Source organism: Bos indicus, chromosome 15 (genome assembly GCF_029378745.1).
Source record: "Bos indicus isolate NIAB-ARS_2022 breed Sahiwal x Tharparkar chromosome 15, NIAB-ARS_B.indTharparkar_mat_pri_1.0, whole genome shotgun sequence".
NCBI lineage: Eukaryota > Metazoa > Chordata > Mammalia > Artiodactyla > Bovidae > Bos > Bos indicus.
This window is the reverse complement of record NC_091774.1, coordinates 55,054,543-55,176,438: the sequence shown is the minus strand read 5'-3', so window position 1 is coordinate 55,176,438 and position 121,896 is coordinate 55,054,543. Positions and strand designations below refer to the sequence as shown.

Here is a 121,896-nt window from a genome sequence, read left to right as displayed (position 1 = left end):
TCAGTCATTCATACATCAAAACCCTCCAAGACTAGCTCTGTGCCTCGCCCTGTATGGGGAATCTAGCGCCCAGAGATAAATCAGACACAGCTCCAACTCCAAGGCTCTGGGGGAGGGATGGGGTGGGAGTACAGGACAGAAACTCAATACTATAGAGATGTCTGTGCGCTGTCCCTACCTAACCTCTGCTTTTAGCGTCTTATTTTTAAAACTGACAACGACGCCCCCCATCCATCCCCCCACCCCCACCCCCGCAGGTGGGCTCTGGGAAGGAGGAAAAAAGTTAAAGAAAGACCCGCTCTTTATTTTCAAAATCTTATTTTTCATTGCTTCCAGAAACCTGAATATTTCAGGGTATCCAAGTTCATCTCACGCTGAGCCTTAGAAGCCAGAGAGGGAGAAGGATACTGTGAGGCTGTATCCCACCAGTATCGAGGGCTTCACTATTCCTGAGGACTCCACTCGCCCCAGGATAACTACCCTAGTTTCCATCCTGTTCCTTTTCCCACCTCGACCCCTGTTCCTACCCCTTGACTGCCCACCCTCGGTCCCAGATAAACCAGCCCTCCCTACTCCTACTTCCATCCGGGTCCCCAGGTTACCCTCTCCCTCAGCTCAGCTCTTTAAAATCCCACCGTGCCCTCCCTTATCCAGTCTGCTGCTGCACCTCTCCGCTTCTGCCCTGCCCTCTCCGAGGTAGAGTCCACGTTCCGCAGAGTTCCGCTCTTTTCCCGCTCTCGGATTGGCTCCAGCTGCACGACGGCGCGGGACCTGAGCCGGGTGGGGGTAGGAGCGGAATCTGGAGCTCGCCCCGCCCCTTGCTTGTAGCTCGGGTGGGCGGGGCCTCATACTGATCCCGCCCCTACTCGGGAGGGGCCGTGCTGGCCGGCGCTCCGGCACTGAGCGGCGCTACCCCGGCTCTGCTCGGCTCCGGCTCAGACTGCAGCTCCAGTGGGAGTGGGCGGCGGGAATGACAGCGGCGGTGGCAGCGGCTGCGGTGCGGGACTAAGCGAGCGGCGAGCGAGCTGAGGAAAGAGGAGGAAGTATAGCCGCGGCCCGGAGCCCTGGAGTCAGCTGCCGCGCCGTGGACCGCCCCATATTGCGGAGCCAGCCGAGTCCGGACCTAGAAAGACTTCCCCGCCGGCTCCGGCCGCCGCGGCTCCGCGCTCCTCGCCGGCGCCCTGCCCTGCCCCGCCTGCCCCAGCCCCGGGTTCCGGCGGGACGCTCCCTACTCCGCGGTCCGGGACGTGTAGCCCGGACGCTCCGAACCCCCGACCCAGATCCAGTGCACCGGGACGGGACGCTCCTGGCCCACTATACGGTTCCAGGATTACGGGCTCGCTCACAGCCTTTCTGTAGTGTGTGTCGGAGCCCCCAGCCCTCCGGCCAGGGTTAAGGCGGGGTGCACCCCAGCCCCCTGATTGAGTGCAAAGGAGTCCGGACGCCTCCAGACTCTGGTTCCCCGAAACTCGGACCTTCTGCCGCCTCTGACACGGTACTTCGGACTTGGGATCCGTGCGAAAGTCCAGGAAGCCCCGGCCTGGTCCAGAGCCCCGTGAGGGGTCCCAGGCGGGCTGGACAGTCAGACTGAGCCAGACTGTGCTGGTGCTGCGAGCCGAAGCTGCCACCTTCCTGCCGCCCAGACGAGGGGCTGAAGGCTTGCCCCGAAGAGAACACAAGAGAGAGCCGAGAGCTGCAGGTGAGAGAGCCCCGGATGCCGAGCAAAGGCGGCCTCCAACCCCATCCTGGCAGCTCCGAGGCCACCTGCGGGTGTGCACGGGGCATTAGCTGCAGCTGGAACTGGCCAGGAGCGGGGCGCGGGAAAGGGAGGAGAAAAGGGGAGAAAACGGGCACTTATTGAGCGCCCATTGTGTGCGGGTCCGCGCCCCACCCTTGCGCAAAGGATCCCTCAAATGGCTCACTCCCACTGCGTGTGATGAAAGGTGTTGTGTGCTGTTAAGAGCGCTCACAGATGGGGAAACTGAGGTTCATCAGGGTTGATTGACCCTGCTGTTTTTTACTCTGGTGCTGAGACTGGGGAGGAGTGTTAGGCTGGAAAGGGAGAGGAGCAGAGAATGGAGAGGAAAAGAAAGGAAGTGCATAGCTGCCAGGCAGGAGGTGGGGGGGAGGGGTCAAGGTGGGGCCACTGGGCCCTCGGAGAGCTGATCCTGCGGCTGGGAGGTGGTCTTTCCCTCCCACCCCGTTGTCATGTCACCTCCCGGGAAAGGTGACCCAGAGTTGAGAGCAGAAATGGGAAGCTTACCAGTTTCACAGCTTCCCTCCCTGACATCTGCCCTGTTCCCTGTGTGCCAGGATCCAGCGTCTCTAAGAGGCTAGGAGGTCCTGAGATGCTGCTTATCTGCTAGGAGAACACACCATAGAGGTCCCCAAGTCAAAGCCTGTCAGAGCTGAAGGAGATGAGGCCCTCAGCACTCACCCGGCACACATGCTGAACATTGGAAAGGGGGACACTGAGGCCTGGGGACAAGGGGGTACCAATTGTTGAGGTCCTAAAGCAAGTGACAGGTTGAGCCAGAAGTACACTTGAGAAGAACCTTCCCAGACATCCTTCAGGGTATCCACTCTGCTTCCCTGGTTAGCGTCTTCTCAATGGGTGGCTGGGGTTTTCCCACCCCAGATGTAAGATCTCAGTGACCACATGTGAGGCTGTTGTGAAAATCCATGTGGTTGGTGCTGGGGCCTGAGACAGATCAGCAGCCCCACAGCCTCTGGCCCAGACCTCAAGTCTGACCGCAGCCTCTCCGGGGCAGGGGAATCTGCAAGACACCTCTGGTCTGGGAGGGCAGGGGTTTGCACAGGTTCCCAGGGTTGGGGCTGCCGGGGCGAAGGGCACAGTCCCAGGGGCCGGATTCCCAGGCAGGGGTCCTGTTGCCTCCTGGGGTTGTGCACGGAGAGGGATGTTATGAAAGAGTGCTTGGCATGGACTCCGTGGGCTCTTGTTCTTGGTGGGAAGGGAACGTGGCCTCAGTAGGAGCCCTGGTGGCCTTGGCTGGGACTAGTTAACCCCTGCTGTGCCCAGCTTCCTGGAGTCAAGGGGAAACCACTTTGGAAAGCCCCTAGGAGGTAGGGGAGGGTGGAGAGGTCAGCTGAAGACTGGAAGCTCTCAGTCTCTGGGGGTGAGTGTTTGGGGGACCTGGAAGAGAAAGTAACTGAGGGGCTTGGGATTCCCAGCCCCCACCTTCCCTGGGGGTTCAAATGCTCATAATAATCCCGCATCTAAACAAAGCTCCTCTTTGATGAGATAATCTCGCACCTGTGATCTCATTTCATGGTGGAGTAGAAAGGATCGGGAACACAGTGAGGCAGGAGACACTGGGGCGCCCCCCAGGGGTCTCTTGGATGCATCCATGGCTCCACGCCTCACCTGTAAAATGGAGTCAAGGCAGGTGATAGGTTACCTGCTCAGAGAATAGGGCCATCTCGTCCAGCCCACTGTCGAGTGCTAAAGAGTGGTGTTTGCCAAGACAGGGCTTGTTGCTAATGGCTACCTTGTGTGGGAAACTGAGGCTCAGAGAGGTGAAACCATCTGCGCAGAGCCTTTGAGTTTGCTTCAGGAACTGAGTGCTGACTGTGTACCAGATGCCCTGGAAGGTGTCCGGATGGAGAAGGGATTGTGGGGACTAGCACTCAATGGGGCGGGCTGAGCGCACGGGCAGACAGCAGTGAGTCACACCAGGCAGCAGAAATCTGCTCTGATTCCTCCCACTGGCCATGTGGTGTTGGGCAAGTCACTTCACTCCTCTGAGCCCCAGCTGCTTCTCTGTGAATTAGAACTCCTCTTTTACAAGGTTGTTGTGAGGTTTAAATATACAGCACGTGGCCAGATAGCTATTTCCTTCCCTGTAAGAAAAGGAAGCTTGAATTTTTGACCAGGAAAGCCAGAGAAATTCTCAGACTTGCCTTGGGTAGGAATGGAGGCTACTGTTGCAGGTTCACAGACCTGGATTTGCTCAGCTGTAAGGGTCAGGCTCCCCTGGGCCACCGCCCTCATCCTATAACCCTTTTGAATCTGCTTCGGGGTCCTGGCAAGGAGGCTTTGGGTTCTGACCCTTCACCTCAGGGCTGCTGGCCCCTTCAGGGTTGGGGGGAGTGGGTGTTCGTTCCCTCTGGCCCATTGTCTGGCCTCCCTAGCCACAAAGGTGCAGTAAATAATTTATGGCTCCCCTTGCTGGGAGGCAGCTTGGAGGAATTGATTGCTCTGTGGTCAGCTGGGTTTCTGAACCCCACCAGAGAAGGCAGGTTGTTCCTGTCAGTGCTAGATCAAGTCTTAGATATGGCAGAAAGGGGCGACAGGAAGAAAGTGACCTGTTATCAACCCCAGCTGTCTTAAAGGGGGCAAGGTGGGCCTGCAGGAAACAATGGAAACCAAGCTAGATGAACAAGGATCAAACTGTTGGGCTCCTGATTCCAAATGGGTCAGGAGGGGTGGCTGGGAGAGGCTCTTGGGGACCAGAGTATCCCGGAAGGCTTTGTCAAGGAGAAAGGTGTCTAGACAGGGGCTAGAGGCAACTTGCTGTAGAGAGTAGCGGTCCTGACATCAGCTCAAGGTTGAATTCTGGCTGTGCCACTTACTTATTGTGTGACTGTGAGCAAGGCACCTGCCCGGCCAGGCCTCTGCTCCCTCCTCTGTAAAATGAGGTTAGCTACAGGTAACTGTGAGGTCATATACATAAAGATGGCCTGATAGGCATTTAATGAAAGAGTGCCTCACTGTGAACGTGAGCCGCAAGGTGGTCTAATGGCGGGAAAGATGAGCCGGTGTAATAAGCAGGGAGGTGGGGAGAACTTAGAGTGGTGATGAATCTGTGGGGTCAGAGAAGGGTGTGAATAAGAGGGGTGGGTGGCCAGATGGTGGAGGGCCTTGAATGCCAGACAGAATTCACACTGCAGAAAGCATCACAGGGCCCCATTGAGAACCCTCTGTGATGCCTTCTTACCAGTAAGATGGAGACTAGACCTCTTCGTGCGTTCAAGGTCTTGCCCACCAAAGCCACTGCATGGACCCCTGGTCGTTGCTTACTACTGTTTCCTAAACACATCACGTGTGGCCCCTTTGTTTATGGGGTTCCTCCCATCATCCATGGGCTTCCCTGATAGCTCAAATGGTAAAGAATCTGCCTGCAGTGCAGGAGACCCAGGCTTTGATCCCTGAGTCGGGAAGATCCCCTGGAGAAGGGAATGGCAACCCACTCCAGTATTCCTGCCCAGAGAAGTCCATGGCCAGACCATGGGGTCGCAGAGAGTCAGACACTGAGTGACTAACACTTTCACTTTTCTTTCCCATTGTCCAGACCATCCTCCTCTCTGCCCACTTCCCCACCGGTCAAGGCCCAATTCAGAACATAAATCCCCACCATCCCTCCACCCCCCACTGAGAAACATTCCTGGATTACCCAAGCCTCTGGTCACACTGCCTCTAAATCTTTCACACTTCGTAGTAATAGTATAAACAGTTCCTACCATTGCATCCCACTTTACAGTTGGTAATATGTATCCACACTCATTTACTTCTACTGTGATGGTGATATGAGCAATTGCTAATGCTCTTGAGTACTTGTTCTGAGCTAGACACGGTGCTGTTTTACAGACCCTCTCATTCACAACGCTGGGAGGAAGCTACTGTTATGCCCCAGAAACTAGGGCTCAGAAAGGCTCCTTGTCTTGCCCAAGGTCACACAGCTAGATGGTGGGAGAAGTCAGGAGTGTGCTGTTATCTGCAACTGAACAGACAGCACAGCAGCTCTTAGATGTCCTGCCTCTTCAACTCCACCCAAGTACCTCGAGAGCAAACTGCACATGTAAAAAGCCTGGAAAGGGTCCTTCCTCCCAGGGCTAGGGAAGGGCAGTGCTGGGCTGAGCAGGGGGCCCTGGACCCTGCACTGGCTGGCTGTATGACTTGGGGTGAATCAGACCCATCTGTGGTCCTGTTTCCCCGGGTCTGTGGGGAGGGGAGTGGGGTATCCGAGCTTCCAGAGCTCCAGCCTTCTGCAGTGTCCTTTGTGACCCTGGAAGGTAGGGGAGGAGACCACAGCATCAGAGCCAGAGGATGTGGTACGATGGGCGGCTGTGATTTTTGGCCCAGGCGCTGTCTGGACCAGCAGGCTCTGTAGTTAGCCACTGCCTCCTCCCCCTGAAGGAGGGAGGCGGCCTGGGCTGCTGGAGCATGGTCATTAACTGGGCCGAGACGACCCTGTGATTGGGAGCCGGCTGGGCCAGGCCAGGTTGGCAGGGCTGGAGGCAGGCGGGCCTGGTCACAGTGGGGTCACTGGCGGGGCAGCTGGCTGAGCAGCTGCCTCTCCTCCCTTTGCAGCCTCCAGGGCGGGACCCACGGGGCACCAGAACTTTGTCAGCCAAGGCTTGCCCTTCTTCCTGTGGTGGTCGTGGGAGTGGAGCAATCAGGAAGCAAGCCAGGCCTGAAGATGTCTCCTTCTAGAAGCTTCCAGGACTCCTCCTCTACAGATCCACAGCCCTTACTTGCCTGCTGTGGTCTGTGGATTGGGTTTATGTAGGTCTGCTTCCCTTGCTAGCCAGTTAGAAGCAGATTCTCTGCCACCCAATTCTCCCCCTGCTCCCAGAGTGCCTGGCACAGAGTGGGTGCCTCTACCCCGTCCCAGGAGAGCCAGTGCAAGCTGCCCCTTAGGCAGGTTACTCAATCCTTGTACCTATTTCCTTCTCTATAAAATGTCACCAGTAATCACAGTGTTGCAGGGGTTAAATGAGACGATGGGAGGCAGGTGCCAGGCCTGACACACAGACTCTGGCAGTGTGAGTCCCCTTGCCCGTCCCCCCAGTTGCTTCGTGATCAAGTGACTCGGTAAGAAGCTGATGGAAGAGCCCAGCCACTGAGGCTGGGAGGGAGGGTGTGCCAAGCAGCAGGGAAGGCTTCTTCCAGGAGGATGCTTTGCCACCTGGGGAGGACTCTGGAAGATCGGATTTGGAGAACTGCCACTCCCACCACCCTCCCAGTAGGTAGGCCAAGTTCTAGGCAGAGGTCAGGACCAAGAGGGATGTCCAGGGACCTGGTCCTTCCCAGACCTTCACAGCAGGAATGACCCAGTTGGGAGGAGCCGTCTGGAGTCCAGGTAGCAGATGCTGAGCAGAATGAATCCTTCCTTTAAGGGAAGCAGTGTTCATTTTGTCTCCCTCTCCCCTGCACACACACATGATTACATGTTACAAAACATAACATGACTGGAGATTTTGGTCCGTGAGGGGAATAGACATTCAACAAGTAAACACAGATACAAAACCTCCAAATTGTGAAGACTGAGCTCCCAAGGCAGGGGCCGATCCCATGGACATCTGTGGATGATTAGAGGGCAATGCTCAAATCACAGCCCAAGTGCACACTTTCTGGCCATGTGACTTGGGCAAGTGATTTAACCTCTCTGGGTCTCAGTTTCTCCATCTGTAAAATGGGCACAGTTATAGTTGTGGTGAGGATTAAATGCATTATTCATGTAAAACACTCAGAAAAATGCCTGGCACATAATAAGCACTCAGTGCATGTGTGCTGTTGTTGCCTGTATCTTGAGCACCTACCGGAGTCTGAAAGAATAGGTGCTCAGCATGGATGTAGGGAATGAGTCCCAGGCACAGGGCAGCTGCCCTGGATAATGAATGAATATGCGGCCTCCTCGGGAGGGGAGCACACAGAAGGGAGGGGAGCACACAGAAGCGGTGACAACACACAGTGTGGCGGAGGCCAGGGGCTGGGTTTGCTCAGGGCAGGGCAGAGATGGAGTCCGGAAGGGCTTCCTGGAGGCGGTGCTCCTGGAACTGCATTGAAAAGTATCAATTAACACGCATACACACGCACTCACCGGAGAGGTTCCTGTCCAGGAGGAGTCCCTGCCTGGGCAGACCCTGGGTCTGCTGGACTCCACAGGCCTCCATCTTCCCCCTGCCCCACGCTGTCTCGCCGGATCTGTGACATCCTGCTGGAGGGCAGCAAGGAGGCAGGTGGGAGAAAGTGTGGGTCGAGGTCTGAGAGCCTCAGCTCTTCCCAGGCCTGGGACCAAATCTCCAACGGAAAAGAATAAACAGGCCTTGCTTGGAGATCTTTTATCTTCTTGCTCCCAAAGCACACCCTCCGGCAGAGGTGGTCTTCCAGCGTTAATCCTACAGCTGTTTAGCTTTTGAATGAGTGAACTCTATGTAAAAGAAAAAAAGGCCTTGAAGAATTTGCCTCACCCTCCCACCCAGGAGGCTCAAAGAGAAACTTTTCTTCCACTGACAAAGGAGCCAGGACCCCCCAAGTATCTTTTAAAAAGTTCACCCCAGAGGCACCCTAAAATCAGGGTCCCCTCACACTGCCTGAACTCACAGCTGATGGTGGGCCCTAAGGACACGACCTTGGCCCTTATATTTTGCCTGGTTTTTGCCTCTCTTGTAAAATGAGGTCAGGGTAACAAAGCCCTTCTTTCCTTTATAAGGTGTGGGGTAGAAGAAGTTATAGTGAGCATCTGGGTCCATGGCTCTCAAATTTGCTGCACACACTAGAATCACTGCAGAAACTTTTAAAAGTCCTGCCTGGTCCCCACTCCTGGGGCAAGACCTACACAACAATAGTTTTTAAAGCTCCCCAGGTGACGTCAAAGCACAACCAAGACTGAGAACCACTTGGCTACCCTCTGCAGCATGCCTCCTACCGCATCCCCGGGTGATAGCCGTACATCCCTGAGACAAGGAGCTCGTTGCTTCCAGGGTATTGCCCTCCCTGGAGAAACAGGGACTGGAAAGACTTTGCAATCTGATAAACCTAGATTCCAACACCCCTCTGATCCCTGCTTGAGTATCTTCTCTGAGCCTCAGTGTCCTCATCTGAAAACAGAAATAACATCTCTCTCTGAAAGGACCATAGAGACCAAATGAGGCCATGTGCAGGAAGCACCAGTGTGGCACTGGCCATGCCAGCAGTGTGCCATAGAAGGTCACAGACAGTGGCAGAGCTTGCTGGACGCAGACCCTGGGCTCCCCCTGCATTGCTCTTTCTACTGGCCCAGCCACCTGAAGCTGGGTCTTGGAGACGGAGGCTGGCGTGGGGAGAGATCAGCAGCCAGTCTTGGGGCCCTTCCCATCCCCCTTCTCTCTAAGAGATAAGACAAGGCAGCAAGCATTTTGTCTTGCTTGGTTTTGTTTTAATGGCCCAAGAGTCAAGCTCTCCTTAACAATGAAGCCTTGTCTGAATCTGCTTGTTTTTCCAACCCGGACACCCAGTTGCACCGCCTGCTTGGGGCCCCGTCCCACCTGGAAGAACTAAAGAATGCCAGAGGTTTTTTTTTTTTTTTCATCTCGGGGAGGGTACTGGGGAGACATTGGAGGCCTCTGTGTGGCCCTCACCAATAATTGACCCCATTTAAGTCAGCTGCCTCTGTTGAAAGCCAATCCAAGAAAATTATTTCAGGGTAGTTACCAGGATGGGTTTCAGAAGCAGAGAAAGTCGCATTTGAGCCCTGGCTTTGTCACTTACTGGAAATACAACCCTGGGAGAGTCATTTCAGCTTTGCTTTTTGAGCACCGGTATTCTCTTCTGTAAAATGCACAAATAGGATGTGCAACGTCCTTGGGGAGGTTCTGAGAAGTGAATGAAGTGCTTGGTGTATAGTTCACAGTGCCTAGCGTGTCATGAGTGCTCACACTGGCCGTGGCGGACCTCAGTGAACTCTGCCTCCTGCCTTCATGGCCCAGTCCTGCTCCCTGCTCCCAACCTGCTCTGAGTGCTGGCCCAGGCTGAGAGAGCGGAGGTCTGCACACTTAGTAACATGCCCCCTGCAAACCCCTATTATGTAATCATTTGTTCCATGCACATTTAGAGGGGACTCTGAGGGGGAAAGAAAGACTGCAAAAAGGGGTCACTGGCAACAGTACCTGGTCACCTCTGCTCTGGCTCAACAAGGGAGGGTGTATGAGCCCAGACTGAGCTGCTCAGACAACGGGGTGTGGCAAACCAGCAAAGGGAGCACAGCTGCAGGGGGCCGGTTCCTGCCCAGGGCTGCAGGTACCCCAGGAGGAAGTGGTCAGCTATCAGGACAGAGGCTCTGGCCCGCAGGAGAGGGACCCAGGTAACCCAGGAGCCCCAGTGGTGGAATAAAACTTCCACTCCCTTCTTTCCTCCAGTCTCCCATTGGGATTTCCCACTGGGTGAACCTCCCAGAAACCAACAGCAGATAACTCAACACCTCAGCCTCCAGGGGCCCCGATGCAAAGTGGGCTGGGCCCAGAGAGGCAAACAACAAACACAAGGCTTTCAGGTAAAACCTATGAGGTGTGCTGGACTCACCCTCCACGGGATGCGGTTTAGGGCTCATCTTTGATACTTGAGTTTATCCCTCTCAAAGGGGATCTCAGCCCGCACCCCAGAGCATCCCATCTTCCACAGTCTTCTCCGAGAGGAGTGCTGGGGGCACCCATCTTTCTATTTCTGCCTCACCAGAGGGGCCTGAGCACCCCTTTGAGACTGGTGCCCAGGCCCCTGGCCGCCATCCCCACCACTTGGCCCAGCTCCGCTGGTCCTCAGAGGACCTAGCTGTGAGTTTCCAGCGTGTGTCTCTGTCCCTTTTGGTCAGGAAGCATGGAATAGTGGTTAGAATACAGGCTCTAAAACCAGACTTTCTCCTGAAATCCTGACTCTGCCGTAATATGGCTGGGGGACTAACCACTGTGTCCCTTAACCTCCCTGTGCCTGGGTTTCCTCGTCTTTGAACTGGGAATAGCAGAGAGTACCTCACAGGGTTGTTGTGAGGATTGATGAGTCAATGAATGGAAAGTGCCTGGGACGGTGCCTGGTGAGCAGGAAGTGCCCAGGAAATAACGGTCTTTACCATTATCACAAATAAGACAGTGGGAGCCCAGAACTCACGATGTGGCCGGACCTTTAATGAGAGGACGGGGACCGTCACCGCCCTCAGTCTAGACTCTGCCCCGGTGACGAGGGCTGTGACCGTTCCCCATAGCCTGACCCCGCTGTGGACACTTACCTGTCAGTTACCTCCCCCCGCCCCACGTCCTCCCAGGCAAATCACGTCCTGTGAGAAGTAGCCTCTCGTTCTATTAAGGCTCAGTGTCCGAGAGCAGTCGCCAGTCCCCCGCAGATACCGAGGGATGACCATAATCAAATAACTGATTTAATGTGATAAATGTCTAGGGTGTTTTGAAAATCAAAATGGATATTTGTTTTTTTTCTGCTTGAGAATAAATGGCTTATTTGTCAGAAAAAAAAAGAAAAAAGCAGTTGGATGAGATGTCCCCAAGTTCTACCACCAAGTCTGCATGAAGAGCTGGGAGGAAGAAGACTTGGGTGTCACCACCCTGAAGAAGCCCCAAGGCTGGGGTGGCAGGGAATGGTTAGGGTGTGGTTCAAGTCTCTTCCTCACAGGGCAGGGCAGGCAGCTCTGAGCAGGATGCAAGCAAAAACACAGGAGCTCGGAAGAGAATGAGAGAAGCCGGGGGGCTTCATGGAGAAGGGGGCATTTGAAATGAATCTTAAAAGATAGGCTAGGAACTCTACTGGTCTGAATTGGGTGGGAAGGGTGTTCTAGGAAGAGGAAGCATAAGGCTCGGAAGCGTGGCCCTAGGGGCTGCAGCAAGCAGAGCGCGAGGAAGACGCTCCAGGCTAGAATGATGCTCCAGGGTGGAATGATGCTCTGGTGACACACATGGCCTCTGGAATCAGACAGACATGGGTTTGAATCCCTGCTCAGTTTCTCATTGAATTATTTCTTATTCTTTGACTGTGGGCAAGTGGCCTGGCTGCTCTGGCCCTCTGCTTCCCCAGCAGTGGAACAGGGCTAAGCCCTTCCAGGGCCCGGTAGTGACTCGGAGATTGCTGAGCGTGGCTGGAGGAGCCAGGCCTCCCCTTCACTTGTTGCTGCAGAGGAGGCGGGGACCTCGGGGCTCACCCTGGCCCATGCCTCTTCCCCCTAGGTCAGGCTGCAGGTAGCTTCCAGGGTGGTCTTACCAGGGACAGCCTTATCTCAGGAGTCAGGCAAAAGCTACGGGGAGGCTGGCGTCAGATGAGCTCAGGGGCATAGTCAGACAGAAGATGTATCGGGCCATATTGCGTGGAAAGTGTCTGGAGGCCTTTGGGGCGTGGCATTGTGGGGACAGCAGGGCAGTCCTAGAATGCAGAGCCCTCTCCTTAATAGCTGGCCACCACTGAGCACTCCCTCTTCTCCCGGATGGAAATCTCCGACAGACTGAGGAGGAGCAGCGAGATGCCAAGGGTGGGTGTGGTCGTGCCTTGATCTCAACCGGCTGCCGTGTCAGTCCTGGCTTTGCAGCCCAGCTCTGCCTCTTTAGAGCTTTGAAGACACTGGGTAAGTTACTTACACTTTCTGAGCCTCAGTTACCCACCTAGAAAGTAAGGGTAAACAGAAAAAAAGGGTAGCCACACTTACTTTCCAGGTCTGTTTTGAAGCTAAAATGAATTAATGGATGAGATGCGTGCATGCGTGTTAAGTCACTTCAGCTCTGTCCACCTCTTTGCGATCCCCTGGACTGTAGCCTGCCAGGCCCCTCTGTCCCTGGGCTTCTCCAGGCAAGAATACTGGAGTGAGTTGCCATGCCCTCCTACAGGGGATCTTCCTGACCCAGGGATCGAATCCACGTCTCTCATGTCTCCTGTATTGGTGGGCGGGTTCTTTACCACTACCGGCACCTGGGAAGCCCTGATGGATAAGACAGCATCTTGTATTTTAAAAAAATATTTATTTATTTGGCTGCTTGGGATCTTCCTTGCATCATGCGGATCTTTCATTGTGACGAATGGACTCTCTAGATGTGGCACTTGGGCTTAGTTGCTCCAAGTCGTGTGGATCCTAGTTCCCTGGCTGGGCATCCAACCTGCGTCCCCTGCATTGCAAGGCAGACTCTAACCACTGGACCACCAGGGAAGTCCAAGCATCTTGTATTTTAGAAGAGAGTCCACAACCACTTTTATCCTGTTTCCTTTCTACCTGCACTGTCCGTTTCTAATGCTGCCTCAGGAAGTTCTTTCTTGTGTCTAACTTAAGTCCACCATGCTGCAATTGGAACCTCCTTCCTTTTGTTGAGGCCTGTGCAGAAGCAGGCTAAGCCCATTCTGTACAGAAATGTGCCCATCAGTACCTTCAGTGAGTGAGGCAGGGAACAGCAGAGCAACTGGGTGCTGGTTTTCAACCTCTGTCTTGGGAGCCCAGTTGTCAATGGCCAGCGCCTTCTGACCAGCATGATGTGGGGGTGGGTGCCTCATCTTGACTGTTTTCACTGTTCTTCCTCTCTGGGTTTTATCCATGCTCCAAAACGGGGACCCAGGGGTAGTGGAGAGTGCTCTGGGCTAGGTCTCAAAGGCCTGGGTCCCAGCACCCACTTGACTCCTGACTTGCTGTGTGGCCTGAAGCCAGTTAGCAGCCTCTCTGGGCCACAGTAGGTCTATAAGGATGTCTGTGCCCAGGGTCCCAGATGTCTCCAGTAAAGATGGGTACAGTTCAGCTGAAGCCCCCCTTTCTGTTTCTCATTTACCTGGGCTCCCACCACCCTGGGAAGTAAATTAGGGTCCTGCTGATGGCAGTGGTGGTAGGAGCTGAGCTCACCTCTCAGGCTGGGGCTTCCGAGAGCAGGAGGGGCACGTTTAAGATTAGACAGGGAGTGGGGATGGGGGGATTCCTGGTGGGTAGGGCAGCACCTGCCTCCTCAAACAGGGATTTTGAGAGCCTGGATTTCCTCCTACCCACCTAAACTCATCCCACAAAAGGTCAGTTATATTTGTCGAGTCCCTCCTCCGAGCAGATCCTTTCCCACGTGAGGTCTGTCTACTTTAATCTCTCTTTTGTGGGTGGGGTAACTCAAGGCTCAGAGAGATGAGGTGACTGGCTTGTCAGTGGGACCAAGGAGCCACGGGGCTCTTGATTCTGCCCAGCCCCTACCCCCATTCACACCAGGCCTGGCATCTAGGTCCTCAGCAGAGGAGGGCCACAGGGGTTGTCGTGCGTGAGTCCGTTTCCAGTCTGGGAGGGCACTGCATGGGCTGTGGGAGGTTGCCCAGGGCTCCTGGGACTGCCCTTTCCCTGGGAAGAAGTTGGTCAAGGAGGTAGAGGGATCGGGAACCCAGGAGTTCTGGGTTGCAGCTAGTTCTCAGTGCTCCTGTGAACTTCAGTGTTTGTTTTCCTGGAGGATCAAGACTGATTTCTCTTTGGTTTTGATCACAGGATAGTTTACCTTTTACAAAGCAGTTTGCTATTCATGATGTCACCGAACCTTAGCGGCCATCTGTGAGAGGCAGCGTGGGACTTGCTTGGGAGGGCCAGAGAGGGGGAGCTCTGGAGTCAGGCAAACCTGGGTTTTAATTCTGCTGCTGCTGCTGCTGCTAAGTCACTTCAGTCGTGTCCGACTGTGTGACCCCATAGACAGCAGCCCACCAGGCTCCCCCGTCCCTGGGATTCTCCAGGCAAGAACACTGGAGTGGGTTGTCATTGCCTTCTCCAGGTTTTAATTCTGGCTCCCACCAACTCTCTGCCCTCAGGCATGTGAGTAACCAGCTGAGCCTCAATTTGCTCATCTGTAAAAGGGACAATCGTTCCCCACCACAAATAGCAGCAGCTGTCTTGCTGGCTGTGTGCATTAGATAAGATCTGTAACCACTGGTCCAGTTCCTGGTGCAGAGTAGTACTTTAAGTGATTTTTTTTTTAATCTGCCCCACTTTTTGGATGGGAATGTGGAGGCTCAAAGAAGGAAGGTCACTCGCCTGAGGTCACATGGTGACTTAGCTTGGTCCTCCAGAATTCCTGTCTGTGGCTTTTTTCTCCAACACCTCCTTCACTATCCTCAAGTGACCCAACACTTCATTAGTCTATCCAGGTCTTCAATGTGTTACACTGTCCGATGAGGCCTGGTATCCCTTCCCCCCAGCACCTAACAGCACTTATCTGGCACACAGTAGGCACTTTCAAAATGTTTGTTGGGACTTCCCTGGCAGTCCAGTGGTTAAAACTCCGTGCTTCCAGTGCTGGAGGGATGGGTTCCATCCCCAGGGAGCTAAGATCCCCGTGCAGCTGAAGAAAAAAAGAAAAAAAAAAAAGTTTGTTCTGTGCATGAATATGTTGATAAGTTGGTATAAAAATGTAAAGTGTTAGTTGCTCAGTCGTGTCCGACTCTTTGCAATCCCATGGACTGTAGCCCGCCAAGCTCCTCTGTCCATGAAATTTTCCAGGCAAAGATACTAGAGTGGGTTGCCATTCCCTTCTCCAGGGGATCCTCCTGACCCAGGGATCGAACCCAGGTCTTCTGCATTGCAGGCAGATTCTTTACCATCCGAGCCTATTTTTTCAGGCAGCTAAGGCTTGTGTCCCTGAGGCTTCCTCCTACTTCCTGTTCCCTTTAAAAACAGCCGTCTAATAGTTTGGGTTGGAAACCTTTTCGAAAAGGAGTGATGGCTTCCTTTCCCTGCACGAGGCCCACTTGGTTAACTTCCTGGGACGGTGAACACTGACTGCTTTGCTCGGAGAGCCGAGACCGGCTGAGACCCCACAGGTTTCCTGCACCCCGTGACCCAGGACTGCTCTCTCGTTCAACAACAGTTTCTGCCTTTGTGGGTTCCTGACTCTTCTCTCCCTGCCCACACATCTGCCAGGTCCAGCACCTCTTTTTCCTCCCCTCTTGCCCCTGTGTGTATTTCCTAATTTGCTGCTCCTTCCAGTTGGGGACTGAGAAATGGGACAACTGAGCTTATTAGAATTGCTTTATTGATTCATTCACTCGTAGCTATTCAACTAGAAATTTTTGTCTCTGGGTCTTGCATCCATCATCTATCCATCCTGATTGAGGACCTCTGCAGTGGCTTGTGATCAATCAAGACATGACCACACCCTCCCAGGAGCACACACAGGTATATCATGATGTACACAGCACATGCTGGCCCAGGACTTTACAGTTTATAATCCACCTCTGCCTGTAGCACCACACTGCATTTTCACAGCAGCCCTGAGCATAGCATTATCTCTGTTTTGCAGACAATGGAAACTGAGCTCATCTGGAGGAGGTCCCTTGCCCAGTGGTCAGCAGGGAGCACAGAACTTCAGTGGGAATTCAGGTCTCCAGCCTGGCCTGTGACCTCTTCCCTCTCCTGTGCTCCGTTTGCAAGCCCTGTGATGCCCCGTTCATTTACTGCTTCTGTCACAAAGCTGGGGCAGGATCATCTGCCTCTGGATCGGCCAGCGGGGAGTGTGGGCTTGCCTTTAGCACACATACTAGTCCTGCAGTGGGCCTGGGCCCACCATCTGGTCCACGCTGCCTGGACTGTGCTCTGCGGAGCCCTGATTCCCTGGGATGGTTCTGGGCCCCAGGACGCGTAGATTTGGGAAATGTAAGGCCACATAGCTCAGAGCAGGGCTTCTCAGGGCCTTTACTGTGTTGATGTGCACGAGGGATCCCCATCCTGTGGCACGGGTGCCACCAGCCTTTCCCAAGCTTGCCTGAACACACGGCTGCTTTGTTGCAGAGCAGGGTCTGGGGACTGATAGCCTGGAGAAAACTCAGGGGAGAGCTGTTCTGTATACCCTCACTTTCCAATTTGACACAGAAGGCTTCAGCTAGAGCTTGTTTCTGCCCTGGGCAGCTTACCTTTTGAGAGTGGATCTGCGGGAGGACCGTTTAGCCCCAGGAAAGAATTGGTAATAATGGTGGAGTTTCAGGCAACAGGAGGAAGTGAATGGTGGAGATATTTTGATTCTTTCATCCACCAAACACAATCTCTCAGACGTCTCCTGGGTGCCAGGCGTGCAGCCAGCATTTGGAAATGCCAAGATGCGTCTGACTAAGAACCTTTCATTTCATTTCCTTGTGCCCATTAAGGGTTTTTAAAGAAAGACAAATACTAGCCCTAAAAGAAAGAAGTGTTTTTGTTTTTTATTGTTAGGGGTCTTCATGGGAGGTAGGTGGGTGATGCAGTTACTGCTGAGTTCAGTGGCTCTGTAGTCCCTGGTCCAGAGGTGGGTAAGGGACACAGTTCCAGGAACATTTACCCTAGACAGAGTTAATATTGCTCCCATATTACAGATGAGGAAACTGAGGCTCAGAAGTCAAGTTGCTTACCCATTTTCACACAGAAGGAGTTCCTTGATGTTGTCAGGAGTGAGGGGAGGCTCAGAAGAGGGAAGGAGCACTTCCCTTGGGCTCTGTTGGCCTGAGCTGGGCTCAGGAATCTGGAGTTAGTCTCTGCACAGAAGAGCAGAGGTCACCTGGGGGTTGGAGGAGTAGACAGGCTCTGGCCAGCCGGGAAGGCCATTCTTGGAAAGGCAACAGCCTGGAGCACAGGTACAGAGGTGGCAACCGGGTAGGTTACACCTTCTGGACCCTGTGTAAAGCCTGGGGTGATGGAAGCAGAGGGAGGAGAGGTGGGATGTTGGAGATGGGGCTGGAGAAGCTGGGCAGCTCACAAGGGTCCAAACACCAGCTGAGTGGGAGCACCTTGAGGGCCAAGCCATTCATCCCGGTGTCCCCAGCACCTGGCTGCTGCCCACCTGGAGGTTTGTGGACTGACTGGACTCTTCCATCATGGGATCTTGGACAAGTCCTTTCCTGCTCTGGACCTTGAGTTGCTCTTGCTCATGGTTGGGCTCAAGGTCACCTAGTATGTCCCTTCCAGCTCTGAAGGGCTCTTGGGAATTCTTGTCATGTGTGCTGGGGAGGATCAGACTGTTTATCCCCCAGCTTTGAGGTCTCCTGGGAAGCCCTAGTAGGGCAAGGGCCAGACATTTGCCAGGGCAGAGGTCAGGCTGACTCTGCTGGAGGAATTCAGTCCTCATTCTCTCTTACTTTCAGCATCCAGTCTGCTGAGCTCAGGATGAAGTGCCATGGTGTCCTCATGGTTGGCTCTTCTAAGGCCCCAAACTGGGTGGCAGAGGGGAGTTGAGCTAGATAGGGGTTGCGGGTTGCCTGCATGAAGCAGCTTGGTGCAGGATAGGAAGCTCTGCTGCTTCTGTGTGAAAATGGGTAAGCTACTTGACTTCTGAGCCTCAGTTTCCTCATCTGTAAAATGGGAGCAATAGTAACTCCCACACTGGGTTTCTTTGAAGATTCAATGAGATAAAACTTGTGAAAGCATATAGTAAACTGACCCTCGCCCCCCACAATCCCCCAGCCCTTTGGGGACTCACCCCTTTCCCAGAAGTGCTCCCGGGTGGCCACTCGCTAATCTCCGTGCAGGCTTCTGTAGGGTATACTTTATCCAGGCCAAAGCGATCAGAGCCCATGAATTATGTACATGTTGCACAGGCAGGCCAGGCCTGCGTGTTTGCACTCCTGTGTATGTGTGCCTTCTGACAGGAGGAAAAGCAGTGCTAGGTCCTGGGACCAGACACCACCCCTCCCAGCTGCACCCCAGAGGCCTGCAGAGTGTTGAGTCTGGCCCCTGGGAAAGGGTGGGGCATGTGTCAGAATGCTCCTTCCTCAACTTTTCTGTTCTGCTCACAGACTGGATTCAACAGGCTTGTCTTATCCCGGGGACTCTGGCCTGTGTCCCTGAGGGCAAAACAAGACTATCACCCTCCCTCCCCTCTGCTTCCCAGGAGCTGTCAGTGGGAGCAACTCAGGTCTCTGGTGTGGCTGCTGCTTTATTTCAACAGGGCCTGGGACACCCCTCTGGGGGGCCTGCAGCCTGTCACACGGAGTGCTTGGTCAAAGCCACCTGTCCAGGATGGGGGCGCAGAGGTATAGGGCTGGGCTGCACCTAGCCTCCATTCCCCAAGAGCTCTGAGGGTCCCTCTCAATGCCCTTGTTCCTGAGTGGCTCCCAGATGGTGTTCTGGCCCCACCAGGACTGGGGGTTGGAGGTAGACAACTGGCATCACAGATGTTCCCTCTGCTTCCATTGGCACGGGGTTGGGGGCAGGGGAGGGGGTGGGCAGGGAGAAGGATATAGTGAGGGGGCAGCATAGACTTAAGGAGTTTATTGAAAAGAGAGCCCAGTGGATATAAATATCTATTCTTTCCCACCCCTCCGGCTTAAAAAGCCCTGACACACCTGAATTCTTGTCCCAGCTCCACCCCTTACGTGTGCAACCTTGAATCTGTGACATGGTCAGTCTGAGGCTCAGCCTAGGCTGTAAAGCTTTTGAGGTTGGTGTGAGGTCAAATCAAACTACCCAGCAGGAGGGACACCTTCTGGTGCCAGGTACTTAGTAGGCCACTGATTTGCAGAAAGATTTAGTTCTAGCCCAGAACAAAGCAACTGGTTTTTTAGATACTTGGTCTGTGATCTCTCTCTAAGCAGGAAAGAGGAAATTTCTCTTAAGCTCCATAAAATGATCAGGGCAACTTAGATACATTCTCCACTCATGAGCCCAGCAGGGGAGGCTCTGAGTCACCTGGGCATTCTCTCTGGGATGGGGCAGCCCTGACTCTGCATTCTTGCTAGTGGCCTAGGGCAAGTCCCTGACCTCCTTGTTCCTGTAGAAGGAAGGTAAGCGACGCCTAACTCTCAGCATTGTGGAATTACCTATACAACTCTATTGAAGGATTTCCCTGGTGGTCGAGTGGCGAAGCCTGTGCTCCCAATGCAGGGAACCTGAGTTCAAGCGCTGGTCAGGGAACTAAATCCCGCATGCCTCAACTAAGAATTTCCATGCCACAGCTAAAGATCCCTCATGTTGCAACAAAGACCTGGAGCAGTCAAAACAAACAAAAAAAACACACTCTATTGGAAAGCAAAAAGCACCACTGATACATAGTGAGTGCAGGCCAGTGGCTCAGGAAGCCAAGGCTGTGTTTGTTCCCTGTTCTGGTGACCAGCAGGCTCTGTGACGCCAGCTCAGTGAGGCCTCGTTTACTTTCCTTAATGGGACAGCTGGTTAATCAGCCTCTGAGTATTTCTGACAAATGCCCCTGTGAACTGACCAACACTGGATCAGCACTCGCCAGACCTTGACACTCCTTGTGCTTAGCTGGCCAGCTTTGGGCACAAGGCCATGACCCAGCATCCCATCCCCTGATTCTCAGCTCGTCCCTCAGATGACCCGATGGAGCAGTTGCTGTGCTGGCGACAGAGAGCAGGACAGAGCTCTGCCCCTGAAGCCTGGTTCCGGGTGGGCAGAAAGAGAGGATTTAGAGAAGGATCAGTGGCGGGGACCCGGTCAGGGCATGGGGGACAGTTGGTGGGAACAGTCCTGCCTGGCTCTGTTACCAATTCCCTGTGCCTTTGAGCACTTGACCTTTCTCTCTCTGGGCCTCAGTTTTGCATCTGAAAGAGCATGTTGGGGAAGGTTGTCCCAGGAAGCTGTGAGCTAACATGAAGCAGTGTGAGTCAAGGAATGATCTCTGAAGCCAGCCAGGCCTGGAGTTCTCACCCTGGCTCCTCCACGTCCCAGCTTTGACCTTGGACAGGTCACCTAGCCTTTCCAGACCTGTCTGACAGGTGTATGCTGGTCCTGCTAGCCCAGGGCAGACACTGATAGTAGACGCCCTGCCCAGCAGTGTCTGGTGATAGTGGGCCTCAGGGCAGCTTTGGCCCATCCCCATCTCCTTTCCCTAGGAGGAAGTTCCCTAGGAACTCTTGCCCCCAGCAGATCTGGGGGGCCGCGGACTATTGCAGATCCCAGTGCTGAGTCTAGTGAGCTGTATGTGATGCTCGTGCCGGGGACTCCAGGATCAGGATGGAGCCAGCCATCCTCTGCCTCTTAAAGGGAAGGGTGGGGAGTGAGTACACTAAGCCCAGCCTCAGATATTCAACAGCACCTTGGAAACTTGGTCGTTTAGAACCATGGAATCTTTCTGTCCCCAACTCTTGGAAGCACTGAATCATGGAACCCTAGAATCTTGGCTCTTTGAAATCAAGACTTTGAGAAGCAGACTAGACTCAAAAGTAACCTCATGGATCCTCTGATTCACATCTCCCCCTAGCCCAGGCGACCCCTCTGTGGACCCCTGGTCATCCAGGGTCAGGGCGCCCTCATGCAGGCCTCAGGCTTGAGTCGGGTCACCAGGCTGCCTGCCACCTCCTTGTGGTCATGACTGACCCCAGGCCCATGCCCCAGGGGCTGGTAGCACTGACAGGCAGCTGGGAGGGAGTTTGGTGCTGCTCAGCTAAGAATAGAAGGCTTTGTGCGATTTAAGTAGCAGCCTGATCATACCAGGCCTCACAGCCAGGCCTCAGAGAGCTTAGGAAGCAGGATCTGAGGCTACCGTGAGTGCCCCCTGGGTGAGGGAGGGAGAGGGTGGATGGAAGGTGCTGGGGCAGCCACTGGGCTTCCCTGGGAGTTCTCTTCCATTTCCACGTGGTGATGATTTGACTTTTTCCATCAGGCGAAGCTCTTTGCTCCTCCCTTCTCCTCCCTGCCGCTGGCTGGGGAGCATCACTCAGCATTCCCCTAGGAAGGCTGAGGAACATCTCTTCTGGGAAGAATTCAGACAAACAAACCAGCCTCTGAGAGGAACAAACAGATCGATGAAAATGACATCGTCTGCAAAGAGAGCCGATGATGGCGGCCATTTATTAAGCACCTACTGCATGCCAGACCTTGGGCACAGCGTTTTGTGTCCTTGCCCTCTCTGACCCTCACAGAGGAGGTATCTGTGTCCCCGAAATGCAGACGAGGACACTGAGGCCCAGGTAGTACTTGGCTGAGCTGGGATTGGGACCAGGGACCGTCCCACCTTGTCTGTTCTGGGGACAGAGGATTCCTGAGTTAGGGGAGAGATGAGAGTCGGGGTTCTTGGAGAGAGCCCTGGGCATGGAGGGCTCTATCTCTCAGTGCAGTTGTGTCACTCCAGTACTGGATTAAGAGGTGGGATTGTGATCCTATCACAGCGTAGCAGGCACTGGCCCCTGTGTGTAGAGTTGGAATGAAACCAAACCCCTTCCTCTTTGAAGTGGGCAAAGGCTGCCTAGGGCAGGATCATGAGGCTGCCGCTTCTTTTTTAAATTTTAATATATTTGTGTATTTGACTATACCAAATCTTGGTTGTGGCATGTGGAATCTAGTTCCCTGACCAGGAATTGAACCCGGGCCCCCTGCATTGGGAGCTTGGAGTCTTAGCCACGGGACCACCAGGGAAGTTCCAAGGCTGCAGCTTCTGATTCTTGCTCTTTTGACCAGTAGTGTCCTGGTGCCCTTTTTGGCAGGTCACTGGTACCTCCCACCTCCCCTCCCTCTCACAGATTATTCCCAGTGAGAACTGGAAGGAATTCTGGGTAACCTTCTGATTGTACAGATGGGAGAACTGAGGCCTCTGAAGAACAGGGATGGCCCGAGGTCATGAAGTAAGTGGGCCTGGGAACATATAGTAGGTGTTCAAGAAATCCTTTCTGCAGGCCAGGCCAGTGCTTGTTCCCCTGTGGGGTGCTGCATCTGTGTGGAGATCGTGGGGGCCTGGAGTGGGCTGGGGTCTCAGCTGGATCCTGAGAGTCAGGAAGGCAAGGGCCAAAGGCCCCAAGCCTTTGTCTGTATGCCCCAGACTCATCTATGCTTGCCCCAGCCCTGCCCAACTCAAAAGTCCCCTCTTCCATGAAGCCTGCCTGGACTCTCCCCTCTAAAACCTCTCCTAATCTCCCCCTCTAACCCAAGAGTGGGATTGTGGTTCAAAAAAACCCATAACTTAAAATATACTATCTTAATCATTTATAAGAATACCATTGATACTCTTAACTGTATTCACATGTTGCACAGCAGGTCTCTAGAATGTTTTCATCTCAAACACCTGAAACTCTGTACCCACTAAATAATAACTCCTCATCCTCCCACCAGCCCTTGGCAACCGCCATTCTCCTTTCTGTTTCTATGAATTTGATTCCTGTAAATACCTCGTATAAGTGGAATCATGCAGTGTTTGTCTTGTTGTGATTGGCTTATTTCACTTGGCATAATGTCCTCATGGTTCATTCATGTTGTAGCATGTGATAAGATTTTCTTCCTTTTTAAAGCCAAATAACATTCCATCGTATGTATATACCACATTTTGTTTATCGATTTGTTCGTCAATAGATCCTTAGGTTGCTCCTGTCTCTTGCTGCTGTGGAAAGAGCAGGAGTTTTGAGGTTGAATGGGCCTGGGTTGGATTCCTGGTTTCCAGCACCAGTTGAGTGGTAAGTGTGCTAGTTGCTATTGGGTCACTTGATATTGTACCGGATTAAATTGCTGCAAGGATTAGAAATGGTGCACGAGAAAATGCCCCAGCATGCAAAGAGCCACCAGGGAGTGGTAGGGGGATTCATTCTTGTTATCTGCTTTCCTCCTAGGCACAGATCCCTTTGGGGGTTTGTAGGACCCACATACTGAAGTTCACCTCAGCCCCCATCCACCAGACCAACTCAGCATCTGGTGAGTCTTGAAACAGTGTCACTGGAGGTGGCCTGGATGGGAGGGGAGTTTGGGGGAGAGTGGATCCATGTATACATATAGCTGAGTCCCTTTGCTGTTCACCTGAAACTATTATAACATTGTTAATTGGCTCTACCCCAACACAAAATAACAAGTTAAAAAAACAACAGCAGCAACAGTGTCATTGGAGAGCACCTGGGACCAGGGACTTGTCCTAGTTCACACAGCTAGGCCTTGGCCATGCCAGGGTAAGAATAAGGCCTCCCGCCTCCCAGCCTGGCACCTTCCCATTGCAGGCTCCAGGATCCGCAGGTCTTGATCTTAGGAGGCACTGGCTCTCCAGGATTGATCCTGCAGCATGCAGGGCTGAGGGAGGTGGGGAGCAGGGAGGCAGACATCTCAGGCTCATCCATGAAGGGCAGAGGTGGGTGGCATCTGCCAGGCTTCCCTCATTACCGCCTTCTCCAGGTGACAAGGGGGTCATGTTCAACTCATTTGCATGGCTTGGGCTCCTCTAAGGCCCTTGCCTTGCACCTGGGAGCTTACTCTGCTTTCATTCACACTCACTCAGCTATTCTTTGCACATCCCTTCTCTTGGTTGTTTATTCTGCAGCCACTCCCTGAGGCCTGCTGTGAGCCTGCAGACCATTCGGACCTTGCAGGCTTAGTATGGCACGGCAGTGAATAGTGTGGACTCAGGCTAAGCTCCCTGGGTTCAAATCCTGGTCTGCTGGTGACTAGCTCTGTGACCTTGGGCAAGTTGCTTAACCTCTCGGTGCCTCAGATTCTTCTGCTTTAAAGAGGAGACAATCATGTTCTAGTTACTACTGTTATATAACAAATCACCCCCAAACATAGTGACTTTATGTAAGAACAATCACTTGATTACCGCACAGTTTCTATAGCTCAGGATTTAAGCTGGGCTCCGCTGAGCAGTTCTGGCTCAAGGTTACCCATGTGGTCTCTGGGCTTTGCTTCTCTCTGAGCTCATCTGTGCTTCCCCACAGTATGCATCCCATTTGATGACCTGGCCTTGGAAATCTTATAGTGTCACTTTAGCCACCAGTCCTAACCCGCCCAGATTCAAGTCGGGGGTAATAACATAGACCCCACCTCTCCATGGCAAGAGTGTCAGAGTTCTAAGGAGAGTGTGTTGGCTGGGAGTTATTAGTGCCAATGTCTTTGGAAATACAGTCTGCCAGAAGTGTAAGATGAATCAAAACACAGGAAATATCTAGAACAAAGCCTAGGCATTGTAAACAAATGGTAGCTATACATAGTCAAGGGTGATTTTGACCAGATGCAATTACTCGTGATATGCTGACTTTAGGACCTGACTCCTACTGCTAACTGGCAGCATTCCCCATTTAGGTACTGAGGGATCTATAGGAGTTCGACAAGCCGAGGCTAGTGGGAAGGCATTCCATGCAGGGGGAACTGGTTGTGTAAAGGTGTGGAGCTGGAGAGTGGAGTCCCTGGGGCAGGCACTTAGCCCCACTTGGCTGCGGCTCCCATGTGTGGGAGGCCAGGATGGTGAATTGAGGCCGAGATGAGAAGAGCGCACTATTGGGTTAGCCAAAAAGTTCGTTTGCGTTTTGCCATTTGGCCGATCCAACGTAAAAGGTTTGTTTGATGCTATGGGTCCCAGGGAGCCCTTGGGTGAAGTATGAGGGGCTGGAGTGCCCCCCTGGAGGAGCTGCTTCTGCGTTGGCATCAGCAGGACTGGGGCAGGGGTGTAGGGAGAGAGGACAGGAACGAGGGGACTCATACCCAGGTGTTTGCCTGGGGTGTTTGCATCAGCTTTGCGTGTGCTGTGCACACCACCCAGCTTGCTTTCCCAAGTATACTGGACGCACATGTGCATGCATGCTCAGTCGCTCAGTCGTGTCCAACTCTTTGCAACCCCATGGACTATAGCCCGCCAGGCTCCTCTGCCCATGGGATTCTCTAGGTAAGAATATTGGAGTGGGTTGCCATTTTCTTCTCCAGGAGATCTTCCCAACCCAGGGATCGAACCCGTGTTTCCTGCGTCTCTTGCATTGGCCACCTGGGGAGCCCAGTATATTGGATACTTTGCCGTTTATTCTCTGCTTAGATTGGCTCTCCTGCAGAGGAAGGTAGAAGATTGCCACCCTCTGGGAGGATGATTACCTTGGAGGAGGATTCTGAAGGAGCCTGGCAGCTGGCAGGGCCAGAGAATATCCAGTGGCCACCTCCTCTGTCCCCACACCCTCATGGAGAACAGCCCCTGCACCCCTCATTGTCTCCCCTTCCTCCTCTGCCACATTGCTGGGTCCAAATGGAACTGACCCTGAGGGTCGTGGTCCCCAGCCCCGCTTACATCACAGGTGGGGAAACTGAGCCCTGCTGATTTGCTCTACATCCCATAGGAAGTGAATGGAGGAACCCACGCTGGCCTTCCGAGTGGCTGTGGCCACGTTCAGTGGTCCTGGAGGCTCCTCCCTGCCAGGCCCTCCACTTGCCACTCCCCATCTGCCTCTGAGGTCAATGCATCCCTCCTGAGGGAGGTCATGGCTGGGAATATGATTTCAAGGAAAAAAACGAGTCTTAGCAGCCATGTGGCCCTGCCTCACCTCGTCTCTCTGATCTGTGGTTTTCTGATCTGTAAAAAAAAGTGTGAGAACACTGGCCCCAGCTGGGTTGTCTTAAGGATTAGATGAGCCCCCTATGCTGACCTCTTATCTTTCTGATGCTGGGGCTGCACCTGGAAAGGAAGCTGCCGGGGGTTACTCAGATGTGACGTTTGAGCTAAGATTTGGAGGCACGGCAGGGCTAAGGCTGAAAAACGAGGGGACCATGGTCCTGAAAGCTCTGAGCTGTGATTGGGCTGTGCAGCCCTCCCCAGTATATGAGAAAGTGTCCAAGGGGGAGATTGGGGTGCTGTCCCCTCTGGGGGGCAGCCTCCTGCCCCTAGCACTGAGAGGAAGGATGTGATGAGGGAGGGTTTCCTGGAGGAAGAGTTTGTGGATACTGAGAGGGAAGGAAGAACTGAGGCAGATGGTGGTTCTCTGGGGTCTGGCCTTCCCCAAGTCCCTGCACTGCAGCTGTGAGATCCCGCCCTGAGCCCTCGCCCAGCCAACCTTGACTCCTGGAGCCCATGATGCCCAGGGAGGCTGGTACTCCAAAGGAGACAGCGGTCCTAGTCCATGCTGCTTCCAGGAAGCTGTGTCTATGGGGCCTGTCTGTGCATCTGCACGTACCTCCACAAGCCTGTGTGCTGGTGCTGAGTACCCATAAGTATTTGCCTGGGAATGCACTCTTGGTGTGTTTTTGTATGTCTGTGTGTATGCATTTGCAGGCCCCATGTGACACCTCCTTGTAAAAGCAGACAGGTTAAAATGCGTCTAAAAGGGGACAAGGAGATCAAACAAGTCAATCCTAAAGGAAATCAACCCTGAATATTCATTGGAAGAACTGATGCTGAAGCTCTAATACTTTGGCCATCTGATGTGAAGAACTGACTCATTGGAAAAGACTCTGATGCTGGGAAAGATTGATGGCAGTACTGGGAGGCTCCCGGAGGAGGTGTCTCTACCCAGAAGGCTGGCTGCAGACAGCAGGGGCAGAGGAGGTGGCCAGGTGGCAGCCCAGTGCCGCCCTGGGTTCTGCCAGCCCCAGGGCCTCCATCCACACTGGGTGTGGGGAGGATTGGGGGTCATTACCTGCAGATACTTTTTTTTGGCCTCATTGTGCAGCGCATGGAATCTTAGCTCCCCAACTAGGGGTCGAAGCTGGAGCCCCCACCAGCACAGTCCTAACCACTGGACCACCAGGGAAGTCCCCTGTGAATACTTTTGACCTCCTAGGAGGCAGAAACCCTACAAACTCAGAACATCCTGGTAAACCAGGTCCCAGGTCAGTGGTTGAAGCTTAGGACTCTGCAGGGTTGGCTTCGCATTGCTTTGTCTCCATTGCTCACCAAAGTGACTTCATAGATGCTTCAAACCAGCAAGGCCTGGGAAGGTCAGGACATTGATTCGCTTGCTTCCAAGGGTCCATGACCAACCCCATCCCTGGACCAGCTCCCAATTACTGGGAAGTCCTTCCTCTGGATCTAACCTAAGTCTTTCCTGCTGTGTGCTCCCTTCTCGTGAACTTGTTCAACCCTGCTCTGTGGAGCCAAGCTCATCAGCAGGCCACTTTGAGTGGCGGCCAGTATTTTTACAACTTGTTTTCATGAAGTTGGTTTGAAGTCTCCCTGCATTCCCAGAATGTCAGACCCGCCCTGATTCACAAGGATTGACCAAAACAGGATCTGTGCCAACGAGAAGAATCTAAGGACTTAGTCATCCCCCTTGGATCATCTTCATATTCTCCTGCTTTCCTTCCAGTAAAAAAATAAAAGAAAAATTAGCTCAGATGGCCAGGAGGGATGTAAATAGATGATGCTGATGGTGGACAGGAGAGGTCAGTGTTCAGGCTTTGCAGGGGCCTGTAACCTCAGATATGCAGATGACACCACCCTTATGGCAGAAAGTGAAGAGGAACTAAAAAGCCTCTTGATGAAAGTGAAAGAGGAGAGTGAAAAAGTTGGCTTAAAGCTCAACATTCAGAAAACTAAGATCATGGCATCTGGTCCCATCACTTCATGGGAAATAGATGGGGAAACAGTGGGAACAGTGTCAGACTTTATTTTTTTGGGCTCCAAAATCACTGCAGATGGTGACTGCAGCCATGAAATTAAAAGATGCTTACTCCTTGGAAGGAAAGTTATGACCAACCTAGATAGCATATTGAAAAGCAGAGACATTACTTTGCCAGCAAAGGTCCGTCTAGTTAAGGCTATGGTTTTTCCAGTAGTCATGTATGGACGTGAGGGTTGGACTGTGATGAAAGCTGAGTGCCTAAGAATTGATGCTTTTGAACTGTGGTGTTGGAGAAGACTCTTGAGAGTCCCTTGGACTGCAAGGAGATCCAACCAGTCCATCCTAAAGGAGATCAGTCCTGAGTGTTCTTTGGAAAGACTGATGCTAAAGCTGAAACTCTGATACTTTGGCCACCTCATGTGAAGAGTTGACTCATTGGAAAAGACCCTGATGCTGGGAGGGATTGGGGGCAGGAGGAGAAGGGGACGACAGAGGATGAGATGGCTGGATGGCATCACCGACTCAATGGACGTGAGTTTGAGTGAACTCTGGGAGTTGGTGATGGACAGGGAGGCCTGGCGTGCTGCGATTCATGGGGTCGCAAAGAGTCGGACGCGACTGAGCAACTGAACTGACTAACTGAACTGACTGAGCTCAATTCAAGCCTGTGTTCTGCTGCCTGCCACCTGGGGGTCTTTGACAGTCTCTGAGCTCCATAGCCTCATTTCTGAAATGGGAAAACGAACGGAACCTACCTCATAACTGTCGGGGGTTGGGGAATCTAGAAGCAGACCCTGAGACAAGAATTCATGTGAAACTGAGTTACTAGGAAGTTTTCTGGGGGAAGAGGAAAGGGTTGGGAATTACTAAGAGCATAAGAAAAGTGGAACCAGAAACAGAAGGAGCAGCAAGAGCGTGACTTCAAGCCAAGCCCCTGGGAGGGGAACTTGGCTGAGCTCCCAGAGGTGGCTGCCAGGGGCAAGGTCGCTGCAGAACTTAGACCTCGCCCAGGGGGGTCCCTGGTAAAGGACCCCTGAGGCGTGGCTGTGCCCACAGGAGAGGGGATTTAGGCAGTTCTGATGGCAGCTCACCCATAGGCCTCCACAGGTGTTGGCTCTCAGGAGGAACAGAGACCCAGGATGGTGAAGGGGTCTCAGGGGATGTGAGTGGGGACAACAGAGGCAGAGTTCTCCAGGCACAACCTGGCTCTGAGGGAGCACTGTTAAGTGTCAGCTCTTCCCTCCTGTTAGAAAGGGGGTGCAGAGTGGGTGCTCCAGGGTCATGTGGTCAGCAGCCAGAAGGATCTTCTGAGAGCTGCCCCGTGCCTCGCTTCTGCCCCCAGCCCCAGGCGCAGTCTCTGTCCCTCAGCACCCAGAGGTAGATCCCTCAGAGTGCCCCAGCCCCCAGGACTCTCCCTGACTGCTTGACTTCAGGCAGTGGCTCCAGCCCTAGCAGGGGTGACATCACCCCTGATGTCCTGATGTCACCCCTTCTAGAAAAGTCTGCCTCTATGCCACCCCCACCTCCAGCCCCACCTGCACTGCAGCAGGGACTGGGGCCGACCGGGAGGTTGCACAGAGCCATGGAGCCCTGAGCACCAGGGAGGAAGTTGAGGCCAAGGAGCCCATCCCCCACCTGAATTGAATTTGGCTTTTCTTCCCAGCCCAGCCCACCCACTCGGCTGTGTCTACTGGACTTTTTCCATAGAAAGTGCTCAGGGATGGCTCATGGAACTCGTGTGGGTTAACGTATCCCAGGAACAAATAAACAGAAGTGGTGCGTCCAGGACTCTGACTTTGATGGCTTTAGCTGGTGATGTCAGCCTGGGTCGACCCTGATGGAACTTGTCCCAGTCATTCTCCTGCACCTGTGATAGCCCAAGGGATGTCACCCTAAGCTGGCCTCTCCACTCTGGCCTTTGAGGGTCTAACCCCATGGAGCATGACAGGTCTGGATTCTAGTCTGACTCTTTCACCTGCTGTGTGACCTTGGACAAGTCACCTGCCCTCTCTGAGCTGCAGTGCCCCCTGTTTCTCACCAAAGTTTTATACACGCCCACCTAAAAGCAGATGGTTTCAGCATGGTTAATCCCTGCTTGATTCATACCCCGAGAGGTGGAGTGATTTGCTTCTGCTCATATAACAAAAAGGTGAAGGTGAGAGGGCCAGGATCCACTCCCCCCAGCCTCCCATGCCTGCTTATCTGAGCACCCTGACCAGCTCTGCTGTGGTCCCTACCAGCTCCAGTCTCATTCAGAACCTGAGCTAACCTCCCAGTGGCCAGGATGAACTGAGCCAGACACCAGAGTGGAGTGTCACTGCTGTTGAGTCAGTTAGCCCCTTGTACCACATATGATGTAAGAGGTTCCATGCTCAGATGGGCAGCATCCTGATTCACCGGGCTTAATGTCTAGTCTGCTGCAAAGCTGCACCCCCCCGCCATCCTGAAGCTCGGGGAACCTGCAGACCCCAGGGGTGAAGGTGGACATAGGGTGGAGGGCCCAGAGGAGGAGGTGGCCTGAAGCGCCTGGTCCCAGGAGCAGGCAGGAGGGGCTGACGACTGGTGGGTGCAGGGGAAACAAGTCTGCTTATTCTGCCTAGGCTAGGCTGGGGGGTGGCTTTGATCCACCGCCAAGGCCCCCCTGGCCCTCTGGCCCAGGCCTCCCGGGGCACACCGAAGAGCTCAGGAAATATGTGTTGGTGACTGGATTTGTGTTGTCTAGACGCTTGGGAGTCAGATAAAGTATGAATCCTGGCTCTGCTGCTTGCTTAACTGTGCCCTTGAGCGTGAGACCTAAACCCTCTTGAGCCTCTGCTTTGGCATCTGTAGAATGTGCTGTAATGCGAGGTTAAGAGGGGTAAGCGAGAGGACAGACAGGGAATGTCGGCTTCATACAAAGCCGTGGCCGGCCCTCCATAAATGGTGGACGGTGTCTTCATAGAGGGACTCCGCATGCACCAGGCCAAGTAGGAAATAGGAGACAAACAAGGCCCCATCGCGTGGTTCAGTAGTTTGCAGTTTACAAAGCCCAGTCAGGTCCTGCTCACTGGGTCTCCCCTAAACCCCACGAGGCCATCTGGGCTGAGTTGTGGCATCTCCATCTGACAAATCAAGACCCTGAGCTTAGAGATGAGGCCAACCTGCCTTTCAGTGGCCCGGCCACACCCAGAACCCAGGTCTCCCGACTTTCACTCTCCTGCATGTTCCTCTGCCTTCCCCCCTTTAGAACGCAGGACCTGCCTTCTGGAAGCTCTTTATGAAAGATGCTGGGAAGGTGGAGGGCAGGGAACAGGGAGAGTTGTCAGCTCAGATGTCAGGGGGCTGAGGGTACATACTGGTGGCTTTAAGCCCAGAGTGGGTCACTGTGACCAGTAGGCCCAGAGTGAGGAGACAGGAGGGGTCATGGGTAGAAGTAAGCTGAGTGAGAGAGAAGGTGAGTTCAGAGAAGGAGAAAACTGGTGGTGAGGTCCACGGGTCGTTCCCTCAGTCTGAGCCAGTGGGCACTCCCAGCCTGGTGAACCAGCAGCAGCTGGGCCCTCCTATCCGGGTCCCTGTGCAGATGGGGCTGGAATGTCAGGGACTTTAAAGAGTACTGGGTCTGTTGGAGATGGCCCTCAAGTCATGGCCTCGGCCCATGAGGGTGTATGAGTCAGCTCCGGAAATAAGGCCCACGTCTAAGCATGGGGACCTTTCATGTGAGAGCACTTTCTAAAAGGCAGACTTAGGAGGACAAGGCTGACTTCACCACCCAGCTGATCCTCAGCAAGGAGGAGCCACCAGCTCAGGTGGCCTGAGCCCCACAAAAGTGAGCTGGTGGGCAGGGAGTCAACAGATAGGTCTGGTCTAGACTTTTCAGGGCCCAGGGCAGAAGTACAGATGGAGGCCACACAGTCTCTGTCATATATTGGGAGGTTACAGAACAAACCAAGAAACTATTAAGTAAGATAGTTTCATTGTCACGCTTTGTAAAGTTATGGTTTTATAGGACTGAAAGGAACCAAATTTCAAGGAGGACAATTGTTCTTACACATCTGGGTGTTTTGTTGGTGGGCTGGTGGAAATTTGGATGAGTAATAAGACATATTTCATATGTTATTTATTTCATAAAATATATTTTGTTGTATTCATGTTAGCAAGATCACTATAATTGTTATAATCAAGATTTTCACATCATTTGAAAATTGTGTATTGATGATAACAATCTAAAGGATCAAAAATAAATTGCAGTTATATTTAAAGTATATAGAATTTGAATAATTTCCATAAAAAATGTAAATTAAATATAAAGAAAGGAAATTTTATATTTCCAAAAGTTATTTTATTCCTTGAAATTACCTAGGAAATTAAAACTATATGCATCATAATTAATATCTAATTTTAAAATATAATTATTTAAATATATGTGATATAGTAATTAATCCAAAGTTTTGAAAATTTTATAAACATGAAACTATTCATTTGTAATGAAACTATTCATTTTTGTGTTTAATGTCCATCTAGTTGTAAAGAATTAGTATCACATTTCATGTTACATTAATCTGAGTAATATGAATTGTTAAATACTGTAAGATGTTTCTCGGCTGCCATGTGCATTTATTGTGAATACCACACTAATTCATGAGTACTTTTAGAACCACAAATTGCAACAGGGAGACAAGCCAAAAAAAAAGAGGATGCTCAGCATTACTGGGAAATGGATATTTTGTTATGTAAGAAGTTGCTGCTCTCTGAAAGGATCAGACAAGTTTGATTTGTCTGCCCCCCCCACAAGCATTCTTGCCACTTAGTCCCCTTCCTCCTGCCAGTAGCATCCTGCTTCCCTCCCCTTCCCTCCCTCTACCCTACTCTCAACCGCGTCAGCAACTGTGCATCCCTCAGACCTTCATCTGGACAGAGTCACCTTTTGTTCCTGAAACCCAAGGAATGAAGAGTTTCTCTGGGGCCTGAGCAGTGCTAGGAGAGCAGAGTAGGCTTGTGGTCCCATGGATGTTGTGTGACGGAAGCTCCTGTATGTTCTTTTTTTTTTTTTTGTATGTTCTGTAATATGTTTGTAAGCATGTGTTTGTGATGTGTGGGGCTCAAGGTCATGACCCTTCTTCCTTGAGCCTAAGGGTGGTACAGGAGACATCTTCTTGTCAATGAGATCCCGGCCCTGTGCTAACGATAGATAAACAACAGTGCTTACACTACAACTAGAGCTTAAATCTAGGTATTGGCATCCACTATTTCATCTCTTTCATATAAGCTTTTCTTCATTTATTTAAAACCTATATTCACATCCTCCGATCCTTCGTTTCAGTGTAGAATATCAGGCCATAGCGCTCTTGCAGTACAACCCTGTGATCCTCCAGGTGAGGGGACTGAGCCTCAGAGAGCCACACTGTTGTACATAATATCACACAGCAGAGAAGCTCTCTGACCAGGTTTCCCAGCGCAGACAATGGGTATTGCATTTGAGTTTCAGGCAAGATCTGAATAGGTGTTGCTTTGTCCCAGTCAACTTCCCTTCCTTCATCAGACTCTGCCTGGAGAGAGTCTTCATCAGCACCTGCCCCGGGGAGCTCCTGTTGGGGGATGATGGTTCTGTTAGAAGAGCCACTTCCTGTTTGGGGCCAGGCACTTCCTTCAAGTGACTCACCAGCTCCCGCTGGCCCCGTGCTGGGAAGCCAAGGTTGGGGGTGGAGATGGGCCTGGCCTGCCTCCTCCCTTGCCTGCTACCTGGGCTGGGTGACCCTGAAATGAAGCAGTGCCACAGAATGGATGTAGAAGATGGATGATGGAAGGGGTTTGCTAGACCATTCTCATCCAGACTGGCAGGCAGGGCTCTGAGAGTGCGGGACAGCTCAGGCTACAGTGGGCACGAGGGCAGCCTCCACATGCAGCCTCTCCCACACACATCGGGTTTTCAGGTGCCCGCTGCCCAGTGGAGCTGGGACCCCCACAGGGGGAACTTGGGATACTTTCTCTGTCTTGCAGGCCAGTGAGGTGTGGTGGAAAGAGCAGTAGGTCGGGGGTCATGGACTTGAATTTCTGAATCAACTTTCTAGTGACCTTGTCAATTCCTGGCTGCTCTCCAGGCTTCAATATCCATGTCTGTCTGATGGTGGAGGGCTTGCTGGCTGTGACATGTTGTGGCAAATTGTTATTGCAGGATTTATATTTAAGAGATACAGGTTTGAATCCTGCCTCCGCCACCTTGCTGAGTGTGTCCATCTCTCAGAGCCTCCATTTTAAAATTTGAAATGATAAACATCACTTTAAGCAATTTACATAATTTAATCCTCACATCAACCCTATGGGGGTAGGTTTTATTATGATGATTATTGTTTTATACATTAGGAGATTGAGGCCCAGAGAGGTTAAGTAACTTGCCCAAGGTCACACAGAAAGAGCCAAGATTTTAACTTAAGCAGTCTGACCCCAGCGTGCAGTTAACAACTATGTTTTAGCTACTTAAATTGTGGTTTCTGGACCTGCGGCATCAGCATCACGTAAGGGCTTATTTAAAAAAAAAAAAAAAAGGAGTAGAACTTCAGCCCCCAGCCTAGACTTACTGAGTGGGACTGCCTTTCAACAAGACCCCTAGGTGATTTGTTTGAGAAGCCCTGCTCTAGTTATACCCCTCTGTCACTTCGGCCTTAGGATCATTGTGAGAGATGAAGAAAATAAGTGTTCTATAAACTGTAAATTGCAGTGCATTCAGGGCTCTTTGAGAAACCTGGGGGATGGAAGTGGAGGCAGGACTGGGGGCACACCAGGAGTCCATCTCTCAGTAGCTGGATGTCATTTCTAAGCTGTCTGTGAGCCCAGTTCTGTCCCCCCACTGGGCCAGGGCTGAGTTTTGGCAGTGCCTCTAGCTGGTATGTGGCTCCAGGCCCTGACTGGGTTGGAGAAGCTCCTCATGTCGGCTTGGTATTGGGCTGGACCCCAGCTTGAGCCGCCCCTGCCCTGGGTCCCACCCTGGTTCTGGCTCTGACTCCCTGGGTGACATAGGCAGACGTCTGGCCCCACCAACCTCAGTGTCCCCTACTGGGCAGTGTGGTGGCATCCTCCAAAGCCTGCAGTGCTGACCTAGCACCCTTTCTCCTCTTGCCATGGCCTGTCGCTACCAAGTCATGTCCCCTCCCAGTTCCTGGGCAGGAGGGCCGAAGAAGCTGGCGATGGGGGAAGCGGTGCATGAGTCAGAAGTCAGCCGCATAATTGCGGTGCTCCAGATCCCGCCTCCAGCCCACCCAGCCCTCCCTGAGCGGCTGCTTTAGAACAGCTGGTTTGGCGTCTGCCTCCAAAGAAGCAGGTCTCTGGGCAGCATGAACGGGCCTCTGCCTCCTGGGAGCCAGACACAACCCCAGGTTTCACCCCAGGGTGGCTGGGCCTTAGATCATGTCTCTGTGGGTCCTGGTTGGGGCAAGAGTGGTTCCGGAGCAGGCTGTACTGGGTTAGGGCCGGTGTGTGGGCAGCACGTGGGGAGGTGCTTGTGTGGGATCTCATAGTCCACCACCAGATCACGTGGGCTCCCCCACCCACTTGGCGGCTTCCCTAGAACGGGAACTGGATGCAGCCCATCCCTGGTCCCCATACCCAGCACAGGGTGGGCGCAGGGTGGGGGCTCACTAAGGGCCCGGGGGAGGGGAGAGGCAGCATGGACTTATGTGTGATCTGACTGGGTTTGTCCCCTCAGCTCTCCCACTGAAGTGACATCACCACCTCCATGGACAAGACCCCTCTCCCCCAGGAGCCCAGCTCATAGCCACTGGTACCTTCTTCCAGGTAAAGGAAAAAGCAAAGAAGGAGGCAGGCAGAAAGGAGTTGGAGGCAAGCTTCAGAGAACATTCCACTGGGTTCCAGAATGATGTTCACTCTCATGGGAGTGGTAAGCTGCAGTTCATGGGAAAAGAGGAAGTAAGGATTATTATTCCATTTTATAGGCAAGAAAGAAAAAAAATAATATTCTGAGTAGAGTTGTCTGTTGCTCTCTGCAGTGGACTAGATACTTACCTAATGCACCTTATAGGTATTAGCTCATTTAATCCTCACAACAGCCCATGAGGCTGGTGCTGTTATCTCCATTTCACAGATAAGGAGGCTGAGGTGTAGAGGCATCAACGAACCTGCTGAGTTAGTAAGTGGTAGAACTGGGTTCCAAACTCAGCAGGCTGGCTCTGGGTACACATTCCTAACCCTTACAATTTATTGCCTCTCTAGAGCCAGGCATTAAACTGAGTTTCCTTGACTTTCAGTTTAGAGGTTTGATGGAATCCCATTTCCAGGGGAGATGTGTATTTTTAAGAATGAATCCTGGAGAAAGTGATGTGTCGGCCAAAGGAATGAATAGTAAATGGTGGAATTAGAGGCCTGAATCATGGAAGGAGCATGAACCATCAGGGTTTCCTGGGCCAGCCAACGCCTAGGGCTTTCCTCCTCAGCATTTGAGCAAGGTCAGAAAGGAAACCTGGCTGTCTGAAAGAGGGGAAGAGAAGCTTAGGCCCCAGGTTCTCAGACTGGCCTGGAAGTAGCCCAGCTTGTGCTCCTCCTGGAGTGCTGTGATGAGGAGAGATGCAGGTGGCAGTGAGGAAATCAGTATTCTGTGCTAAGTCTGAGGTCGTCTTGTACTAGACCTGGAACACACAGCAGAGGGTTCAGAAAAAACTGTGGGAGAAAATACTTGAGACTTTTTTTAGTAACTTAATTTTTTCTGTAAATAGGGAAAAGGCTAATTATTATTCAGAGGCAGAATTGGGAGCAGGCTCAGAAGTGGCTCTGCGGTTGGGTGGTTTAAGAAGCTCCAATATGGTCCTTCGTTCCTTCGTTTGCACATTTAACCAGTGCAAACGGGAGCTTCCTTGGTAATGACCTCGTGTAAGAACACGGGTCTGCTGCGCAGTGATTCCTCTAGCAGGGACGGGGACCTGGGGAAGCTCGTGACCCTGTCACCTGCAGGGTCACAGATATCATCTGCAGACTCTTCAGGAAAGCTGGGCCGGATGGATGAGAAATCTCCACCTGGGGAGGTTCTCGGCCTGGCGGGCCAGGCAGCCACGGAAACATAATTACCGTGCACAGAGGCCTGTGATCATGTCTCAAGAGCTCTGCCTGGTGATGGGAGGACAAAGGAGGAAGCAGTGGGCTTCTGCAGGGGGGATCAGACCAGGCTTTGTCCAGGGTGCCTTTGTTAAGATGGACGGAATTTGGGGCGGGGGCGGGAGGGCACTCCTGGCAGAGGGCCCAGCACCGGCAAAGGCTTGGGGGAGCGGGGGAGACTGCGAGGTGCTGTGTTGCTTGGAGCACAGTTGTGTGAGGAGGTGCAGGGGCAGGTGAGGTGAGACAGGTAGGTGTGAGAGGAAGGAAGTGAGAGAGATTCCTAAAATGGCAGGACTTGCTTCTCCTCAGGGCCTGCTTCGGAAGCCTGTTTGTATAATAACTCTGCTATTTTGCATAAACAAATAAAATAAATCATTGCTCACCATTCCCTCAGGGAGCAAAAACTGGGCAGAGACAAGTTTGCTCAGGGCCTGTCTCCGCCAGACTCCGCTTCAGCCTGCCCTCCTCCTGTTCAGGGCTCCCTCCTTCCAGAGACCCAGGGAGAGGCATAGGAAAAAGCCAGCTTGGTTCCTGTGACTGAATCACTGGGCGTCTGGGAGGGACTGGGGCGTCCACCGGGGAGGGAGGAGAGACTGGGGAAGTCTCTCGCCTCACCAGGCCCCAGGCTGGCCCCATGCTCACTCTGCCTGCTCCTGGGGAACCTGTCACTGCTGCTGGGGGCGGGGGTGGCTGGGGGCGGGCTTCCCCTCTTAAGAGGGCTTACCTTCTGTTCTGGTTTAAAGAGGAACCTGTCGGCCCTCCAGGGAGGGAGGGGCCTGTCTAGAGGCATATACAAGCCTGTGCAGGCCAGTCTGCTGGGGAACCACCACCAGCTGTACAGGGGATTTCTGCAGGGATGGAAGGCCAGAGGGAATAGCTCCAGGTCTTCCCTGGTGCTGACATTTGATGACTGTCATAGTCTGAAATCCAGGGCTAGTTTTGAGATCCCTGTTGGATTGCACCAGGATTCTGTGATTGTACGAGACTTGGGGGAGGCGATTCTAAGACTCTGGTTAGAGAGTATGCGGGCTGTTCCTGGTGACTGCTCAGCCCAGCCCACAGCCCTGATCTGGGGAAAGAGAAACCCAAGGAGAGGTTCTTTCTGTGCCAAGGGAACCCAAGGGTCCTGGGCAAGGTCCTGAGCTTGGCCTCCATTCAGCTACCCTAAGCTTTTCCCCCAAAGAATAAACTACCATGACAGGGTGCTGCTGGCCCACCAGGCCCCAAGCATGCAAGTCAGTCCCCCAAGGGCCTCAACCAAGGATGCAGCTCAGCAAACCTGTTTTACCCTCTAGCAGCCTCAACTTCCTCGTCCATAAAATGGGGATCTGGTACTTGCCCGTGAAGTTGGGGCCATGCTTCAGTGAGACGATGTTTGTGGAGACTTTGTACACTGTAAAGTGCTGTGTATGTGGTTATAATCATAGCTGCTGTTGCTCTGATGAGATTGTCGCCTTGAAAGGAGGAGCCACCTGATTCTCTGTACATCTCTCTTGGGTCCCAGCATTGCAGAGGCTTCGGAAACATTTACCGCATGAGCTAGAGAGCCTTGGGTATGGAACAGATAATTCCAGAGGCTGTGGTTCCGAGGAAGCCAGCCCTTCTGGGAGAAGAAACAGGGAGCACTCCCTACAGGAGGGGCAGAAGCACCCACATTTGGGGTGAAGCCAGCCTGCTGGGAATTCCCCCGGAGGAAGAGCCATCAGAAATCTTCTGGGACAAAGTGTTGGGTAAACAGGAGGCCCTGGCACCACAGTGAAAAGAAATTAATAGTGACCCTAATTAGGGTATGGTTGATTCTTTGATGGCTCCTGTTGAGCCCCAGCCTAAGCCACCAGTAGCTTTTCCCCCAAAGAATGAGTGGCCATGACGGGGGTGGAATAGCGGGGAGTATGCTGGCCCACCAGGCCTCCTTCCCAGGCCCTCCTGCCCCCGCCCCTCCCCACTGGCAGCTGCCTCAGTGACAGACTTCCTTCCTGCCCTCTGCCTGCCTCTTTGCTGATTTCATTAGAATCGAGGGCTTTCTCTGAGGCCCAGAGAAATAGAGTGACTTGCCTAGGGCCACACAGTGAGATGTGGCAGCCCACATCTCTCAGTTTAAGCCATCTGACGAGGCCCGGGCAATGGGGAAGATAGTGACTTTGAGCATTCTTCAAAAGCTAAGCACAGGAGAGTGGTGGGGAGGAGCCTGGAATCTGCTCGGTACCCCCATCTCCGGCTGCAGCTCTGTGGCTGGGGACTTGTTCTGTGGATTTGGTGGGTTGTTTGGAGAATCAGCCCAGCCGGTGAGCTGCCTGGGGATGCCTTTCGAGGTCCCCAGAGGCCTGGGAGGCTACTGTTGGAAGCAAACCCCACGGTCACCACCAGATGGAACCGACATGGGGCTTAACTTCCTGCTCACCCTCCCTGCCACCACGCTTTCCCTGTGCCATCCGCCTAGCAAGACACTCTTATGCTAGAAGTCATCCCTTATTTCTGAGTTCCATTGACATCCACTGTCTCCAGGAAGCTGCCCTGCAGTGCTCCTGGAGGAAGCACAGGAGTTGTGGGTCCAGAAGAGACCCTGACCTGGCAGGGCTGGGTTCCTGGAGGAGGGGCTTCTGCACCGAGATGAGTAGGTGGACGGAGTGGCCCTGAGCTAAGGTAGCTTCCCAGGTACAGCTGCACTGGGAACAGGGGATGGGCATGCAGCGAGGAAGGACCACAGGGAGGCCCTGGTCTTGCTCCATGGCCACGTTCCCCAAGCACTGTAGGGAGGAGTCCCCACTGCCTTTTGGGTTTCACTTTAAGCGAAACCCGTTTCACCACCGTTTCCCCCTTGGGTTTCACTCTAAGTCAGGTGTGGAATCGTCACTGTGAGTTATCCAGGCCATGACTACCTATACCTGGGTTCCTGTCAAAGATGGTGGCGGCCCCTGGGCAGAGATGGGGCCCAGAATGACCAGGCTTCTTACCTTGTCACTAGCCTGCCTGCAGCTTTCATCCTGATCTTAACTGCTCCAGTCAGGGGCGGGGTTGGAGGAGGCCCTTCCCTGTCAGACCAGAAAACGAAGGACTGGGGAATTTGCCCTTCCATTCTCCTGGAGCAGCCCCATCGATGTTTATCTCCTGAGAATGAGGAGAGAGCAGGTGGTTAAAAGGTTTTAGAAGCTGAGTGTTAAAAAGTCCCTTAGAGATCATCAGATGTGGTTTAGACCCTCCCCTGATACAGACAGGAAAGCTGAGGCCAGAGGCTTATGGAGGTCACCCAGCCTGCTGGTGACTGAGCTCTGTATGCCCTGCCTCCTTCCCTGGGGGCTGGAAGGCTGCTGGAGGGAGACGTCAGGGCCCTGCCGCCCCCAGCCCTGAGTCCATGGTGGGGGTGGGGTGGGGGAGTCCTCTCTCCTCCCCAGAGTTCTTGGCCCTGCTCTGTGCCCCTGCTGCCCTGGTGCCAACCAAAACATTGAACTTGGCCCTTTGAGGTGCAATTTTCAGTGACACATGCTGTGGCTGTCATAGAGGGTGGTAGAAGTGAGGACAGATGGACCCTCTAGGGCTGGTACCTTGGAAGGACTGGGCTTTAGGCTTGGCAGCCCTGGCTGCAAACGCTGTCTTCTCCACCATTAGCTGTTTGGTCTTGGCTGAATCATGTAATCTCTTAGGACTAGATTTATTGATCTAGCTATCTATCGACAAGAGGTGGCAAGAATACACAGAAGAACTGTACAAAAAAGATCTTCACGACCCAGATAATCACGATGGTGTGATCACTGACCTAGAGCCAGACATCCTGGAATGTGAAGTCATTTGGGCCTTAGAAAGCATCACTATGAACAAAGCTAGTGGAGGTGATAGAATTCCAGTTGAGCTATTCCAAAGCCTGAAAGATGATGCTGTGAAAGTGCTGCACTCAATATGCCAGCAAATTTGGAAAACTCAGCAGTGGCCACAGGACTGGAAAAGGTCAGTTTTCATTCCAATCCCAAACAAAGGCAATGCCAAAGAATGCTCAAACTACCGCACAACTGCACTCATCTCACACGCTAGTAAAGTAATGCTCAAAATTCTCCAAGCCAGGCTTCAGCAACATGTGAACCGTGAACTTCCTGATGTTCAAGCTGGTTTTAGAAAAGGCAGAGGAACCAGAGATCAAATTGCCAACATCCGCTGGATCATGGAAAAAGCAAGAGAGTTCCAGAAAAACATCTATTTCTGCTTTATTGACTATGCCAAAGCCTTTGACTGTGTGGATCACAATACACTGTGGAAAATTCTGAAAGAGATGGGAATACCAGACCACCTGATCTGCCTCTTGAGAAATTTGTATGCAGGTCAGGAAGCAACAGTTAGAACTGGACATGGAACAACAGACTGGTTCCAAATAGGAAAAGGAGTACATCAAGGCTGTATATTGTCACCCTGTTTATTTAACTTATATGCAGAGTACATCATGAGAAACGCTGGACTGAAAGAAACACAAGCTGGAATCAAGATTGCCGGGAGAAATATCAATAACCTCAGATATGCAGATGACACCACCCTTATGGCAGAAAGTGAAGAGGAACTCAAAAGCCTCTTGATGAAGGTGAAAGTGGAGAGTGAGAAAATTGGCTTACAGCTCAACATTCAGAAAACGAAGATCATGGCATCCGGTCCCACCACTTCATGGGAAATAGATGGGGAAACAGTGGAAACAGTGTCAGACTTTATTTTTCTGGGCTCCAAAATCACTGCAGATGGTGACTGCAGCCATGAAATTAAAAGACGCTTACTCCTTGGAAGGAAAGTTATGACCAACCTAGATAGCATATTGAAAAGCAGAGACGTTACTTTGCCAACAAAGGTCCGTCTAGTCAAGGCTATGGTTTTTCCTGTGGTCATGTATGGGTGTGAGAGTTGGACCGTGAAGAAAGCTGAGCGCCGAAGAATTGATGCTTTTGAACTGTGGTGTTGGAGAAGACTCTTGAGAGTCCCTTGGACTGCAAGGAGATCCAACCAGTCCATTCTAAAGGAGATCAGCCCTGGGATTTCTTTGGAAGGAATGATGCTAAAGCTGAAATTCCAGTACTTTGGCCACCTCATGGGAAGAGTTGACTCATTGGAAAAGACTCTGATGCTGGGAGGGGTTGGGGGCAAGAGGAGAAGGGGACGACAGAGGATGAGTTGGCTGGATGGCATCACTGACTCGATGGACATGAGTCTGAGTGAACTCCAGGAGTTGGTGATGGACAGGGAGGCCTGGCGTGCTGCGATTCATGGGGTCGCCAAGAGTTGGACACGACTGAGCGACTGATCTGATCTGATCTATCAACCAGTCAATATAGATATTTAAATTAAATACATATATGTTTAATTATTGGACTTCCCCTGTTGCTCAGCAATAAAGAATCCTCCTGCAATACAGGAGGCACAGGATACACGGGTTCAATCCCTGCGTTGGGAAGATCCCCTGGAGAAGGGCAGGGCAACCCACACCAGTATTCTTGCCTGGTGGGCTACAGTCCATAGGGTTGCTAAAAGTCAGACAAGACTGAAGCAACTTAGCATGTATGCATATTTAATTATTAGATTATTCTTTTGGTGAGAGTTTTTATTTTATTATTATTATTTTTTTTTACTTATTTCATATCTATTAGGATTTTCCCAGGCAAGAATACTGGAGTGGATTGCCATTTCCTTCTCCAGGGGATCTTCCTGACCCAGAGATTGAACCCAGGTCTCCCACATTGCAGGCAGACTCTTTACCATCTGAGCCATCAAGGAATCCCTGGTGAGAGTTTTTACAAATTGATTAGAAAATGCAGAGTTCCTACATACTCTCTTTCCCCTACCCTACAGTTTTCCCTGTATTAATATCTGCTGCTGCTGCTAAGTCGCTTCAGTCATGTCCGACTCTGTGTTACCCCATAGATGGCAGCCCACCAAGCTCCCCCGTCCCTGGGATTCTCCAGGCAAGAACAATGGAGTGGGTTGCCATTTCCTTCTCCAATGCATGAAAGTGAAAAGTGAAAGTGAAGTCGCTCAGTCGTGTCCAACTCTTCGAGAATCTATGGACTGCAGCCCACCAGGCTCCTCCATCCATGGGATTTTCCAAGCAAGAGTACTGGAGTGGGGTGCCATTGCCTTCTCCAGTATTAATATCTAGGGGGGTTCATTTGCTATAACTGATGAGCCAGTGTTGATACCATATTATTAACTGAAGTCCACAGTCTACATTAGGGTTCACTCTTTGTGTTATATATTCTACGTGGTTTGACAAATGTGTAATGACATGTATCCATCATTATAGTATCATACAAAATAGTCTCACTGCTCTAAAAATCTACCTGTGCACTCCACTTCCAACCCCTGGCAACCACTAATCCATTTACCAGTTCCATGGTTTTACCTTTTCCTGAATGTCATATGGTTGAAATCATACAGTATGTAGCCTTCTCTCATTGATTTTTGTCGCTGAGCAGTATGCTTTTAAGGTCCCTTCATGTATTTTTATGGCTTGATAGATCATTTCTTGTTGTGAAAAGTGAAAGTGCTCAGTCATGTCCGACTCTTTTGGACCCTATGGACTGTAGCCCGCCAGGCTCTTCTGTCCATGGAATTCTCCAGGCAAGAATACTGGAGTGGGTAGCCATTCCCTTCTCCAGGAGATCTTCCCAACCCAGGGATCAAACCCAGGTCTCCTGCATTTATTTTTACTGCTGAGTAATATTCCATTATTGGGATGAACCCTATTCCTCCATTCACCTGGGACCCATATTTCTAACCTGTAAAGGAAGACTGTCAAGCTCTACTTTGGACAGTTGTCATCAGAAGATGACAGGTACAATGCTCAGCATGGTGCCCTGCAAGCCACCCCCTCTACCTTCCATCACCAACTTCTTTCACTTTAGCATAATGTTGTCAAGATTCATTCACATTGTATTAATAGCATGTATCAGTGTCTTATTCCTTTTTATTGTAACCTTGGATCCTTTTCGTGCTGTTCTATCTAGTGCCCATTCCTCAGATAGGTAAAATAGGTCTCCAAGGTCACACAGCAAGTCAATAGAAGCAGACCAGGCTGATAGCCAGGCACTGGCACCTGGCTTGAGACTCTTTCCACTGTCAGGAGAGTGCGCAGACCTGGGACTGGAGGCAGCAGGGCCTGGGGGCAGTGAGGGCCTGGCAGCCGGCCAGTCAGGGGGAGGGATGAAGAGCCAAGGAGTGGGTGAGGTGCATTCCTAGGGTATAAGGGTGGGCAAGGCCCCTGGAGGTATGTCTACCCCCAACATCCTTCACCCACTCCATAGCAGACACTCACTCCTTCTCCCTCCTGACTCCCTTCCCTGTGCAAACAGGATGCTGTGGAAGTTCAGATTAAGAGGTGAGGGCTTTCTCTTGTCCCAGAGCCAACAGGGCTCCAGGCTGGATATTTCTTTGGAACTTGGCTGATAGCAGCAGCCCTGGGAGGTGGCTTGGAGAACCAGAAGATGGGAAGTGATGCCATTAGTCTGGGCAGGAGCGGGACAGGTGCGGAGAATCTGGTCTCTGGGGACTTGTCCCAAACACTCAGGGTCTGGGCAGCATGTCTCTGTTAGCAGAACTTCCGGGCCTTTTCAGAAGTACAGTCCAGGAAGCCCCCAGGACTGCCCTGTGCTAGCCACTGGGGAAATGGGAGTAACTCAGGTTGTTCCCTGGGGGAGGCAGGCATGTCATCTGTGCTCCCACAGGCAGCCCAGGAGGGAGGAGGGACTCCTGGAGCCCTCTCACCCAACCTGGGTCTCAGGGAAGTCTCCCCAGAGGAGGTAACATCTGAGCGGAGACTCGAAGCGTCAGGAGGCATTAGCCAGATGAAGGGACAGCAAGTTCTGGAGTGGTGAGGCTGGAGGAGCTAGATCCTGGTCATTTGTCTTTTAGGAAGCTCTCTGGCTGCAGGTGAGAGCTTAGATTGTTCAGGCCAGGCCTACCGCAGGGATTCCCCACCCAGGGGAGAGATGAGACCTGGGAAGCGGCCAAAGGGCTGGTGAGAAAAAGGCCTTGAGGGATGTTAGAGACATGTTAGCGGTGGTGAGGGGGTCACTGTGCCAGTGTGGGTCTGGGTGGCCTCCCTGGAGACAGCAAGGAGCCGCTGGCGATCTTGATGGCCCGAGGAAAATGTGTCAAGGAAAAAGAAGTTTGCCTCCCAGAGATACCCCTGCAGTTATGAATAGAATGAAAATTCATGGCAGGTGGGAGGAGAGAAAGTGCTGCACTCAATATGCCAGCAAATTTGGAAAACTCAGCAGTGGCCACAGGACTGGAAAAGGTCAGTTTTCATTCCAATCCCAAAGAAAGGCAGTGCCAAAGAATGCTCAAACTACCGCACAATTGCACTCATCTCACACGCTAGTAAAGTAATGCTCAAAATTCTCCAAGCCAGGCTTCAGCAACATGTGAACCATGAACTTCCTGATGTTCAAGCTGGTTTTAGAAAAGGCAGAGGAACCAGAGATCAAATTGCCAACATCCGCTGGATCATGGAAAAAGCAAGAGAGTTCCAGAAAAACATCTATTTCTGCTTTATTGACTATGCCAAAGCCTTTGACTGTGTGGATCACAATACACTGTGGAAAATTCTGAAAGAGATGGGAATACCAGACCACCTGATCTGCCTCTTGAGAAATTTGTATGCAGGTCAGGAAGCAACAGTTAGAACTAGACATGGAACAACAGACTGGTTCCAAATAGGAAAAGGAGTTTGTCAAGGCTGTATATTGTCACCCTGTTTATTTAACTTATATGCAGAGTACATCATGAGAAACGCTGGACTGAAAGAAACACAAGCTGGAATCAAGATTGCCAGGAGAAATATCAATAACCTCAGATATGCAGATGACACCACCCTTATGGCAGAAAGTGAAGAGGAACTAAAAAGCCTCTTGATGAAAATGAAAGAGAAGAGTGAAAAAGTTGGCTTAAAGCTCAACATTCAGAAAACTAAGATCATGGCATCCGGTCCCATCACTTCATGGGAAATAGATGGGGAAACAGTGGAAACAGTGTCAGACTTTATTTTTCTGGGCTCCAAAATCACTACAGATGGTTACTGCAGCCATGAAATTAAAAGACGCTTACTCCTTGGAAGGAAAGTTATGACCAACCTAGATAGCATATTGAAAAGCAGAGACATTACTTTGCCAACAAAGGTTCATCTAGTCAAGGCTATGGTTTTTCCTGTGGTCATGTATGGATGTGAGAGTTGGACTGTGAAGAAGGCTGAGCACCAAAGAATTGATGCTTTTGAACTGTGGTGTTGGAGAAGACTCTTGAGAGTCCCTTGGACTGCAAGGAGATGAACCAGTCCATTCTAAAGGAGATCAGCCCTGGGATTTCTTTGGAAGGAATGATGCTAAAGCTGAAATTCCAGTACTTTGGCCACCTCATGCGAAGAGTTGACTCATTGGAAAAGACTGTGATGCTGGGAGGGATTGGGGACAGGAGGAGAAGGGGCCGACACAGGATGAGATGGCTGGATGGCATCACTGACTCGATGGACGTGAGTCTGAGTGAACTCCGGGAGTTGGTGATGGACAGGGAGGCCTGGCGTGCTGCGATTCATGGGGTCGCCAAGAGTTGGACACGACTGAGCGACTGATCTGATCTGATCTGGGAGGTGAGAGGTGAACAGCTCCAAGAGCCCCGGTCAGCCAAGCCCTGGGCTGAGACCTTGGTGCAGGCAGTTCTATTTCCCTCTTTTCCAGACTTGAAATGGAAATTCCATTCCTGGGTGGGTTGTAATGCTCAGTTGTGGGGGATGGGGGAGCAGAGGACACATGGGAATCGGTCCCGGGGTCAGGGGGGTCCTGGGAAAGGAATGTGAGGGCAGGGCTCCTGCATGCAGAGTGCCCACCTGCTGTACCTCTGTCATTGCAGCCGTGTGCCCCGCTGCCACCGGCCCTCCCTTACCCCCCAGGCATCTGACCTTTTTTTGGAAGTCAGGACAAAAGCTTCAACCAAGGCTCAGGGAAGAGCCCTGAGTGGCTCTGGCTACAGGGCAAGTCATTGGCCAAGGCAGGGTGAATCCAGTCTTCTTTTTACATATACCAGCTGCCTCCCCCATTCCTGGGGAAGTGTGATGGCCAACCAGACAGTAGAGGTCCTCATTTGGGGGGTGCACAGGGTAAGATGTGGTTCCCTGGCTATGGATTTTACTCTTTTACCTCCTCTGGAAGGCTGTGGATGTGGGAGTCTGTATATGAGTACACACTCCTATTTTTTTTTTTTTAATTATTTTTTTTGGTTGCACTGTGTGGCTTGTGGGATCTTAGTTCCTCCATCAGGGATTGAACCCAGGCCCTTGTCAGTGAAAGCATCAAGTCCTAACCAGTGGACCACCAGGGAATTCCTACCCTGACACACTCCTTCTAGAGAGGAATAAAGGAAAACTGAGAGGGTCTCCTACCTGCTGACCCACCCCTGGCCTCCCCAACTCCACGGGAGCTAAGCTGACTGCAGCAGCATCCCCATCCAATACTGTCACCCTGAGCCCTGGACTCGGCTCAGCTCGGAGAGCCCCCAGCATCTGTTCTGTGTCCACATGCCTCCCCAGGGAGACATGGGCACAGGCTGCACCAGACAGTTCCTAGCACTTAGGCAGCTGCGGGTCAGTCAATATTCCCAGCAAGCTCCTCATTCATCCCTGCCCTCGCAGTGGAGGCTGTAATCCCTGTGCTGAGGTTAGCACTTGGGGAGTGGGGGTGGTGGGGTGTTGGGCAGAGGCCCTGAGTAAGGCCCAGATGTGGAAGTCATTGGTGGGCCTGAAGCCCAGTAACCCTGTGCTATAGTCCCTGGGGAGTCAGAGAGGGAGCTCATCCTGCAGGCCTCCACTCAGCGCTGTCTCTGGGAAGCACGCCCTGACCCTCCTGTCCCTATTAAGTGACCATGGCACCCTTTCCTCTCTCTACCACATGCTGCAGTTATGATCCCGGGTCATGAGCCACTGTGCCCTGTGGTGGCAGGGTCAGCAGGCTGTCATTTATGGACTCTGAAATTTGACTCTTGTATAATTTTCACAGATCAAAATATATTTTTGTTTTGGCTTTTTTTCTCCCAACTATTAAAAAATGTGAAAACCAGTCTTAAATTGTGGGCTGTGTAAAAATGTGTGGCTGGTTGGATTTGGTCATGAGTTGAGAGAAGGAAATGGCAGCCCACTCCAGTATTCTTGCCTGGAGAATTCCATGGACAGAGGAGGCTAGTCGGCTGTACAGTCCATGGGGTCACAAAGAGTTGGACACGACTGAGTAACTCACACTTTCACTTACAGTTTTCTAGCCCTCAAGTTAAAGCCAGACTGCTGGACTACACTGTGTGACTTTTGGCAAATGGCTAGACCTTTCTGTGCTTGAGAATTCTCACCTGTAAAATGGGGATGATAATGACCATACTTTGAGAATGTAAAATCATACAGCAGCTTTGAAAAACAGCTGTTGGCAGTTCTTCAAAAAGTTAAACATAGAGTTATCATATGACCTAGCCACCCCATCCCAAAGTATGTACTCAAGAGACATAAGAATATACATTCACACAAAAATGTGTTCACAGCAGAGTTTTCATGACAACCAAAAAGTGGTAACAACCCAAATGTCTATCACCTGATGAATGGATAAAGCCGTCTATCTATACAACTAAATAGTTCCCAGTCATAAGAAATGTAGTACTGATTCATGCTATAATGTAGATGAACCTTGAAAACATTAAGTGAAAAAAGCAAAACATACAAGGCCATATATCGTGTGATTCAGTTTATGTGAAATGTCCAGAATGGGCAAATCCATGGAGACAGAAAGTAGGTTAGGTCGCCAGGGCGTGGGAGTAGGACAGTGACAGCTAATGGGTTAGGGGATTTCTGTTGGTTGGTTAGGTCATGGGTGGGTGGCAGGGGACTGAGAAGGATGGGCCTCTGACTCCAAGTGAGACAAGGACCCGCCAGGGCTCTGAGCGGAGGCTGACCCTCCCTGACCTGGGCTACAGTGACACTTGCTGTGTGGGGACTGAGTCCCCGGCCCTGCCCAGCCTCACAGACCTGTGCTTCCTCCCACAGGACCAGCTGGGGGCCTCCATGGGCGCCTGAAGGCAGGGCGCCAGGGCCGCGGGCACGAGCATGGTGAGACACCAGCCCCTGCAGTACTATGAGCCGCAGCTCTGCCTCTCCTGCCTCACGGGCATCTACGGCTGCCGCTGGAAGCGCTACCAGCGTTCTCATGATGACACCACTCCGGTGAGCTGTGCGGGGGGAGGGGCCAGAGGAGGGGCGGGGCGCCCGGGGCTGGGGGAGGGGCCCCAGCTCTGTGGCTCTGAAGTGTGGCCTTCTGGTTTCAGTTTCTCCTTCTGTGAGGTGGGCCTGTGGAAATTCCCAAATCTACCTGACTAGGTGGGCAAGGCAGTAGGCCATCCTGTCATGGGTGTAGCTAGTTGTTGATGCCCCCTTGGCGGTGTGGGTGCTGGGTTGCTCGTGGAGCCCTGGGCAGGGTGGGCTGCTCCAAGAGGGAGGGGTCCCCGCTAAGTGAGCAGAAGTTCCCAGCTTCCTGGCGGATCCCGACGGGCAGGCAAGCAGGCAGGTGGCCAGAGGGGAGGGTGGGGAGCTGGGCCAGGCCATCAGGAGCCTGGGAGCTGGCAGGGCCATGGCCTGGCACCGGGTCCCAGTCACCTGAGCCACACACGCCTGCCAGGGCTGGCAGCAGGTGCTCAGCCGGATACAGAAAGCCTCCTTCAGTGTCCGGCTCCCCAAGCCAGACCCCACACTGCATTTCCGTCTCTGGGACGCCGTCAGCCAGTGGATCTAGTTTCTTCTCTGAAGGAACCCAATTCCTTCAGGAGGGAACAGAGAGAGAGATAAATGGTGTTTATCTAAGAGCTTTGCTGCCTGAAAAACAACTTTCTCCTCCCTCCTGCTTGTCTGAACAAAGAGGCCAGCCTCCAAAATCAGCCAGTCCCAAAACAGGCTGTAGTGACCAGGGGCGGAGGTCAGAGGCCAAGCATCGCTGGGCTATTTGCATGTGGAGGTTTGAGAAGCTTGTCTGCCTGTCTGCCTTCCTTCCCTGCCTGTGATGGTAGGGACTAGGGGACAGAGTGCTAGACTGACCCAGGAACCTGGGCTCATCACCCTCAAATGGTGAGAAGCAGGTACCACCTTGCGGGCACCTGGCCTGATTCACTGCCATGTCCCCACTCAGGCACACAGGAGACAGTACGCGCAACTGAGGCAAGGGAGAGGAGGGCCCTGCCCAGGGCAGCCTGGCTGTCCTCTCTGCTTTGCTCCGAGCTCTGTTCTTCCTGAGACAGTGGACAGAAGACAGCAGGGGCTCCACATGTCAGGAAGGCAGGAGCTCAGAGTCCGCTGGCACCCAGGTGTGTCTGTCTGTCTGCCGGGTGCTAAGCTGAGCTTGGCCATGCAGCCACCCCTGTTGCTCCCAAGCCCGTGAGCTAGATGTCATTGCTACCACTTCCCACCTGGGGCAACAGCCAGGGACAATGTGACCAGGCCAAGGTTGCAGAGCTGGTGAGGGGCAGAGCTCAGATCTGGTCTGCATGGTGTGGGTCGAGCACTCTCGGTAGGGCTGGGGTGGGGTGGGAAGACAGCTGAGGCTGAGGAAGGGAGAAGGATGGCTGGCCTCCTAAGAAGGAAGCGCTTGGCCATCAGACACTGGAGGAAGCTGCTCTCCTGGGGCACCTCACACCTCTTGGTGGGCCCAGGGCCAGCCAGTCACAGGCTGTGTGGAGTCAGGAAATGATGGGTCTTGGCTGGGGCCAGCACAGGGCCCAGACTGGGGGAAGTGGTGGGTGAGGCCAGTTTTGAGCTGACTGGGGGCCCAAACGGTGTAGGTTCCCTAGATTCCAAGGCCTGGGTGCCAGGTATGGGGCAATGGCAGGAGGCTGCAGGCCAGGAGCCAGCTTGGTGGCGAGAGGGGAGAGGGTTTGCAGCAGCTCCAGGTAGCAGGGCCTCTGCAAAAAGGGCTGGGTTCACCTCAGGCAACCAGAGCCTCCCCATCCACCCAACCCCTCCCCAGTCAGCTCCTGCTTCCCCGCCCACTTCCTGGGTTCCCTCCTCAGCCCACTCTCTTCTCTCTTCTCCTCAGCCCCTCCCCAGGACTGTGATGGGTTCCTGGCCTGATGCAGTTGAAGGACCAGTGTCTCAGAGTCAGGCTGGTGCAGAGAAGCTGTAACCTAAGTGTTGTTGAACAGCTGGAGGCCCAGAGTGAGCCCTGGGAGTGCAGGCTAGGGGGTGAAGGAGAACCCCAGGGGTCTAGGGGGTGGAGGAGAGGCCTCGGCCAGGGGAAGGGGGTCCAGCTTCGGGCCTCATCTCCACCTTCCCCTCCTCCTTTGGGCACCCCTTACCACCCCCACCCCTGTTTCCCCCTCAGGACCTCTTGGGGGAGCCTCTTGTGTCTCCAAGTCAGGGACACCTAGGGTCAGGTTCCTTGGTGGAGCTGGACCTCTCGGGCCTCATCTGTGAGACGAGGTGACAGACACGTGGTGAGTCACAGAAGCCTTCGTCCTCAGGCTGGGAATGAAGTGTGAGAGTAACAGTTAATGTTTGTCGAGCACGTGTTGTGTGCAGGGAGCGGATGACTTCTTACAGGCACAGCCCTGTTGATTGTGGGGCATGGCAAACACCCCGTGGGGCATGTTTAATTGTTGTGCCCTGATTATGGATGGAGAAATCAAGGCTTGAAGCCCTGTCCCACCTGGAGTCCATGATAGATTTGCAGCAAGAGTCTCAAGAAGTTGGAGGCTGCCAGGAAGACAGGCATGTTTTGAGTCTGGGTGTGTTTAAAGGAGAGCTTGCAAGGCTATTATAGCCAAACGCTCCGGGAAACAAACTCACTCAGAAGGACATCGTGGATAGTGGAGTGCAGTTTATTACACCGGCAGGTCCGAGGCAGAGTTTCCTCTTTAGCCAGGGACCCCAACCAACTTTTGTTGAAAACCTTATATACCTTTAAGTGTACTGCTCAAGCCCACATCCCCAAATTCCTTAAACCTAGCTTGGAAAGTGTTAAAGGGAGATGTAATCAGGTTACAGCCATGATTCATAATCAGAAGGGTCAGCTGATTATACATTGTAGCCTACACCAGTGGGTGCCAAAAAGATTACAAAGGTGATTGACTACATAGGGGATTATTACATTCTTTTTGGCGACAGGAAATCTCGGTATGGAATCTGGTGTTTAACAGTCTGGGGGGCCAGTTCGGCCATAGGCATGTTATCACCATGGCTCCCAGGCACATGGTCCAATGCTCATTGAAAGTGCAAGGTGGAGTTTCCTTCTTTTTCAAGATGGAGTCAGCTCGGCCTGTTCCTTTCCTCCCTCAAGGAGAAAAAGGGGAGTGGAGAGGACTTGGGAGGTTGCCTGGAGGGAGAAAGATCACAGGACCAGGAGCATTTGGGACAAATTGAAAAGTGGCTTGAATGCCAGAGTGGGCACCTTCAGTGCTTCCCTGGTTAAGAGCTGACCCTGCAATATTGGGATAGATCCTGGAGATGGAGGAGCGGGGCTGGGAGCCTGGGAAGGCTGCCCCTCCTCTCCATCCAGGCTGTTCTTCCTTCCTGCCCCTCTTCCACATTCCCACCTCCTCCAACCCTCCCCCCAGGACACACACTTGACAAATAAGCAAACAGGAAACTGAGGACCAGAGAGGTGAAATGACATCTTCTCCCTCCTGCCAACACCGAGGGAGTGGAGGAGCCTGGCAGCAGGGGGCCAGCTCACTCGACAGCTAGGAAGGGGAAGCAGAAGCTTTTTATAACTGGGGTAATTAATTGGTTGTTGTCTGTGACTCATTACTCTAATATTGCCAATTAAGGATGGGATAGGACAGAAGACGGTTCTCAAGCCATCCCCACAGGGCCCCCTGAAGACTCTGCATCCTCGGGAGGCAGCACAGTGTCAAGACCAGATTCACTGTCGCAAGAGGGATATAGGTCAGAGGCCTGGAGGAACTTCTGTCTGAGACATTGAAGGAGATAGACAGTGACAGTCGACACTCTTGCACTTCTACATTTGCCTTTTCAAGGGTGTTCCAAGCTTTTCTGACGTCCTCCATTGTATGGATGGGGCTCCAGGAAGAGGAAGTGATTTATTCAAGCCCAGGAGTTGAGGGCACAGCTTGCACTGCCCCTGCTTGCTGCCCAAGTCCTGTGCCTTCTCCCCTGTTCACTCCAGTCTTGTCTGGGATGCATTGGTCAATCAACGAACCTGTCCTGACACCTGCCCTGAGTATATCAAACCTGGTGCCTCCCCTCCCCCCGAAGGGCCCCCGGGTGGGTGGGGAGCAGACCACAAGTGACGTCCAGACCACCCAGGGTGATCACTGCCAAGGCCCAGGGACATCCTGGGCAGGAAAGCTTGTCTGAGCTGGTGTCAGAAAGAGTCAGCTGTCATGTCGTGCCAGCATGGGGAAGGCAGGGCAGCTGCGTGTTACTGCAGCTGAGTGTCTTGTGTTTGGGAACTGAAAGCAATTTGGCATAGTGCAGCTCTCGATGTGAGGAGGGGAGGCACGTGGCCAAGGGGACCTGAGCCTGCACTCCATCCTGGAAGGTGGGGGCCCAGTCGGACTCAGACTGTGCAAGGACCACTCTGGTTCCATCATGGAGAAAGTGCTGAGGAACCTTGAGTGGAGGTGGGGAGGGCAGGGAGCCAGAGAGAAGGCTTGAGGCCTCAACTAGGGGGAGGGGTCCACAGAGCAGCAGCTAAGGGAGGGATTCTAGAGACACCTACAGTATCATCAGCTGACTGGCTGCAAAAAAGAGTTTTGATGATGCCTCCCATCATCCCATGATTTCTACCTGGCTGGATGAGGTCGTTCCTGGGGTCAGGAGTCCATGCTATGCCCAGGGGTGCATGACAGGGGTCGTGGTCTTGGTGGAGTCCAGGAATAGTATAGTGGAGGAAGAACACAGACAAAATAAATCCCCTTCCCTGGGCCTGCCACTGCCTACCTCTTCCGATGGGAGCCCCTCCCACCATGGCAGGAAGACACCTTCTGTGGGGGAATCCATCGGCCCCCTCTCACCTGCACACCCAAGTAGCCTACCTCACCCCCTCCAGTATTGCCGTCTGCTCCACTGTCCCCCTTGCCTGGAATGCCTTCTCCCTGGTCTCTGTCCCTCAAAGCTCATCGCAAATGTCTCTTCCTCTAAGAAGTCTCCAGTTCAAACAAAGGAGTCAGGCCTCCTTCCCCCACCCCACTCCCCTTCCCCTGGACTCCCGCAGCAGCACCCAGGGCCCTGGGCCGCCCAGGTGAGTGGTGACTATTTCTCAGAGGAGGGCCTTGGGCACGGAGGGGGAGGATGACCGAGCAGGTGAGTTGAAGAGCAAGTGAGGAAACCAGTTAGGGTGGGCAAGCTAGATCCCCGATGAGTCCCGAGTGAGCACCCCAAGGAGCACTTGGGTGGTCTGGAGAGTGCAGGTATACAATGCATTCCAGTGCCCCTGGCTGTGGCTGGCAGGGACCAGTGCTAACCCAGCCAAGGGACCTCCCAGGCCACCCTTGGGGCTGGGGTCAGGCTCTGCCAGTAGGTAGGAGGAGGGGGTGAGTTTCCCAGCTCCATGCCTTCCTGTCCTGTTACACCCTGTGGGCTTCTGACAGGCATACAGGGCAAGGAAGAATGGCTCTCACTCAGGAATCGAGGTGGGCTCCCTGGAGGAAGCAGCCTTGGGAATGGGCTCAGGGGTGTGATTAGAGTCAGCCAGATGCACCTGGCTAAGGGGCTGCAGCCTGAACTCTACCCTGCGTTCTCCAGCGACAGAGTGAGTGACCTGAGTCAAAGGCAGACCCCTTCTGGGCCTCAGCTTGCTTGTGAATTAGGTGGAGGTAGAAACCCATGCCCCACGGGTCCAGTTAGATAACAGATACCTGAACAGGACAGACCACTGTTCAATAGGGGAAAACGTGTCCTCCCTACAAACTTTTAAAGGGATGGCTGTTCCCTTCTCCAGTGCTTTGGGGGAAAGGGACTCAGCAGGTCAGAAAGGAGCCCTCTGAGCTTCAGCTCTCCCAGGCCTAAACTGGAGATGATAAGACCCATTTAATCCTGTAAACCTTCCAGGGTTGCCATGAGGATAAGAAAATGGGCGATGATATTATTGCATCCATGAGAGAGAGAGGAGAGGCTGGCAGAGGCTGTTGCAGTGCAGGGAACTGAGGATTTATCGCTGTAATTAAAGCCAGGCTGTCTCTGGCCTTCGGGAACCACCCCACCCCCCACCTCACACACCGGGCCCCCTCCCTAAACCACACTGAAGGGGTGCCTGGCGTAGTCATGCCGCACTCCAGGAGAGACAATTAAGCTCTTGTTCATGACCTCCGTGACCACCTTGAGTCCCTAGGGAGCATGGATGGGGTGGGAGGTGATGGGCATCCGCAAGAGGCTGTGGCCACGCACCACCCTGTGGCCTCGGCAGCGCCCTCTGCCGGGCGTAGGGATAATCCCTCCGAAGGGCCCCCAGCTCTTGCTCTCCGGTCTCCTCACTGGCGGATGCAACCCCCGGGATGGTCTGGAGGGAGTGGGTGCTCCAGGCTGAGCCGGGTTTCATTCTCCTGCCTAATGAGCCATTCTGAGTGCTCCCAGGCAGAAGTGAGGGCAGAGGCCTAATTGCCCAGCTCTCTGTAGCCAGAAAGATAAATCCAGCCTCTTACACTGTCAGGAGCTGGCTGGGGGTGGGGATTTTAATCCCTTTCCCTTCTTCGCCCTAATGCTGCCGTCCAGCTCAACCCTCCCCAGGCTGCCCCCTCCCCCAAATCTCCTGGGTCAGAGCCAGAATAATCCTGCTAGGGCTGCCCAGCTCTCTCTTCTGGGAGCTCCCCACACCTTTCCCAGCTGACATTCACCCATCTCCCCATTAGGAACTTGATGAGGATGAAATGGGCTGATGATGGGAGGAGCTGGTGTGCCCCAGGTGTAGCCTGCAGGTGGACGGACTCCGCGGAGAGGAACCCCTCAGTCGCTGTCCAGCCTCTGCACAGGGCTGCGTATTGCTAAGTACACAGCTGGACTCTGTCTGGAAGCGGAGGCGGGACCACAGGAGTGGCACCCGGAGCAGAGCTCAGCCACGCGGAAGGAGCCGTGCCAGGCGGAGCCAGCACACGGGGAACACAGACTAGAAAACCTAGAAACAGCCCACACACATCTGAGCGCGTGCTGTGTGGTAGACGATCGTGGAAATTATTGCAGATATGACAAACCGAACAGGCACAGCTGAAGTATCCATTTGGTGAAAGTAAAATTAGATCCCTGCCTCTTACTTCAAATGAGAAGAAATTCCAGATGGATTAAAATGTGTTTTTTTCTTTTTTTAAGCTCTTTTTTTTTCTATTTAGGAAGAACATATTGAGGAAATTCAAACAACTCAGGAAGATAGAAAGTAAAAGAAATTCTCATCTTCATGCTTTAGAGGAAAGGCTTTCAAACCTCTGTCCATACACGTATACACACATACGGAGCTATAGATGGATAGGTGAACTACAGATTTAAATGTCAACAATGAGAAATCATCAGTGTAAAATACATAATCACAAGCCACGTTCCCTAACACGATACCAAAGACAAAAGCCTATAAAGGAAAAGAGGGATAGATTTGACTGCATAAAAATTTAATTTTTTATATAAAAAGCATGAAAACCAAAATTGAAGTCAACTGATAAAATAAGAAAAAATAGATAATCTATACTAAAGTTAATACTCTTACATAGAGGAAACTTTTTGAAATTTAATTTTGATTTTTAGTGATTTTTTTTCAATTTTTTTTTTTTTTTTTTGGCTGCACCAATATTTCTTTATTCATTTAGTTCCAGCACATGGTATCTTTAGTTGCAGCATGTGACCTCTTAGCTGTGGCATCTGGGATCTAGTTCCCCAACCCTGGGATCTAACCTGGGCACCCTGCAATAGCGACTCGGAGTCTTAGCCACAGGACCATCAGGGAAGTCCTGACAAAGCTTTTATAAACCTGCCAGAAGCCAGTTATCCCAAACAAAAGCCACCAGGTTCTGTGCCTTTGCACGTTCCACACCCTCCCTTACCTTGTCATTCCAAAAAGCCTGTTCCTTTCAGCTTTGCTACAAGCATCTCTTCCTCCAGGAAGCCCTCCAGACCATCCCTGCCCCCATAACTGGCAGTGTGCTCTGGAGCAGCCCATGCTTGCCCCATTCACCATACTGGCTTCTAGGACTCCAGTTGCCTCCTGGCTGGTCAGTCTTCTGTGCAGGCTGCTCAGCGTGGAGTCCAGGCTTTATCTCCCAGTGTCCAGGGCTCAGTATGTGTGTAGAATGATTGGAAGAAAGTAGTGGCTCGGATGTGGAGGGAGATGCTGGAATTTAGTTTGGTGTGAGGTGTAAGGTAGGAGTCTAATTATACACACACACACACACACACACACACACACAAGGATGTCCAGATGTCCCAATATCATCTGTTGAATTCTCCGACCTTTCTGTGTACTGATTTACTTGGCATTCATCCTGTGTCCATCCTTCCAGACCATTCCCTGTCTTTGGGTCTCAGTTTCTCCTGTTCTTAATTGGACCTTTAGTGGATGAGGCAGGATGATCTCTGAAATCTTTTCGAATGCTGAAATCCCAAGGCTCCTCCTCTGGCACTGCCTGTGATTTTCCTCCTTGGTCAGACAAGGATAATTACAGGGCCTGCTGCTTGTTGCTTTGGGATAGTTGAAGAAGCTGGAGGCACCCAGACCTGGTTGTGAATTCTGGCTCACGTTTGCCCCTTGTGACCTTGGGCAGCCCACTTTCCCTCCCCGAGGCCTGGTTTCCTCTGACTATTCCTGCTGCTTTGCAGAGCTGTGGAGAGGATGAGATGCGATGGAGCAGGTAGAGGGCTGCTAGGAGTGCCCCACCCCCAGCTTTATGAAGTGCTCTTCCAAGGCTCTGTCTTCCGGGGCGGCCGCATGGTGCTGTGAGCCCAGATGGGGCAGCTGCTGTGTCAGGTCAGGGTCTTCTTCCTTCATCTTTGCCGGCTCCTAGAACTGCAACCTGCAGAACTGAGCCTGACCTCTGCATCCCCCTGACCATGGCACCTGCCCTGGGCTGGGAAGGGGTGATCTGCTTGGCTGTAAGCAGCTGGGGAAATTTGATGTAGAGCAGGGGGTGGGGAACACTTGATCACTGTCTTCACATAATTAAAGGGCTGTCAGACACGAAATGATAATTATAGGAACGATCGTGGATTTGGCGACTTAAGCTTACATCTGTAGTCACATTCAGGCCTGGCAGCCCTCCCATGAGGTAGAGGTGATATCATCTTCAGGAATAGAGGAGGAAGCTGGGGATTGAATGAGGTTCTGAACCGTTGGCCCATGGCCACACAGGTAGCAGTAGGAGGGCGGGGAATGAAAACCCAGCTCTTGATTATATTGCCCCGTGCCCTGGTCATTTGACCCCAGTGTTCCTGCCCTTTGGCTGGATTTGTTCTGGGTGGTATCAGAGAACTGGCAGCAGGATTGCAGCTGAGGAGCAGACTTCGGGAGGGATGGAAGCAAGAAAAGCAACTCCTGACACCCTGCCATTGCCAAGCACTTCTGTCCAACACTGCCGTCCCCATTTTACAGAACAGGAAGTCGGTGCTCGGGGAGGATAAAGCAGTGTCTTCTCCAAGGCCACCATTTAGTAGGCAGCCTGTCTGGGATTCTCACCCAATGTTACAGGACTTTGCCCTGCCCCTGTCCGGCCACTGTCTCAGAAGGGAGAACCCTCAGCCCAGAGGAGGGCCAAGCAGCATGCAGACAGGAGTACCCATCCCTGGAGCTGTAGGAGCCAAAGCAGGGGCGCTCCTGTCCTGGGGGCCACAGACACAGTCTCTGTCTCGAGGGACATGCAGGGAATAGGAGTCCTGCCAGACAGCTCTGCCTCTGAGTGTGAGTCTGAAGTCCATGGTGGTACCAAGGGCAGGGAGGCGGCTCCCACTCAGGTGCCATCCTGATGCAGATTTCAGGCTCCAGGTTCTATTTGGAGGTGCCCCAGATGCTAGGGGACCCTAGGGGTGCACCCACAGCAGTGTCTGTGTGTAGAGTTCTAGCCCAGGGCACAGTCTGGGGCGGGCAGCACCCGGCAGCAGCATGGCCTGTGCTCACACGTCCTGCATGGGCTGGGATCTGTGGCTGCAGTGCTGTGTGACCCTGTAAGCCCGGCTGCTAATAAGCTGTTTCCGCACGCACAGTCTCCTCTGAATGCAGAAGGCTGCAGGCGGGACAGAGATAAGAGGGATGAGGAGAAGACGTGACAACCAGCAGGAAAAATTGGTGCACTGCTGCCAGGTGTGGGACAGAGGAGGGTGGGGGCAAGAGTGGAAGAGACAGGATGGGGCCGGGGCCTCTGGGACGCTCCCCCACAGCCACCCCTGTGCAGGGAGGGAGCCGCCTGCCCGTCCACAGCCAGAGCTCACCCATCCCCTTCCCCGGCTGCTCTCAGCCACTTCCCTGTGCCTCTGTAGCCGGTCAGGAATCACCTGACCTTTGTCCTGCTCTCAGGCAGCTGCTAGACTCAGAAGGGAAGGGGCTGGGGTGTCACAATGGGAGTTCTTCCCTTGGATTCCAGGGGCCCCCAGGCTTCGCCTGAGGATAAACCCAGGGTTGGATGACGTCCTTGTCACTGGTGGCCCTGAGGCCTCCCTGCATCCCCACCACGTCCACACCGTCTTCTCCTCACAGCGTGTCTGAGCACCACAGTCCTCCGAGGGCTGTGGGCCAGGGTGCACAGATACTTCAGCCATCCCTGCACGGAAGGAGTCTGCAGCCCAGTGAACTAACTGCCCCTTATTATGCACCTACTGTGTACCACTTGATGTACATCACTTCATTTAACATCAACCCTCCAGAGTACGGGTGTTATTGCCTCTTTACAGGGGAGGAAAACAAGGCTCAGTGGTTAACTTACCGAAGTGGCAGAGCCAGGTCTGTCTCCCTCTTGAGCCTGGCTTCTTTCCAGGTCAAGTTGGTGGGTACCAAGAGTCTGTGCAGAAGCAGTGAAGAAAGGGAGGTCCTGGGACTTCTCGGGTGGTCCAGTGTTTAAGACCGCACTGCTAATACAGGGGTCATAGGTTTGATCCCTGGTCAGGGAACTAAGGTCCCACGTGCCATGCAGTGGGGCCAAAAAGAAAAAGGAAAAAGAAAGGGAGGTCTTGGGGGCTGCAGCGATGGGAGGAGTTCCTGAAGGAGAGGAAGGCTTGGCCTAGGGGATGGGCCCCAATGAGAGAGGAGAAAGGAATCTCAGGGAGTTGAGCTGGGTTTGGGATTGTCACACTTGTGTCCCAGAGGGCAAAGGTGGGTTTCCGGGAGAGCTATGCAGGTTCCCAAGGGAGCTGCAGAGGGTTGCCTCCTACCTCCGCTCCTCCTCTACTTGGTCACCTTGAATACGTTGCTCAACCTCTGACTCACTACCACTTACCCACTTTGAGCCTCTGTGCAAATAAGCAAAGGGTGGCCCTTCTGCAGGGCTTTTTGACCATTACCTGCTGGAAAACTTGTCATGACAAACATGCACGTCAGTGGTGCGACCATGATGTGAGTGGCACCTCTCAGTGCGGGGGCTCTACAACTTGCTCAGCCTGTATATGTGGCTGCCCTTCTCCGAGACTTGGGATCTTTGTTTGCTCTGAGATGGGGATACATACCCGGGCATCGTGCAGACAGTGGGAGGTGATGGAGGGCCAGTGGCTGAACCGCCTGGAGCAGAGCCAGGCTGGCTGGTGAGGGGCGGGGCTGGCTCAGGCCCCTCCCCTATAAGCTGCCCAGACAAGGACCAGTCCTGCCACTGCAGCCTCTCTGTCAGTGGAACTTCTCCCTAGGCCACTTCCTCCCCGAGCTCCTGGCTTTCCCTCCCTTTCTTCCAGGCCCTGCCATTCGGTTTTTTCCTCTGATTGTTCCGAGTGACCTGCTGTGAACAGAGCCTCTTCACCCCCATCTACAGGCTCCCTGTGGCCGTAGGACCTCTGGCTTTCAGCTCCCAGTATTGTCAACCTTGGGTGGCCCCCAACCCCAGCTCATGCCTTGTTCCAATAATGACGTTCCTAGTCCTTCGTGTGGGTTTCCAGGGGGTAGGGAGGGGATGCCCCTCATTCTTGCCCTATCCTTCCTGCCCCATTGTCGGGATCCAGCCCAGTGAGAACAGTGACCCTTGGTACTCAGGACCCCTGTCCACTGTGGGCCCTCCTGACACCCGCAGTCTTCCTGATCACCTGTCAGAATTGTCACTGGGTCCTGCGTCACGTGTCACCAAGGACATCCCCTCCCAGCACGTGTGGCCAGTTCTCTCCCTGTCACTGTCCCTGATACTATTCCCCTGATTCCCACCACCTACTGACCTCCATGCTGCTGACCTGGGACAGACTCATCATTGGCTGAGGCTCCCCCCTCACCTGGGCCCTTCTCAGAACCTTGTCCTCTGGCCAGAGGCCTCATACCTACTGAGGGAGAGTGATCTCTGTGGACAGAGGGCCACTCACTACTGCTGGCTCGGCGTTCACAGAATACCAAGGACTCCTCTTTGGAGGGGGTAGTAAGTTGGTAAACCTAGAGTGAAATGTCTCCTGGGTGGGCACACTCATGCCAGCGTCAGAGAAAGAGTCTTTTCTAGTCTACCATCTCACTATCAAATCTATCTTAAGTTGCCACTCACCCTGGGAATATGAAGACCACCCAGACCTCGAGGTGGTTACAGTATAGCGGGGGTGGGGGGGAGTTCCTGACACACAGTGGGACAGTTCTAGAACTGCAGGGGTCATGTCATAACTGACAGGGGTGCCCCAGTTATGGAAGCTCTGCGGAGATAGAATCCCTGCTGGGATGGGGAAGGCCTCGAGGAGGAGGAAGAGGGCTGTCTGGTGGACCTGAGAGGCCTTGCTTTCTAGACAGAGACATCGAGAGGTTAAACTGGGCTTAGAACTGTAGCTCCAAGCTGGCTGTGCGGTGCCGGAAGGATCAGAGGTGCCAGCAAAGCTGCAGGGGGCCCGGGCAGTGGCTGGATGAGAGACGCTGAGCTCCTCCAAGCCCTCCAGCCTCTCAAGGTGGGGGGTGGTCTTGGGTCTCTCCTGCACTGACTTCCCCTCCGAGCTGTTGTTTGTGCTCATGATCTCAGCAGTTTCCCAGAGAGCAGGATGTTCCAAGCTTGTTGTGCCTCTGAGATAAGGGGACGGATGGAAGCAGGGGTACACCCGAGGGCCCAGCCGGAAGTGCCTGCAGACCTCTGGGGGAAGCAGCAGAGGCGGCGTCAGCAGGACCCCCTCCATCCACCCAGCACGCACACTGCCCCCACCCCACCCCCGGGCCCCATGAGATAGAGGGGCTGACCCCAGGTGGGGGTGGTAGAACATTCCTTCAAATCTAGAGGCTGGGGCACTGCTCTTTAACCCTTCTCTAACTTGCTGTGTGACTCGAGCAAGTTGCTTCACCCCTCTGGGCCTTGGTGTAGCAGGGGCGGAGGTGAGGAATGTGACCCCTCGGACCCGGGATCACCCTCCCAGTGTGAAGGCTCAGGCAGATGTGGCCTTTGGTCCTGGAGACAGTGCACACAGGAAGGGCCTCAGGCTGCAGCACTAAGGGCCCAGCTCTGGGGTGGACCCCCGACCCTGCCCTGGTTCCCCATCATTTGTGACTCTGGGTGTGATGATGTTGGTCAGGTCACTTCCCTCTCTGAGCCTCAAGTCCCCACCCATGTGAAGAGGGGCGGGGAGCACTGGCTAACATACCCCAACTCTGTCCCCAACTGCTCGTCTGAACCTGGGCCTCATTTTCCACACTTGTTGGTGGGCGAGTTCCTACTGGAGCTGAGGGAACTTCCCCTCCTCATGCCTTCCACTGTTTGACAAAGGCAGGCCGTGGGGGAGCGAGGGCCGTGGGTAAAGCAGGATAGGTGCCCTTGTGCACCCGCCTGGCGGTGGGGCTGCCACGGGGGGAGGGGTGGGAACGTTCTGGGCGATGGTGGCCTGAGGGCCAGCCTTGCCCCCACTGACCCCTGCCCTTGCTCCGCCCCTCCAGTGGGAGCGCCTCTGGTTCCTGCTCCTGACCTTCACCTTCGGCCTCACGCTCACCTGGCTGTACTTCTGGTGGGAAGTCCACAATGACTACGATGAATTCAACTGGTGAGTGGGGACCAGGGGGCGGGGCCTGGGGCCTGGGCATCTGGTGGCTGAGACTGGGGTCGGGGGTGAGGGACAGGTTTGAACCTCTCTCCCAGGCTTGTCCTCAGGGCCCGGCCACCACTGGCCACCAGCTCACTGTGTAACTTTTGAGGGCGTAATCCTCTAGAGAGAACAGACACTTAGGGGAGCTGAGACCAGCTGGGGAGAACAGGGAGCTCCTTCCTGCTGCTGCTATCATGGAAATAGGGATGTAAGACAGGACAGGGGCTCGGCTGGGAGCTGGGACCTCTGGACCCCTTGTGGACAAGGACTCCAAGGCTCAAAGAAACCAAGGCCTCAGCAGAGGAGGTGGTCCCCGACCCCAGGCCTCCTGCCTCCCTGAGCAGGGCCGTGGGCCGGGCTGGCAGATGTTGTGGTTCTGGGAAAGCTCAGGGTCCCTTGTGGGCAGCAGCCTCAGGTCCAAGAACATGTCTGGGGCTGGGTGCACAAGGGCACCTATCCTGCTTCATCCCCTGCCCTTGCTCCCCCACGGCCTGCCTTTGTCAAACAGTGGATGGCATGGAGGAGGGGAAGGTCACCAGCTCCAGTAGGAACTTGCCCACTGACAGGTGTGGAAACTGAGGCCCAAGTTCAGATGAGCAGTTGGGGGCGGAGTTGGGGCTTGGCAGCTGGTGCTCCCTGCCCCTCCGGTGCTGCCTTTTCCTCTTGGTTAGAAATCCAGCTCAGTGTGGCCATGGGCACAGGAGTGTGAGTCCTCTCTCAGGCTTGGTGTCCTCTTCTGTAAAATGGGATAGCAGAGCGCCAGCAGATAGCAGGTCTTTCTGAGGACAAAATGAGATGATGGATGTGAGAGGGCTCCAGGCTCCCCTAAACCCAAGGTCGCTTCCTGGGAGGCTGAATCTCCAGCTGGAAGGTGGTCATGATGTTAGAATTTATGATTTCTGGACTCTGGGCTTCTGATGGGCTGTGGTTCAAGGATTTTGTAGTGATCCTAAGACTCAGTTCATGGAGTCTGGCATCCACTCCCCTCTGCATGGCACCAGGCTGTGCTTCTGTGATTAATGATCTCAATAAAGGACAGGCTGCTGCCCTGCAACAGCCCGGCGAGATCAGCCGGGGCCCCAGCCGAGTCCCAGAGGTGGCCTCTGGCCTTTATTAAATGCCATAAATAAATTATTCATCCTCTCAGGTCCAAAGCACAGGCACTGCTATGGGCAAGTGGGAGCATTCCCTGATGGGCCTTCCCTGAGGTCCTTGGATGGCTCTGCTGAGCTGCAGGGCTGCTGCCCCAGTGCTGGTCCACCCTGTCACATGCAGAAGGAGCAGCTAAGCCCGGAGAGGGACAGGACTCCCCTGTGGCCATACAACCAGCTAGTGCCAAGCGCACATATTAGGACAGTCCGGGAGACTGGGGCTCAGTGGGTTAAGTAGCCTCTCTCTAGTCACACAGCAGGATGCAGTCAGACCTGGGACAGGGACTTAAACTACCTGATTGTATCACGTGGTCCACGGGGCCACCCCGCTCTGCCCAGAGACTGGGCTCCCCGTCCCTGGGCAGCTCAAGCAGAGGATGGATGTTGGGGAGGCCGCAGAGGGAAGGCATGCCTGTGCTCGGGGAGGGTCTGGGGACCTGCAGCTCCCTTAGTCAGTCTCCTTGGTTTCCTGGAGTTGTGCTGGGATTCAGGAGCCCCTGGCCTGGTCCTCAGAGTACAGAGAGCCTCCAGGGATAGCTCACGCGGTAAGAAGAGGCGAGCAAGACCTGGATGGTCAGGGCTGAATGGGGAAAGCCAGGGAGGGACTGGCTGGGCTGTTACTGTCAACTGGGAATTGGCAGGGGGGCTCCCTCCAATTCTCCCAGGAATGGGAGAGGCATGTGGAGCCAGAGGCTTTGCAGGAGTAGTTACCAGGGCCGGGGGCTGCCTTTTCTTGGGCCTCAGTTTCACCTTGAGTAAATCTTGCCCTCGAATTCTGAGGGTGAGGGCCAGGGGAGAGCAGGTACCCACCCCACGGTGTCTTCCTGCAGTCCTCCCAGCCCCAAGAGGGTAGCAGGCCTGAAGCTGCCTGGTGCCGGCTCATTTTCTCTGATGACCCTGTGCACGTTGCTTGCTGCTTTCTCTAAGCCTCAGTTTCCCCACTTGTACAGGGAGGATGTGGGTGGTTCAGTCTTTCTGGAGAGCAATTTATCAGGCTCCAACAGGAACCCTAAAAACAGCTCATTCCCTTTGGTCCTGTGATTCCATCTGTAGGAGTCTCTCCTAAGGAAATAATTAGTAATGCAGAAAGGTATGTGCCAAAGAGTTTTTGTGTTAATTTATAACAGTGAATAATTGGAAACTATTAATTGTCATTAGTAGGAAGTTGGCTTCATGCAGTACATTAGTGCAACAGAAAACCTCATGACTGAGAAAAATCACATTTCCTCAGGCTTTTACTGACGTCAGTAAATGCTTATGTTAATAAAAAGCAGAGACTTGAGTACTTACCTTGTTCCTCACATAAACTTCATCCTCAGGAAACCCTAGGAAGGGCACTTTGTTATTCTATCCTGTAGATGAAGAAACTAAGGTGCAGGGAAGTCAGGTGTTACATGTCATCGATCCTAAGACCTCATCTTTTCAAATGTTGACGTTGAAATTGAGATGAATGTCACAATCAATAGCATCTTAGCATTAGGGAAGTCTGTCACCTCCCCAGCACCCTGCAAGCCAGGGGATTTGAATCTGCGAGTGCCTCCCTCCAAAGCCTGAACTCTAACCCCTGTGCTTTACACAGTGGGGTCTCGGCTTTGCTGTTTACAAAAATATATAAGCAGAGGGGGGCACCCACCAGAAAAAGGCAGCAGAGTTTTGGTGATGATTACTTCTGGGCAGTGGAATTAAGGGAAGTTGTTTTTTTGTTTATGCTTCTTGCCATGCTCAGGTGCCCCCCAAGAGCCCTCCACAGGCTGACCGATGACCAGGGAAGCAGTGACCTCCTCACTGAAGGGCCAGAGTCTAGTACCTGAGCAGGCCACCTGAGAGCTGAGAGCTGGCAGGCCCCAGGGAGCATCCAGGCTCCCTGATAGAGGTCTGACCCCTGCCCCTTCTCCTCCTGGCAGGTACCTCTACAACCGCATGGGCTACTGGAGTGACTGGTCCGTGCCCATCCTCATGACCACAGCAGCTGCCTTCACTTACATCGCTGGCCTCCAGGTACGTGGGGCTGTCTCAGAGGGAGGTGGCCCTGTTCCCAGGGGAAGGGAGGTCTGGCCTGTGCCGGGCTGATGGAGGGCCCCACCCTGGTTTGAGGAGGACGGCTGGCTTTTCTCCAGACCTCTGGGGCTTGGTTCCTTCAAGGTGGGAGGTCCTCTTGCTTTGCCCTCTTCTGGAATGTTTTCCCCTGACCCCATGAGGACATCCCACTGTTAGGCCCCACCGCAGACTTCCTCTTCCAAGAACGTCTGCTTTGGTCCTTGCTTCCACCACGGTGCTCCTTCAGACTTAGCTCAGTCCCCAGGCAGGCCTGGGAGCTCCTGGGTGTGTGTTACCTGCTCAGTCGTGTCCAACTCTTTGTGACCCCGTGGACTGTAGCCCGCCAGTCTCCTCTCTTCGTGGAATTTTCCAGGCAAGAACACTGGAGTGGATTGCCATTCCTTTCTCCAGGGCGTCTTTCCGACCCAGGGATCAAACCCAGGTCTCCTGCATTGCACGCAGATTCTTTACCCTAGTGAGTGAGCATCAAAGCAACTCTCCAGGCTCCTGGGGGACAGGCTCAAGTCTTCTTCAGAATCCGGGGTCCTGGAACTCCCAAAACATGAATTAGGCAGCCCAAGTGCAGCAGGGCCCAATGAGCTCTTGAGGGAAAAATCCTAGAGGAGAAGGCACCTGGAGGAACCTGAAATAATCTGGGAGGCGGCCAGGTTTGGGCAGAGCTGAGCAGGGCTGGGCATGAAAATGGTTTGCTGGTTAGCTGACTGCTTGAGCCGGGCCTGGAGAGCCGGGGGAGCAGGGTGTCTGGGGAACTGGCAGGAACCCGGGCCACACGTGATGCCTGACTCTTGCCCTCCGGGCCCTCCTTCAGGTCCTGGCACTATGCCACATCGCCGTGGGGCAACAGATGAACTTGCACTGGCTTCACAAGGTAAGGGGGCCTCCAAGGGACCCAGGGAGGAGGGGAGAGGCTGGAGGCCACAGCCGCAGAGGGAGGGCCCGGACACACCTTCCCTCCCTGGATCATGGTTCTAACTGTTCTGGGAGCTAACACTGGACTATATTTACTCATTTACCGCCTCAGCAGCCCTGCAGCATAGGTGCTGTTATCATCCCATTTGCAGTTGGGAAAACTGAGGTACAAAGAGGTTAAGTAACTTGCCCAAGGTTTCCAACTTAATAAGTAGAGGGTCCAGGCTCCTAGGTCTACAGCCGTGTGGTTAACCAGCGTAGGTCACAGCTCCAGCTCTCTGGCTGGCTCTGACTTCAATCTCATCCTCTGTTTCTCTTCAGTGAGCTCATCTTAAAACTCTGATTCAGTGTTATGACTCCCAGTTTAAAGCCCTTCCCACAGCTTCCATTGCTTCCAGGATGATCCAAGCTCTCCCTCCAGACATTAAGGCCCTGAGCAGGTTGGCCCCTTGCTGACGTCTCCCAACTGCTGTCCTGGGACCGTCACCCTCGGCTTCTGCCACACGAGACATCTCAGGCCCTCCCAGCACGCCTGCCTCTTCTCTGCTTTATGTTTTCGCTCCTACCTCCCTTTCTCTCTCTTTTGAACCCTTCCTTGGTTTTCCTCCCACCTACACAAAGCTTCTCAGGCTCCCCCAGTCCCCTAAGGCTCCCTGGCCACAGTCCTGATGTCTCATTGTCCATTTCCATCTGGCTCCCTGACCCTGACCCTCCCTAGTCTAGGAGCTCCGTGCAGAGACCAGAACTGACTTTCCATCTCTGTGTCCCCAGTGCCCCGTGCAGGGTTGGACCCAAAGCAAAGAGGCATCATACATTCCAGAGCCTTGACTCTCTGGCTCACTGTTCATGGCACACATAGCGTGCAATGCATGTGGCTGATGCCTCCTGCTCTTTCTGAGACCCCAGTGGGCTCAGGAGTGGCACAGAACTGACCCAGAGAGAGGCCCTCCCTCCCAGGAGCACCAGGGCCCCTGAGAGAGGGCCGTGCCACCTCCCTTTCCCCAGAGCCTGACTCCATGGGCTGGCCATTCAGGAAGAGGCAGAAATGTCCAGGAATAATCATGAGCCCGTGAGATGGGTCCAGAGTGACTCTGAGGGGAGGGGCTCACTTCCAGCTAAAAGGATACAGAACGAGAACTGGAAGAAGGATGTGGTGAGCTCCACTTGGGCTGCATGGAGTGGGAGGTGCCTGTGGGCATCTAGGTGTGCCTCCAGGGTCTGGAGCTGGGGAGTCAGACCCAGGTGACTAAAGTCCTGGAGGGATAAAAGCAGTGAGCCGCCTCTGGTCCCCTCCCACCTTCCTCTTGCTCATCACTCTTTCCTAAGATCTCCTCTGCACTTCTGAAGCCTTCTCTGTGAGGGACTTTCTTTTCCCAGCTGCAAAGCTGACACTTGAAAGGACAACAACTGCGGGCACCCCAGGTGGGGCTGGTGCACACCGCGGCCCCCTCCTCTGGGGCACGCCTGGCTCTCGGCAGGCCAGGGCACACCTGCTTGATCCCGGCGGAGAGGCATCTGGAGGCTCAAGCCAGCCCGGGCAGCAGCGCAGCGCAGGGAGTCTTCTCCTGGGGGCAGGGGGCTCAGATCCCTTCATCTGCACCGGTGCCAGCTCCCAGGGTGCCAGCCCTGCCTTTCTCTCCCCTCTGATCCCTCCCAAGAGATCTCAGCATGAGGCACGTTCCAGCTGATGCTTAGCTGGATCCACTGCAGCAGGAGGGAAGGAGCTCCCTGGGGCTCAGTAGTCAAGTAGGGGCTGGAAATTCTACCTCTCTGCAAGACTCTATAGTTTTAGTCTAAGATTTTAAGGAATTCTTATTTGCGGGGGGCCGGGGGGGTGTTTTAACTAACTTCTGACCCTTAGTACATTGACACGGTTCAACATTACAGAAGAAGTACAAAATGTAAATCTCCCCGTTATCTTTCCAGAGATATTTTAAGCACATGCAGATGTGTGTATGTACACACACATACACACACATTCCTTTTTCTTTAAACAGAAGTGGTAGCCTATTATACCCTCATTTTGCATCTTAACATTTTTTTTGGTAGGTTTTTTTTTTTTTTTTTTCAGTATAGTTTACGCATGGGCTTCCCTGGTGATTCAGCAGTAAAAGAATCCACCTGTAATGCAAGAGATGTGGGTTCGATCCCTGAGTCAGGAAGATCCCCTGGAGGTGGAAATGGCAACCCCCTCCAGTATTCTTGCCTGAGAAATCTCATGGACAGAGGAGCTACAGTCCATGGGATCACAAAGAGTCAGACACGACTGAGCCCGCACAAGCAGGAATACATGATTGTGCCTATAAAGCCACCCTTGCCCATAAAGTGTTCGGGGATTTCCGGACTTTGCCATTCCCAGTGGGTGAAAATGGTGCCTCGGTGTAGTCTTTTTAGTTGATTTGCAATGCCGTTAGTTTCAGGTGTACAGCCAAGTGATTCAGTTAGACAAATGTCTACTTTTCGATAGTTTCCCACATAGGTCACTGCAGAATACTGAGTATAGTTCCCTGTGCTACACAGTAGGTTCTTATTAGTTACCTATTTTAGATGTAGTATATATATATATATCAACCCCAATCTCCCAATTTATTCCTCCCGCCCCTTTCCCCCTTGGTAACCAGAAGTTTGTTTTCTATATCTGTGACTCTATTTCTATTTTGAAAATAAGTTCATTTGTACCATTTTTTTTTGAGATCCCACATATAAGTGATATCATATGAAATTTGACTTACTCCACTCAGTTTGACAACCTCTAGGTCCATCTGTATCGCTGCAAATGGCATTATTTCATTCTTTTCGATGCTGCCATTGTTGTTTAGGTGCTAAGTTGTGTCCGACTCTTTGCAACTCCATGGACTATAGCCCTCTAGGCTCCTCTGTCCATGAGATTTCCAAGCCAAGAATAATGGAGTAGGTTGCCATTTCCTTCTCCAGGGGAGCTTCCCAACCCAGGGATCAAACTCACGACTCCTGCATCTCCTACATTAACGGGCAGATTCCTTACCCCTGAGCCACCAGGGAAACCCATGCCCACTTTAAAAAAATTATGTTACTAACATTTGTCTGCAAAGAGTAGGACACGTCCGAGCAACTAACACAACATTTAGTAAGCACTGACTATTTTGCTGCCAGCCATGCTGCTAAGTCACTTCAGTCGTGTCCACCTCTGTGCGACCCCAGAGACGGCAGCCCACCACGCTCCCCCGTCCCTGGGATTCTCCAGCCAAGAACACTGGAGTGGGTTGCCGTTTCCTTCTCCAATGCATGAAGGTGAAAAGTGAAAGTGAAGTCGCTCAGTCGTGTCCGACTCTTAGCGACCCCATGGACTGCAGCCTACAGGCTCCTCCGTCCATGGGATTTTCCAGGCAAGAGTACTGGAGTCGGGTGCCATGTGCTAAGCATTTCACTTGCATGTTCTCATTTATCTTTCCAAACCCCTTTCAGGCAGGTGCTCACTCTCCCCACGTCTGCAGCTCAGGAAACACGCTCTGAGAGGGTAACCATCCCCATTAGGCACAGTCACCAAGGAACATGACATGAGTGGGTCCCTGAACCCTGGGCCAGCCGTCTGCGGCTTGAACCACACAGAGCCCAGATTCTCATCACCTTCCCAAGAGGCCAACGTGCTGGCAAGGCTGATTTCCAACTCCTCCCGGGTCCCAGCACCCAGGCAGGGCTCAGTGAATGAACGGACATACTCCTTTATCCTCCATCCCTCCAGCTGTCATCATGAACCGCAGTGCCTCCGGCACGGAAAACCAAAGACCACTTTCTCCGAGGCTTCCCCTGGGCTTTCCCCACTTTCTGGGTGGGATGTATCCTTTGCAGTCAGACTTGAGGAACAGCAGTCTAGTTGTTAGGAATCAGCGCTGTTTCCGTGGCTTCAGGACACAGTGCATGTGGCAAAATCCCACAGGCAGTAATGCTGCGGAGCATAATGGTTGCCACTATGACAACTGCCGAGTTCAGAGAGGATAAAAATTTTCATTGCATTAGGTTCCCGGGAAATCAGTTTTATCACAAGTATTTCCACTAGCAGTTCACTACTATAATACAACACGCTCAGGGAGTGACCCTCCAGAGATGCTTGCTGTGCCCTGGAGCTGGGGGCAGGGAGCCTGCGTGTCGGGGTGGGGGTCGAGAGGATGCTCCCCGGGGCTCCCTCCACTTCACTGTGAGGGCAGATCCCCAGAAAGAGCCTGACCTCCAAGACAGGCAAAGTGGGAGTTGCTTCTGACTGCCCCCTCAAAGCTACATGACCAAGCAAACCCTTATGCTCTCTGAGCCCCGTTTTCCTATGTGTAAAATGAAGACGATAACATCCTGACTGGACTTTCACAAGGATAAACACGAGGAAAAAGCGAAGGGGCCTCCCATAGACCCAGGCCACACTTGGGCCCTCCACGCACCTTCATATCTCTTATTCCCATGTCTTCTGGGCCGGCCTGTCACAGTCCATAAGGGTTCCTACCCATTTCAGCCTTATTACTGCTTCTTATTAGAACATTTGTTTCCAGGCTGATGGGCCAGAACGACAAACCTCCAAAGGAAACCTTAATCCCAGACAAGAATGAATCTTCCCTGCCTGGCAGGGAACGAAGATGGATCAGCTGCCGTTGCTGCTCTCACGAGCCAGAAACTCAATTTAGAGCCTGTTTGGTTGTTGGAGGGCTCTGGGAATGCTGCTGCCACTGCCAGAAAAGGCACTGTAGGGAGAGAAAGAGGACGAGAGCCCTGCTGGCACAGAGAACCATGGGAGCAGGCAGTAGGGAGTCAGGAGGACCAGAGATGGCGGTCCTGGCTGGCGCCTTGTGGGGCTGGGGGCTGTGGAAGGCTTCAGGGTGAAGACATGACTGAGTTTTACGAGACCAGGCTGGTGGTGCAGAGATGTGGATCCAGGGCCCAAGGCAGGGACCCTGGGGGCTAAATAACCAGAAGCTAGACATCGCTTAGTGTGGGGAAGCATCTTGTGTTACAGGACACATGTCAGATCCCTTTGTCCCCACAGCTTTCTGTCCCACAAGGGTTCCATCAGAGCTCCGCTCCTTACTCTCTCTGGGAGGGCAGCTCCCATAACTCGTTAGAGGCTGGGACTGAGAGCGCGCCTTGGTGACAGGGTGCATGGAGCCGCCCCTGCCTCCCCTCTGGTTGCTCCCGCCTGAAGGCCGGGGGGAAGGTGGACTGGCTGTCAGGCTCCCGCACAGAACCCGGCTCCTCAGCCTCCTGCCCTGTGACCTGGGCAAGTCACCCTTCGCCCCAGCTCCAGGGGAGCCTTGATATCTTCACCTGTCACACAGGATGAAAGGTGGCTGGGAGGGCGGGCAAGGCCTGGAATGGGACCTGCTGGGCACCGGGAGGCCCCGTTTGCTGAGTGTCTTCCCTCGCCACACCCTGAGCCCTGGGGCTATGTCCCCAGCCCAGCCCACCTGTCTTCTCTCCACCCTCCTGTTTCTCCCGTGTTCCCTTCTTCGCCGGGCCGCCCACCTGCCTCCTCCTGCCTCCATCTCTCACTGTCATCTACCTGCCTCTGCCCTGCCAGGTCGGCCTCTCTCGCATGCCCCACTCTCCCCATCCGTGTCTCGGCCCCTCCCTTTGTCTCTCCACCTCTGCTCTCCCTCCCCCACACACGGGGGACCCTTGGGCTGTCCAGGCTCTGGCGCCCCCTGACCGTCTGGTGGCTCTTCCCCTATAGATCGGGCTGGTGGCCATCCTGGTGGCCACCGTGGTGGCCATGTCAGCCGTGGCCCAGCTGTGGGAGGACGAGTGGGAGGTGCTCCTCATCTCCCTGCAGGTGAGTGGGGGTGGGGGCCCACTGGCTGGTTCCCCAGGACCCTCAGAACAAGACAACACCTTTAGGTCACTCCCATTCCTCCAGACTAAAGTCCAGAAGGTGGAGTAAGGGTCCACATCACAGAGCAACTCAGAGACAGGAAGAATTCTAGCACCCAGGGTCCCTGGACTCCCAGTGTCCTCTGAAAAATAGAGACAGCTGCCTGCCCCACGGATAGAGATAGGCCGGAAGGATGCCGGTGACCAGAAGGTCTGGGCACGGCTGGGAGCCAACAGTCTCTCTTGCCCCTTCCTGTACCCAAGGGCACAGCACCGTTCCTGCACGTGGGGGCCCTGGTGGCTATCACAGCACTCTCCTGGATTGTGGCCGGACAGTTTGCCCGCGCAGAGCGATCCTGTAAGTATGACTGGGCAGGACCTGTTCCCCACCCATGTGATCCAAGCACCAAGGCCAGCTTACCCTGCCCCCACCTGGACTGTGCCTGGGCAGCCTGGGGATGCGGTGGGGCCCTTGCTCGTAGCATGGCGAGTCCTGGTTCAGAGTGGCCTGCAGGCTGCACAGAGGTGACAGCCTCAGCCTTGCCTGTGTCCTCCTCTGTGTCTCTGCATCTGTGTGTGAGTTAGAGGCCGGGTTCACTTTTGCAGCAAGAATGAGGAGTCCTCTTGGTGCAGGGTCCCTCTCAGAGTGTCAGGGTCCAGACCGGTGGAGGGAGGAGGGCTCTGGCATGCCCTGCCCTGCTGCCTGGGGCTCACGGTTGTGCCCGTGTCTGCAGCCTCCCAGATAGCTATTCTCGGAACCTTCTTCACCGTGGTGTTTGCCCTCTACCTGGCCCCTCTCACCATCTCCTCTCCCTGCATCATGGAGAAAAAGGACCTGGGCCCCAAACCTGCCCTCATCGGCCACCGCGGGGCCCCCATGGTGAGTGCCTCTTGTGGGCCCTAAAGACTGGGTGAGGGGTGGGCAGAGCTGCCATTCCAGAGGGAGACAGGCAAAAACCTATCTCCTTGTAGGAGGGAGCTGGCAGGGAAATGGGTATAATAATAATAGCAATGATTCTTAGCCCTTCTTGGTGATGATGTGTGTGTGGTGGGGGCGGGGGCTGGTGTATGGAAAGGATTGGTGTAAAGACCAGAGAGTTTGGGTGGGATCAAGTCCTGAAGAGCCTGAAGGCAGCTTGCTTAAAAGATTTCACTTTTATCCTGAGAGCCCTGGAAAGACACTGTGAGGCTGTGGGTTAGGAAGGCCCAAGAGAGAGGGAGAGAGAGAGATGCTGGTTGTGGGGAGGGGAGCAGGCTCCCAGGGCCGGGATGAAACAACAGGAAAACCCTCCTGTGGGCAGGAGAGCTGGGTGCAGCCCCAAGCCCACTGCTAAAGGAAAACATTTGCACCAGGGTGAAACGGGAGGAAGGCATGAAAGTCAGCACCTGCTCCTTCTCTGCCACCCCTGTGATCCCATAGTAGGCCCTCCCCTTCAAAGGAGTGAGTATGCTCCAGAGCCAGGCTTCCAGGCACCTTGGCAGCTGTGGGAGTCAGGACCAGTTGCATCTTCACTGTACCTGTTTTCCTCATTTAGTACCCCGGGATGATGGGAGTGCCTGCACCATAGGGCCACGAAGAGCAGGAGTCTGTTAGCATGTGCGATGTGCTTAGATATGAGTCTGGCTTACAGAAAGTAAGAGTTATACTCTCCTGTTTCCTTGGGCAAGCCCTTCTGCTTCCTTAGGTTGGGTTTCCCAACCTATGGAAGCCTTGAAATGCGATTCTCAACAGAGGCAGTACCTCTCCTTACCACCAGAGGGCGCTTGAGGGCTCTTGAGAGCTTTTTCTTGGTTGTGAAGGTCTTTGGGAGGTCCACCCTGTCACTGAATTTCAGGGTAGTTAAGGGAGCCTCACAAAGGAAGCATTTAAAGGCGATGTCGAGTCTGACAGGGCTGCAAATCACCCTGAAGGTCCTACACCCCCTGCATGCTGCTGCTGCTGCTAAGTCGCTTCAGTCCTGTCCGACTCTGTGCGACCCCATAGACGGCAGCCCACCAGGCTCCCCCGTCCCTGGGATTCTCCAGGCAAGAACACTGGAGTGGGTTGCCATTTCCTTCTCCAGTGCATGGAAGTGAAAAGTGAAAGGGAAGTCGCTCAGTTGTGTCCGACTCTAGCGACCCCATGGACTGCAGCCCACCAGGCTCCTTGGTCCATGGGATTTTCCAGGCAAAAGTACTGGAGTGGGGTGCCGTCGCCTTCTCCGCACCCCCTGCATATGGGGGTATTGTTGTGCCCATTTCCTAGATAAGGCTGAGACCGGTGCCCCTGAGTTGGAGCCTGGTGCCCTCCCATCACACCCTGTGCGGCTTGTTCCCAGCACCTGGAGGCAACCGGCTGGGAAGGCCCTCGTTTCCCATCAGAGGGATCTGGATTTTGGGTCCAGTTTTGCTACATGCCGCCCGCGTGTCTTAGGGGCTGCTGATACCCTCCAAGCCTCCCTGCTGCTGGCTTTTGTGAAGGTAAATTAGAAGCACAGCCTTCCAGGAAGCAGGGCCCCAGCTTATAGCTGCTCTTCTTTCCATGGCCCCTATTAATCATCCCACCTGCTCTGGAGGCCACAGGACAAGAGGGGGTGCTGAGGCAGGAAGGAGGGGGCAAAGGGAAGGAGCGAGATGGCCCTGTGCAGGTTTTGGGTTTTTTTTTTTTAGCAGAAGTGGAACAAATAGTATAATGAATCCAATACCACCTTCACCACTTACAAATATTTTGCTATTCTTGTTTCATCCATTTCCCTGATTTTTCTTTCCCCTCTCCCTTCCCCCACTTTAATATTTGAAAGCAAATCCTAGACACTGTATCATTTTACCCATACTTACTTCAGGGTGTATCTCTAATGTATAAAGACTTTAAAAATGGAACCACGACCACAACGCCACTATTACACCTAACCAAATTCATGATCATTCCTTAACACTATCTAATACTGAACCAGTGCTCAGCTTTCCTTTATTGTCTCTAAAATATCCTTTATTGTCTCTCAACTCAGAGACCTGAGTTTTGTAGTTGAAAGTCAAGTGAAGGTTGCTCAGTCGTGTCCAACTCTTTGTGACCCCATGGACTGTACAGTCCATGGAATTCTCCAAGTCAGAATACTGGAGTGTGTAGCCTTTCCCTTCTCCAGGGGATCTTCCTAACCCAGGAATCAAACCAGGATTTTCTGCATTGCAGGTGGATTCTTTACCAGCTGAGCTAAGTATCTTTTGTGCTAAGTTGCTTCAGTCGTGTGACTCTATAGACTATAGTCCATCAGGCTCCTCTGTCCATGGGATTCTCCAGGCAAGAATACTGGAGTGGGTTGCCGTGTCCTTCTCCATAAGTATCTTTTAGTCTATAATAATCTTCTTCCCTTTTCCCCCATATGTTTATTTGTTGAAGAAACTGAGTCATTTGTCCTGTAGAATTTTTCCATTGTGCATCTGGCTGATTATATCCTAGTGGTGCTCCATAAGGGGCTGGTGTAGGTGTCTTGACACAACTCTTTCTTGTGTCACTGTGAATGCATGAGTATCAGTGTCTACACCTGTATACATCGGCCTGGGGGAGGTTCACACATCTATGTGTGGTAAGCCCAAGTGCTCATCCCTGTCTTGGAGATGGTATCTGGGTGTCATTCCTGTGGGGGGGCCCTGTGTGCGTGTGTGCATACTATAATATTTGGTCAGACTGACTCCAGAGTTGAGCCTCTGAAGCACAGTGGTCCACCAGGAGTCTGTGACGACCACCCCACACTCGCACATTTCTGACAATACACCCCATCTGCATTTTGGCCTGAGGCAGTGGGAACCGTCTTTCTCCAGGAAGTCAGCACCTAACCTAGAGAGACCTGAGTTTAAAAAGCCTCCAGAAAAGAGACTTGGCCCCACCCAAACACTTCCTCTGTCCCCCGAGTCTCCATAGCCACTGGTATGCTCTTTGTGTCTACCCACAGTCTGCCTCCTGCCAGCACCCCTCCGGTGGTCATCTGTGGGAGGCCTGGCGCCAGGGCATTTGGAAGTGATTGAGTAGGACCTCCACCAAGTCTACACCTCTCCTCAGGTGCCTCTGTGGGCTCCTACGCAGCCCACTTAACTGGGAAACAAGGTAGCGCCTCCCCCAAGGCTCCTCTGCCCTGCAGAAAGGGGAAGAAAGAAGCACACCTTTCAGAGACTGCTGACATCTGTTACCTCATCTATGAGCTTGATAACATTAACTCATTTTACAGCTAAAGAAACTGAGGTCCAGAAGGGGAAGTGATGGCCCAGGTCAGTGACTGGGAAGAATTGTTCCACCTCAGCTCCAAAGCCTTTGCCACACCAGGCTGCTTTCCAGAAGAGGGGAGTGTGTTATGTGCTGAGAAATGGGAAAAGCATTGCCACAGGGAGAAAAGAAGGGAATGAGCATGTCTTGGTGAGAAAGGGATGAGCCATGGGAGCATTTTCCATCCATCTTCACTGCCGCAAATCTTCCCAGTCTTTCATCCTACACTGCGCTTGGTCCTAGCACAACCCTTGGTATGGTGCTGACCCCTAGTGGCAGAAAAGGGTATGACACGATCATCAAACTAAATAGGGAGGGAGACTCAGAACCCCCAACTCCCCCAACTGGAAGGACCCTCAGAACACACTGTACTTATACCCGCAAGGAGCAAATGGGGAAACCACGGCCTATAGGAGGATAAAGAGATGCACCGTAGGCCACAAAGCTAGTTAAGGAAAGAGTCAGGACTAAGACTAGGATTTTCTGATGTATATGCTGTAGGGTAACAGCTGCCATTTATTAAGCATTTACTGTATATCAGGCAACATGCTTGGGGCTTTTAATAACAGTCTAAGAGATGGTGTTTTCATATCTGTATAGATGAGGAAACTGATCACCCTACTGAAACTGTGCCATGCTATCTACCCTCTCCTCTCCCTTGGGGATCTCCACCCGGACTCCAAGTATAAACAGGAGGAAACTCGGCATTCAGCTCAGCCCAAGACTATAAAGAGGCAGAAGACTAAAAATATCCTCTGACCTCCACATTTATATTCATCAACACTAACCACCCCTGTTTCTCTCTTTGCTCCCCCCACCCCCCAAAAAAATCTGTGAGACAGGCATGATTTAACAGATAAGGAAACTGAGCTTCAGAGAAGCTGTGTGGATGCCCAGGGCCCCACAGCTACTGCTTGAAGGAGGGGGATTAGAACCAGGCCTACTAGCCCCTGGCTTTCCCCTCACCACCACCTTCCCCCTCAGCTGGCCCCAGAGCACACGCTGATGTCCTTCAGGAAGGCCCTGGAGCAGAAGCTGTATGGACTCCAGGCTGACGTCACCGTCAGGTAGGTGTGCGGATTGGGAGGACAGTCCCTCTTCCCCTCCTCAGTACATCCACATCCAGGTCTCTGGAGAAACCTCTGGTCCCAGAGTCTTGGGGATGGGAGAGCAGAGGCTTGGGTTTCCCGCTGCAGGGCAGGCACCATGTTCGTGCAAGTAAACATGTGCTGTGCGTGTGTGCGCTAAGTTGCTTCAGTTGTGTCTGACTCACTGTGGCCTTATGGCCTGTAGCCTGCCAGGCTCCTCTGTCTGTGGGGATTCTCCAGGCAAGAATACTGGAGTGGGTTGCCATGCCATCCTCCAGGGGCTCTTCCCAGCCCATGTTTCTTATGTCTTCTGCGTTGACAGGCAGGTGCTTTACCACTAGCACCACCTGGGAATCCCCTTGTGCCATACTCCAGGATATAAAATATGTAGAGAACAAAACAGACTCTCTTGGTTCAAGTAGAGTGGAGGTAGGGACCTGGAGTCCTGCCACTGATCCACTTAATGGAAATATGAGATCTGTATGGCTCAGCAAGATGGAGCACAAACACTCTGATGAGTGAAACCAGCAAGTTCCTGAGTGATCCATTCACTGTGATGTCAGTTATATTTTTAAAGACCAGATAAAACTGATTGATACATTTTCTACATGTAGATAAATAAGTATGTATTAATATTTATATAAAGGGCAAGAAGAATCCATACCAATCTGATGACATCATCTCTGAGAAGGGGAGGGGGCAGGGTATTGAATTAGGGTACCACAGTATGAAGACATCACTCCTATTGTAGACATTATAGAATTGTGTGTTTATCAACTCTTCCTAGCAGATGGTAGAAAAATGTCTTGAGGAAGGGGAGCACGGGTGCCTTTTACTGTTTCACACTCAGGCACCTTATGGGGCTTATGGCCAGCAGTGGGGGAGACCAGGATGATAGTGGGATGGAATTTGTCAAAGGAGCCTGCATTTTCCCTCTTCTCATATGGCATCACGTGGACTGGGTTCTAAGCCAGGTTCCACCACTTACTGGCTGGTAGGCCTTGAGTTAAGATACTTCTGTCTCCAGCCTCAGTCTCCCCATTATCAAATGAGATAGCATCTGCCTTCCAAGGTTGCTAATAGGCCCAGCCCTCCATCCTCAGCCGTCCCCACCCCTGTCTGACCCTCAGAGCCAGAGGGATTCGGCTATCAATCCACTGACTTCCCTGTGCAGTCGGAAAACCTGAGGCCAAACAAGGGCAGAGCCTTCCTGAGCCCCTTGGTAGGCTGGTGTAAGTGGGTGGGCAGGAGAGAGTGGGACGAGCAGGTGAGGGACCCGGCAGTGGCAGTGACCCCGTGGCCCCACCCTCCCGCAGCCTGGATGGGGTGCCCTTCCTCATGCACGACGCCACCCTGCGGCGCACCACCAACGTGGAGGAGGAGTTCCCGGAGCTCGCCCGCAGGCCCGCCTCCATGCTCAACTGGACCATCCTGCAGAGGCTCAACGCCGGCCAGTGGTTCCTGAAGGTCTGGCAGCACCTGTCCCAGTCCTAGGCGTGGAAAGCATGGGCGGGAGTCCACAGAGAGGACCGGGGGCCGCCCGCCGCCCAGGCGACCTTCACACGCCCAGCTTCCTTGACTCACAGCCAGGCTGGTTGGCGGCTTCCTTGGCGCATGCCACTGCAGCCCAGATATCGTGGCTGTCACTGCTTGTTCTGGTTCTGCCTCCCCTACCAGAAAAAGTTGATGATGATAGTAATAGTTCAAACTGTTAACACTGTAAAACTCTAAACAAAGTCGGTTCTCTGATCTGAAATGCTACTAAAGGAGAAACGTACTGGGGTGTGGGAAATGTTCTAAGCAAATCATTCTTTTGGTAAGCAGACTGGGATAGAGAGGTTAAGGTTGGGTTAATCTAGAGTCCCCACGGGGCCACAGCCTTCAGTTTGCCTGACTTGCACACACCAGCAGACACTGGCAGCTCAGGTGTCTCCAAGTTCCATCGCCAGGAAGGCATGTGGAGGCCCCATAGGACTGGTGAGGCCACCATGTGTGTCCCTATCTCTGATAGACGGACCCGTTCTGGACAGCCAGCTCCCTGTCACCCTCCGACCACAGGGAGGCCCAAAACCAGTCCATCTGCAGACTAGTGGAGCTCTTGGAGCTGGCCAAGGGCAATGCCACGCTGCTGCTCAACCTCCGTGACCCGCCGCGGGAGCACCCCTACCGCAGTAGCTTCCTCAACATCACGCTGGAGGCCCTTCTGAGCTCAGGCTTCCCCCAGCACCAGGTGAGGCCCTGAAGTACACCTAGCCCCTCCCCTAGGGAGCCCCTCCCCTAGGGAGCCCCTCCCCTAGGGAGCCCCTCCCCTAGGGAGCCCCTCCCCTAGGGAGCCCCTCCCCTAGGGAGCCCCTCCCCTAGGGAGCCCCTCCCCTAGGGAGCCCCTCCCCTAGGGAGCCCCTCCCCTAGGGAGCCCCTCCCCTAGGGAGCCCCTCCCCTAGGGAGCCCCTCCCCTAGGGAGCCCCTCCCCTAGGGAGCCCCTCCCCTAGGGAGCCCCTCCCCTAGGGAGCCCCTCCCCTAGGGAGCCCCTCCCCTAGGGAGCCCCTCCCCTAGGGAGCCCCTCCCCTAGGGAGCCCCTCCCCTAGGGAGCCCCTCCGCCCCCTGGGAGCTCCGCGAAGCCCTGTTCTGGCCGCAGGGAGACCAGACCTGCCTGGAGTTTAGTTTCAGCTATAAACTCCTCTCCAGACCTCAAGTTTCTACATTAGTAAAATGAAGGTAGCATGCCCCACACCTCCCTGACAGGGTCACCGTGGGGACAAGAAGGAAACAAAGAGGTCCTTTAAAATATACAAAGGGTAGGAGCAGGGCCAGGTTCTTGGGAACACAGTACTCCCGTGAACTGCTGCCCACATCCTCGGGGTGTAATACTTGGGGATCAAAAGAATCTGATACCAACTATGGCGGCACAGTGGACGCTGGGGTCCATGTGCAGAGTAGAGGACGTTTGGGGGTTATCGATCTCGTCCTGACTAGGGTCTGGACGGAAAACTCCCTGAGGTGTCGCTGGAGCAGTTCCTAGCCTTGGCTGGGACCACATCCTCTGGAGATGGTCCAGAGGACCACCTTATTACCTGTAGGCTTTCACTGTGTGCCAGGTCCCGCCTCTTTTAACCCCTCCAGGTGCTCCCGGAGGGATAGACACCCTTCCCCATTTATAGAAGAGAAATCAGAGGCTGCCTCTCTCCTGCCTGCAGGTTCTGTGGCTGCCCAACAGGCAGAGGCCCTTGGTGAGAAAGGTGGCTCCTGGCTTCCAGCAGATGTCAGGCTCCAAGGAGGCGGCCGCCAGCCTGAGGAGAGGCCACATCCAGCGGCTGAACCTGCGCTACACCCAGGTGTCCCGCCAGGAGCTCAGGTGCCTCCCCTGCCCAGCCAGGCTCGCCCAGAGGGCTGGACACGCGGGCTCCGGGCTCGGAGATCAGAGGTGGAGAGCATCAGGCAGACCTGGGCTTGTGTGTGAGCTTGGCCCTCTGGGACCAGAGGTTCCTTCCACCAGTTGTGAACATGGTATGAGGGTGTGAAGGACCAAGCTCTACAGGCTTCCCGCGTGGGCCCGAGGGCTGACCGGCCTCTGTTGCTACCCCACAGGGACTATGCGTCCTGGAACCTGAGTGTGAACCTCTACACGGTCAATGCTCCATGGCTCTTCTCCCTGCTGTGGTGCGCAGGGGTCCCGTCCGTCACCTCCGACAACTCCCACACCTTGTCCCAGGTGCCTTCCCCACTCTGGATCATGGTGAGTTGGAGGATTATTGGGGGTCCGAGAGCTGCCTGTGACTCCTAGGAGGGGGGAGCTGGCTCCACACCTGGGGCTCTCTCTGGTGAGGTGTCAGGGGTGGAGGGAACTCTTTGGGGGACATGAGGAAGATTCTTCTGATCTAAGGTCAGGAGATACTGGGAGGTGGGAGGAACCTGGACCTGAGCCAAATGGGAAAAACACCAAGAGCCCTAGAGAAATAAACAACTACTTGAGTTTTCTTTTGGTTTTGAGGATTATTACATTTTGTTTTAAAGGAAGGAAAGTAATTGAGAAAAGAGGGCAACATGAGGGCAAGAATAGGAAACATTGAAATCTGCTCAGAGAGTGTAGCCAATGAAACCAGATTTCAATTGGTCGAGCATCTGAAGACTGGCCTGAGTACTAGTCTCAGCTCTGTCACCAGGGGTCTTGGGGAGCCCGTGGTCTCCATCCACTGCTCCCACTGCCACTTCCCTGAAGTCATGAAAGGCAGATGGAGGGTCTCATTATGGCTAAGACATTGCCAGTGTCAGTGAATCATCTAGGTTTTGGGTGGTTATCTTTATCCACCCGCCCATTGTCCTTGAAAATCTCCAAAGGCTCAGCTCGGAATGAGATGGAATAACTGATGGTGGCAGCAGCAGCTACGAGTACACTAATTTTCAGGCCACAGGAGCTGACCAACAGCAGGAAGTGCATCTGGCCCGTCCCGGCCCCTCCTCCACAGTTCACCTGAGATCATGGGGGTGTGGGGCCTGGCTGCTCTGCAGGCTTTGCCTTCCTAGGCACCTCTCTGGCCCCCTGGAGGGGAAGCTCCCACACTCCACAGCCTACAATGACACATACCCTCCCATCCACATGATGCCACATCCATCCACACTCACCTGTGCACCTGCTCATCACGTCACACCCTCTCACTTATCTGTTTGTCTTTCGTATTTTGACTCTCGAGTTAAGCTCCCTTAAGCACATAAATCCTCTAGGTTTAGCACACACCACCACCTCTACTCTGACTACTGCATGGCTCTCTTTATCCTACATACCCACACACACACACCCCAAACCCCAGGGCTACAAAACATAATCTCCAGATCCCAAGCCCCTCCAGGTCCTCCTCTGCCCCTTCTGAGGGTGACACGTGGTCCTCTTGTCCATGGGCCCTTGGTCTGGAGCCCTGGTCTGGACCAAGCATAACTGGAAGCTGGCCACGGGCCGTCTGTCCACAGCCCCCGGACGAGTACTGTCTCCTGTGGGTCACCGCCGACCTGATCTCCTTCACCCTCATCGTTGGCATCTTCGTACTCCAGAAGTGAGTAGGCCCCGACCGCCTTCCGTGGTCTTCCCTGCCCAAGACAGGCCAGTCCCCACCCCAGCCAGAGGGTGGGGTCCCATCCTCCTGAGCCCTTGGCCGGGAGACATCCTGACCAGACCGCCCTGTTCAGGGGAGAAGGAGGCCTCCCAGTGGCCCCCAGCCCTTCCCCCTCAGCCAAAGCCCAGTGGCTTCTGGAATGAGCACCTAGCAGGGAGCCCAGAGCCAGGCTGGGTGGGGAGATTTGCTGTGTAAACTCTTTGGTGAGTTTCAGCTCCTCTCTGGGCTGGTCTCCCCACTCCCCCCGTGTCACCCAGGGCCTGGGTTCCCACAGCTCCCGTGCCAGCTCCCCTCCACCCTTCAGGACGACAGCTGGGGTGGTGGTCGCAGTGGGAGTGGGCTGGTCCCGGGGGGGTTTTACTCTTGACTGACGTTCTCTCTCTGCCCATATCGCTCTGATCCGGCGCATGTCCCTCCTCTCTCCCCTCTCCCCTCTCTCTGCTGCACTCTTGGCATCTCACAGCTATCACTTGATCAGGTAATTCTGGTGTGGTCCTCCTCCTCCTGTTCCTCTTTCTCCCTCTTCCTCACCATCCCCTTCTCCACTTCCGTCTGAAAGCCTGGCTCTCGCAGAGCCCTAGGCCCAGGTCCCCCTCCCAGGCCCGGCCCTGCCTGAAGCCTCCTCCCTTTCCTCCCTCCCCTCCACTGCCCTGCAGCCCTCCCTCTCTCTCCCCATTTTCGTGTGTGTCCCCCTGCTCTCTCTTCCTCCCACAGACATTTCCTTGCAGGTTGCTGACCTGGCCTCTCTCAGCACCAAAGTGTCTCCCTCTGTGGAGGGAGTTCTGCCTGGGCAAAACCCCCCCCGCGCCTCCCGCCACAGCCTGGCACTTTGGGCGAGGCCTTTCCAACGCCCGGAGCACAGCCTACCAAGTTCTGTCTCTCCCTGCCCACCTGTTGCCCTCCCGTCTCCCAGTTTGCCTTTTCCATCGCTTGCTCTGTTTATCTTTCTCTCTTACCTCTTTCACTTTCTGTCTCTGACTCTGACCCTACCCCTCTCCCCTATATGCACCGTCTTCCCTGCTGTCCCCTGGGAGGAGACCCCAGTGGTTGAGCTTCCTGTCCTAGATGTACCTCGCTGCAGAGACCCGGGCCTGACACTTCCCTCCTGGGTTTAATGTTGATTTTCAAGATGAGAGGTCCCCCTTGGTCAGGTGCCTCCTAGGTCAGGCACCTTCACTGACCAGCTTCTAGGAGGAGGAGCCCTGGGCTCCCTGACTGTGGGACTGAGCCCAGAGAAGGGCCGTTTACCTGGGATTTCCACCATCCTCTCCGTCAGCAGATGTCCACCCGTGCTGGCTGGTGCTGTGCTGGGCCTGTGGCAAGGAGTCGGGTCTTCCGCCCGGAGCCCCAGGGTTCTCCGTGGGCATGCTGGGCCACTCGCAATACCGTCAGGGCGACATGATTGTCTTCCTGGGGGTCAGGCTAGGCCTGATGGAGGAGAGGACCCTGGGGGAGATCATTTCCCTGTGGACCTCATTTTTCCTTTCATTCACTCAATAGTTCTTATAGCACCCACCACACAGCAGGCATGGGGGTTGGTGCCAGGCACTCAGTGATAAATGAGACCCTGCTGCTGTTCTCAAGCACGTGTAGGGCGGCCAGCCCAGCCAGAGCTCAGGCTGCCTGCCCCTCTGCCTCCTGCTTTCCCCGTGTCTGTCTGCTCTCTTCATCCACCCGTCTACCTGTCCATCTGTCTGTCCATTTCGGCTGCGCTGATCCCATCTGGAAACAATTGATTTCTCGTGGAGTCTGGGCTCTGTCCACCCACTCCAGCAGGGCTTAGGGCCCCAGGGGAGTTGGGTTTTGTTTCCAAGCTGATCCCCACTTCCCTGAGTGGGGGTGGGGGTCCAGTGAGTCCTTCTCTCTTAGATTTCAGGAAAAATCTCTGTTCAGAGGCCAGGGATTTGGGGCTAATTCAGAGGAACTGTAACAACCAAAACTGTGCTCTGGGCTGGACCAAAGAAACTGAGTTCTCCTGGCTCCACCTGGTCCCTGCACACCCCATGCAGCCCCACCTCAACCCATTCAATTAATTTTGCCCCCACCTTGTCCCAGCCGTTAGAGGGATAACACTCCAGCCTGCCCCTTCCTGTTAGGGGATATGCACCCCACTCTTCCAGGGCTGTAAGAATGGAGCAGCAGCAGGCCCCACCCCAAGTCACTCCAGCACCCTTGCCTTGATCCCCCCGTGAAGACAAGATCCCCGATGTCTCCCCTCTCCTCCTTCCTTTCCTTCACTTCCTCTCTGGGGTTCCTCACTGGCTTCACTCAGCCTGGTCCTGATGATGGGGCTATAGGCGACATTAGCTGGGACTCCCCAGGATTGGTTTGTACCCCACGGCAGGTCATCAGTCATGCCTGTTAAGCCTGCGCCCCTAAATGTGTCCTATCCAAAGAGAGCCAGGTGCATAATTGGGGGCACCTGAGACATAACTAACCAAGCCCTAAGCATCCTCCTGGGCAAGGGGAGTGGATGTAGCATTCTGGAAGTAAGAGGGCTGGAGAGCCGTGGCTGAGAGTCAGTGGACTCTGATCAGGACCCAGCTCTGCCCTTCTCTGGGCTTCAGATTCCCCATCTACACAGTCAGACAAGATTCCTGCTGGTCTCTCGGGCCAGTTCCAGAGAGTCTGTGGAAGTGGGCATGATCCTGCTCCAAGGAAGGGTGGGGAAGGACCTGATGCCCACGGGGCCGTCTCTGCAGGTGGCGCCTGGGTGGCATCCGGAGCTACAACCCCGAGCAGATCATGCTGAGTGCCGCAGTGCACCGGACCAGCCGGGATGTCAGCATCATGAAGGAGAAGCTCATCTTCTCAGGTGTGCAACTCCGCAGACAGGTTGAGACAGGCTCTGGGCTCTGTTCTCTGCACCCCGCAAGTCCACACGGGTGTGTGTACATATATGTCACATGCAGCATGTACAGATAGGCACATGGCACAGACATATGTATACCCACCTGGTTTCATGTCACCGTGACACGGAAGCACAGATACACCTACACACACACACACCCTGCTCCACCTGCAGCCATCAGCTCCAGGTTCTGTGGCTCAGTGTCAGCCCCAGGGGTGGTGGGCTAGGGTGACATGCTGGGGTTGGGGGAGGAGTCTGCTTTGAAAGTCCATCCTGCCATATGCCTGGTTCATACAGGAACCCCACAAATGTTGATTTCCCCCCCTGCTTGCTGCCTGTTGACATTCCCAGACTGAAGGAGGAAGCAGCTGTACAAACAAATCCATGGAGAAATTAGATATAACAGACGGGGATGCAAGGAGGAGAGGGGTTCAGCACTCCCTGGGGCAGTGAGGAAGGTTTCAGGCCCACTTTGTGCGGAGTGATGTCGTTGAAATGGAGAGGAATGATAGGAGGGGCCTGGGTGATGGGTTTGAGGTGAGGGCTGGGCAAGCAGAAGGAAGGAAGGGTACTCCAGGCAGGAACAGCATGTGTTCAGAGGCAGCGAGGAAGGCCTACTTGCTGGGCACCAAGAACTCCAGGTCATTCCGCACGGCTTGAAGGGAGGGCCTCTGGCTGATTCACCCCAAGGCGGCGCTGGGGAGGCACTTGGGCCTGAGTGTGTGGTCAGGAGCTTGGGCTTTGTTTTGGAAGCAGAGGAGGGTCACAGATAGGTTTGCCTTAGTTACAGTAGGGCTGTAGCAAAGTCTCACGCACTGGGTGGCTTAAAAACAGAGATGTATTGTCTCACAGTTCAGAATGCTAAGTCAGTCCATGATCAAGGTGTCAACAGGGCTGTGAGGGAAAGATCTGGTCCTGGCTTCTCCCCTTGCCTCGCGGATGCATCTCTGTGTTTGAAGCTCTCTTCTTTGCAAGGACACCAGTCTGCTCTAACGACCTCACCTTAACTAATTACATCTGCTGTGACCTTATTTCCAAAGAGGGTCACATGCGGAGTGTAGGAATATAGGAATTTGAGGGGAACGCAATTCAACCTCTTTTTTTTGAGGAGGGGGAGGCACACCACACAGCTTATGGGATCTTAGTTCCCTGACCAGGGATTGAACCCATGCCTCCCTGCAGTGGAAGCGTGGAGACCTAACCACTGGACTGCCAGGGAAGTCCCCACAATTCAATCCCTAACAAGTGTGGAGGGTGGTGAGTTAGAACGGGAAGCTGAAGGCAAGGAAAGCAATAATTCAGATGGAAATCATGGGCATGGAAATGGGTGAGGGAGAGGTAATTACAAGCCAGATGGCCCTGGATTCAAACCCCAGCTTATGCCCCTAGCTGTGTGAACAAGAATATGTTACCTAACCTACCTCAGCATCAGACATCTCATCTGTAAAATGGGCTAGATTCCCCTCACAGAGTACTTGTGAGGGTTAGTGCCATGCCTGGCTCAGAGGGGTGCTTGGTAAATGCTGCTTGAATGAACCTGCACCCAGAGCGGGTGGTTGTGGTTTTAGATGGGCAGGGGTCGGGGGGTGGGGGGTGGCTCCAACAACTGGGTGAACATCCATTCATTCAGTCACTCCTTTATTTATCCTTCTTTCAAGGCATGGCAGGCACTGCTCAAGGTGCTTAGGATATACAGATTCTTGCCTTTGGGGTACTTGATTCCTCCTCAGTTCAGTTCAGTCGCTCAGTCACGTCTGACTCTTTGCGACCCCATGAATCGCAGCACGCCAGGCCTCCCTGTCCATCACCAACTCCCAGAGTTCACCCAAACTCATGTCCATTGAGTCGGTGATGCCATCCAGCCATCTCATCCTCTGTCGTCCCCTTCTCCTCCTGCCCCCAATCCCTCCCAGCATCAGAGTCTTTTCCAATGAGTCAACTCTTCGCATGAGGTGGCCAAAGTACTGGAGTTTCAGCTTTAGCATTATTCCTTCCAAAGAAATCCCAGGGCCGATCTCCTTCAGAATGGACTGGTTGGATCTCCTTGCAGTCCAAGGGACTCTCAAGAGTCTTCTCCAACACCACAGTTCAAAAGCATCAATTCTTCGGTGCTCAGCCTTCTTCACAGTCCTACTCTCACATCCATACATGACCACTGAAAAAACCATAGCCTTGACTAGACGGACCTTTGTTGGCAAAGTAATGTCTGAGCTTTTTAATATGCTATCTAGGTTGGTCATAACTTTCCTTCCAAGGAGTAAGCGTCTTTTAATTTCATGGCTGCAATCACCATCTGCAGTGATTTTGGAGCCCAAAAAAATAGTCTGACACTGTTTCCACTGTTTCCCCATCTATTTCCCATGAAGTGATGGGACCGGAGGCCATGATCTTAGTTTTCTGAATGTTGAGCTTTAAGCCAACTTTTTCATGCTCCTCTTTCACCTTCATCAAGAGGCTTTTGAGTTCCTCTTCACTTTCTGCCATAAGGGTGGTGTCATCTGCATATCTGAGGTTATTGATATTTCTCCCGGCAATCTTTATTCCAGCTTGTGATTCTTCCAGCCCAGCGTTTCTCATGATAATATTCTGCATAGAAGTTAAATAAGCAGAGTGACAATATACAGCCTTGATGTACTCCTTTTCCTATTTGGAACCAGTCTGTTGTTCCATGTCCAGTTCTAACTGTTGCTTCCTGACCTTCATATAGGTTTCTCAAGAGGCAGGTCAGGTGATCTGGTATTCCCATCTCTTTCAGAATTTTCCACAGTTTATTGTGATCCACACAGTCAAAGGCTTTGGCATAGTCAATAAAGCAGAAATAGATGTTTTTCTGGAACTCTCTTCCTTTTTCCATGATCCAGCGGATGTTGGCAATTTCATCTCTGGTTCCTCTGCCTTTTCTAAAACCAGCTTGAACATCTGGAAGTTCACGGTTCACGTACTGCTAAAGCCTGGCTTGCAGAATTTTGAACATTACTTTACTAGCGTGTGAGATGAATGCAATTATGCGGTAGTTTGAGCATTCTTTGGCATTGTCTTTCTTTGGGATTGGAATGAAAACTGACCTTTTCCAGTCCTGTGGCCACTGCTGAGTTTTCCAAATTTGCTGGCATATTGAGTGCAGCACTTTCACAACACCACCTTTCAGGGTTTGAAATAGCTCAGCTGGAATTCCATCACCTCCACTAGCTTTGTTCATAGGGATGCTTTCTAAGGCCCACTTGACTTCACATTCCAGGATGTCTGGCTCTAGGTGAGTGATCACACCATCATGAGTATCTGGGTCGTGAAGCTCTTTTTTGTACAGTTCTTCTGTGTATTCTTGCCACCTCTTCTTAATATCTTCTGCTTCTGTTAGGTCTCTACCATTTCTGTTATTCCTCCTACCCTCACTCAAAAATCCTCCTCCTGGGAGCCTTTCCTGAGCACCAGAGATGGGTTGGAGGGCCTACCCTAGTGTCCCGCAGCTCTCGGCAACACTGAGGAGCTCCTGGAAGGAGGAGCCAGAACAGGGCATCTGGGATCCTCAGGCTCCTCAGGCTGTACTTGACTCAGAGAAGCCAGAAGGGGTAGGCAGAATGAACAGAAGGCAGGAGGCCAGCACTTAGGCCTGTCAAATTCTGCACCCCACCCCTCACCTCTCCTGCAGTGCCAAAGGCCATTCACTTAGCACCTTCTGGGTGCTGGCCCTGAGGAATCAACCACAGGTATTACCCTCTGCCCATTCCTGGTTGAGAAGTTCTCTCTAGGGACCGTCAGCCCCACCCAGGCACCCAGAGTCCCCTTGGGCAGGCTTCGCTCCCCTCAGCAGACCTTTTCTGAGGCTCTGCTGTGTGTCCAGCAATGCACCAGGCACTGGGAGCACTGATGCCCAGACCTCATCCGTGTCCTTGAAGTGCTCCAGCTGAAGGGGGCCAGAGATGGCGACAGTGCAGGTGATGGAGCAGGGGGAGCAGCAGGGGCAGGGGAGGAGGCCCCTCCCAGCCTGGGGGCAGCAACAGAAATGAGAAGAATTCAGCCAGATTTTAAGAAAAGGAGGTGATGTTGGGAGGTTGTGCCCAGGAGATAGGCCAATATGTGCAAAGCCCCAAGGAGAGTAAACACACGGGTGCCACGCTCAGGAGGGTGCAGATAGTTCTGTGGCTTGAGAGTGGAGTTCCAGGGGAGAGGAGACTGAGGTGCATCCAGAGTGTTTGCAGAGACTGAGAAGGGCCTTGAATGCCAGACTCACACACCAATACCACACCTGAAACCTGAGGTTGCATCAGCCTCCAAGTGCCTGCTCAGGAGTTGCTGCAGGCCACGCCTCCCCACCGCATCTGCCAGCCCTCCTTATTTGCCCCCTCTCCTCCCTGCACTCACATCTTCCCTCCCTGTGGCCCAACAGAGATCAGCGATGGCATGGAGGTCTCCGATGAGCTCTCTGTGTGTTCGGACAACAGTTATGACTCGTATGCCAACAGCGCCACCACCCCGGTGGCCCCGCGAGGGAGCGGCAGCCGTGCCAAGACCCTCACAGACCGGAGTGGGCGTTAGCTGAAGACCCGTCTGTCCAGCTGTACCTCGTGTGGAGACCAGAGAAGCCCACAGAGCTGGCAGAAGCATGCTCGGGGCGCTAAGTCCACAGGCTCCTCGTTGGCTCCGGTCCCTTGTCAGCCATGGCCTCTCTTGGAGGGGCTCCCCTCTAGCCTCTCAGATGCCCCTGCAGGCCTGGGGCTCCTCTTTCCGGGAAGTTTGGGGCCCAGGGCCCAGGGCCTGGTCCACTCCTTGAGGCCTTCCTTTGCATCCTTACCTGGAAGCTTTGGAGGGTCACTGGGCTGTGCCATGCCCCCTGCAGCAGCAGAGGATGTGGAGCCTGCGTGTGCCCACGTGTGTCTGTTCTCCTGTCTGTGCTGTGAGGAAACCGCCTTCTCGGTGATTCTCCTGCCTCAAGGGGCTGGGCTGGGCCTCTGCCCCAGCACCTCCGCTCTTCCATCAGTCTCAAAGCACAAAGAAGCTCGGCCCAGGAGGAATGCCTGCTCCAGTGGCGGGAACACGTGTCTTCCCCAACCAGCCTCCCGCTGATGCTGGCCATGTCCCCCAGGAGCTGCTGGAGATGGCAAGAGCAGGCTCAGGGCTGCTGGATCCACACCCAGGAGAGATCCACAGACTGACATGACCTCAGGTTCCCACGTCAGTGGCCAAGAGCAGGGGCCACCTGGGAAAAGTGTTCAGGCATGGTTGATGGTGGGTTTATGACCAAGGAGGCCTGCAGTGGAGGGAGCCTGAGGGGCCTTGGCCAGGATGATTAAAGCTGCCATCTTGACACGTCTCATCTCTGAATTATCAGTGGGAGGGTGGGGACAGAGCCTGCAGGGTTTGGGATTCAGGTCCCATGACTGAGGAAGAACCATTCTCGGAAGTGAATGGGAGAGTGGCAGAGTGGTGGGCCCCTTCCCCGCCTCACATGGCACTAGGGCTTCCTTAAGAGGCCTGGGTTCGGGGCGGGGGGGGGGGGGCAGTGCCCCATCCTGTGGTGGGGGAGACAGTCTTGGAGAGGTAAGGTGACCGTCCCTGGCCACACAGCTTAGTACAGCAGAGCTAGAACCCCACCCTGGCTGTGGACCTTCCGTAACCAGCTGGGAACAGTAAGGCAGGTGGGGCGGGCTCCTGGGCCCACTATAGGACTGGGCAGTGGGACTAGCAGTCACATGAAGGGTTTCTGAGCTCCTGGCCTATGGAGGAACAGGCCCTTAGGAGACGCCTCTCCCCGACAGCAGAGGCTTGGCTTTGACTGAAGAGGCCCACTCCCATTCCTGGCACGGGGAGGCGCCTGGGCTGAAAGCCAAAGTACAGCCCCTGGGACCACAGACGTCCTTGTGTTTCAGTCCTCGGACCCCTGCCCTCTGCCCTCCCTGGGAAGATGTCTGTAACTCCCATATTTGTCCTAAGAGTCTGCATGGTCTGGGTGTGTCCTAAGGGGGAACGGGGAGGCTGAACCCCAGTTCCAGCATTAAATAAACATGGTGCTTCGTGGGAACCAAGGGGCGTGTCTCTTCTCCAAATGGGGGCCTGCTGAATAGAATTCCTGGGGTCTGGAGGCTTCATTCAGAAAAAGAAATCCCTCCCAACGCTAGAAGCCAGACTGGGCCCCTACACTAACCTCTAGGACCATCCCTCTGGAAACTGTCGGGGGACTCTCCCGCCTTTCCCCTTTTCAAACATCTTCCTGGGGCAGAGGTCAGCTCCAGCTTTCCTTGGGCATGAGGAAGTGAGTGAGAGCTGGACTGTCTGGGTCAGCAGTGGGGCACACTGCCCTACCCAAATGCCCCAATAACCCCCTCTCCAGTGTCTGGCAGGCCTGCTCAGGAAAGCAGAATCAATCTTTCATGCCAGCCCCTTCCTGTCCAGTCAGTGCCCCTAGGTCCACTGGGCAGCATGTTCCAGGCTCCTGGCCACACTTGGGCAACTTGAGTTAACCTAGAGCCTTCAGGAGCAGGGAGAGGGCCTGGGAGTGTTGAGTGGAGCAGCCAGTCAGCATCCCACTCTCACCAGGGCCCTATACTGGACCCCTGCACCCCCCAACACAGAGGCAGTCTGGCTGCCTCCCCTCACCCCAAACAATGGAAAGATGGAGGCCGTCCCCCTGCTAGGCAGATGGCTGGGCCCTTCTCCTCCCTCAGCTGAACCTGTGCTCAACCCTGGCTCCTGTCCCTTGACCTGGGGGGTTACTGAGAAGCCCACCTTCCCAGTGCCCTCCTCGTAACCTCCTCCTGTCTGTGGAGGACAGCCTGACTGCCCTTCACAGGGAAACAGGAGACAGGGCCCCTCCCTCCAGCCATCTCCACAGACCCACTCCTCTCTTGCTACCTTGGACCTTACTGGGTGAGGCCTGTCCAGGCTGAGCCTACCCTCCCCCTCTCCAGAGCCCTCTCTGGACCCTCTGTCCCCAGTATAATGGTGCCGGAATCTCTCACATCCTTTAACATAGAGCAACATGTACAATCCTTTCTTAGGGGAAAACAGGATACACCATTCCCTGGAGCAGAGTCCATGGAACAGACTCCCCCAGGCCTCAGGACACATGCTTAGCCATTGATCCCTCCCATTACAATTCCTTCCACTGACTCAGCTGGCCTGAGCCTTGCTGGGGCGGGTTCCATCCGGATCCCAGGTTCACCCGCTCCACTCCACAAGGCACATGGCTTTCACAAACCCCTCTTGATTTCACAGCACCCCGGTAAGACAAAGCCGGAACCACAACTAGACTACCAATCCTGCTGAAATGAAGAGCCGAGGCTAAGGGTTGGGCAGTTATCTGCCTGGAGCTGCACGCAGAATCCCGGCAGAGCCAGGGCCAGGTCCCAGGTGTGCTGCCCCATCCAGGTTCTTGTCAAGGCAACCTCCCCCGAGCCTGCTGCCCTCTTCCATAAAGGCAACCCCCCCTTGCCTGCCCCAAAGACATCAGGCCCAATGGCCTTTCATAGAGGCAGCAAATAATCAGACACCAACCCAGGGCGCCACCTCTCTCTGGCTCCAGGACTCCAGGCCGACCCAGAGCTGCCTTGTTCTCTCCCCCACACCCCCACGCCTGCCTGACTGTACTCCAAGGGTGGGTACCTGGTTGAGTGAAAGCCATCTCAGCTCATACCATACCACAGACCCAGGGACCATACGCTGTCCATACACGCAGTCCACGAGACACAGCCCCCTGTTGTATGCAGACAGACCCCTGTCACAGAGATAAATAATCACATAGAGATGCAGACAAAGACAGGGACATACAATGCCTGTAACCAGATACACAAAGTCCCACAATGACATGTCTGCTGTAAAGCAGGAACACAGACACTGCACAGAGTCACAGAGGCAGGAGGAAAACCTAGACCTCTAAGCTGTGCAGTCACATTCTTAGTCACATCTGCCCCAATGCCACACAGTCACCACATCCCCATGCACTCCCACACACACATACAAGTACCCTGGAACACCTGCCTGCACACACACACCCTCACATCCATGTATCACTCAAGAGCACAACCAGCTCCAGATCACCCCCAGTCTGGGCACATGGATCCCAGAGTTGCACAGTCGATCGATCCTACACCTACTCCCGGCTCCTCCCTTCTCCCCCTCCCAAGGCTGGTCCAAGAGCAGAACAAAAGCCCAGTGTCCCCTCCTCCCCTTCCCCCTTAACTCTCCCCTCCCCATCCACCCCCCCTCGACCGGCGTCCATCCCCTTTGTCCTCCTGCAGCTGAGCCTGAGCGGGAGTCCAGGCAGAGTGGCAGGGACATTGTGCCCAGGCTGCCAGGGGTGCAGGCGGCAGGACAAACAGGAGTGGTCAGTGCAGGAGCAGCAGCACAGAGTGCCCAGGAGAGGTCATGGCCAGGTAAGTGCCAGGTGCAACTGGGGACTTAGGCGGCAGCGCTGCCCTGGCTGTGTGGTGTCTACAAGTCTGAGTGTGTGTGTGTAGGTGTGGGTGTGAGTGTGAAAGAGAGGGTGACATGTCAACTTCTAGGGGCTGGGTACCTCAGTCTGTGTCAGGACCCTCAGTTTGAGATGCCTAGACTCTTAGCTGGGATGAGAGAAAACTGAATCAGGCCCTGCCCAGGGAACCCTACCTTTCATGCTCCAATGGGGTGTTCTTTAGCCCCCAGACGGGAAATCCCTAGGGCGGAAACTTGGTCTGATGTGTCAGTGTGTTCTAAGTGCCCAGTGCCGTAAACAGTAGGAGAATGAATGAAGAAAACACTGCTGCACTTCCCCCAAGGGGACTCCCTCCCTCTCCCCTTGTGCCAGGATGTCTCTGCAGAGAGAAATCCCTCCTGACGCTGATGAGATCTGCCTTCTTGGATCTCAGCTCAGAGTGGCTGCCTTCTCCACCAGTGGAGAGCAGAATGAGGGCAGCGTGCTCCCACGACCCCTCCCAGCTCCTACCAGTGTCCTGGGCTGCTCCTGAGACATGCCCCCACTTTGGCAAGTGTGGCTGAGCCATGGGGCATGCAGAGTCTAGAGCCAGGCGGGTTCAGGGCTCAGCCCCTCTACTTGGGCAAAGTAGTTAACTTGCTGGGACCCTGCCCTCCATGAAGCTCATTTCCTTTGATGCTAAGACAGGGGATCCGCTAGCAAGGATGGACCAGGCATAAACAGTGAAAGCCAGACTGACTACTAAGCAAGATCTGACTCCCAGGGCAAAGCAGGCTCAGAGGAGGCGCGGCAGCTGGGATCAGAAGAATGGAGGGAGGGGCAAGGAGCAGAGAGCAGAGAGCAGACGTCTGCTCCCCTAGAGTAAGTGGCCACATAAAGGAGTGAGCCCCATGTCCCCAGAGGTATGCAAGCAGAGGCTGCATGTTCATAGTGGCCAAATCATAACCAATTCGTTACAGCCCTTCAGGCTATAGAATGCTTTCACAGACACCCCTCCTTTGATCCTCACAGCAACCTCTGAAGGGCAGGTTCCATCTATGTGACTGTTTCCTCGTGACAAACTTAAGGAAGACTCTAAAGAAACTTAAGGTTTTTGAGGATCAAATGAAACTATGTACATAAAAGCAACTAACATATGTGATGTGCTCCCTTCCTCCTGGGTAAAAGTATGTAAGGAAACATTTGTTGAGTTGGTACTATAAACCTAGCACTTCTCATACATTCCATTTAACAGTCACCAGGTCACAACCACTGCACAAAGGAGACATTTATGACCCTGTTTCAGATGAGGAAACTAAAGGGGAGGTGTTGCACAGGTCGCACAGCGAGCGAGGCAGTGGCAGAGGCAGGATCAGCACCTGGATTAGTCCTTAGAGCCAGTGTTTCCACCACCACCCACAGGGCTTCCTAGAGAACAGAGAACTTACTAGAAAGAGGGTCAACTTCCCTCTCAGGCTGGGCTCTTACCTCATGCATTCTTTCCCTCTGGGTCTTTGCACAGGCTGTTCTCTCAGCTGGAGACTTCCTCCCTCCCACTCCTTTTCCTTCACCTGGCTAATTCTATCTGTTCTTCTGTCTCCTCTCAAGGATGCCTTCCCTGACTCCCCTCCAACTGGGTGCAGTGCCCCTTCTTAGCTGCCCTAATGTTCTGTATTTCCTCACAGAATCCCACCTCAATGGAAGCTCCAGAAGGGCAGGGACAATCTTGTTCACTGCCTTTCACAGACAAGAGCTCTCAATAAACACCAGCTCAAAATATTCACTCGACCTTGAGCAGACACTAACTGAGGACCTATTATGGGCCAGATCCTGTACTCTCAGAGGAGGGGCCGATACTAACTAGAATAATCAGGGTGTGGTTAATTGGGAGCACCTACAGAGATCCCTAGGTGAGCAGATGGGATGAGGAGAGGGGGGTCAGTGCCTACTTTCCCCAGACTCCTTGACCAAAGGCTGCAGCTCCTGTCAGAGAGCTCCCATACAGGTATTTTGTATAGTTTCCAATAACCTCCCAGCTCTCTGCCTTTAGACCTTGGAGAGGTAAAGTCTCCCGGCTGTTGGTAGCCACGTGGCACTGCTTTATCCTTTGTAGGAGTCCCAAAGCACTGTCTATGCTTTCATAAATCCTTCCTTTATTAGAGTCTTCTTAAATTACCCCAGTTAAAAGCATGCCATCTGTCTCCTGCTGAGACTGACAGGGAAAAGCTTAGTGAGCCTGAAGCACAGAAAGAGCAATATGGCTGAAGTGGGTAAGTGGGGCAGGAGATGGTACAACTACGGGTCTAGCCCGTTGGGTAGGCAGGGACTAGCTCTTTGAGACCATATGGAATCTCGATGGGTAGATGGGAGGGAGTGCGGTTGCATGAATGGGGGCGGGGGGCACATGTTAAGATCGTGTATGCCTGCCTGAGTAAACTAGTGAACTAAAGAAGGAATGATGGAAGAGGGGCCTCTTGTCCTCTGGCAGGGCCCCAGCCAGGTGGATTTGCCGACGCTGTCTGTGTTTTTTGCCCGGCAGGATGCTGAAGGGCCCCGTGTTGGAGGAGTCGGAGTGGGGCTCCGAGGCGCCATGCGCGGGGTCCTGCCACGCGCAGCGTGTCCTGCAGACCCTGAACGCATATCGGCGGAGCGGCATCCTCACCGACGTGGTGCTGCGAGCCGGTGGCCACGACTTCCCGTGCCACCGCGCGGCGCTTAGCGCGGGCAGTGCCTACTTCCGCAGCTTGTTCGCAGCCGGGAGGCCAGAGCGTGGCCTGGCCGTGGTGCCCGTGGTGCCCGAGGCGCCAGGCCCCGCCGGGACAGCGGTGGCCACGGCCCTGGCCGTAGTGCTCGACTACGTGTACTGCGCGGGCGTGCGGTTGCGCGCGGAGGACGAGGCGGCCGCGGTGCTGGCGCTGGCTGAGCGGCTGGGCGTGGCGGGCCTGCGTGAGGCCTGCGCGCGCTTCCTCGAGGGTCGCCTGCGCGCCGCTAACAGCCTGGCGCTGCGCCGTGTGGCGGCTGCCTTCTCCCTCGCCCCTCTGGCTGAGCGCTGCAGCCGCGTGCTGCGCCAGGCGTTCGCCGAGGTGGCGCGCCACGCTGACTTCTTGGAGCTGACGCCTGACGAGGTGGCAGCGCTGCTGGCAGACCCGGCGCTGGGCGTGGCGCACGAGGAGGCCGTGTTCGAGGCGGCCATGCGCTGGGTGCGCCACGACGCGCCGGCACGCCGCGGCCAGCTGCGGCGCCTGCTGGAGCACGTGCGACTGCCCCTTTTGGCGCCCGCCTACTTCCTGGAGAAGGTGGAGGCCGATGAGTTGCTGCAGGCGTGCAGCGAGTGCCGCCCGCTGCTGCTAGAGGCCCGCGCCTGTTTCATCCTGGGCCGCGAGTCTGGCGCACTTCGAGCCCGGCCGCGGAGGTATGCCCCGCCCCTTGCCCCCCGCCCTGCCTTACTCAGGCTTTCTTAAGCCGCTCGCACAATCCTCCACCATCCTTTAATCCTATCGCTTGATCATGCCTCTTGAATGAGATTCAGTCATACATTCAACAGACATTTCATAGGCTTGATTCTGGGTCCTTGAAAAATTATCATGTACAAACTGTCTCGTGTAGTCTCAGGAGTGATTTGGCGACACCCATTAACCTCAGGGAGTGCGGTCTAGTAAGGGGTTAAAATAGGCTGCGCCTGGGGAAAAAATGAGAGGCATACTCCCACCCCTGCAACATCAGACCAAAGACTTTGGGTGAAGTACTCAGGATGGTCTGTTGTGCTCACGGGAATAAGGGACAGTCTGTCTTACTCATCAGTGTATCTCTAACAGTAAGCTCAGGGCCTGGAACAAGAGTACAAGATGTTCAGTATTTGTCAAAGGAATTAGGTAGGAATTGGCTAAAGGGTTTGGAAATTCTGGTGGAGTCAGAAGTCTGAGGGGTCAGTGGGAGGGGAGAATGCTTTGCTAAAAGGGTGTGTACCTTGGTTCAATGGATTTCGTGATTAGGGGATGGGTTTAGGAGATGGTTATAGGAGGAGGGACACAGCAAAATTACTCCCCGATGGAGGTCAAGAGAATGGGCTTGAATTCTAGCTCTGTTACTTTCAGTTATATAACCTTTGGAAAGCCAAAGTCGAGTAAACAAGATAACTTTTCTAAGTAAGGGTTAGGGCTTTGTAAGCATTCTTCTCCTGTAACTTAGAGATCAGCAAAATGCGGTCAGGAGTAATGATCAACCTCAATGGCCAGAGGGGAGGTTGAAAGTGGCAGAGTCAACATGGGGAGGATGGGGAGCAGAAGGGCAGCAGGACCGCACAGTGCAGTCGATGAGAGGGTGAAAAGGCTGCAACTTGGGGGTAGCTTAACCAGCATTGGGTTTGTCCCCATGCCAGATTCATGGACCTAGCTGAAATGATCGTGGTCATCGGTGGTTGTGACCGAAAGGGGCTCCTGAAGCTGCCCTTCACCGACGCCTACCATCCAGACAGCCAGCGCTGGACCCCGCTGCCCAGCTTGCCCGGCTATGCTCGCTCGGAGTTCGCAACGTGTACTCTCCGCAATGACATCTATGTTTCTGGTGAGGGCGGAGGCCATAAATGGAGTCCCACAGGATTGGCTCATCATTTCGCACCTTGTGTTTTTCCTCCAACCAGATCCTTTTGATAACCTACAGTTGTTGATACTGTAGAGGTGGGCTTCCCTCATAGCTCAGTCGGTAAAGAATCTGCCTGCAATGCAGGAGACCTGGGTTCAGTCCCTGGGTTGGGAAGATCTCCTGGAGAAGGAAATGGCAACCCACTCCAGTATTCTTGCCTGGAAATCCCATGGACAGAGGAGCCTGGTGGGCTCCAGTCCATGGGGCCGCAAGAGTCAGACACGACTTAGTGACTAAACCACCACCGCCATACTGTAGAGGTACTGCAGAGCCAATCACTGGTGTGACTCCACCCCTTATTCAGCTGTGTTTACTTCAATTCAGATTAGTATTAACCACTTCTCTTTATCTAGCCTACCATGTGCTGTGCATTATGCTAAGCAGCTTATATTAGTTAATTCCCATGACAACACAATTTTACAGAGAGTCAACAATTTCCCTGTTGTCATGGCACAATGGCAAAGATCGATTTGATACCAATGGACTGTGCCCTCCCTGAGATTTGGGCCCTAGAGGTTCAGAGAATAAAACACAGCCCCTGCTGTCCTGGAGTGCCCTGGGGATAGAGGATAGCAAGAGGGCCTGGGGACAACAGCTGCTTCTCTCCCCCTAGGCGGCCACATCAACAGCCGTGATGTCTGGATGTTCAGCTCCCATCTGCACACCTGGATCAAGGTGGCCTCGCTGCACAGGGGCAGGTGGAGACACAAGATGGCGGTGGTGCAGGGGCAGGTAGGGACACCTTGCTGCTGCTGCCCTGGGCCCAAGGCAGAGATCTGTGGCCTTCTGGGGGAGGGCCCTCTAGGATCCTCTCTTTTTAAGAAGGGATCTGCTGCTGCTGCTGCTGCTAAGTCGCTTCAGTCGTGTCCGACTCTGTGTGACCCCATAGACGGCAGCCCACCAGGCTCCCCCGTCCCTGGGATTCTCCAGGCAAGAACACAGGAGTGGGTTGCCATTTCCTTCTCCAATGCATGAAAGTGAAAAGTCAAAGTGAAGTCGCTCAGTTGTCTCCGACTCTTTGTGACCCCATGGACTGCAGCCTACCAGGCTCCTCCGTTCATGGGATTTTCCAGGCAAGAGTACTGGAGTGGGGTGCCATTGCCTTGGGCACCTAAATGAAAAAGAACTTGCTCCAAGTTGTTTAATAATGGTAATGCTAATAAAAATAGTAATGACAGTACAGTCTGGTAGTCAGGCAGTCGAGGGTGTGAGCTCTGGGGTCAAAGAACCTAGGTTTGAATCTTGACTCCGCCACTTAAGACCAACCGGAAAAAAAAAAACAAAAACCTGCCAATTATCTTTGTAAGTTACACCCCAAATTCAGAAATGCAAATAAAATGGATCAGTTAAGTTAGGTGGTAAACCTTTAAGAAATTACTAGCTATTCTTACAGTAACTTTTATAGCTTGTCCATAAGCATTAACTTGGTGCAGGTTATTTTGCAGATCTTACCACATTCAGTACCCATCCTAGAAACCAGTCTCCATTAATAGAGGAAAATCTAAGGGAGGATTGGTAATGGCTGGGGCATAGGTGGAGCCAGGAGCTGGGATGCTCCCTGGGTGGGACAGTTTCTCCACACCCAGCCTGTGGCTGTGGGGCAAAGATGCAGATAGCCCTGACTCAAGGTGACCACCTCATCCACAGCTGTTCGTTGTGGGCGGCTTCGATGGCCTGAGGCGACTGCGCAGCGTGGAACGCTACGATCCCTTCTCCAACACCTGGGCGTCGGCGGCCCCGCTCCTCGAGGCAGTAAGCTCAGCCGCTGTGGCCCCCTGCGCCGGCCGGCTCTACGTGATCGGGGGCGCTGGGCAGGATGGCGTCAGCACCAACAAGGTGGGCCAGCAGAGGGCGGGGGAGGCCTGCTGTGTGCCAGGATGGCCTTGTCCGTTTTCTTGATTTCATCGACAACACTGAGTCATCCTCCCCATATTTCAGGCAAGGAAATGAATTCAGAAAAAGGACCCCAAGGTCACACAGTAGGTCTGGACCTAAATGTTTGGCCTGGTGCTATACGGGTTTCAAAGATTTAAAAAATTAAGCGAGGGCAATGGTAATTAAAATGCTCTTCCTCCATTCGAAAATATAATACACTTATTATTGCAAATTTAGAAAACAGAAATAGAAACCATAATCTCATCAGGTAAGGATAACTACTGCTATTAATATTTGGTACATTGCCTTCGGGGCTTCCTCTGAACTAACTTTTGCTTTTCTGTTTCAATTTCACATTCCACTAGTAAAATTTTCTATCCTGCTTTTTCTTCTTCAAAGTATTATAAGTACTTCCTACACGCATAGAAACTCTTCGCAGCCATCATTTCAATGTCTCTGTGATAGTCTACTGGGTGGCTGAATTATAGTCTATCAAATTTTCCATCTATCAAAAAATGTACAAATTTTGTACATTTAGGCTTTTTGTGAACAAAACATTGTGGCAGCTTCCTCCCTGCTCTGATGGCCTCATAGGAATGTGGCCCTAAAATCTAACTTTGCAAAATTAGGGCTCTCACCGTATTCCAGCCCCACTCCCAGCACACCTTCCTGGTGTGCCCCCTGGGCTGGCTGGGGGAATGCTCTTTAGCACCTGCTTGTGCAGCAGCTCGAACATTCAGAAATTGTGGAGGGCGTAAACACCTGTGGGCCTAGGCCGCCTATGGACAGCTATAGGAATGGGGGCGGCAAGACACCCCAGCTAGAACCTTGTCACGACCTCACTGCACCAGAAAGGAGAGAGGGTTGACAGTTTATGCAGCCAGGAATGCATCTCCACAGGGGACCTGCTCTGAGAACCCTCTACAGCACTAATGCAGACAGTACTTCTACCTCCTGGGATACAGACCTCTTCCTGGACCTTGAAAGATGAGAACACTTTTGACAACAGGAGTCCAGGGAGAGGGGCTAGAACATGGAACCAGGCAGAGCACACTTGAAGGGAAGGACCCAAGCTCAGAACTGGTGGACATAGGCAAATGTGCTGAATGAGCGCCCCCAACAGAGAGGAGAGGTGTGGGCAGTGGGGCAGTTAGGGGGTGACGCCTCACCACCGCCACTCTGGCCCCTCAGGTGCAGTGCTTTGATTCCAAGGAGGACCGGTGGAGCCTGCGGTCACCGGCTCCCTTCTCACAGCGGTGCCTTGACGCTGTCTCCCTGGATAACACCATCTATGTGGTTGGCGGCCTTATGAGCAAAATCTTCACCTACGACCCTGGCACAGATGTCTGGGGGGAGGCAGCTGTCCTCCCCAGCCCTGTGGTAAGTGGATGCTCCTGGGTACAGCCCTGGCACTGGTTCCATTGAGCAGGGTAAAGACTCACTTCTAAGGATCTGGATCTCAGAGGTAGTGAGTCTTGTGTCTGACTCCATGTTAGGTGGTTTTACATGTTCTCTAGTTTAGTCCTTACAATGATAATCAACCTTGGGCTTCAAAGGAGACTGGCCTTAGAGAGGTTGAGGCCACCAGCAAGGCCACATGAAGCAGAACCTGGAATCCCAGCCCCGAAGTGCTGTAGCTTTCGGTGGGGAGCTTGGTCTCAGTGGCCCTGCAGTCTCTCCTCTCTGTAGGCCACTACCTGGTAGCTTCTTGTGGGAGGAGGAAGGAGGCGGAGAGGGGACTTGCTAAGTTCCCTTGCCTCATTGGTATTAGAGAAGGGAGCTGCTAGGCCCTGGATGCTCCACCTCTGCATTCCTTGCTCCCCGTCACTGTTCCGTTCCCTCTCCAAAGCTCCTGAGAGTATCTAGGGATGTGGATTGGTGGTCCTTGCCAGTTCTGATCTCCAGTTAATTCTAGGAGCCTAAGACTTCTGGCTTCTCTGAGATCCAAAGATGGTGGTGGTGGTAATTACTGTTATTGGAGTGCTTACTATATTCCAGGCACATGTAAAATGCTTTACGTGCTTTATCTCATTAAGTTAAAGGAACTTTATGAAGAAGGTACTGTTATTCTTATTACTCTGCAAGTGAGGAAACTGAGGCCCAGAGAGGTGAAATGACTTGTCTAAGGTCATTCATTTAGCAAAGGTCAGGCCAGAGCTTGAAGTCAGGTCCATCCAATTCCTACTTCTCTACCATCCAGACTGTTGGCTCATACTCTGTGGGTCAAGGTTTTGTTGTCTGGCCTAGCCAGCTAGGGACAGAGGGAACCCCTGGCCGGACCACATAGCTAATCATCTTTCCATCTGTCCACCCAGGAGAGCTGTGGCGTGACTGTGTGTGATGGGAAAGTCCACATCCTCGGCGGGCGGGATGATCACGGGGAAAGCACCGACAGGGTCTTCACCTTTGACCCCAGCAGTGGGCAGGTGGAGGCCCAACCGTCCCTGCAGCGCTGCACGAGCTCCCATGGCTGCGTCACCATCGTCCAGAGCCGGGGCAGGTGACTCATACTTGAGGCAGGAGGTGGGAGGGGAGGGAGAACTCAGGCTCACCACTGCTCCCCTTATGGCACCTCCATGTAAACAGCGTCTTAACTTACTGCCCCTTTTCTTGTAGAAATAAAACCTTCTTCAAAGGTCGAGTCTGTGTTCCAGCTCAAGCCTCCTTTGCCTGGAGAAGTAATGCCCAATATCTGCTCCCTGCTATGTCTCTTTACAAAGCACTTCAGCACTTCATGTTACTTCATTTACCTTCATAATAACAGTGTGGACATTTAAAGAATCATGAAATATTTCATGCATAAAAAGAAATATATTTGTACAGTTTAAAAATTATAATAAAATAAATATCTGTGTTCCCACAACCTAACTTAAGAAATAGATCATTACAAATGCCTTTGTAGGTCCCCCTGTCTATTTCCCAATCCATCCCTTCCCATGTTCCTCCCAGGAATAGTCACTATTCTTGTATTTCAAATTGTGCTGTGCTAAGTCACTTCTGTTGTGTCTGACCCTTTGTGACCCTATGGACTGTAGCCCACCAGGCTCCTCTGTCCATGGGATTCTCCAGACAAGAATACTGGAGTAGGTTGCCATGCCTTCCTCCAGGGGATCTTCCAGACCTAGGGATCGAACCTGCATCTCTTATGTCTCTTGCATAAGAGATGTGGGTTCTTTACTACTAGAGCCAACTGGGAAGCCCATATTTCAGATTATCAACAGTTAAAAAAAAAAAAAACAAACTTTTAGTTAGCTAGTTACTAATATTTGTAAGAAAAGAAGACTCTCCCAAGGCCACATACTTAGTAGAAGGTAGAATATAGGATTCCTGAGGAGGGAAAAAGGGGTCAGATGGCTGTCTCGTCCCTGAGCCCGCCCCTTCCCCCACAAAAATACGCATTTCTGACTGCTGGAAGTAATATGAAGCCTCTAGGCGGAGACCTATCCTCCGGCTGGGGCTTAAGGACCCATTCGGGGTGAGGTCTGGGCTTCTGGGGAGGTAGTTCTTGGACGGTGGCATAGGGACAGAAAATCAGGTTTGAAACCTCCTTCCGTTCCAAAGGTCCGCATCTGGCTTGAAAAACTCTGGACTGAGTCTACGCATAGGCATCATGAAGTACCAGGCACTGGCCAGGTCAAGTGGGATTCTCAAGGTGGGGGCGTCCCAAGCTAGCACTCGAATCTGAGATCCAGAGCCCTAGAGGTTTGAGGCGGGTCAGAATCGTGGGTTAGAAATTCTCCGCCTGGAGGCCCCTGAAACAGAGTTTAGGAAATCCAGAATGTGGGTTTACGGATTTAGGTGCAACCAGCAGTGAGACTGCACTCATTGCTGGGTCTGTGGGTTCAGGTCTAAGATTCTAAGTGTTGAGCCCCGGGGCCTGGGATAACGGAGTTCCTGTTAGAATTGAGAGGACGGATCGTGGTCCCAGAGGCTGCACCCAGGGCTGACTTTACTGGGTACCTCTCCATGGGCTCCTATTTTAGATCCTGAGAGGAAGGGTGGAAAAAAAAAAAAGAAGGTAGACTATACAGCCCACAGATTTCATGAAGCTTCAGAATCTAAGAGGCACTTCTGGTCAGAAAGCTTCTCCCTTTCTAAACCATCCTCTCCCATTTAACCACCTAGCCCTGCTGGCTCAGATGGTAAATAATCTGCCTGCAATGCAGGAGACCGGGGGTTCGATCCCTGGGTTGGGATGATTCCTTGGAGAAGGAAATGGCAGCCCATTCCAGTATTCTTACCTGGAGAATTCCATGGACAAAGGAGCCTGGCAGGCTACAATCCAAGGGGTCGCAAAGGGTCAGACATGACTGAGCAACTAACACTTTCAGTGATAGATAAAATCAAAAATCAGACAACTAAAAAGAGGCATAGGCTCATAAGTAAGCAAACATGTCTGAGGACCAGAAACAGAACTGTAAAACGTAAGGCAGAAGCTCAAGCTTTTGGATTCAGACTCTGGGATAAAGGTATTAAAAACAGATTCCAAACCCAGGCTCGCTGCTATAAGCCTGGGCCAAGGCGGGGTTCCTCCACTCATGAAAGAAGCGGAAACAAAACTAAGACAGTTGCAGAACCCTGAGCAGACTTGGGGTCAAGGCTCATAGCAAACTGGAAGCCCAGGGTAGTGGGCACCAATGCCACAGGCCTCTGAGACACCATTGAGTCCAGCTCTGCATCTGGACATGCCACAGCCCCAGCATAAACGGGGGGCACAAGCTCTTGACGCCATTACAAACAGCTGGGTTGGCTGGGGCTCTGGGGCAGCAACATAAAACTGTCGGGTCGGGAGGGGTGCGCCCAGTGGAGGAAAAAGGGAACAAAGGATGGACACCACAGACTGAGGCGAGGCCCAGCAGAGCTGGCAGGCCCCATCTGGGGCTTCCCTTATTTGCACTCAGATTGCCTTTTGAAGAGCTATCATCTGCCCCTCCATCCCCTTCAGTACAGGGCAGCCCCACGCTGTTCTCCATCTTCCAAAGCCCCAGGGCCCTGTCTGCATGATCTCTCCAGCTGGGGCTGGCCCAAAACACCCAGCACAAAGGCCTGGGTCCCAGCTGAGCTCCTACCCTCCGATTATCCCAGATTAGGGACCCTGTGACCATCTGGACATGCTGATAATGGCAAAAGGGGAGGGCAGTGGGATAGAGGCCTAGCTTCAGAGCCTGCCTCCTCCCACCCAATGGAAAACACCAGGACAAGGCAAAGAAGGTGCTGTATTGCCTACCCAGGTAAAAGCGAGTGGAAAGTTAGGAGCAAATGCAGGGCAAGCTTTCCCCAGAGACGTGGGCATCTTCCCCAGGCTAAACACTTCTGTGTAGCCAGGCAGACTGCCCAGTTTCCCCCATGATGGCCATTTGTCCCAGTGCTTGCTCATGCCAAGTGCCAATGCCCTTTCCTGCTGTCTAGGCGGGTGTCAGGCCTGGGCAGACCTAACACCCTCCACCCCAGAGCTGATCACTCCCTCCCTGTACACTTAACATCAGCCCTCCTATCACCTGACAATTGGCCAGGCCTCTGTGTGACACCTCTGGTCTCTTGTGACACACTCATAGGATGCCTTTGGAAGAGAGGTGTTTCACATGGCTGTGTCCTCCAGTGCCTGGAACAAAAGCCTTCCACTGAATACCTTAAAACCAAGGTTTCCTGGATCTCTATCTCATAATACCTGTGAGGTGCTATCATGATCCTCTCTTCTCCCTCCCATGCTTACAAATGAGGAACTCAAGAGTTGGGATTTGCTTACTTAGGTCATGGGACGATTCCAGTTTGGGTCTGCCATCTCCAGTTTGCTTTCTCCAAGCAGCCCCTGCTAATCTGAGAAAATGGTGTGGGATGCAGCACCCTTTAGAAGCTCCATCGTTCCCACCATGGGAGACTCCAGCCTGATAAGCGTATTGCCCCAGATCTTCTGGACTTGGAACCTGATGAGGGGAGACAGTGCTTATCCCTGGAGAGGCTCACAGGAACACAAGCAAAAGGTGACAGCCACAGCCGTGTCCTAACGTCCTAGGACGACTGCTTAGACCATATATACAGGGACCCCTGGCTCCTGGTCCACTGCTCTCTGGGCCCCCGACTGCCTGCCGAATGTGAATTGTTACCATTCAGTAAGCTACATAACTGGAGTTCTTAGTGGGCTTCAAAGGAACTAGGGAAACTTCATACACAACAGAATAAAACTTGGTATTACACAATCACTATATGGACTCACTGTTCTTTTTTACTGATGGTTGCACTGGTTCTTTGTTGCTGCGCTCAGCTTTCTCTAGTTGCAGCGCATTGCAGTGGTTTCTCTTGTTGCGGAGTGTAGGCTCCAGTGGTTGTGGTGCTCAGGTTTAGTTGCTCTGCAGCATGTAAAATTTCCTGGACAAGGGATCAAACCCATGTCCCCTAATTGGCAGGTGGATTCTTACCCACTATACCACCAAGGAAGTCTTGGATTCTTTTTAAAGTCTAAAATGTATCTATGCTGTGTATTTACCCACCCATTAGTACAGGAAAAAACGTAGTATCGTTTCCCATCTGCTGTATCAGGCACCCCTGGAGGGCCTGGAGTGCATCCGCTGCAAGTAAGGGATGTGCGTGTGGAGGCACTACTGTACTGAGTTAAGTTGCTGAAGAAATAAAAATTTCATAAAATATAGAAATCTCGTTTCTGAGGGAGAAAATAGAAAAGATTACCTTCTGAGATAGAAAACGTTGACTATCAGATCAGTCACGTCTGACTCTTTTGTGACCCCATGGACTGCAGCATGCCAGGCTTCCCTGTCACCAACTTCCAGAGCTTACTCAAACTCATCCATCAAGTCAGTGATGCCATTCAACCATCTCATCCTCCCTTCAATCTTGCCCAGCATCAGGTGGCCAAAGTATTGGAACTTTACCATCAGTCCTTCCAATGAATATTCAGGACTGATTTGTTTTGGATTGACTGCTTTGATCTCCTTGCAGTCCAAGGGACTCTTAAGTCTTTTCCGACACCTCAGCTTAGCTCAGTTCAAACACTACAATTTTCAGCAACCACCTCTCCTGGGCCTTTACAGAAAACTTTCTTCAGCTTCAGAAAGGACTCACTCCTGGAAATGTGCCACCCCAGAGTAAGGAGAATGTTTTGGTATTCAGGCTCTAGTTCCTAGCCACAAGATGAAATATACATACACGAGCCCATTCCATGGAACAGTAAACGGTGATTAACACGATAGCTATTATTCTAGAGGGGAGTACTTTTACCACCGAGACATGGTCTCAATTCCACTAACACTGACAAAAACAACTAAGGTATTACTGTCTAGCCAGTAGAAACATCCAACGCTCTATTAAAGAGGGGACAACACAGATGTCAGTATGCTCTCAACATAATTTACTACCTTTAGTCTTGTAGGATTTGCATGCCAGCCTGTCCCTCACTAGTCTCACCTGAATCAATGAAGACAATCCAATTTCTTATGAATACGTATCAGTATGTTGCTGCTGCTGCTAAGTCGCTTCAGTCGTGTCTGACTCTTAGCAACCCCATTGACTACAGCCTACCAGGCTCCTCCATCATGGGATTTTCCAGGCAAGGGTACTGGAGTGGGGTGCCACTGCCTTCTCCACATATCAGTATAAAACTCTTTACGTCATCAGACTGAACGGTAGTTAATTTAAGTACCCTTTATACTTTACTAGAGGATAATGGTTAAGAGAACAAGGACACAAAGATGCAGATTCTGATCACAACTCTATAATGCTTAGGTGAACCTACTTCTGAACATTAGGCTCTTCAGCATTCACTTTCCCTTAACCCCGAATTTCAGGTTGAGGAGATCAAGGTGCTGTCCTGTAAATTATCAGCCTTCACCATCACCAGATTTACTCCCCCACAAGGAGAGGGTTACTTTGGTTACTTCTGCTTAGGTTCTCTCATCACACCTGCCCTCTCCTCACACCGAAACCAACAGGATTTTTAAGGAAAGCACAGAAACACTGGAAACCAGGCTGTGATCGATTCTTAGGAATCGATCAAGCAGTGCTCCCATGGGGTGACCTGGCCCTCAGCCTGAATCCTAGATGTAGAGTCTAGTAGGCCACATGTCTTTTAAAAAGATTTTATTAAAGGTCTTTGCAGAGCAACATTCAGATTCCAGATCCAGCGGCCAAGGAGACCTGAAAGCGGACAAAATACAATAAGAACAGAAAATTCACCTTAGTGTCGGGTTTACATGAAAATCAATACACAGAACATCCAGAAACAAACACCACAACAGGCACCAGGCACAGGAGAGGCCTGTCACCGTTTTAACGGATTGTGGGAAGAACAGCTGATTACTAATAAGAGTGACCTGAAATTTTTGAACTAAAGAAGACAGTGCAAACACTCAAGAATACCAGGGCTAAATGAGTCCCTGGCTCCAATCTGTGTCCTCTCATGTAAAGCAAGCGTAATCTACTTTTTATTCACTAGGTAGAATACTGTTCCATTATGCCCCAAGAGGCCCTTACAGACATACCTATTATGCTGTGGGTACCGGCTGGGGCATGGCAGGCGGCTCTGGCTTTCCACCCTTCTGTTCAGAGATGGGGGTGGTGGGCAGTATTTCATCTTTGGGTTCCACAATGCTCACGTGATCAGGCAGAGGCTTCTTAGGGCCAATCTTACCAGTCGGGTCCCAAGGCAGCATGATCTTTACCTTGATGCCCAGCACACCTAGAAGATGCCATAGTTTAGACCTACCTATAGTTCCACTACCCGCCACTACACAACAGAACAGAGCAGAAGAAAGAAAAGAACAGGTTACTCAAGCATCCTGTGTCTGGCCCCTTCTCAGACAAATGCCTCTAATCAATCAATGAACAGGACACTCTGCAAAAGGAACCCATGCACAGCACCACAGAACGTGGCACTGACAAGGCCCGAGAGCAGAATGTGCCTTTTCTGACTCGTCATCGTGTCATCACTGAAGGGTACACCAGTGGCTGAGACAAGGACAAACCAACTCTCTTCAATGAAGCTAAACAATGAACCCGAAGAGTGCAAAAATGTTCACTATACCCCCAATCCCCCAAACACTGAAGAGCAGGTATAAAACCACGCCTACCCATTTAAGCCACTGCCCCAAGCACTCCTGGCTACTCACCCTGTCTGAGCAGCACATGGCGCACGGCGGTGTCCACATAGTAGTTAACAGGGTCCCCACTGTGGATCATGAGGCCATCCACAAACTTCATGGATTTAGCCCTCTGTCCTCGAAGTTTCCCAGACACCACGACCTCGCAGCCTTTGGCCCCACTCTCCATGATGAACCGCAGCACACCATAGCAGGCCCTTTGGGCGCACAAGAGACAGAGAGCCATTTGTGTCATCACCAGACATGACCACTCAACCCCACCCCACTTCAAAACAGAACTCAGCCTGCCCTTGACTACTTTCAGTGTCCCTTTAATGCAGAGTAAGTTTGACCAGAGCCTGACCCAAGAGATAGAAACCTTCTTCCACTCCCACCACACACCATCTTAGGGAACTCCTTAGGGAAACACATCAAGTTCCTTCTAATCAAGTGCTTTCCAAACTTGACTGCACATTATAGAATCGCCTCAAGGTCCAAATGAACCACTCGAACTTCAGTGCGTGCAAAATTCACCTGGAGGGCTTATGAAGACAGGTTGCTGGGCTGTATTCCCCCACTCCCCAATTCAGTGAGTCCAGGTTGGAAACGGAAAATGTTTATTTCTCATCAGTTCTTACTGGCAACACTGATGCTGGCCCAGGCACCAGACGTGTCACTGATCTACGTGGTGGAGGTGGCAGTCAAACCAGGTATGCAGTCTTCTGCACACCCTTGCCTACGGCATTCCTCCCATGGGAACCCAACTACAGCACAGCCTTCACATCCCTCCTCTGTTGAAAAACCTCCCAAGGTTCTGCATTAAGGATTAATGAACTCCCAACACCCAAGCAAGGCACTTCATTTACTCCAAGTAGTGAAATTGCTCAAGGAACTGCCAGCTGAAATCTTATTAGCAAGCCCAGCTCTGGGGCCAATCTAACCACCTCATGTCTTCTGTTCCTCACATTACTATCTATACATACCTAGAGGGCATACGTGACTAGATTTTAAGCTCTCTCATGAGCAATGAGTCTTGTCTGAGACCCAGAGTTACCACCACACAATGTATGTGAATGACTTCAACATGAACCCAAACCACTTCCCAGCCCCATCCTACGTTCTACTCCCAAAGCACACAGTGCTCTACTACCACCACCCACTTTTTTAAACACTTGTGTCTTTACTAGTCTTTCTAACTAGGCTGCAACATGGACTGACAATGTCTTATTGTTAAAGCCCTCAGAGACTAGCTGAGCCTGTCACAGTCCACTTACTAAATTAACAAAATAGTTGATATACTGATTCACAGGACACAATCATAAGGACTCTTACCTCCGCACAGCAAGGCCTCCTAGGAGTTTGTAACGTAGAGACTCTGCCTGGGCAATGGCACACAGTCCTCTTGTGGCTACCTTTTCAGCATAAAGCTTTAAAGAAACAAGGCACATTCTTAAACTTGTTACACTCACCACTGTTTTCAACTAAAAATCAGCACATTCATGATTCAAGCAGACACCACTCTATGTATCACTGTACTTGTCCTCATTTAGTGGCTGAGTGTGCAAGCCCATTGGCTACAGGCCACCAGGCTCCTCTTCTCCAGGCCAAGAGTCCTGGTGTGGGTTACCATGCCCTCCTCCAGGGGATCTTCCTGACTCGGGGACTGAGCCTGCACTAGCAGGCAGATTCTTTACCAGTAAGCCACCTGGGAAGCCCTTCACTGGACTGCTGCTGCTGCTGCTGCTAAGTCGCTTCAGTCGTGTCCGACTCTGTGCGACCCCATAGACGGCAGCCCACCAGGCCCCGCCGTCCCTGGGATTCTCCAGGCAAGAACACTGGAGTGGGTTGCCATTTCCTTCTCCAGTGCGTGAAAGTGAAAAGTGAAAGTGAAGCCACTCAGTCGTTTCCGACTCTTAGCGACCCCATGCAGCCTACCAGGCTCCTCCGTTCATGGGATTTTCCAGGCAAGAGTACTGGAGCGGGGTGCCATTGATGCCCACATCTAACAAACACTCAGGGACATAGACTGAACTGAACCATTCCTCATTTTTCTCCCACCCCCACCTCCTTCCACAGCCAAATCATGGAGATCAATGGGCAGCCAGTCTCTCCTACGTATCATTACTATATCCGAGATGGACATAAACGGCTGCCAACTGCTTATTAAAAGAACTTCAACAAAATACCAATCCATTTGTAATACTCACTGATCATAAGTAAGCTTTCAGGGTGATAATATGAGTTTTCGGAAGTACCATCCTAAAGAGGGCTTCCCTGGTGGCTCAGATGGTAAAGAATCTGCCTGCAATGTGGGAGACCTGGGTTCAATCCCTCGGTTGGGAAGATCCCCTGGAGGAGGGCAAGGCAACCAGCTCCAGTATTCTTGCCTGGAAGAATCCCCACGGACAGAGAAGCCTTGGGTCCATGGGGGTCACAAAGAGTTGGACAGGACTGAGTGACAAAGCACAGCACAACATCATCCTCAACAGCCATTTCTATGCCCAGAGTAGTCTCTGGCCCAAGCCAGGATCACTCACCTCTACACTGCCTTCAGGGAAGCCAAATCTCTTCTGAACCACAGCAGTCAATTCCCGGATCCGCCGGCCCTTCTCACCAAGTACATTCTGTGTCCTGGGGAAAATGATGAGTGACAGTTCACAGCTCTCATAACATTAGATGTAATTTTAAATCTTGCACATGTGTGGTAGCAAAAATCTAATTCATCTGACACAACCAAGTTTAAATTTTGGATGATAAGGACTAAGAGATTATCATTTTTTCAGCTTAAAAACTCATTCACTAAGACTCAACCGTTGTTTTGCTAAGTTTACAGAACAAATCACCTTAGTGCAGACAATTATAGGTGATGGCCAGAAAAATGAATTTTTTACCTGGTGGCCAAGATAATGATTTCTGTCCTGGTTGGTGTAACTCGGACCTCAACTCCAGAGTACCCATCTTCAGCCAGCTCCCGAGTGAGAAACTCGTTCAGTTCAGCTTTGAAGATGCCATCAGCGACAAACTAACCAAAAGTAAAATGAAAATCAGGATCTGGACATGGGCTCACTTTTCTAGCCCAGTCAATGCAACCCTAATAAAAATTCAACACCTCCAACCAACGACCCATCATCAATTATTTTGCCTTGTTCCAGAGGAAACATAGCAAACCCTTCTCAGACAAATGCCTCTAGGTCATCTTTTGGAAGTTAACTTTGACCCAGGCCCTTAACACTGTGCCACAGAACGCGGCACAGGGTAGGGGTCACCTGGACAAAGAGAACACTTCCAGTCAGACTCGTCATCTCCTCTTCATTGAAGGGTTTTAAATTATCAAACCGTTTTCCTCAGGCCCCTTCCCTCTATTTCCCCAGAACTTTTCCTTGACCCCAAGACAGAACAAGAATTTGTCAGTAACCTTCCCAACTGAGGTCCTCGGAGTCAGAAGCCTGCACCCAGACACGCCTAGGAAGGCAAGCAAACACTGCTACCTCCCTTTCTCAAAACTATGATTCGATGAGGGAAAAGGCTCATGCCTTCAAAACATCACGTTTAGTAACTTTACTAACTACTGACTAAGAAAGGCTCACAAGCGCTCCTCCAGCGTAGGAGAAGCCCTCAGTGCTCATCTCTGCTCTCCGCCCAGAACCGGCAGAAATCCTTCTCTCCTATCCCAGGCATACTGCTTTCAGCAGCCACGGGCCTGCGCTCAATCCACCGCCATCCGCTGCCTACGGGAAAGCGGCACACTCCAGCCGCTGCCCCGGGTATAGCGAAGAGCTATAGGTCTCGCAATAGCACCCAGAGAAGCTCCTGACCCGCGAAACGCCACAGTTTCCTGCAACCTGGCCCCGGGATCTCACCTTCCTCTTTTTGGAAATTTGCACGGCCATCTTGCCGCCGCGAGCCGCCGAAAGGAAAGGAAGTTGCAAGTAGGCGGAAGTGCGTATAAAGGGCGCTGTGCAACGACAAAGAACTGCGCGACGTCGACGCCTGTGAGCGCTCATGGGAAGTGTAGTTTTCACTTTGGTAAAAGGAAAGGGAAAAGCGCGGTGCAAGGGTTGATGCTTTTGAACTATGCGGTGTTGGAGAAGACTATTGAGAGTTTCTTGGACTGCAAGGAGATCAAAGCAGTCAATTCTAAAGGAAATCAATCCTCAGTATTCATTGGAAGGACTGATGCTGAAGCTGAAGCTCTAATACTTTGGCCATCTGATGCAAAGAGCTGACTCATTGGAAAAGACCCTGAGAAAGACTCAAGTCAGGAGGAGAAGGGGAGGACACAGAGGATGAGATGGTTGGATGGCATCACCGATTCAATGGACATGAGTATGAGCAAGCTCCAGGAGATGGCGATGGACAGGGAGACCTGGAGTGCTGCAGCCCATGGGGTCGCAAAGAGCTGGACACAACTGAGCGACTGAACCACAACAATATCCAGAAACCTGGGGCTTCCCAGGTGGCACTACTGGTAAAGAACCCGCCTGCAAATGGAGGAGAGAGAGTGATGAGGGGTCGATCATAGGGATGAGGGGTCGATCTCTAGGTCACGAAGATCCCTTGGAGGAGGGCATGGCAACCCACTCCAGTATTCTTGCCTGGAGAATCCCATAGACAGAGGAGCCAATATCTCAATCAGAGCTTAAAAAATTCAGAGAAGTTTAGAGTCTAGTTCTCATCAGTTTAAAACCAAGTATAAACACACACTTGTCTGCTCACTTTATTCTTTAATAAAACCAAAGAATAAAAAAATAAAAGGGCTTTGGGGCTGAAAGCCCTCAGTGAAATTCACTGAGGCACCTATCTCTTCCAATTTGTGTCCACTTCCTCTGTTGCAAACTGATAATAATAATATATATAATATGTATTAAATATTCTAAGGACTGTTTTAGGACTTTATATTATTAATTCGTTACCTTTACCTCATGTTCATAAAGTCTGTTACAGCTTGTAACAGAAGTCACGATAGTGGCTCGAAATTCTTTTTCAATTAAAATCTCCCCTCACAGATAAAAAAATTTCAAACATACAGAAAAGTTGGAAGAATTGTACAGTGTACACCCATATATGCATCCCTTAGGTGCTGCAATTAACATTTTTTCTGTATTTGCTTTATCACATACTTATCCTTGCCTCTATCCACCCAACAATGCATCTTTTGATACATTTCAAAGTTATTTTCAGGCATTAGGACACGTCACGTCTTAAACTTCCCCAACAGTTTTTTTTTTTTTTTTCCAGTTTTATTGAGAAATAATTGACATACATCAATGTATAAGTTTAAGGCATACAACATAATGGCTTGATTTACTTATATCATGAAATGATTATCACAAAAGATTCAGCTAACATCCATCATCTTATATAGATACAAAAATAAATTGAAAAAAGAGGAAAAGTTTCCTTGTGATGAACACTTTTATTTTAAATCTGAAGTTTGTTTCTATTTAAAAAATTAGAAAATTTCTTTATAAAACTTTTACATTTTTCTTAAAAATATAGAAATATCTAGCAAACTTGTGGCCCCACAGCACTCTCCTTTCCTGTTATATGGGAAAGGGTTTCCAATGTGCCACGGTTTCTGACAGCTTCGCTCACTGATTGTCTGGTCCTAGAAGCCATCTGAGCTTTTGCCCAGCACTGAAACACCTCTGATGCTGAGATGCTCTGATCCTATAATCATGGACTTAACAGAGTTCTGGGGGGAGTCTGTACAGAGGGACCAGGGAAGATGGAAAGAAATGGATGAACCAAAGAGACTTGCTGTGGATCTAATGTACCTTGGTGATGGATTGAGGTTGAGGGGAGAATTGAAAATGACATCAAGGCTAGATGCTTAGTGAGAATCCTCACTGAGGTTAGGAAATCAGGAATAGGCTTTTTCTCCATGTCATCTCCCTCTGTCACTTCCTCTAGGATTGGGCCTCTTCTAGCTGTTCCTGTAACTAGCATACTCACCTCACTGGGTTGGAATGGCCTGTTTATGTGTTTTTCCTACTAGACTGTAAGCTTCCTAAGTGCAGAGACCAAGTCTGTTTTGTTCATTACATCCAGAATCTAGGATATGGCCTGGCTCAGGCCCAGTGTCAATCAAAGTTTGATTATCAAAGAAATTAATTAATGAATTCTGGTTTTAAATCCATCCTTAGTAGTGTGGCTCATATACATTTCCTTGCATCTTCCTGGGATACCCACAAAACCAAGTTGTGGAGACTCAAAGCTAAGGATCAGACCATGGAGAATTCTTTGATGTAAACACCACCTCTGGAGTCTCTGTGGTAGCTCATCTCCTGCCCCTTCCCAGTGACACAAGAGGATGCCTGCCTGGGTATTGTCCTCTGGTCCCAGGAGAAAGCCCATGAAGGAAGCCTTTACCATGATGCCTTCCTCTTTATCTATTATAAGAAGACATTGCTAAGTCACTTCAGTCGTGTCCGACTCTGTGCGACCCCATAGACAGCAGCCCACCAGGCTCCCCCATCCCTGGGATTCTCCAGGCAAGAACACTGGAGTGGGTTGCCATTTCCTTCTCTAATGCATGAAAGTGAAAAGTGAAAGTGAAGTCGCTCAGTCGTGTCCGACTCTTAGCGACCCCATGGACTGCAGCCTACCAGACTCCTCTGTCCATGGGATTTTCCAGGCAAGAGTACTGGAGTGGGGTGCCATTTCCTTCTCCAAGAAGACATTATATCACTCAAAATCACACTGTAAAAATAATAGTCACAATACACTGAATTCTAATTAAAAATAGGGAATGTCCTGGTTGTCCAGTGGTTAGGACTCTGCTTTCTCCCAAGGGCCCAGGTTCAATTGCTGATCAGGGAACTAAGATCCCACAAGCTGCTTGACATGGCCAAAAAAAAAAAAAGATATCTGACTTTGGGACTTCCCTGGTGATCCAGTGGTTAAGATTCTGTGCTCCCACTGCAGGAATGCAGGTTCCATCCCTGGTCAGGGAACTAAGACAAGGCATGCCCCATAGTGAAGCGCCCCCTCCCCTCCAAAAAAATGTTGGGACTGTGAGAGTGAGTTGTTAATCTCTTCCCAAATATCCAAAATGTAAACAGGGTTTACTCAGTTTGGCCGGTCATGCCACAGAGGTGTACCTGGAACTGTGAAGAAAGGGCAATGTGTCTGTCCACACAAGGGCCACACAAGTCTTGTCCTGAAATTCCTAGAAATCAAAGGTGAGGCTTGCCTGGTTGAATGAATATAGCCCACAGTTTTGGAGAACAGTGTAGTTACTTAGAAGACCAGCACAGTGGAATCTCATAGAAAGCATTTAGCATATGTGGATCCAACTAGAGGAGCTTGGCAAAAAAAGAAGAGAGAATTTAGAGTAAAACTGGGTGTGCCTGCCTCCCTGTTCCCTGAGCATGTGAGATAGAGAACTAAAGAGCCCTTCTGCTTAAATAGGCTGTGAAGGGTCTTGCTTCCCTGAGGGCCTGCTCTTCCCTGAGGGTGAGCATCTAGCTGGGCTGAGTGTTCAGTGACTTATATTTTTTTTCTACAAGACCCCTGAATAAGCCGACAACTTTTTCTAGTGTTCAATAAAAGAACCAGGGATCTGTGCCAATCCTGAGGGAACACTGGATTCACAGAGAAAGGATACATCAGTCTCTACTAGAGCACCTCTTAAGGGATTACTGTTTGAGGATGATATCCACTCTATTTGGTCATCACTATTTTGTTTATTTATTTATTTTGGGCTGCGCTGGGTCTCTGCTGCTGTGCACGGCCTTTCTCTAATTGCAATGAGCAGGGGCTACTCTTCCTTGTGGTGCTCAGGCTTCTCATTGCTGTGGCTTCTCTTGTTGCAGAGCCTAGGCTCTAGGTGCTCGGGCTTCAGTAGTTGCAGTGCATGGGCTTAGTTGCTCTAAGGCACATGGAATCCTCTGAAACCAGGGATCAAAACCATGTCCCCTGCATTGTCAGGCGGATTTCCAACCATTGGATCACCAGGTACATCCCAGTCATTAAGTACTTTAGATAATAACACCTTCAAGTGAAATATGATGATTCCATAGCATTTTCAATGATTTGAATAAAATTCATGAGTGACTCACTCTGAACCCAGCTGGAACTGAGTCTCTGACTATCAATAGAACAATATTACAGAATAAATTTTAAAATAGTTTTCATTATTTTATTTGGCCTCGCTGCATGGCTTGTGGGATCTTAGTTCCCCAATCAGGGATGGAAGCTGGGCCGACAGCAGTGGAAGCACCGGATCTTAACCACTGGATCACCAAGGAAGTCCCCAAGAATTTTTAAAATTTACTGTTTTGTATCATTTCTAAAAGGCTCACACTACTGATAGCCTCTACTGATAGCCTTGAAAAAAAAAAGTGAAAGTATTAGTCTCTCAGTTGTGTCTGACTTTTTGTTACCCGCATGGACTGTAGCCTGCCAGTCTCCTCTGTCCATGGAATTCTCCAGGCAAGAGTACTGGAGTGGGTTGCCATTCTCTTCTTCAGGGGATCTTCTCGACCCAGGAATAGAACCCAGTTCTTCTGTATTGCAGACAGATTCTTTACTGTACACCCCTATGCACAAGAAAAATAAGCTCCAATGCACAGAAGAGTGTGAGAAAGAGCACAACCTCACCCTGGAGTTGGGGTGTAATCTGGGTTTTCTTTGTGAAGGCAGCTTGGTGGTACCTCCTACTTTCACTTAAGATGTCGATTCCCTGTGGCCCAGCAAATATGTTCATTTTTATCTACTGCAGAAAAACACACAAATGTAAATGAAAGTGGTGCAAGATTGCTTACTATGGTACTACTAATAACAGTGAAAACACAAATTTAAAACAATCTGACAGCCCTTCAGTAAAACAATGGTTATGGGATATTATACAGTGCTTAAAAAGAATGAGGTGAATCTGTGTATATACGTGACAAGAGCACCGAGAAATATCACTATGTGATCAAACTTTTTGCAAAACAATATAGACTGTGTAATATATACAATAAAATACAATGGATATACATATAAATATATAGGAGGATCTATATTACTTTAGGAACTGCAATAGTATTGAAGAAGGTTTGGGGCAATTTATTGCTTGACTTTTCTTATAAGAATATTTTCATGTATCATTTGTGAAGTTTATTTATTTATTTTTTGGCACACCACAAGGCACGAGGGATCTTCCCTGACCAGGGATCAGACCCATATCCCCTGTATTGGGAGCACAGAGTCTTAAGCTCTAGACCCCCAGGGAAGTCCCACTGGTTAAATTTTAAATGTATAAAAATGGGAAAAAATGAAAGGGCCACACAAAGATATGGATTTCTGATCATGTGGCCACTTGTGAGACACTGTGACTGTCCCAGCCTCCAACACCAAATCCTATAATCCTTTCTTCTGGAATCTCAGAATAAAGAAAAGTTTATTCTCCTAACCAGACTATAAATCTATATGGTCCCACATGGCAGTCACTGGCCTCACAGGGCTATTGAGCACTTGAAATGTGGCTGGTCTGAGTGGAAAAGTGCCGTAAGTGTAAAACATACTCCAGATTTCAAAGTATATTTTAAAAAGACCATCTTATTAATAATTTTCATATTAGTTACATGGTGAAACAGTAATTTTTAGATGATGATGGTGGTTTAGTCGCTAAGTTGTGTCCAACTCTTGTAACCTCATGGACTGTAGCCTGCCAGGCTCCTCTGTTCATGGGATTTCCCAGGCAAGAAGACTGGAGTGGGTTGCCATTCCCTTCTCCAGGGGATCTTCCTGACCCAGGGATTGAACCCAGGTCTCCATTCAGTTAAATAAAATATGCTATTAAAATTAAGCTCATCTGTTTCTTTTGCTTTTTTTTTTTTTTCCACGTGGCTACTAGAAAATTTAGTTACATATGTGGCTTCCACTCGTGACTCTTACATTTCCTTTGGATAGTGCTGCCCTAATCCCTTCAACCCAGAAATCAAAGATGTCTTACTTCTCTCTTTCCATGAGATTAGGCACAGTGGCAGAGAGTAAGCACTTATTTCCCAGACTTACTGAACAAAAGATTACAGTGGAATTATGTGCCAATCTTGTTTTCCTGTTTGCTTGGGATGCAGGGAAACTCAGAACTGTTTTGTGTGAATTCCTGAGATCCTACTCTGACCCAGATCAGTTCTGGACTGGAGCTAGGGCGGAGAAGGCCCCTCAGGCAGAATTCAGCTTTGTTCCTGGAGCCAGAAGTGTAAGACTGTCACAGTGCCCTCTTCCATATCCACAGGACCTTTTTCTTCTATAAAATGAGGCCCTGGGACTTCCCTGGTGGTCTAGTGGTTAAGGCTCGGCACTTCCACTGCAGGAAGTGTGGGTTCAGCGCCTGATCAAGGAACTTAGACCCCACATGCCACACAGGGTGGCCGGAATATAAAAATAAAAATTAAATGCGATGGAAATTCCAGTTTGTTGTGATCCACACAGTAAAGAAAAATAAATAAATAAATAAATAAATGGAAATAATCTCTAGCCCACCCCATAGGATAGTTGTGAGATTAAATTAATTAATACAGGCAAAGTATTTAATACTTAGTACCTAGTAAACATAGAAGTGGAACACAATAGTGTTACTGAAAGTTGGGGTTTGGCTGCTTGACACTCAAAAGAGGCAAGTCTGGTGGAAATGAAAGTTTGTTTTACTTTGGAGGCTGGCAACCTACGGGGAGGGCAGACTCCCATCCAAAGACTGACTTCCCACCACTGACAATCAGTGGGCAAGAACTTTTATAGATGAAGGAAGGGAGCTACATTCAGAAACAGCACAGTCAGCTTTAAAAGTCATCTTGAAATTGCTCTTGCAGTGCCCAGATCAGTGTCATCTTCATTGTTTTAAGGACAGTGAGTCTTTAGTTCCAGGATCTGTTTGTTCCCATTTCTTTGAGCCCAATGCTTGCAATTGTGGCAGTTTATATCAGGGCTACAGTCTGGTCATCATGTAGTTAACTCTTCCACCTGGTGGGGGTGTCTCTGTGAGACAGCTCAAGGGCTCAGAATATTTACTATAGCCCTTGAAGAGGAACTAAAGGTCCTTGACTGTGCTTAATGACTAAACTATTACTATTTAGTCTTGTTAGACTATTTTCCTTTGTTTCATCATTTCCTCACTTCTCTGATTAAACTTATTTTTTGGCTAAAGTTTTTCCACAGACAAAAGGCAGGCTGAGGACCTGAGGGGCAAGGGTCATAGGGTCCTGCTCCATTTCAGTAAGTGCCGAAAAAGCACTAGTTACTACTACTGAGAGAGTCATTTCCTAGGCAGGTTGATAAGGAGTCTAGGGGTCCCCAAGGAGAGAGGGGTCTGGAATTCTCAAGGAGGAAGAAAGGACAAACTTTTTTCTTTCTCCACATTCCTTAGGATTATATAACAATATTATATCCTGCCTAAGGACAGTCTTCGGATTCAACCTTCTGTTATCTTAAAATGTAAATTATGGGAGTAGACCTGGTCTTTACAAGGATGTATCTTGCCTGAGGACAGTGTTATCTTAAAATGTAAATTACGGGAGTAGGTCTGATGAGGTCTTTACAACCTCCAGACATTCTTTGGATTA

At 52.3% G+C, this 121,896-nt stretch overlaps 3 protein-coding genes and 2 non-coding genes across 9 annotated transcripts; 2 read left to right on the top strand and 3 right to left on the bottom strand.

Moving 5' to 3' along the window:
* The first annotated feature begins 874 nt into the window (after window positions 1-874).
* GDPD5 (glycerophosphodiester phosphodiesterase domain containing 5) lies at window positions 875-91,660 on the top strand. Of its 4 annotated transcripts, XM_070803919.1 has the most exons (19): window positions 875-1,699; window positions 23,228-23,309; window positions 35,595-35,683; window positions 49,035-49,211; window positions 62,980-63,083; window positions 66,181-66,274; window positions 67,143-67,202; window positions 72,936-73,034; window positions 73,337-73,430; window positions 73,807-73,952; window positions 78,294-78,376; window positions 79,714-79,864; window positions 80,409-80,627; window positions 81,592-81,749; window positions 81,983-82,130; window positions 83,360-83,442; window positions 83,966-83,980; window positions 86,205-86,317; window positions 90,741-91,660. In XM_070803919.1, exons 4-19 carry the CDS (start codon window positions 49,095-49,097, stop codon window positions 90,887-90,889), a joined length of 1,833 nt encoding a protein of 610 aa, XP_070660020.1. In that variant the 5' UTR covers window positions 875-1,699; window positions 23,228-23,309; window positions 35,595-35,683; window positions 49,035-49,094; the 3' UTR covers window positions 90,890-91,660. The 4 variants fall into 4 exon arrangements, with proteins under 4 accessions (XP_070660020.1, XP_070660019.1, XP_070660021.1 ...); XM_070803918.1 differs by lacking the exon at window positions 35,595-35,683; XM_070803920.1 differs by lacking the exons at window positions 23,228-23,309; window positions 35,595-35,683.
* A 2,916-nt stretch (window positions 91,661-94,576) lies between these two features.
* KLHL35 (kelch like family member 35) lies at window positions 94,577-104,102 on the top strand. Of its 2 annotated transcripts, none has more exons than XM_070803916.1 (7): window positions 94,577-94,722; window positions 97,279-98,151; window positions 99,118-99,302; window positions 99,994-100,112; window positions 101,028-101,216; window positions 102,447-102,635; window positions 103,571-103,896. In XM_070803916.1, the coding sequence occupies exons 1-7, from the start codon at window positions 94,715-94,717 to the stop codon at window positions 103,757-103,759; spliced, it is 1,752 nt and encodes a 583-aa protein (XP_070660017.1). In that variant the 5' UTR covers window positions 94,577-94,714; the 3' UTR covers window positions 103,760-103,896. The 2 variants fall into 2 exon arrangements, with proteins under 2 accessions (XP_070660017.1, XP_070660016.1); XM_070803915.1 differs by lacking the exon at window positions 94,577-94,722 and having other exon boundaries at window positions 97,035-98,151; window positions 103,571-103,755; window positions 103,872-104,102.
* A 5,227-nt stretch (window positions 104,103-109,329) lies between these two features.
* On the bottom strand, window positions 109,330-114,296 carry RPS3 (ribosomal protein S3). Its single transcript, XM_019975453.2, has 7 exons — window positions 114,205-114,296; window positions 113,236-113,366; window positions 112,882-112,975; window positions 111,677-111,771; window positions 110,375-110,562; window positions 109,748-109,944; window positions 109,330-109,403 (listed from the first exon to the last, which is right to left on the bottom strand). The coding sequence occupies exons 1-6, from the start codon at window positions 114,232-114,234 to the stop codon at window positions 109,751-109,753; spliced, it is 732 nt and encodes a 243-aa protein (XP_019831012.1). The 5' UTR covers window positions 114,235-114,296; the 3' UTR covers window positions 109,330-109,403; window positions 109,748-109,750.
* LOC139176206 (small nucleolar RNA SNORD15) lies at window positions 110,057-110,200 on the bottom strand. The gene has a single exon (XR_011560660.1). It is a non-coding gene; the product is annotated as a small nucleolar RNA SNORD15 (small nucleolar RNA).
* LOC139176207 (small nucleolar RNA SNORD15) lies at window positions 113,513-113,662 on the bottom strand. Its single transcript, XR_011560661.1, has one exon. It is a non-coding gene; the product is annotated as a small nucleolar RNA SNORD15 (small nucleolar RNA).
* Window positions 114,297-121,896: the final 7,600 nt, after the last annotated feature.

What these genes read in the sequence shown, in the direction of transcription:
- GDPD5 (XM_070803920.1), top strand. Translation starts at nt 49,095, where the DNA reads ATGGTGAGACACCAGCCCCTGCAGTACTATGAGCCGCAGCTCTGCCTC. An exon ending in CTCATGATGACACCACTCCG is followed by an intron (nt 49,212 to 62,979) that starts GTGAGCTGTGCG and finishes CCGCCCCTCCAG; the next exon opens with TGGGAGCGCCTCTGGTTCCT. An exon ending in CAGGCTGACGTCACCGTCAG is followed by an intron (nt 78,377 to 79,713) that starts GTAGGTGTGCGG and finishes ACCCTCCCGCAG; the next exon opens with CCTGGATGGGGTGCCCTTCC.
- KLHL35 (XM_070803915.1), top strand. Translation starts at nt 97,280, where the DNA reads ATGCTGAAGGGCCCCGTGTTGGAGGAGTCGGAGTGGGGCTCCGAGGCG. An exon ending in CTTCGAGCCCGGCCGCGGAG is followed by an intron (nt 98,152 to 99,117) that starts GTATGCCCCGCC and finishes TCCCCATGCCAG; the next exon opens with ATTCATGGACCTAGCTGAAA. An exon ending in TGGCGGTGGTGCAGGGGCAG is followed by an intron (nt 100,113 to 101,027) that starts GTAGGGACACCT and finishes CCTCATCCACAG; the next exon opens with CTGTTCGTTGTGGGCGGCTT.
- RPS3 (XM_019975453.2), bottom strand. Translation starts at nt 114,234, where the DNA reads ATGGCCGTGCAAATTTCCAAAAAGAGGAAG. An exon ending in TCCCTGAAGGCAGTGTAGAG is followed by an intron (nt 111,772 to 112,881) that starts GTGAGTGATCCT and finishes GTTTCTTTAAAG; the next exon opens with CTTTATGCTGAAAAGGTAGC. An exon ending in GGAGGCCTTGCTGTGCGGAG is followed by an intron (nt 110,563 to 111,676) that starts GTAAGAGTCCTT and finishes GTGCGCCCAAAG; the next exon opens with GGCCTGCTATGGTGTGCTGC.